This window comes from Xiphophorus hellerii, chromosome 11 (assembly GCF_003331165.1).
Source record: "Xiphophorus hellerii strain 12219 chromosome 11, Xiphophorus_hellerii-4.1, whole genome shotgun sequence".
Lineage (NCBI taxonomy): Eukaryota > Metazoa > Chordata > Actinopteri > Cyprinodontiformes > Poeciliidae > Xiphophorus > Xiphophorus hellerii.
The window spans coordinates 5,535,140-5,658,015 of NC_045682.1; the positions used below are offsets into that span (position 1 = coordinate 5,535,140).

A 122,876-nucleotide genomic window follows, 5' to 3' on the forward strand; every position below is an offset into this window, starting at 1 on the left:
CCAACATCTTTCTATGAAACGGCCTGACAGGTTTAACCAGAGCGTCTGCTGAACGGACATTGAGCTGGTAGCATGTTAGCATGGCGGTCATGAGGATGTTGCTGCGCTCCATTTATCTCTGAAGGTGGAACTCAGAGCGGGGAAGAATGCTAAATTCAAGGTAACGGCGTTCCAGTTAACGTTGTTGGAAAAGTCAAAGAAGTCAAAGTAGTTTGGTTTTTCCATTTATTTTAGCTATTCCATTTATTTTAGCTATTTTTAAAGCTCGTCTTAAAACCCATCTATTTTATTTGGCTTTCAACTCTAGCGGGATCTAGTTTTAAATTGTATGTTTTTGTTTTTAAACTGTAAGTTTTTATTTTATGTTTTTTTTAATTGTTATGTTGTGTTTTGATGTACAGCACTTTGTATCAGCTGTGGTTGTTTTAAAGTGCTTTATAAATAAAGTTGGTATGGTATGGTATTAAATGCGGCCACCATCAGACTTCTTTGTGAACGGTTTACGGCTGTTGTTTCTTCTTCTGGTGTAAAATTATGACGGTAAAGTCGGATAAAATGCGACATGACTGTTCAGACTGCAGACGTTTTAAAAACAATCAGATATGATTTGGCTCCACAGTTGGAAACAGAACAGATTGGATTTTTTCGGGGGTGAAAAGATCAAAATCAAAATGTTCATACTGTCGTAAAAAAGAACCTTTACTTTCCAAAAGCAAACACCTCTGTTAGCTAGTTCAGTTAGCAGCAGAGGCTACATGTAGCATTGAAGTCACTCGCACTCTTACACATATGTCTTGTAAATTAAACATTTCCACCACAGCTTACTGCTGTTGACGTGAAAAGCGGCGATATTGACATACGAAGCTTGCCTTACAAGCCGTAACCGGGGTAACCGGAGGTCTTCGGATGGCGCTTCTGTTGATTTTTCTGACTCTGAAAATTTATGAGACAATTTTCAGACTCAGAAAAATCTGCAAATTGCATAGAAACAGTCTTCAGTCAGAGGCTTCTTTAGATTCATGGCGAGACTGACTGCTGCTGGAGACCATTCCTCAAAACTAGCCACGACTTTTTGAAGAAATTTGATAGTTACGACATGTAGTTACTCTTAGAGGTAATGAAAGTATTTATGAATTGATGCAGAGGTTTGTGTTGACAAGAAGCAACCAATAACTCTTCATAAAATTATTCCAAACATCCTCAAATTGAGTTTTTCTGTTGTACAGTCGTTTCTCAGTTCATCTCCTTATCCTTCTTTAATCATTCCGTTGCCATGCAGACGCCACCCATCGCTGGCTTTGCTTAAAACGTGACCTAATTCTGCTCCAATAAAGTAACTGAGGATGCTTTGCGAAGGTGTGAAGTTGTTGGTTTTTACTGATTTATCGCCTGGTAACAGTATCCTAGAGACACATTGATCAAAACATGACAGAGAGCCAGATGTTGGGCCTGTTTTACATGTTTGAAACTGGGAGCGGATAAAAAAAAATGCAGCCTTTAATTATAGATGCGTGAATGTGTGCTTACTCAGCTGGGGTTGGGTGTGCGGCGGTGTCATAATCAGACAAATAGAAATCAAAAGCACTGCTATGGATTTTCAGAACATTTATTGAAGGAAAGCTGTTTCTGCTCAAACAATAAAAAACAGGTTTTAAATGAAGAGGACTGTACATCTGTACACAGGAAGCAGCAGGAAGGCTCAGCCGCCGAATTAAACTTTCACCCGTCACTGCAGTTTGGTAAGGTGAGGAGGAGACAAGCGGACACATTGTTAGGAATGCAGGACTTTACTTTCCCTCCGTATCAGATGACCGGCCTTCATGGGAAACTGGAGAAAGTCTTCAGAGAGGGGAAAAACTCAGCATCATGAAGCAAAACTCAAGCATATTCTGGGTTATGTTTACGTCCTATTATTTCCACAAGGTGGTTTTCTCACACATAAATATTTCACTCATTAACTTTCGCAGAACGTTTTCCTCCTGGACATAATGCAGCTTTTTAGGCTCCCAACAACTTTGGCCTAAAATGATACAGGATATTTTAAAATATGGATACTTTTTTGTAAAAGTGGCAGGTTTTAGTCATTTTTTCAGCCTTTCGTGGAATAATTTGATTGAATTTCTTCAACAGAATGAATCCAAACTCCAAAAACTCACAAACGCAATGATGCAACCACAGGAAAAAATTATGCAAAAAGCAAAAAAACAAACAAACAAAAAAAAAAACAGCAGGTATACATGGCTGCAAACTCCACACCAATAGGGGGAGTAAAGAGCTGGTAATAACATAAATAGGGGAGAGTGAAAATTAGGGAAATTGATTTCTTCCTTCTGTTGCCTTTGTTGTAGTATTTATATATGTTTGTGTATTTTTAAAATATGTTACAAATGTATTTTTATGGATGGTTTGTGAGCAGCTCATATTTTCCTCTGTATTAATAAAGTTTACTTTAGTCCTCCAGCTTTTGCCTAGACATCCCGTCTTTCCTGAAGGTCTGATCCTAAGTGCTGTCGCCCCCTAGTGGTGTGGATGACTTCTACTTTATTGAACAAGTTTGCAGAGTTTTATACTTGCTGTTATTTTTGCCATTTCTCCTTTCTTGCTTCCATTTCCTGTGATTGCAGTATTTTTCTGTCGTATTTGTTTTATCTTGGTACGTTTTGGAGTTTGCATTATTTGCAGCCTGTTTTGCCACTTGAACCTGCTATCAACTAAAAGTATCCGTAATATTGCTGCAGATCTATTTTACGCCATTAAAAGTTAGAAACTATCTGCTCCTCTTTATTATTTTAAACAGAAGAAAAATCCTTCCTCTTTTTAAAATGGCTTTGTGTTTTTTCTTATTCTAAAATAAAAGAAAAAAATGACCAGACAAATGGGCTTAATTTTGACCTAAATAGCTATTTAGGTCAAACTTAAGGACCTAATAATTCTTAAAGCTTTTCTAAGCCGTGTTGTTGTTTGGGGTGAATCTGGTTGTCTGGATTTGACCTTCTGGCCTTTTTGCTATTAAGTCACAGCTGGGTTGTGGTTAAAATATTCCACTAAGAAATGGGACATGAACACAAAGAGCCTGTCTGTTAAATAAAAGCTTTTGTTTGGAGGATTAGCCAGTTTCAGAAGATCAGCAGAGATTACAGGGGTTGTTTTACTAAACACCTTTTTTAATCTGACACTGAGTTTTGTTGCAAATATGCCAAACCCATAGGGGGCAGTGTAGCAAAAGATAAACCTGTCAGCTAATCAGAATGCTTCAAAACAACCATGACTTCCCGTTGCCCCTGAAGTCGTAACTTGGAGCTGGGTTTGACGTCCAACCAGAGTTAACAGCGTTCCAGTTGAAAAGTCGGAATTTCAACATGGCGGCCCCCATACACATTGTTTGCAGTTCCTCTACGTACATAATTTTAAGCTTTACTTTTATTTACAAATAGCATTTTTTGTTTAGTTCAGTTTAGAGTGAACTACACTGAACTAGTTTAGATATAGCTAAACTAAATTAGCTTAGATAATCTATTTTAGTTACACTTATTTAACAACACAAGTTTTTTTTGTAAAGGTCAGGTATCATTAGTGGCTCTTAATTTTTTCTGGACTGAGAGAAGAAATGTATGATGGTGTGTTAGAGCCATTGTAGTTTCTAGCTTAGCTAAACTAAATATGAGTGTGAAAATATAAGGATGATGGAATTAGCTAAACTAGTTTAGCTAGCTACAGTTTAGGTAAGCTAGCTACAGTTTAGCTACAGTTTAGGTATGCTAAACTGTAGGGGGTTAGATAACTGTAGTTTAGATAATGTAGTCATAGTTAGCTAAAGAAGTTTAGCTAAACTATGTTAATTTAGCTAACTGTAGTTAGCTAAAATAGCTAAAATAAATCAGTTCAGGTTTAGTTTAGCTAGCATTAACTGCAGCTAGCTAAATTAGCTAAACTAAACAAGACACGTGTGTCCTGGAAAATAAAAAGTATTCCACGTCATTTAACTCCTGTTGATGCGAGGAGCGGCCATATTGAAACGTAAAGTTAGCCTTACAAGTCGTAGCTGGGGGTAGTCGGAGTAGCTCCTAGTTTCCCAGTGAGAAATCTGGGAGGGTGCTCCAGTTGATTTTTGTGACTGGGAAGTCAACATTTCCCAGTTCAACAGAACTTCAGCTTGGAGATGCTGCAAGAAAATCCTCACAAACTATCTGAACAAATGGAAAACAGATTGCAACAAAAATGTCATTCTGTGACTCAATTCATTGAGTGTTTATTGTAGATGCGGCTGTTATGCCAGAGGTAACACTTAAAAAGGCCAGTTTCAGATTTTATTCTTACAGTTCTGACTGTCAAACTATCCAATCATGTTTTATTTCACCAAGAAATGTAGTTTATAATAATTTAATCACTATCTCTCCCTGACTTTCACATTTAATCCACCTCAAATTCCACTGTTTAGATTTGAAGATGTTTGCTTCTTTGGCGCCATCTGGTGGTGATTATTATTAACACAATACTTCCATAAAAAAGGAAAACAATCAGAAACTTTAAAAAAAAAAAAAATTTTTTTAAAAAACAACCTCTACACACTTTAAATTAGAAATCCTGATGAATCTAAAGAACAGAAGCTTTACAGAGTTCTACAAAGAGCTATTTTCACATCTGCACCCAGAAATTCAAATCCCCGCCTCGTCTTCAAGTCTTTCCTGTTTGGCGTTTGGCTGCTGTGGCTGTTAGGAGACGATGAAGGAGTTAAAGTGGGTGAGGATGATGGAGATTACGGCGCTGGCGCCCAGCAGAGGCAGAGCAGGGGCGACCTTACAGGACGAGCTCAGAGCTGCAGAACCAAAACCAGAACAAAACCGTCAGATATGCAAATAATCCCCGGTTATTCATAGATTCAGATTTTATGCTTCACACATTCAACAAACACGCAGAACTCAGCTATGGCTTAACTTTAATTTCTGTGACGTTTTCTCCGTTCTCTGAGTGAAACAAGCTCATATTTGTTATTTTGAGGCAGCAGACATACAAAAAAGCATTTAAAAAGTGGATGGCATGTTCTTATAAACACTTTGTTTGCTTTTTCCATGTTATATTGTGTAATTCATGTATGTATTAATGTTTGCAGAGCAAATTATTTGCGTTGTTGAGATGTTTTCCCACAGGAAGGAGTTATTTTTCCCCTCTGTTACCGTGGGAACGCTGCATCCTGCAGGTGTCGATTACAACAACCTGTCCAAAAATGTCTGCGAGCGATTCATTGAAAGCAGAAACTTTTAAAAAATATTTTTGTTTTATTTGGACAAGCAACTCAATATTTTAATAAAAATAAATAAGATCTGAAACACAAGATACGGCAGATTTGCCCTTTTCCCTGTAATCTTTGGATTCTTTTGTTTTTATTCTAAACGACAGGATGTGTGTGAGTCGCTCATTCTTCAGAAACTTTAGCTTTATTTAATGAAGTTTACTAAAGTAAAAGTAACTGGGTGTTTGTTGTCGTCTTTACTATGAAATTTAAGTGACTAGGCCTGTCACGATAAACGATAAATCAATTAATAGTATGATAAATTAAAACTATCAACCTCATTTTAATTATCGGCATTATCGTCTCTTCCAGTCTTTTTCTCTTTCTGTTAATGACACTGAATGAAAAAAGGCTCAACTGTCGGCCGATTGTCGGCCCATTTTCAAAACCTGAGAGGCCACACATTAGCCGACAGAAATCCTAGGTATAACGGTTCGATCGGGTTCGTTCCTGCCGTGTGATGTGGGAATTTACACGCAAGTTACTGTCTACTGACAACTACTTCACAGAACCCCACTGCAAAACAGTTTAAGGTGCAATTAAGGAGGCAAAAACACAGAACACTGAGGCTGTAGCAACAGTTTAACCAGATAAATATTCTAATACATGTGGAAGCTTGTTGGAGAATCAAGGGAATTCATTTTCAATCTTTAACTAGGACATTTCAGATCAGACTCGGTGGCTAAATGTTTGCAGATCGAAGGTGATTTCTGACATTTTGTGTCTTTCTTACTGCGGCAGCTTTTCCCATCAGGCTGCAGCATCCCAGTCACACAGCTGCAGATGGGCCCAGTTCCCTTACTGGTGCAGATCTGCTCACAGCCACCGTTGTCTTCCTCACACCAGTCGGACTCTGGAGGAAACAGGAAGTGATGTCATTGACATAAAAAAAACAAGAAAAAACAAAAGCTGCTTTTAAACAAATACTGTCAAGTTTTTACTTTGATTCAACATTTATTGGTTTATTTTTGTAAAGTTTTTCTTCCAGTTTATTTACTATTGGAAAAAGTTTCTTCTGATTCTTTTTTTAACATTTCTTAAATTAATTTTATTTTGTTTTATAACTTCAAAAAGAGAGCTGACTGGAGATTTGGTTTGATTATTGTGAATAATTAAGGATGATCAGGTTTCAGTTAATGCCTGGATTAATTAAATGATAAAACCACCTGAAACTGGTGGAGGTTCTTTAGACGCTCTGATGCGTCAGAATAAAAGATGTTTACATCACTTTGGAGTTGTTTTGATATATAGACGCTCCAGTGTACGAGTTGTACCTGAATGCACCTTAAAAATTTAGTGTTTTTAAAAGGTATTTAAATTTTTCTAATGCAATTTTTATATATTTAAAGAAAAAAGTTCCACTGTTTTTTAATAATGAATTTCCCTTTTATTTTAAATCTTTATATAATAAAGAAAAAAAGTTCCGTTGTTGATATTTTTACATGTTTATCTTAAAAATAAAAGTTCAGCTGTTTTTAAAATCATTTGTATTTTTTTCTTTTTTTCACGAAAAAAAAGAAAAAAAATCGAAATCATGTTTTAAATTTAAAAAACATTTTTTAAATAAAAGAAAAAAGTCTGGCAGGTTTTATTTTAAACCATTAAAGAAATTGATTTACTTAAAAAACACAATCTATTTTAATAAGTTGCTTTAGATTTTGAATAAAAGAAAAAGGGGAAAAGCTTTTTTTTAAATAATTTTTTTCATTTACTTTTTAAAGTTCAGGTTTTTTGAAATATAAACAGTAAAAGTTTAGCTGCTTTTTAATAGAAAAGGTTCGTTAAATTTTGTTGTATTTATTTTTATTTTTTAATAGAAAAGGTTCGGCTGCTCTCACAGAGGGAATCATTTGGGCTGGTTGTTGCTGCTGCCAGCAGCTGGATTTGGACTCATCGTCCTCCAGACCCAGAGGAGTTTAGGATCCATGTTAAAAGTTAATTTTGGTGAAATGCGGTTTTCTGACCTCTCCTCCTGATGGGTCCCACTGACAGGATGTGCTCCTTGTGCTCGCTGTCCTCCGAGTACATCCTCCTCTTGTGTGGACAGTTCTGGACCAAGACGACACACAGCTTTACTGAAACGGAAAGCGGTTGGGAGAGCGCTCCGATTGGCGCCGAGCGTCTTTCCTCGAGCCTCTCACCACTTTGCAGGCGTTGGTGTCCGAGTCGCACAGCGACACGTCGCAGTGCAGGTGCACCTCGTCGTAGTCGCCGATGAACTTGAAGACGGTGACGTGGAAGCGGCAGGTGAGGGACACGCCGTTCTCCGCCATCCCGATGGTGTTGTCCTTCGTGTTCGGACACCTGGAGGAGGAAAAAACGCATCAGCCTCTACGAGCCAAAGTTTTTATAGGTAAAATAAGCAGTGGAGTGATTTATTCTAAGTTTTTGGAAATAGTTTGTCTTGTAAAACAGTCTGGGCTTCTTTCATGCTTCTGAATGGCTCAGAAACAGCAAAATGACGGCTTTGGGTGGCCTAGTTAAAGTCTGAAATGGTGTGACGATGCTGTGTTATACCTTAATCAGACAGTTCCTGTTGGAAAACTGAACTAAACCAATTCAGCAAAAGCAGAGAGGGTCAAAGGTCATCCATAGTGATGCTAAATGCTCACTACCAGAAACATTTGATGGTTTCCGTTACCAACGTTTCTGAGGTTTGGGGTGTGATTACTTTTTCATACAAGTCCAGGCCAGTTTGGGTAGTTTTTTTTTTTTCCTTTAAAAATTAAAATTTTTAGGTATTTACTTTGTTTATCTTCGTCTAATTTTAACACAAAGTAATGAAAATCAGATTAAAAAACGACTTGCTTGTTATTCTGGAATTTAGCAAATAGGGAAACCATTGGAAATCGTAAATTACCTAAAACAGAAAAAGTTTATTCTGATTTCAGGTCAGACAGTGAGGGAAAAAAAACATACATGTGTGTCTTTTTATATAATACATGACACTTCTGGTTCCAGCCCTTAAAAGCAACAAAATATGGCAGCAATAACTGCATTATAAATACATATTTTAATGAATTTTCATCTTGATTTTATGTAACAGAACTGAAATAGGCAAAAACAGGCAGCTGCCCAGGGCGTCATCAGAAGTGGGCGGAATTATTTTCTTGCTCCAAAAAACAATTAAAATAAAAGAAATTTTATTTATTGGGTTTTGCTTTCTGCTGACTAAGTGAACCTGTTGAACCCGGTGAGGCCTACCCCCTCTCTATGATGATGTAGCGCAGTCTGTCGCTGCTGTAGCGCGACGGCGTGGCCCAGCACATGTTCACGATGAGGATGAGCTGGTTGACGTCCGCCCCCTCCACGAACACGCCCACGAACAGGATGTCCCGCGTGCTCAGCACCACCTCGCCCTCCCGGTACGGGTGGCGGTACGACGAGTTCTTGTACAGCGCCATCTTGGTGATGAAGTTTCCCTCCTGGGTCGGCAGGGTGAGGTTGATCACGCTGCAGGGAGAGCAGAAAGCATCAGACATTTCTGTCCTGAAATAATGTTAATAATAACAACAGTAATAGTAATAATCATTTCAGAAGCAGCTCTTGCTAATTTTACTGGGTCGTGCAGAATCTGCCGGTTCCTTCTAATCAAGACTAAAAACGGTCAAATATTAATTTACTGGATCATTTCTATAATCCCTCAGGTTTTATTTGCTTTACATTTTCGTTAAATTTTGCTTTTAGCACTTTAATATATTTCTTAATTTTTTGCCCTTTCTCCCTCCGTGAAGCACTTTAAATGTTGTTTAAATTATTGCATAAATTATTGTTGTTTTGCAGAAAATGTGGGATTTTTCTTCCCCACTCAGTAAATGTTTGGATTTCTCAGCCTGATGTCATGAAGCCGGAATAAAAGCTGAATTACTTGAAGGATTTTTTTTGAGGTTTTATTTTTGGACAGGTGCTGCGTGTGAGCGAGACCTGAGCATGGGCTTCAGGACCGTCTCCAGGGAGATCTTCAGGTCCAGCTCGTAGGCGCAGGAAAACTCCACGTTGATGGTTTTGTCTCTGGTGATGACGTTGCCGGTGTTGTTGACGCTCTCGATCCAGACGGTGTTCTTGTACATGATGTGCGTGCCGTTAGACTGCAGGGGACGAAATAAAAAAAATGAACACTTTCAGCCCAGAAACATTCAGTTAAAGGAGGAGCGGGCGAGATTTACAAAAACAGAGAAAATAATCCAAAAACAGACAATAATCCACATGTTCTGCTTTTGTTCTACTGGGTTTGGCCAAGCAAATGTGTAACTTCAAAACAGTTTTTTTTGTTTTACTTTATATCATCAGAATAAAAAAAATATTTGCACATAAATACGTACAATATCACACAACACATTTAGTGCAACAAAAAAAATATAAAATAGACAAGCAAGTAAGATTTAAGTTTGTAATCTTTTAAAATAAACTTAAGTATGAATGTAAACTGGCCAAAATAAACCCAACAAAAATCAGCTACTAAGTGTTAATAAAAGTATTTAAATACACAAATGAAAACAGAGCATTAGTTTTTCCTCATGTTTCTTTAACAACTCAAACATTATGTGCAAAACCAAGATTCTTCTTTTAATATAAAAGAAAATCTTCCTTTTAAAAATTATCCACAAATAAATATAATTTTAAAAATCCTGATAATTTCCGTTTTTGCGGCCGTTTTCTGAGCTTGTGGTCAGAAACTTTGTTCATTTTTATTTCTGTGTGGAAAATGACGGAGCTGCTCAGGTCAGGCTCTGTTATACGACGTCGTCTTTTGATATCGCAAAATATTTTTTCTGAGTCAAATGATCCACCGGTTTGACCGTAAACGAGACGATATTTGATCACCCCCAGCTCCAGGAGCAGCAGCGCACCTGGACGATGGAGCCGCAGTGGCCTTTGGTGTTGTTGATGTGGAAGGAGATGAAATCCTCGCCCTCGATGCCGGCGCAGCGCTCGTCGTTGATCCTCACGTCCTCGCGTTCGAAGCCCAGCTGGAAGAGCTTGCACTTGGAGATGGAGACCTCCATCTGGGCGTGCTTGCAGTTCACTTCCGCTTGGATGATGTCGTCCTCACCTGCCGGACACATTCACATGAAGCGCAGGTGTGTTTGGCAGGTGTGGACGCTGTGACGCGGCGGGAGCTTCACCTGCAGGGTTGGTGGGCAGCTCCGGACAGCCGCACAGGTCGCCGCCGTTCTCCAACTCGCAGGTGAAGTTTGTGCAGATTTCTCCGGCGCACGGGTCGTAGATCCATTCTGCTAAAGACAGGTGAGCACACAATGTTAGCTGTCGCACTCACACAGAAAGGTCAGAAATCAACCTGAAAGTGTTCACACTGCTCAGATTTATCACTTTTTTTTTTTTTTTACAAAAACAGTAAAACTACAACAGAGCCAAGAATTAACAGAAATAAATTGGGTTCTTTGGCCTCTCATTTTCACCATATTAAACATCACAATTTCAAACTAAACACTTAGTGGATCAACTTCAACTTAAATATTTTGCTCCAAACTAAATATTTAGTTAAAACTAGATATTTAGTTTAACTAAATATGAAGTGAGAAAAATAAATATTTAGTGTCAAATTAAATATTTAGTGTAATACTAAGTGGAGCTAAATATTTAGCTGGCTAAGAAAACATTTGGATTGGATCTAAATATTTAACTTATTAACCAAATTGTAACTGAGCAAGCTAAATCTTTAGTTACTATGGAGCTAAAGATCTAGCGTCAAACTAAATATTTAGTTTAGAGCTAAATATTTAAAGTCAAACTAAATATTTAGCATTAAACTAAATATTTACATTGGAGCTAAATATTGAGCTCGCTTACCAAGCATTAAGCTTGGAGCTAATTATTTAGCTTGCTAACTAATTATATAGTTTGAAATTAACTTTATAAATGGATGAATGACATAGTGAAAATAAGCCTTTGAAAAATTTACCTGCATTTTATTTCTTATGACAGGCTACATAACCCAAATTATTCCCATTAATAATTTTTGACTGCATAACTTTTACTAATGGCGCCCCCTAGCGGACAGGACCAGCTGTCTACGGTGCTCTTACAGCAGTTCTCCTGGGTGATCCACTTGGTGGTCAGGGTTCCTAGGGAGCGGCAGGCCTCGGCGTAGGCTGCCAGGGAGCCGCAGACCTGCGCCTTGCGGTGGTTGTAGCAGCCGTCCAGATAGCAGGACTGGTAGAAGGGCTGCGGGTCCAGCAGGCCGTGGCACGGCTGGAAGAAGCCCTTCAGCTGGGTCAGCTTCTGACAGGCCTCTTCGCCCTGCAGCGCCAGGACGGCCGTGTTGTCACAGGACTGGGCTAAAGCCACGTACTGGGTCTCGTCACAACTGGGACACAAAAACAGTTGGCTGAGTTATTAAACTCAGCAAAGCTTCACAAACTGTTGGGACAATCTATGAAAGGTTTCCATCATCACCTGCTCTGCTTTTTAAAAGGTTTCTGTCGCTACCCGCTCTGCTATAAACGGTTTCTCCTCTAATATGAAAGGTTTCCATCTCTACCTGTTCTGCATGCCGTTGGTCTTCCAGCTCTGGGCCAGCTCCAGCGCGCTGACGGCCGGTTTGCCCCTGGAGGTGATGTAGTCGTCGTTGGGGTCTCCGTTGAAGTTTCCACACAGGCCGCACACCTTGTTCTGGAGCCGCTGGCCCATCGTGATGCTGAGGGTGTTGAAGTGGTTGTAGCGCACCTGAATGTCCTGCGGCGTGTCGATGACGATGAAGCCCTCAGACGTGGACAGACGCGTCATCAGGCCCGTTAGGAACGGGACGGACACGGGCGTCCCGTTCACCTGGAGGGACGATTCGGTTTTCAGTTAGAGGCACAAGAACGTCGCCAGAGTTCAACAGTGTCAAACACAAGGTCAGGGGGCCAAATATGGCCCGCCATAGCTTTTTATGTGGCCCTCTAGACCAGGGGTCTGTAACCTGCAGCTCTTTAGACCTTTCACAATGGCTCTTAATAACTCTGGCTAAAGAATCAATTAATGGTTTAATTGTAGATATAATAAAAAAAATTCAGTTTTAGCAGGTTTTAAGTAACAATTGCATTCAATTTCCACAAAATGATGACACAAAAGTGCCAGAAATGTTTTTAGATATATATATATATATATATATATATTTTTTTTTTTATGTTTTTACAAACATCCACATCCTATAGAAGAAACATATTAGTGCTCTTTCTGCAAACATTTTATTTATTTTTTTATTTCAAAACCGCAAAACAGAAATAAAACTGTGGTTCCTTAAAAATGCCCAAAACATTCCTAGATATTTATCCAAAATCATCATTTCATTTTTTATATATTATGTTACATTTGCAGCTCTAGACAGATTATGATGGCAGCTGTTGCCACTTTATACATGTGTGGCGGCCATATTGGATTTATACAAGTTTGTGTGTGATGAGAAACTCTCCGAGTCAGAACATCAGAAGGCGTTTGTTATTCAGACTCAGAGCTCAGAGATTCTGACTTCCAGGTACAACCGGACTGGTGCGGTTCAGTCCAAACAGCAGAATCCAGCTCTGCTTGAGGTTGGATTTCTGACCTCCATCACCTCAGATCAAGTGTGTGGTGTTGATCTGAGGTGACGTGCTGCACAAATACAAACCAGATCACTAACTAAAGGTTCAGTAGGATTAACAAACACCAGGATTAGAGGCTAGAAGAAGCTCAGCATCTACCTTCGTGAGAGACGAATGCCTTGGAGGTCACTCCACAAAGAGGGAGCTGGTAAGTTGGACAGAAGGAAAGGGGGTAAATGGAGATTAGCTCTGGATCGCCTTGTTTGGTCGGTTGTTAAAGGTTTCCCAGAACAGAGCCAACAGAAAAACCCCAAAAGTGATGCAAAAACGCTTTGCTTATAATTCCGTCTTTCTGAAAACTAACAGCTCTAATCTGTGTTAGTGATAGTCTGCTTGTGCAATGCTATTCAGGGTTAGATAGTTACAACAGGTTGAAAACTAAAGAACTAAGTTCACCTTAAAAGACTAAATTTAAATCTGGCTGTTTGAAAGCTAAATGTTATAAAATGAGAGCCGACTACAGACTTTTGGACTGTTCTGAACGGGTCGTTTTGAGGTATCATGTACAACATGAAACATCCTCTAATGTTGGCTTTTAAAGTGTTTCAAAACACCTCAGAATGGAACGACAGTGAAGTCCAGGCTTCAATGAGGCCTAGAAGCATCAAAACGTTTACGCTTCCTTTTAAAACTTCATGTTTTTATGATGTGAAAGATAAAACTTTGAGAAGCCATTTCCACTTTCACTATTGTTCGCATATGACGACATTCATCCTGCACAATTCGAGCAGAAAACAAATTCATTAGGGGAAAAAATGAAGCATAAATGTGCTATAATAGGATTCACTCCCCCTGAGTTCTTATAGAGAAACAGATGAACTTTAAACAAATCCAATCAAAACTGAAACAAGCTCACAGTTATTTAAGTATGTAAAAGTCTGTCTTACTTTGAGTTTGCAGACAGGAAACCACTGTTACCTTGACGGTGCTGCCAGAGATCAGTATGTTCTCCTCGTTTATGTAGAGGTAGACATGAGAGATGGTGGTGAGGTTGGGCGTGCTCCATTTATCGAAGTTAGCGATGAGCTGGAAGGAGAGGTCGGGCAGCTTGCGGCAGTTTGTGGACAGGACGAAGGAGCAGGAGGCCGGGAGACGCAGCGACGCCCCGTCGAAGGTCCTGAAGACGCCGCCGCCCGATGCCACGCAGTGCTGAGAGCGCCGCGCGAAGCAGCCCCGGACCCCGAATCGCAGAGTGCACTCTTCCTCCGCCTTGCAGCGCCGCGGGTCGCACTGGATCAGGTTCCGCCCGATGCACTGGCAGCGCTTGGTGCAGTCGTTGTTCCAGAACAGCTGTTTGGGCTGAAGGCGAAACATTTTAGACGTTAGCATGAGTTACCATCATGGAAAAAAATATTTCTTCATACAGTAGACTAGGGCTAATTATTGAATTAACTGTCAACTAATTCAACAATCGATTAATCATTAACTGGACTATACAGACTCAAAAATATATACATATAGTTTTTTCAAATCTCATATTTTTTTAGTTTTCTTGCATCTTTAAAATAAGGCAAACAAGAAGCTTAAGTGGATGAATTAAAAATTTAAAAACTGAAGAATGTGACATCATGTTCCGGTACAAGGAGTGAAAATCAGAGGAAAAGCAGCCAAAGTCCAAAGAAAAGCTTAAAAAGCGCCGACACCTGTTGACTATAACCACTTTAAAACTTAGGACGGTTTCTTGGAGGGAAACATGTAGAAATCCAGGGCCGTTTAAAAAGCGTTTCCAGTGGACACTGACCTCGTAGTATTTTCCGTCGGTGTAGCAGCCGCAGTTCTGGGACAGGATGCAGCTCTTGCCGTTGAGCACGTAGCCCAGGTCGCACTGGCAGCCCTCCACGCAGTCCTGGCTGCAGTCCCGCTGGCCGCGGGCGGGGGCGCACTGGGGCGGGCACACCGACATGCAGCTGGAGTAATGGCTGTTCGGAGGACAGCTCTGGACTGGGAGTAGAAACCAGCAGGTTACTCTACAAACTGGGAACAGAAGCTCTTACGGTAAATATGATTATCTTTTGTGATTATTTATTAGATCATCACTGTGGTTCATAAAGTAGATCCCAACATCTGATTGGTTTAACCTTCACAGAAGGTCTCCTTCAGACCAATTAAACGACTGACCAACTGTTAGCCCCGCCCACTGACGTGCCGACCTTCACACCCACAAAATATTTAAATACATAATAAACTACAGTATTATTAAGAAAACATGTGTTTATTAATAAAATATTTAAATATATGCGCATTTTAATACATTATGAAACTATTTGCTTTAAATTTTAATTAATTAACAGATTCAGTTCATTAAATCATTTTCTGTTGATTTAGTGAACTGTGGCCCTCTGGTACTAATCTACAGGAGGGTCAACATAATGGTATTAATGGCTACCATTAATAATATAATGCAAAGCAGCAAAGACTTTATTTAACGTAGAGATAACAAAATCATTTAGATACATGAGCATCAACATCTGTAAAGATCCGTTTTTAGAGTAGAATCCGACTCGGACACTCAGGCTCAGTATTGATTGTTGTAAAGAGCTTTTGTTACATCGACATTTCAGCTCATCAAAAAATTAGAATATCAGAAAAAAATAACATCAGAAAACGATGATTTAACTTATTGACTCAGTTAAGGTCAGAGGTCATGATCCAACAATAAGAAAGGGAGAAAATGGGCTCCATATGAGAGCTTCAAGACCAGAACCACGTCTGACCCAGAAGAACACAAAGATCCATCACATTTACCAAAAAACACCTTGATGGTCACAGAACTCCTGGGAAAATGTTAAGTTTAGGGCTTAAACCTAACTCACCAATCAGAACCAGAGCTTCATACCTATAGTCAAACATGGTGGTGGCAGTATGATGATCTGGGAATCCTTTGCTACTTCACCTTACATGACAGGGTCCAACAATAATCCAAAACAAACCAGCAGGTCAACTACTCAATGGTTCTAAAACACATATGTTGGGGTTTTAGGGTTGTCTAGTCAAAGTAGGCACTGAAATCCAGACAGGCTGTTCACGGTTTGATACTTTCCAAAGTCACATAATTACAACAACTCAGCAAAGAAGAGTGGGACAAAGGTGATGTTAAAGACTCGTTACCAGATCTTTGCGTCAGCTGATCAGGGCGTACTTACTTATTCACAGGACTCTACACTAAAGGGGACCTTTTAAGCAAAATTCACATTTTGCACATTTTTGTTCTTTCTTCTGGGCCTCATCTGCTTCTAAAAACAGTCCAAGTGTTTAAAAAAAAACCCAGTCAGTTGTTTTTTGGTGACTGGAAAATGCAACATCCGGAATGTAATGTAACAAATCAGCAGGCACTGCACCGTTACCTAGCAACCCCAGCAGAGCTACACCCCCCGTCACTTAGCAACCTCTGCAAAGACTGCTGAAAAAGAAAAATGTTTTGTTGTTGACTCACCATCCAGAAACCACTTACTGCATTCTTGCTGGTTGTGCAGGAGGCTCCACTTCTGCTTTTCAAAGATGTACGATTGTATTGTTGCGCATCTGTTTGTAGCCATTTTCATGTCTAAACATTGACTTGGGGGGCTAGCAGCAGATAATTTGGATTTAAAGCAACAGAGGCCTGAAGACATGAAAGGAGTTCACTGGGCAGAACTGAGCACGCTGAAATCTCATTTCCTAAGAATGATTTTGTGCAAAAACATGCAATAAACAAGTTTTGTAGCCCATAGACCGATCCTAACCTGTTCAAGGAAGCATAATAGGTCACCTTTAAAGACTCTTCACCAGTTCTGAGAAACCCACTCATTGTGTTTAGGGGGTGATTATTTTTCTCTACATCAGTGTTTGGGTTAAAACGTAGATGAGATCACTCACCACACGGCGTGTCACTCCTCCAGCCGGTTAAAGGCACACCCTGGATCTGGCAGGTGCTGGCGTAGATCTGCAGCCAGTTACAGATCGTATCCAGAGCTCCTTGATCTAAACAAGTGTCCTGCAGGCAGCTCTGATAAAAGAACGCCGGCGCCACCTTGCTGTGACAGCGTGCAAACGCGCCTCCCCGGTCCACAATCAGCCCACACAGCCTGACGGCCTCCGGCTCCACGAACACGTAGAGTCCGTCCCCGACGTGGAAGCGTATGCCGGTGGCGACTCCGTTCGGCTCGTCCTCGTTATCGCTAATCATGCTGGAGTCGCCCACCATGAGGGGGGCGCTGTTGGGCATGCTCTTCTCCCCGAGCCCGCAGCGTGGACAGGAGTCGCCGCAGCCCACCTGGCAGAAGGTGTCCCTCTCCGCCCAGGTCATGGCCCAGTCCGTGGAGCTCAGCGTGGGCGGGGAGAAGGGCACACCCTGGCAGAGGCCGCAGGAGGCGTTGTAGAGGTCTCTCGGTAAAGTCAAAAGGAGGAGCGTGTTCCAGTCATACGACACCTTCAGGCCGAAATCCGTTTCCAGAACAAGCAGCATCCCCAAGGAAGTGATGTTGACCTTCCCTGGGCCCAGCTTCAAGGGAAGGAACAGGCGCTCCTTGTTGACCTGAGTGACGACAGTACAACTGAGTCGAGTCATTTCCAGCATCAAGTTAGAGTTTCTAATCCCGCTGACTTGCATGTTTTTACAGGTATGTGGGGAACCCCAGGTGATGAATGGACCGACTTCTACAAGAAACTGCAATAAGCAACAGACACTGGGCGAAATCAAGGAAGACCGGTGTGGGTGTGTGTGAACAGCGGCTTAATATGTGGAGGTGCGTCCTCAGATCTTTTGGTTGGTTTGTGAACCCGGTCCAAGTGTCGCTCAGGGTCAGAGTTTCGTCTGAGCCCAATCCAGCCTGATAAAAGATGCCTATTGAAATTAGATCCTTCTTAAGCCAATCAAAGAGGAATTCACCCACACTGCCTGGTTATTCTATCAGCTTGATTAGAAATAACGCGTCCTCTCAAACGCAACAACTGCGACCTTCAGAGAGCAGAAAAAACTGTTAAAATAGGTCAACGTTAATGATCTGGTGTTTGACAGGCGTTCTCAGAAGAACTCAGCAAAGAAAACATTTCAGATTTCTACAAAGATTGCTTAAGCAGAGGCCTATCAGATTTTATTAACTGAATCTACATAAAGTACTAAAGATCACATCGTTGCACAGGGAAAAAAAACTTAATTTCAGCTCAAAGAAGATGATTCCTTCGAGTTGTCAGCTGAAAACTTGCAGTGCAGTAGAGATTTAGAGTTAACTGAGATACTCTTCATTTGTGGTAAAGATTCTGCACACTGACAGTAGTTGATCCTGATCTGTTATACATAGTTCCCACAAGTCTGAATCAGAAGGAATCCATGCCACTGAACCGCCATCTTGGTGGGCAAGCACAGCTCAAAGTGATGGTGAACCACGGCTTTGAGTCCAACAAAAACAAAGTACTCAAAAATTGTAATCGAGTAGTGGTTGAAATGTACCTATATTATTTATAAATTAGAAATGAACGAGACGAGAGTTAGTTCCAAGCTTGCATCTCCAAAGCAACTGTCATGACAGTTAGTTACAGAAAGCTACCAAGATGGCTGTCAGCTACAAAGTTCCCAGAAGTATGATGTCAGATAAGAACTGTGTATTGATGCATTTTCTGAATAGGAGCACAAGTTTGAAATCATTGTTGACTTTGTCAAACAAGTTCAAATCACTTCACGCTTCTGGCATCATTCCACAACAGAATTGGTGTTGTTGACGCCGTTGCTAGGTGTCATTAACCCCGTTGCTAGGTGTGACGTTGTCTTCTAGAGAGTGTGATTGTTTCCTTTTCTACTTCTTGTTTTCTTGTGGTTGGCAAACAACTTAATGGAGCATTACTGCCACCAACTGGTAAGGACTGTGAACCTTACCATAGTCTTTTTATAGCATATGAGTCTAAAAAAGTCTCACATCCTATCATTCAAATGACAGTCTTAAAAAATAAAATATGGCCTCGTATCTTTTACTGAAATAAATCCATAGGTCTAGTTATGACCATAATTGGTTGATACACCAAACAAAATGAGATTTAAAAAAATAAATACACCCCCAGTAACCAGCGTGAACTGATCATAAAATCTAGACTGGATTAAGAAAGTGAGTCATGATGATGAACTGATACCAAATTGAATTCACTGACACACAGCCATGCCTGCCGATGGCAGAGCTCTATCTGTTTTATGGAGAATCTTTCTCCTTTCTGTCAGTCTTTTCCACTTAAGACACACTTAGACCAACTAAAGGTCCTCCTCTCTACTCCTCTAACAGTTTGTCACATTAAAAAGTTCTCTTGAGATGTTTATGAATTACTTTTGTCTTATTGAGGTAAAAGTTTATAAAAAGAACATTTTTCCTAAAATCCCATTGCTAGGAGCTACTTTTAGTCTCAGTATTCCTTATGAATGAGCCCAGGTGTTTAAGCATAATCCAAAAATCCCTTACAGAGTTGAGTTTAGGACTCTGGGAAGGCCATTTGAGAACCTTTGTCCATTTAAAACCAGTTTGGGTCGGTGTTTGGAATCATGCCAAAGTGCTTAAGTAGAAGAGAAATGGACTTCTCGTGTTTCTTGCTATGTTTCACCTCTGATCCAAAAGGCTTCTTCGGTTCTGAACATCTAACTGCCCCATTAAAGCCCCATTAGTGACCTTATTTGACCTATTAGTGAGATTGTGCAGTTTCGTCCAAACATCTTAGTTTTCTCTGGTCATTGTTGGGACTCGGTAAAAGAATGAAAAATATGCAAAATATCCAAAGAAAAACCTTCAGCAAGAAAGAAAAAACTATTGATTAGGCTATTCCTAATCCTATTGAGGATTACATGTAATCCTCCTATTGATTGGAGGATTACATTAAGGCTGGACGATACGGCTGAAAGACAAATCAAGACAATTACAGTTTTTTGTTTTAAATAGCTGAAACACTTCCAATCTGGTGGTGTGACCTTTCCTGTTTTATTCAGTTTTCACTTCATGCTGTTGTAAATTTTTATACAGTTATAAACAGCTGTTGCGCCAGTTACTCTGCAGGTTGTTGCTAGGTAACCGAAGTTAGGGGGAGGGAGTCTTGAAACTGTTACTCAATAAGTTGTTGCTAGGTAACCAAAGAGTGAGTGAGTTATGCTACCTACTTTTCTTAGCTAGCCTTAGGAGGTTGAGCGGCTAGGTTTTGCTCTGCCTAAATCTCCCAGAATGCTGTGCGGTTCTAAATTTGAATTTGTTATATATATATATATAACAAATTGATATTGATCAAGTATCTATCAAGATTTAGATTGTTGATTTATTGTCCAGCCTTTGGTTACACCACCGTCCCTCTTGCAACAACATGAAAAAGGTCAAAGGTTATACTGTACAGCTGTCTGTGTACTTACAGTTACAGTGTTTTTATAGCTTCGAGAAACCTCCACCTCGTATTCGTAGACCTCCAGCATGAAGCCCCTCACCCAGATGGCCTGCCCTGTGTCTCGTTCCTCATTGCGAACCGCCAGTTTAAACCGAGGAAAAACTCCACTTGTCCCCGCCGGCTCTCTGCGCCTACAAACGGTGGTGGCCATCTTGAGAGTACAGGAGCTCTGAAGCTCAAACGGCACGCCGGTGAATGCCTGAAAATGGCCGTAACCTGCGGCCACACACAGGGCCTCGGTGCGTGGCTGGCAGAAGTACAGGCCGTCGTTCTCCTGGCAGTACTCCTCGGGGTGGCAGGGTGTGAGCTGACAGTAAGCGCTGTTGTCGGAGCCGTTGCAGTAGCAGCGCTCCTGGCATTCCCAATCAGTCCAGAAAGTCTGGTTGGTGGCCACCTGGTGGCCGTGGTACATGCAGCCGCAGTCGCTCCGGGCCACGCACAGGCCGTCCCGCATCGCAAAGCCTTCTTCACATTGGCAGCCTTCCTGGCAAGGCAGAGGGCACGGCTCCTCGGGCTCATCCAGGTTGGTGCAGGTCAAAGGGCAAGCGGTGGTGCATTCCTCAAAATGGCTGTTCTCTGGACAAGGAAGAGCTGATGGGGAGGCAGGATAGAGGCAGAAAAAGAGAGAGAGAGAGATAGGTTTTAAAAGCAAAGCCTGTCTTTTGAATCAGCTGGAACAGAAAATCTAGAAACTAAGACAATTTATTATGAGCCATTGTAGAAAGAAAAATACTGAAAAAAAAAATTCCGCCAAAAAAACTCAACTAAAACATTTTCTAGAAAAAAAACACAAAAACTTTTGCAAATGTTCAGAATTTGCAAAAGTCAAAAATTTCTGACTTTTGATACTAAGACTCAGAACATTTCTGACATTATTCTAAAAATGCTAGTTTTATTTTTGCTAAGTTTTGACTTTTCACTCTAAGAAATCTTTTGTTCTAGAACAGAACAATCTAAGAAATTTCCTTGTTTTTTCTGGAAAATTTGAAAATTTAGGAGACACACTGAAAAACACAAACTCTTACCAACTATTTCTGTCTAGTTTCCAGTGCAAATATCTTGGTAATCTTGAAATAAGACAAAACGAACTTACAAGTAACATGTCAGCAAGATATAGGAGCTTGTTTAAATCAGCTTACACTGACTGAAAAGTACTAGCTCCACCAGCACTGGTACTTTTTTAAATCAGTGTTAAGATCTGGCAGCGTGGAAGAGGACAGTAGCTGATTTTCAGACCTTTACAAAGGTAGACAAGATCTGTGGATAAGATCGGTTTTACATTTAAGCATCAGCCGATTACTAATATTAATTTTACAAAATGAAGGAAATCTGGGCTGATTTATTGGTGTACCCCCATTTAAACGCTTTAAAATGAAAAAGCTACTGTCAGGCTAAAATATCTGGTAACAGTTGTAGATAGTAGCTTCCATCACGGTCTACAAAAAGCAAAATTTTCATATCTTCTAATTATGGGCAGAGAAAAAAAACTATATTTTGGAGTTCTGGATCAAAATTTGTCTCTTCTACCTTTTACAGTTTGGATTATCTTAAGCCAGTTAGTGACCATCCTTCTTGAACAGTGAGCTTGATGTTTGCTTTTTACCTCCCCTACTAAAGATTGTGTGTAAGAAGAAATGGAAACACTGTGACATTTAGCATACAAAGCAGAGGGAAATCCCCATGAAGAATGATCTCCTTCATGTAAAGCAATATATACTCACGGCAGTTGGTCGCACTCCTCCAGGAGGCGAGGGCCACTTGGGCATCCTGGCAGGCTGTGGCGTACGCCTGCAGAGAGGAGCAAAGGGCCGACCGGTTTCCTTCCCTAATGCACATGTTGTACAGGCAGTTCCTGAAGAACGGCGAAGGGTTGACCACCGAGTGGCAGGCCAGGAAGGAGCTGTTCCCCGGGTCGTTGATGTTTCCACACATCCAGGGACTCTGGTAAAGGCGAAGGTCTGTGCACATGCGATACAGGTCGTCGCAGTCCCCGTTGCATGTAAGGTCGTCTGCAATGGATTTCCATCCCTCTGTGAACTGTTCGGTATTTTCAGCCAGGCGCCCGTTGGGCAGGCGCAGGTCGTCCGTGGCGTTGCTGTTGAAGACGCCGCATAAGCCACAGGTAACGTTGTAGAAGATGGTGGAGAGGGAGATGTTCAGGAATCCCTGGCGGGTGTAGTGGACACGGAGTAGACCTCTGGACTCCACCACGGTCGCATTTCCTGGTGCCCTGTAGATCATCATGGTCTCCATTGGATGGATGAACGGCAGAACAACCGATTCGCCATTCACCTGCGCCACAAATCAATCAATCAATCAATCAGTCAAATTTATTTGTATAACCCAGTTCAGCAACAAGGCTGACAACAACGTGCTTTACTTCATAAAAACTGGTTCCGGTTCTGGGGACGCAGAGTAGAACCAGAACCAGAGGACCTGAGAGATCTGGATCCAACAGCAGCAGATCTTTAAGCCGTTCAGTGATTTATAAACTAACAGTATTTTGAAGTCTCTTCTCTCAGTGAAGGACTGTAGAGCTGGGTGATGTGATCTATCTTCCTGGTTTTAGTCAGAACTCCAGCAGCAGAGTTCTGGATCAGCTGCTGCTGGACCTTTGCTTTGTTAATCAGACCTGTGAAGACGCTGCTACAGTAATCATGCCACTAAAGAGAAACACCTGGATGAGTTTCTCTCATGCTGAGACATTAGTCCTCTGATCCTGGAAATGTTCTTCAGGTGATAGAAGGCCGACTATGGAATCGTCTTTATGTGTCTCTGAAGGTTCAAACCCAGATTTCAGCCTGATCTCTAGTTTCCAGCTGTAGTAACTGAAGCTGTATGTTCCTCTAAAATTATTCCTCTTTAGGTCCAAAGATAATAACTTCAGTTTTGTTTCACAAAGGTTACAAAAACGGAACAGAAAGATACTAATAAAAAGTGACAATACCAACCTTTACCGTATCAAAATCTGTACCACCCATCTGTGCCTCCAGGTTAGCTACGGTTACTATCACAGGTCTCTTCCAAGTGGGACCTTTGTTCACGAGCCGCCTGCCAATCTTCACCTCCACCACTGACCCGTTAGCCGGTACCGGACCACACAGCTTCAGCAAGTAGTAGGAGCTGTCATCCGGAAACAGCAGGAAGGTGCCATCAAAGCTGGATGTCACCGAGTTCTGGGTGACCGAACAAACTCCCTCCCTCCGAGGGTAACAGCCCAGCAAGCCCAGCTCGGCCACACACACCTCGCCCTCCTTGCAGGACTCATTGAAACAGGAGACTTCCCCGGCAAACCCGCATGTGCAGCGGAGGGAGCAGTCGCCTTCCTCCCCGCCGGGGCCGGCCCAGAACGTGTGGTTGAGCGGGTAATAAAGGTCGTTGTGTTCGCAGCCGCAGTCGTCCTGCTGCACGCAGCGGTTGCTGCTGAGGACGTAGCCGGGTTCGCACTGGCAGCCCTCGGTGCAGGGGTGAGCGCAGTACAGGGGCGCGGTAAGGTCCGAGCAGGAGGCCGGACACGCAGTGGTACACACTTCATAATGGCTGAACTCCGGACAGGACATAGCTGGGAGCCAATGGGATGAGAGAAAATATGTAAGATGAGGCAGAATGGAGGAAAAACAAATGTGGGACTGAAACGGCTAATCGTTTCAGTCCCACATTGAAACGGCTAATTGTGATTAATTTTTTATTAAAATAGTTGTCAACTAATTTAGTAATCAATTAATTGTTAACTGTACAAAAAGTAGATAAATTTTGCATTTAAGATTAAAACTTTCTATGAAAAAACAGATGATCCAACTTAAAAAAATGATTTAATTTGTTACATAGAATCAAATTAAGTTTATCCAACCAATATAAGCTAGACAAAAGTAAACAAAGTAAGTTTGACAAACTTAATTTTATTATATGTAAGAATTAAATAATTTTTTTAAGTTGGAGGCCCATTCTCTTTTTTCAGTGTTCTAGCAGAACTCAAGTGGCAATTTTAGCTTCTTCTGTAATAAAATCTCCTATTGAACACCTTTTTCTATCCAATTATTAATTTGTTAATCAAAAAAATCAGCACTACACTGCATTGATGTTAAGTCAAGCAGAAACAGCTGAGCTTTTCACACGTAAGAAGTATTTTTTAGCTGCAGATGCATCCTTTGCAGCTCGCTTAAGGAATGCAGTTATTGCATTGTAGGCAATAAAATGTTAATTTGCTTATTTAAAAAAATGAATTGAATTACTTATCTGTCTTTTTATGTATTTTTATTTTTGTATAAGATATTGTAAGTGGTAAATTATTAATTTTTAAAATCCGATTAATTGATTAATCATCAGAATAATCTATGAATTGCCAGATTATTTAATAGAATAATTGATTCATAAAGTAATCGTTAACTGCAGGCCTAACCAAATGCGTACAGCGTCTCACCACAGAATGTGCGCGTTCTCCAGGGTCGTATTGTGACTCCAAGGGCCTGACATGCTAAAGCGTAGGCCTGGATGGCGTAGCACAGCGTGGTGATGTTATCCCTGTTGCTGCACATATCATACACACAGCTATATACAAATGCCGTGGGGTCCACCACCGCTCTGCAGTCTCGAAAGGGTCCGTCGGTTTTGTTTATAAGCCCGCAGTAGTCCGAGCGAAAGTACATGGCTTCTGTAACGGGGTCGCAAACGCTGCAGTTCTGAGCACAGCCATCGGTGCACCTCCAGTCGGTGTCTTCTGCTCGCCAGCTGCCTCCCAACTCCACCACGCTTTCCGCAAGAGAGCCGTCCGGAAGCACGGGATCGTCTGCAGGGTCGTCGTTGTAGTTTCCGCAAAGGCCACAGGTGTTGTTGAAGTAGGAGCTTGGTAAGGAGATGGAGGCGTAGTGCTGGCCGTCGTAGGTCACCAGCAGTCCAAAGTCTGTTTCTAAAGCAACAGCAACTCCAGACTGGTAGACTTTTACGGCACCAAGCTCCAGTTGGACTGGCAATGTCTTCATCAAGCCGTCCACCTAAAGAAAGAAACTCTGTTCAATTCTGAGAAGACAGAAATGACTCAGACTGCTTCAGTTTGATACCGAAAAAACAGACAGTCGCTGCATTTCCATTGACCATATAGTTATGCAAATTGGAATTACGAAAATAAATTTGCTTTATAAAAACAAACCAATTTCAAAAAACAATGTTTTTTCAATATTGGTTTCATTCTGTGGTTTTTCATCAGTATTGAAATTGGTTTGTTTTGCCAAAGTTCAATGGAAACATTTTTTTTTTTGCATCTCATGAGTCGTAATCAACAACCGATGTTACTACAGGCAAAAATGACAAAGAAGACGACAGAAAGTGGTAGGAGGATGATGGCACAGCATGTTTTATAATAACTTATTCTGCGAACAAAATTATTAATGTGACTTTAATTGCATTTCTTATTTAAATTGCAAAATAGTTTTTCGACATTTGCGGAATATCAACAATGTTCTGCACATATATGTAATGGAAACGCAGCTTTTCCGGGGTTAGGAAAACTCGCAAAATCTCTAGAGATCAAACGTGAGTTCAGAGTAAACAAACATGGCCGACTGGGAAGAAGCTGGCGATAGCTTGTGAACTCTGTTTAACGGAGAAAAAACAATAAAGATGTCTTCAGGACATATTGGTGCGCCTTGGTAGTTGTTTTGTCTGCAGTATTTTGGATTCCCTTCCATGTTGCCTTCACCTCGCTTTCTGATTGGCTAAACACATGCTGCAATATCAGGCCAAGACAATCCAACATGTTGAATATCCCCAAATTTAGATCATCGTTCCGAAAGGACTAGACTACTCCTAACACACAACACACAAGGCAGGAATATCGCCAAAGATTATCTTAAGACCATCACAATAACTGGAGCATCCTTAAGATTATGGGAGCGGAAAAATTGGGACAAAAATAGGCATAAAAAATCTTTCAAAAACACTGTCACTGCACTGTTTTTCTCACCTGGACATTTCCCAAACTGCTTTTAGGTATCATCACTCTATGGCCGTAGACCTCCACCGTCACGTCTCGTAACCAGGACACCGTGGTAACGCCGCGATTTTCGTTTTTGGCCTCCACGCTGAAGAAGGGCAGTCCTACTATCTCCCAGCACGGCCGGGCCAGCAGGTAGGAGCAGGTGCCTTGGAAGTGGTAGAGGAAGCCATCAAAGGTGTGATAGTGAGGGTCTCCAAATACCACGCAGGTGCTGGTGCGCGTAGGCTGGCAGTAAAAGGCCCCATCCTGCTGCTCGCAGTTCTCAAACTGTCCACATGGGGCCTCCAGGCACTGAACCTCGTTATTTATGTCAAGACATCGGCAGCGCTGGGAGCACTGGTCAGACATCCAAAAGATCTCCCCTCGTCTGTAATACCGTCCTGAAAAAGGTGAAGCACAAATCACACAAGAAATGTGAGATTTCATGTGTGAAGATTCTTCAAAGATTTAGGCTCACTACAGATCAGCAGGAAAAAACTCTCAGTGATGTCAAGACTAAAGTAACAACAGACACGCGTTTGAGGTTCAGACTTACCGTTGTAGCTGCAGCCGTTGGCAGGATCTATCAGTTCGGTGTCAACACGGAAAAACCAGCGTCCAGGAATATTTACGTTGGTCGTCTGTTCGATGTTCACCACATCGTTTGACCGGGATCCCGGTAGGTTGAAGAAGTGACCGATATCGCCTCCATTAAAACCTGCCTGAAAGTTTGGAAAGGTGTCAGCCATGTTGATGACGTCGTTTCTGGACTAATCGGACGATCTTCGTAGAATACCTGAGCCGTCGTTCCACCGAGTCCCGTCAGAGGATCTCCCCCGCTGGCCGTTCCTGTGCTCCATGTAATTTCCCCGTAGTTGAACATGCTGAAGAAAGCTGCGCCATCTGAGATCAGTACAGTCTGGAAAGTGTTCACCTGCCAATTCAATGAGAAATATTTTAAAAATAAAGAAATTAGAGAGCAGAAGGTGATGGTACTTTGCAGTGGGATAAACAGTGAAAATCACAGTAGAAGGGCTGTTTTACATCTTATCTGTGCAACAGACTGAAGTTTGTTCATGCAAATAATAAATCATCACGCTCTAGGGTTACCTGTGAAGTCCACAAGGCTCTGTGCTTGGACCATTTCATATGATGCATATGCTTGGAAAAATCATCAGGCCACATGGGATATATTTCCATCACTATGCTGATGATACTTAGCTGTACCGACCCATAAAACCCAAATGAATCCAATCCATTCGGTAAACTACAGGCATGTCTTGAGGACATTAAAGCCTTGATGAATATAAAGATTCTCCTTTTGAATTCTGACAAGACAGAAGTTGTTGTTATGGGACCAGAACCTCTGAATAAAAACCTGCTTAGTCAATCACTTGAACTTAGTAAAAATAAAGGATATATCATTTAAATTACATATTAAACAAGTTTCAAAGAATTCCTTATTTCATCTCTGGAATATTGTCAGAAAGGACCGTTCAGTATTCTCCTCAGACTCTCCTTCGGATGGTTGCTGCTACTGAGCCTGGCTCTGGTTCTGCTGGAGTTTTCTTCCAGTTAAAAGGGAGATTTTTCTCTCCACTGTCGCTACATGCATGCCTCAGCTGTCTTCAGTATATATTTTATGTAATTTCGATATGCTACAATAAATGACCAAATCATAGTTGAGTGTACCGGCGTGGTCTGGCTCCCTCCGTAGAAGGTGACCTGGTGCCACGTTGCCATAAAGACCCAGGTGGCTGTGAAGCTGGGCATGTTTTTGAAGTGCCTGCGGACATCCTGCGTCGCCCTCTCCAGCAGTACGGGATCGGTGGTCTCTCTGTAGTAGACATCTCCACGGATGCCGTTGTGCACATCTGCCCATAGCGGAGCAATGAAAGACCTGCTGTCGCTCAGAGGGAAAGCCTCAGGCGTGAACTGGCTAACCTGAACGTTGAAGGAGATCACGCCGTTGTTGTTGACCTGCAAAAAGAACGGGAAGTTATCCTAACTGAGTGTCGTACGTGAGGAGACGAGTGGATTTCAGATGGAGGGCTTACATAGATGGAACGGTAGGGGGCGTTGAAGAAAATGAAGGGAATGAGCAAAGGAATTTCAACTGAACTCCCGTCATCCATCTTCGGAGTTTCAAGATCCCGATGAGCCGGTCCATATGGGTACAAAAGATCCTGAGTAAGAGCTGGAAAGAGTATAAATAAAAAGTTTATATCACCTTTACTGCAAAAATGTAAAGACTTACCAAGTATTCTTGGTCTAGTTTCTAGTGCAAATACCTTAGTAAACTTGAAATAAGACAAAACTAACTTAAAAGTAGCTTTTTAGCAAGATGTAGGAGCTTGTTTTAAGCCAATACTTCCATAATATTGACTATGACAAATTATTTTACTTCTAACAACACATTTTTCCTATCAGTGGAACTAGTAGTTTTTTATCAATTTTGAGGAATTATTGACTTTAAAAGAGCTTTTATATCTTAGCTCATAAACTTAATTTTCCGTTATTTCAAGTGTACTAAGATATTTGCACAAGAAACTATGACATTGTGTTTCTGTAGAGTTTACTAAGCAGCATAAGAAACTTTGTTTTATTGCAATATTTAGGACAGGTCAGTACCTCTGGTTTGTGCAAAAACGCTTAAGAGTTGGAGCAGCGTGAGTGGACAGCAACGTCTGACCATCCTAAAATAAGGAAAGAAAAAGGGAGATGAGGAGAGAGATTATATTGAAGTCATGTTACTTAATCGGTGTTGCCTTTCCCTCAAAGCTAATGGAAATGTGGGGAGATGTGAGTCATAGGACATCTTCTCATAAACCAGAGCATTTAACAAAGCGGAGAGGAGGGGGAACCATCCAACCAGCGCCACGTTGCTTCTTTAAGATCAGGCTCCCAGGTCTCCCATGAGGCTTTCTCAAAAGGCCCCATTATGCATCTCGGAACAATGTCCAAGGATCACATTTGCCTTGGGTCTCATGTGAGCCAACATTGGTAGACCTGGGGTCCTCTGTGCACCCGGGTTCCCGGCAGCTGCGGAATCCGGCCCGGAGCTGTGAAGCGGCTCAGGACCTCATTACTACCTCTGTTTGGGATCCATCCATGCTGTGTTGGCTAGGAACAAGAGTGTAAACACAGGGGCACTAATGGCTTTAAGTGAGAAGGTTTCAGGTGCCAAGGACCTCGCAGTGATCTGCTGGGACTGTTCAGTGTCAGGCTTGGCAAGTTTCCCATTGGTAAAGCCGGATGCACAGCCAACTTGGCAGATTTTGCTGTCACCATATACGAAGCTTTAAACTCCTGTGATCAAACTCCTAAAGGTGCTGCATGTAATGTCGGTAATGGACCGGTGGACCACAGCAAACATTACGGGTCGTTCTGCCTCACTGGGAAGTCTGCTGAAACGGTTTCAAAAGGGACCAACCTTTAAGGTTGGTCCCTTTACGGTTGACTCAGTACTTCATTCATCTCTGATGCCTTCCGTCTAGTGATGGGATGCGCTTAAAAGTTTTGATTTAGTTAGCTGGAGGTGTGTAATTTATTTATCCCATTTTAATCAAACCATATATCAACAAAATAAGCAACATTTTCAATTCAATTATCTTTTTTGCTGCTAACTTATTAAATATATAGATATATGGGTTCAACAACAAAGATATTTATAGTTTTAATCAGTTCTTAAGGTTCTTCAACCATCAAACTGATGCAAAGAAACTCCTGATCATTCATGGAACGTCTTTAGAAATGTGGACTGTGGACGCTGACATTAGCATTAGCGTCTGTGCTGCTGCAGCTTGTTTAGCATTGAGATGCTATTTTAGGCTTGAAATAGCTTCGCTGATGGGCTAGCTCCTTTTAGCACAACTTGAACAAAACAATAGTATTTTCCAGCAGCCAGAATCAGAAATTTACGCCCAGTGGTAAAAAGAAGCAGATTCATCGTCGTCCATCGCTCATGTTAGCAGATGTCGCTTGCGCATCAGATTTATGGATGTACCAGAAACATAAACACAAACGTTCCGGCCAGAAAAAAAATTTGATCAATTATGTTCAAAATTTTAATGCGTTAAAATTAAAAAAAATTAACTGCGCTGCTGCTTAGGGAGAAGTCCTTAATCTACTGTTACTATTGCGCTACGTGGCTGCTTACATAGAACTACGGTTATTTAAGCTGCATCCCACCAGCCATATTTAGTCCGCTTTAGTCCAGTTCCAGTCCGTTTGCCTGGAAAGTCCGGTTCGCTTGGGGGAGGTTTTAACACTAGTCAAACTCTGGTCCTATAATACTCCGTCTGGGTAATTACAACCAAATTAAACTGGTTAGTCTAGCGCTAGAGGGAGAAATGGCTCGTAGTCTTTATCCAGTGACAAAACATAAATCCTCCAACTGCTAAAATCTGATTTTGTTTGCATTTTGTGAAGAAGGAAGTTGCTCTCAGTATCTTCTTCAGAAATGTTTGTGTCGTTCCCTTCAGTGGTTCTTGGTGCAGTCAGGAACCACCTGGCTGCAGCTGCTTTTCTATTGAGCATAAAATAGCACAAGTTAACATTTTAAAAATAAATTTACTGGGATGAAGTGGATTTTTGGCCGTATCAAAGTTGGTTTATTGTGCAAAACTGCAATGCAAACATTTTTTCTCACATAACATGAGTCACATGAACAACTGTATGTTGCCGCTGGTGGAAACCACAAAGAAGAACACAACAGTTGGAGGATTATGTTTTTACTTATTGTGTGAACAAATTTATTCACGTGTGACTTTTTAATTGTGTTTCTTATTCAAATGAAACAAAACAATTACAAAATTGTGCTTTTTCAACATTAGCAGAATATTTGTAATGGAAACGCAGCAAGTTAGGCAAGAAGAAAAAAGTACTTTTGAAACGTTTTAGTACATTTGAAATATGTCAAAACTAACTCATAAGTAACTTTTCAGCCAGGCTTAAATCAGTAATTCTTGAATATTGACAAAAAAGTACCAGTTCCAGTTTCACATTTTTAAAAAAATCTGCCAGTAGAACCAGAACCTTTTGAAAATAAGCTCAAAATGACATTTGTTGTGAATTGGCTCTATGTAACTAAACTAAACTGAATAAATGCATCTGTTTGACATGATTTTCTCCATATCGTTCTGATCACTCCTGTCTGTAGCTAATCTCTGCAGACTGATTGTTAAATTGTGCTCAGGTGTGCCAGAGTTAGTGCGCTCTGCTGATAGAGATCTGCTGTGATGTCATCGGCCTCTCATCACACATCAACAGAAACATCATCGCTTCGCCTCGCCATCTCATCTAAGTAAAGCAAAATATTTAAAATAAAAGACAGTTTTATCTGAAAGGCTGCATATTGGACTCTTTTGGCATCAAATAAGCAGATTCCTCCAGACTAAGGGTGCCAGAATGAGGCCCCTGACTGCTGTGACAAAAAACCTTAATGGCACAAGCTTGGTTTTCCAGCTCAAGTTAGCCAAAGAAAATGATTTTACAGAGCTTTTTTTACAAAGTAAAGTCAATTTAAAACCCTCTAAAAGTGGAAGGTATGAGACTAAGTACTTATTTTCTGCATTAGTTAAATTACATAGTCACAGTGTTTTTTACTCAAGAGCAAGATGATTTTCCATTTATTTTGCTGAGAATAAAATCCAGACAAAAATGGTGGAAAACAGTCGACATTTAGGATGTTTGCAGATTTGAAACTCGCCCCCTGAACCCCTTTTTTTTTTTTTTTTTACAGGAATCAGACTTCTTTGCTTTATCAAAATATTACATTTTGTTTACGTTTGTTCAAGCTAGAGTGAAAACATTTTGCAAAAAAATTAAAAAATAAACTATCAGTTTTTTCAAATAAAATCATAAACAAAGCTACAGTTTGTGACCCTCAATCACTTTCAACTTGACTGACTCGGTGAAAATTTGGACGCCTCTGTTTTCGATTGGAAATCTGAACTCTCCAGATAATAAATAAAAACAACATTAGCATGCAATTCCAAGAGCAAAAGCAGGACTTCACTAAAAATCGATTGTATTGATTAATCAGATTTTTGGTTTTTGAAGATTTAATTATTTTTTTTCAACCAGTGCAATTGTTGGGTTTCCATATTTCGGAGTGAGGGGCGGCCATCTTGTTTCACAGTAAAGTTTTACAGCTTCTATTTAATTGGACTGTGAATTCAGGACAAGTCTACGATGAAGTTTTAGCCCCAGACTGAGAGTTTAATTACAAAAATAAAGTCAAAATAATATGAGAATACAGTCATAAAATCACAAGAATATAGTCGTCTGACAATAAAGTCAAAATAACACAAAAATAAAGCGTAAATGTTACCAGGATAAAGTCATAATATTAGGAGAATGAAGTAATAACTTTATGAGAACTCCAACACAAAAATCACCATAAATTAAAACAAGGAATGATGATCATCTTGTTAAGTTTCCCTTCATTTTTAACACATCAGTATCAAATTACTATCAGTAGCAGAAATTTAAAACGATGCAACGACTGAATCTACGACTGCGATGCTCATAACAGAACTTAATAACTTTAAAAGCTTTTCTCTCAGTAAAACAAAATTTTTCTCGTAATTTTAGGACATTTTTTTCTGCTAAAATTTGATTCTGTTAATTCTCATTCTTAGACATTTTAGTAGCCTGGCCACAATCGTACAACTCACAGAAGGGATGATTGACATGAAAAACACTTTCTGAAATTGTTTTCTGTTGTCTGTCATTTTTTAAGCAAGAATAAAAAATCGGTAAAAATCAGTATGAAAATAAATGCCCAGCTCTGTAAATAAAAGCTGTTTACCGATTTTAAACAGATTAAAGACATAATGAGAGGAAGAAGACTCACCTGCTTTCAGAGGATGAACATCTAGCACCTCCCAGGTCCAACCTTTAGATTTCCACAGCAGCAGCAGCAGCAGCAGGGTCCCATCCAGCTGGGAACCAGTGATGGTTGTGATGGAGGCAGTGGAGGTGATGGGAGGAATGCGGAGCAGCTGGACGTCCCGATAGAGGTGATAGAAAGTCTTCTCTCCACACCAGCAAACCAAACAACAATCCAGCAGCTTGGCACAACTTCAAACTTCAGGAGCAAAACGTAAAAAATTGAGAGTTTCCGCTAGAAACTGAATGGAGCCGAAGGAAACAGGTGCAAACATGAGCAGTGTTCAACTTAATCTGAGATCAGGGCAATGGGGGGAGTCTGAGGAAGAGTGGGAGTGGAAACAGAGCAAGGTGTGAGAAGAGCAGAGGGGAGGTCAGCATTCTGGGAACGCAGAAATAAAAGGGAATGATAGAAATGTTTTAAATGAGGGAGAACAGGAATGTTTTTGTACAAAGAGTCTCTTCTCAGGTGGAATGAAAGCAATCCTTCCCGTCAGGATCCAAACCGTGATAAAATGAGAGAAACTGAGGAAACACTGAGGCTTTTATCACTCTTGGAATGATGACATTCGAACGAAATTCACTCGCCATCACAAACAGGAAACAGAAAGTATTCACACCCCTTCATTTTGTCACGATCCAACCACAAACGTCAAAGTGCTTCTCTGTGGCAGAGCAGAAAGGAAAATCACCTGTTACAACTTTTACAAATCTGAAAAGTGTGGCGTGCATTTGTTCTCTAAAGAACCTCTGAGGCCAGAATCAGTGTTAAAGGTGCTGCACCACACTTTTTAGATTTTTATTTTAAAAGAAAATTTAACAAATTATTAGTTACGTCAGTCAAGTTGACAACCTCAGGGTTCAAGAAAGGCTGGCTACTCCGTCTGTCCTGTGTTCATCCATCACTGTGTGGTTCAGTTCATCCACAGAACAGAACCGGTTCATTTGCTTTGCTTCTCTGTTGCATTTGTTTTTTTCTGTTTGTATGTTTTGGAATGCTAAGGCTAGTTAGCATGGCTTTCTTGTAACGATAAGTTGTTTCTTCGCCATTACCACATTTAACAGCGAGCACATGAGGTTGATTGACAGCGCTAAGACCCTCCTCCCGGCTCTGATTGGTTGTTTTTTGTGCATTTCTTCAGACAGCAGTAGCAGCTCAGGGAAGAGGTGGAGATCAATCTTTTCATAAACTATCTGGCTCATAACATACTGTCACGATAGAAGGACAGTTTGAACAAATATAAAAACATATTTTTTTATAAAAGTTACAAACTGCAGCTTTAACGTCTGGATGCCGTGAGCCTCTAACTTCCTGCTTGGCCAACAGGATGGCGCTAAGTGACTGCATCCTGCTGGTTGATGTTGTTTAGTGAAAATGGACGTTGAATTGAACAAGTGTGGGTCGCCGCTGAAGTCCTCCGGTCACCGAGGTAACACAAAACCCAGGATCACACACAGCCTGAAACTGTCCTTTCTAAGTGCTACGACAGCTAGGGTTACATCATTAACATGAGCTGCTTTGGACACTCTGACTAGCCCCTTTCTTAATTAGGAACAGCCTCGTTTACAAGACACTTCATTTACATAGATGCTGGAACGATAGCTCAGAGAAATCTCTGGTGGATCTGCGCTGAAGGGGTCTGGGAAGGACAGCGCAGTCAGTTGGTTCTTTGTTGCAGGAGGACAGTGGAGTAACTGGAGAGGTAAGGAGCAAGACGTGTGAAAAGCTCCGGCGCTGAGGGCCGACCCAGGTCGCATTAAGCAGCAGAAAGACTCTGCAGAGGCAGCTTTCTTCTTGTGTAAATAGTCGCCCACTTCCACCCGACCTGCGAAAGCGAAGATGGATGAGGAAGGATGTTTACAATGACCTAGTGGGCCTGAATGGTAGGAGGGGGAAATGAGACAAACAGTGAAGGAATGGAGGCAAAACTTAGCTTCTGTTTGTTAAGGACAGAAAATAATCAGATTTCTTTTCTCTGTATTTTACGTCAATGAAGCCGCTAATTCTGAGGATTTACCATTCTTCACATAGTCTACAAAACGGCTCAGCAACTCCGTCCCTCGAACGTCTGGAAATCCCTCCTCCAACGCACCTGAATCAAAAAGTAGAATTACCTCCTTGGCAAGTCATCCCTGGTCATTAACCAGCAATGTTTCTAAAGGACCCCAAAATACTAAGGCGAACTAAGGTCATTTATTATGACCGTTCACTCTGTGTCACACTGTAATCTGCTCATCAGTGTCGTTGAGAGTCTGCGCAACGAGCCGCAAGGACGCCCAGCGGCCGCTGGGCTGCCTGACAGTTTAAGAAGAAACGGGGCTACTAGCTCAAACTAGCTAGCATCCATTTGGATTGTGGGAAATGAAAGAAGCTGTCACAAGAAATGTGGGCAATCAGTACACTTTACTATGAAATCTCAACCCTCTATGGTGAAATCCGGGAGGCTAACAGAATACCCACAGTACGGCCGAGTATGGGAACCTTAAGGCTGCGTTCCCACAGCAGCCCAATGCGACCAAATCCAACTTCTTCATGGTAGTCTGAAAGGCCCAAATCTAATCTCTTCATGCCACCAAAGTTCCCTGATTTGTTCCACTTCCATATGTGGCACAAATTCAGATACGTATCCGAATGTTTTCAAAGCTTCTTGAGTCTGAGCGGACATGTCGCATTTTATCCGACTTTCATCACTAACCTCAGACGTGCATCATAATTCAGCAGCAGAGAATCCAGACAACGTCTGAAAATTATAATAATGAAGTAATGGAAGCAGACTGAGTCAGTGAACGCATCACGTCCCAACCCCACCACTCCTGGTTCGACTTCACATCCAAACAGAACCGGGTCAGAAGCTGGAGTCAATGCTCCGTTGCTGTTAGCTGGGTTTTTTGTTTATCATCTGGGTCTGCCTGGTGACCAGGCTATCGGCTCTCAACAACTTTCAAATCCACCCAGAGATGGCAGCCATCTTTACTCCAGAAAACAGAGAGCTGAGGCGGCCATCTTTACTGCTGTGAACTCAGCGCTGCTGGGGGGACAGCTACGTTCTTCTTCAGCGCTGCAGGTCGCTTTAAGGTTGTAAACAATTTTAACAGAACAACTGCGGTCACATTTGATCAGTGACTGAGCATCGAGATCTGCTATGTGAACGTAAATCATGAGTCGCAGGACAGAAGCTGGCCTACAACATTAGAGATCTCTTTCTTGTCTGTCTTCACAAACTGAGTACATTTCAAATTGTTTGCACTAAACGTTGTCAATTCCCAAAAGGCCTCTACTAACTAAGTCTCAGTTCTGCATGTTTATTATCAGGCTAATCCATATTTAGTCCTGAATGTAATGTGTAAAGAGTTTTAATCATTCTGCTTTCTTTGTTGGAGTTGTCAGAAAAGAGTCTTTCTCAATGTGAAATCTTGTCATACAGAAGGACCGTGTGAGAACTGGATGCGAGTATCCAGCATCAAAAGTCCTGAATCCATCAAGCCTGACCTTCAGGAGAAAGGTCGCAGGCTGCGTATCCACCAAGCTCTGTTCAGTGGTCACCCAATCTGTGGAGTGGGCCGCTCTGATTCAGCTCCCTGTGCCCTGCCTCTGGCTCGACCTCGCCCTCCTCTTCTTCTTTCCATTCACAACGATGGACCTCCTTCCAGTAACCCAAACCTTTCTACCTAAATGACTCCTTCGTCTCAGCGGACAATAAGCGCCGTTCAGGCCCCCCCCCCACTCTCACTCCATGAATCAATGAGGCAATTCTGAGCTTGATTCGAGAACCATCTGCACAACAAGTTTATACAACAAGGTGCCAAGAGCAACCAACAGATGCAACTGGACCTTTATTCCAACATGCATTAAGAAAAATCAGCATCAGACATGAACAAGCTCACATTGATGTTGAGTAAACAGGAACCAGAGTGACTTTTAAGCAGTGGGGTAGCAAGATTTAAAACTGTCTTAGCTAGCAGATAAAAGCTACATTAGTTAAGCAAATTTTGCTAGTAGGGCAGTAAACATTGCAGTAAATATCAGTGATATTTATGTTAGCATTACACATTGGGTAGAGTACTCAAGTAGTTATAATGTACCTATATGAGCTAAATCTAATCTTGTGGCTTGTTTATTGTTGTCACAGCAACTGCCTACCAAGATGGCTGACAGTTACAGAGTTTACGGAAGTGTGACATCACATGAGAATTATGTATTAGGCTACAAAATTTGAGTATCTTATATTCTATTGAGTTTTTTTTTTTCTTAAATCCTATAGTTTTGTTTTGTTTTTGTCACTTCCTGGCGTATTTTTGACTTGTTAATTGTGATTGGTTCTTCTTCATCCAAGGAAAAGACTGATTGGGCGAAAACAGTTTGTCATTTGCTGGAGGTGTGATTCATTTACATATGCTTTAAGTTGTGGTTATTTATATTCACAAGTCACCTGGCATCAAAAAAAACATGAAATTTCAGGCATTTCTGGCCTTCTCGGTGTTCCAAACATAACTAGCTGGAAGACTAGCGGAGAGCATGTGTGAGATATAAATGTTCAACACCACAAATTATTGTTTGTTTACATAGATATACTGTATGTGCTCACATCAGTTTCACTGCACACTTACTTTGGTGGCACAAAAGCGCCACAGAAATGCAGTTTGAGCAAAACTACATGAAAAGTGAGGACGTTTAGCCATCTCACCACAAAAAGTGTAGGTGTTGTGTAAGTATTATTTATTATGTCATTTTAGAAAGTAAATTTGATCACCAATAGGTGATCGGATCTCTCTGGTTCTATATTTTTGGGGGAATTGTAAAGAGATTTGGGAATCCATTATCTTGACGTATCCATAACGTATCCATGTTTACATTTAACCAATAATAAAATAGACTCATCTTCTGTTGGGGAGCCGAACTGGAAGATGCTTTCAAGAATACAAAATGTTCACACTGCAAAAACAGTTTGGGTCAGTACACACACTCACTCACACTGTTTCTTACCAAAAAAATCTTACCAAGTATTTTTGTCCAATTTCTGGTGCAAATATCTCAGCACACTCAAAATAAGACAAAACTAACATCCAAGTTGCTTTTCGGGAAGATATAGGAGCTTGTTTTAAGTAAATAATTATTGAATGTTGATTAAAAGTTGCTTAAGATAATTTTCCTACATTGTAAGTGAAATAATCTGCCAGTGGAACTTATACTTTCCATTGATTTACAACAAGCTCCTATATCTTGAAAATTTACTTGTATGTTAGTTTTGTCTTATGTCAAGAGTACTAAAATATTTACAGTAGAAACTAGACCAAAAATACTTGGTAAGATTTTTTTCTTTTTGCAGTGTGCTCTAAAAAACAAAGGCAAAGGCAATATGATTCATCAGCATAACTTTTAGATTACGATCAAATTTTTACTTTTCCTTTGAGACTAAACAAAAACTAAGAGTTAATTTTGAAGGGAGTACTCTTTCATGCTTAAAGGACGAATGTATCGGTTTCGGCCGGTCCACCAAATAAATGTCATGGCATTTAGGGCCAGCCCTATGCTGGCGTTAGGTGCTTGGGGAATGCAAATAATTTAAAAAAAAAGCTCATTGTTGAGATCAATGCTCCTGACTGGAAAATCGGCATCTGCAGAGTATTTTTGTAGGACTCCAGGTCTACAAACAACCTCGCATCCTTTAGAGGAAGCCATGCTCAGGATAAACGGGAGCGGGTGGCACATGAATCCCATACGGGATTAGAGAAGGAGGAATGCCCCAGAAACGCGACACCCACGGCGCATATGGCACGAACCCCCTGTCAGAAAGAGAGAAGGTCTGCAGCGTTACATCTCCTCCTTGGCCGAGCATCGGGCCTGCGAATCAGAGCGCTGCGTGTCCGGTGTGTCCGCTCCGTGGCCGTCTTTCAGCCGACATGTTGGAACGGTCCACCAAACATGGAAGCAAACACTCTGGGACCCAGATGGTTATCTCAGCAGATCCTGGCTGTAAGCACCGAAAGCAGAGGGACAGGTCTCCTTTTTTTTAAAGGACAGGCTTTCCCTCCGACGTTTTTGCTTTTTCAGTCAAATAAAATAAGGAGCTGTATATTTATTTACCCAACAAGGTGGGCAGAGTTCCCAAAAGTTATACTAAAAATTATAATTTAAATTATAATTTACTTTGACATACACTCTCTCTCACACACACACAGAAAATAAATAAGCTTCTGTACTCAAAAAGTATTTTTTATCAGGAAAATACCTTTTCTGGTCCATTCTCGTTCCTATTTTTCTTAGTGTGGGGACACCCAGGTTCTAAGGAAAAAAAAAAGGTTTTTTTTATACACAGATAAAAAGAAAAGTTTGTTGCCTGGAAAAGCAACGCAAAAATAATAAGAATAAATACTTCATTAAGCTTTATTATTTATTTAAAAAGAAATCCTAAAAATGAAGTTACTTTTAGTGCAACAGAACAATGTCTCGCTGAAAAATGTATAAGATTTAAACTTCTAATTGAAGTACAGTTGGGTGTTTTCTGACCTGACAGTCCGGCAGACTCGGTTCTAAATTGCAACATTTGTCCCATTTTCAGCTGCTGTGGAAACCTCTGCAGACACTGAGCTCAACTTAATTCATCACCAAATCGAAACAGAAATGGAGCGGTGTCAGTTTTTAGCGGTGGTAGCATTTCTCTTTAGCCTTTGGCTAAAGACCACGAGACATTTCTCCCGCTAGCGCTAGGCTAACGCGATTGTTTTGGTTGTACTTACCCACAATGCCCTGCGCTGTGGTCCACTTCCTGCTTTTTGGAGCGGTCTCCGGTCCGCTTGGCGGTCTTATATGAATTCAAACCGAACAAGAGTTCAGCCGAACCCAGACTGAGGTTCGGAGGACCAGAGTTGGATTAGCATTCACACCTCCTGTTCTTCTGGCCCTCCTACATCGAGGTGGGCAGAGTTCCCAAAAATTCAAGCAAGAGTAGCTTCAACATATTTTTACTCAAGTAAAAGTAACCGGCCAAGGAATTACTCAAGTAAGAGTAAAAAAGTATTTGGTAATAAGTCTACTCTAGTACTGGGTAACTGATCAAATTATCATTCATTTAATACTTAAAAATGACACAATCAGATGGACCAAATTTAAAGTTAAGTGGAAATTTTGGTATATTAAGGACAAAAAAGACAATAGTTCATATAAGTAACAAAACATAAAATCTGGCAAAAGATTCATTTTTTTCCAAATCAGTTTCTTTCAATATAAAAAAAAAAATTATTAAACTTTCACAAAAACTGCAAGTGTGCTTCTGTGTCTGGTGAATTTTTGGTAAAAACGTTTGTTTTTCATTCAGTGGGTCACAAATCCAGAAATTTTACTCCAGTAAGAGTGGAGATACTTCGTAATAAAATTATTCAATTGAAAGTTAAATGTACAGCTCATCAAAAATAGTCGTAAAAGTAAATTTTTTCAAAAATGTTACTCAGCTAAATGTAACTGAGTAAATGCAACTAGTTATTAGAGAATTGCTCTCTGTTTAGTCGGGTTTTTAAAATTCCTTTCATGATTTGAACCATTTAATTGTGAGAAAACACCGGATGTTAGAAAAGGTCATAAATATTCAGCTAAAGTTCGCCGTTTCAGCTTTAAAACAGAGGAACAGCAAAAGCGGTCGTCATTATTCAGATTTACTTATTCAGGAGAAGTAAAAGCATCAAAACACAGTACAGATATAGAAACAGCATCATTACCTCAAGAAACCAAACCTGAATTAAAGTGTCGAGATCCACAAAAGAAGCCGAAAGCACACGTGAAATAAGTTAAGAAGCAATTATTTCCAAACAGACACACTGCATTATGAAAATCTGCCAATCTTATCCGTATTTGGAGTTACTGAAGACGACATGTCGCATACATCACAATTAAAAACTCCCACAAAGAATCATGTTTCCCTAAAATCAGACGTTTTAAGCAGAAACTCCAGCCGTGCAAATCAAACAACTCACAAAAACCAACATCTAAACCTGACTTCCCATCATCGTTAGATACTGAAACACACCTCCAGTTATTTACCACCAGGCCGACGTGAACTCAGAAAACGGTGAAAGAAGCAAAAACTTTTTCTCACAGAAAAATTAGAAACTAAATTAAAGAAACTGGGGAATTCAACTATCAACCTCATTTCCATGATCATATGAATCAGTTTTTCCCGTCTTCTTTTGCCTTCAACTTAGTAAAAAAAAAAACAAAAGTAGGTGTTTTGTAAACTGGGTTGCCTCATTTAAAGAGCTGAAATGAAAATCTGTATTTTTTTGGTTAAAAATACAAGCAGTTTTTCTTTATGTGGTCAAACATTGTGAAAAGAAATCAACATCTGCTTCAATTTAATCTTTAAAATAAAATTTAAAACCATTTTAATCATAAAACAAATATAAATAAGAACATGTAAAATAGAGATATATCTATATATATTTTAAAAATTACACTGTGATCCAAATTTGGACAACACCTTTACCATATATGGGCAATGACATCACGGGGTGAAGCAGCTCTTTGCCAGTTCAAAATGAGGTAAGAAGTTCAAACAGAAGAAGATTTCTTCTTCTTCTCTGTTTAACCACAAAAAACAAAAACTTTAAATTCATACTTTAAATTCATGATTTAAAATGAAAACCGACAATGTTGTTTTTCTGTTATTGGAGAAAATCCAAAGACAAAAACACGCACAGACCCATCCGTGCACAACACCATCATCATCACCATCATCATCATCATGCTGTGTGACACACTCAGGGAGTGAAACTCTAGGAGGTTATCATTTGCAAACACACACCACTTAACAAACCCTAACTTACAGATGAATTTCTGTGAATTTCTGTGTGTGTGGATTACCTGGGTTGTTAGTTTCATGTCTGCAGCCGCATTTGAAATATACTTACTGAAAAACAGAATGTGACCGTGCTAAATACTTGACCTCCCCACCTTCCGGGTTCGACCCATTTCTAAACAGATGTTTGTCAACTTCCTCTCTGTAGAAATCATATATATTATATGTTGAATATTAAACTCAAAATGTATGATATTTTTCAATATTCCGTTCATATTTTACTAATTAGAAATGTGGCTGTAAGACTCTTATAAGCAATCTGTACCAGTTTGTTTCGATACGGAGATCATTTTGCATTTTCTACGCCTTCCTACGTCGTCAGTAGACGAGAGGCGAGGTCACCATGGCAACCCAGAATAAACCACCATGCACACATTCACACCAGAAGGCCATTTAGAGTCCAATTAAGCTAAAACTCAGAGAGAACCAAGGCGTGCACAGGGAGAAGGTTCAGCGAGGATTCAAACCCGGACCTTCTTCCATAAGAGCCCAAACACGGATCAGAACCAGAACAAAACAAAGTTTTAGGACAATTAGACACACTGGAGTTGAAGCTAGAGGTGAGATTTGAGCATTTTTTGTGAAAACACTTGTAACCTGGCATGTAAAGATTTCAGTCGAAGCAAAAGAAAAGGAAACGAGAAAACTGGCTCAACAAAAACCTCCTCTGTTCTCATCTTTACTTTTCCTTCTGGAACGGCGCCGTCACGTTTATCGCTCCTGTGAAGCTGATAGTAAATCTCCACTGACTTTCTTTTCTTACTAAAGTTAGAAGCAGAGTAACAGTCAGGCAACAGTGAACAGATTAACAGGGAAACTCCTGCAACCAGCAGCATGTTCTCAGCAGGATTTCCAAAATGACAACCAAAGGGAATTCTGGTCGATCTACGGGAACAGCAAAGAGCCAGAAAACACGCGCGATCCGAAATGAACCCGACATGCAAAATATTCTCCCATCAGTGTAAAAACCTGCATCTTACATTCTTCTGATAGATTTCATACTTGGCAACAAAATGTCTCCTGTGAGTTTGGCTCCAACAACGGCGTATTAAGACCATTGCAGATAGAAAACGCAAAAGGAAAAATATTTACACCAAAAATGCTTGAGCCTGAAATGTTACAAATTTTTTGGGGGGGGGGGGGGGATTGGATTAATCTCAGAAATCTATAAAGAAAAATTTCTGAGCTCCAAACGTCAAGACAAGAAAAAGAGTCTAGTTTGAAACGATAAACCCTGAAATCTCTGAGCCTGAAATGTCAACAATTTGTAAAAAGAAAACAAAAAAATGTTTTAGATTATTCTCAGAAATCTTGAAAAAACAATGAGAAAATTTCTAGACTCCAAAAGTCGAATATTTGAAACAAAAAACTAAACTTTCTGAGCTTGAAAGGTCAAAAATTTGTTAGAAAAACTCTTCTAGAAAAGGTTTGACATTTCTGACTTTCAAACAAAAATTTTTTAAAATTTTTGGAAATTTTCTGAGTTTCAGAAGTCTAAAAATGTCAACTTATCAAACTCAGAAATCTCCATGTTTTTTCTAAAAAAATTCTAAGATTTGATCCAAAAATTCCTGAGTCTTAGGGGGGAAAGCTCCTGCTCCTTTTCTTTTAAATCTACAATAGCAGTAATACGCTGCTGTAGGATCCAGCAGGAGATTATGACACATAGTACTTGTTGGTAACGTTGGTGAAACTCTGAGTCTGAGCGGAAATGTAAAGTTTAACAACGTCTCAGTGTCGGATGTAACGGAGAGTCTGGGCGGGAAACCCGGCTGTCTGAACCCGGTCTAACGCAGCAGCAGCGGAAGTCTGTGTGACACCGGTGGCAGCCGGTGTTCGGTTTCTCTCCAGAAAGCGGCTCGTCGCCTCTCAGCTGCCCGACAGCCTGCAGCCGGCGGTAACCGGAGCGTCCGGCCCGGACCCGGCCGTCGTCTCGGCTTTCCTCCAGGGCGGGAGGAGAGGAGGGCGGCTCCGTGTGCGTCTGTGTTCCCCCCAAAGCGGAGCGGCGCGTCTGCATCCGCTCCAGGGTTATCCCAGGATTCCCAGCGAACGATCCGATCCGTTCTCAACAAAGGAACGTTTTCAAATCTGAATCTGCTCAGCTGAACTCAGACAAACGGAGCTTTCTCAAGGCTGACGCACTTAAAAAAAATTTAAAAAACGGAAAAAAAATGTCTTTCTGTGCATGCTAACATCCTGGATTCAGCCGACTGCAGGATAAAGTTCACTCCTCACTTTATGTTTGCTCCTAAAATTATTCACAATCAGAAAAAGAACAAGGAGAACTACAACTGCATTGTGAATATTTTTAAACTCTACCTTATATTTTGGTATTTGTGTATTAATTTAAATGATTAAACCTCTGCTAAAGTTCTGTCTTGGATCTAATCCCTGATAACCTGCAGTGGTTTCTTTAATATAACCTGCGCATTCAGTTGACTTTCAGAAAAAATATTTTTAAAATAAACTTTGGCATAATAACTGAACTAGAATATTTTTTGTTCCTCACTACAAACTGGGCTAAATCTTGATTTTAAGCCCAGAAACCCATGAGGCTGCTGTCAGTTCACGCGTCCCAACCTACATTTTTAACTTATATTTATATATTTTTCTGACGTGAGACGGATCTACCCGACTAAAAACTCTCCTTTTGATTTTTGGGGGATTTATTTACAAGCTGGATCCTGGAGGAAATGGTCAGTTAGTTGTTTTTTTAAACAGTACTCTCCTCCGCTGGACGCCCTCAGGTTTGTCGTTTTGAACAGGTAAACAGATGTTTCATTAAATTTGCAGATAACCTGTCATTCTAAAGGGAGAAAGGAGAAATTTATGCTCAAGTTACTAGAAAATGTAAATATTGATCCAATATTTTATCACTACAAAAAAGTATGTTGACGAATGATAAATATGCATTGGTTTGGGCTTCTTCTGCATGAATTACTACATAATTACCTACATTTCAATTACAAATGTGCACAAAACTTTGCCAATATTCCACTAATGTCAGACAAAAAACTATTTCTCATTTGCGGCGTTTCCAATAAATAAGAAACATAAGTTTGTTCACATGGTAAGTCCTTAAAAAACATGCCATCCTCCTACTACTGTAAAAAAAAAAAAAGTTTCCATTGCAGTTTTGTGAAATAAACTCATTTTGATACGGCCAAAAAAAAAAAACCCCGCATCATCCTAACAGTGAAGCTTTTTCATGGAAAAACTATAACTAGCGCGTTTTCATTAAACACATTTTTTTTCCCAGATGTCAAACGGTGCAGAATTACGGTCAGTAGAAACACAGCTATTGTCTATTTCAGGTAATATTTTTCAACCTTTAAATGTGAAGGTTGTTTTAAGATAAATAATTAAAATTTGATTGTATTTAAAGCCTATAATTGTGTGTTTAGGTATTGTCAGCAATGTCTTCCAATTATACATAATTACCTAGTTATATTTTCAAATTTCTTGTCAACTTTTAGCATTTTTTAGCAGCTCTAGCACGCCTGGTTTTTTCAGGGAAACCCTGGATACGATTTGCATAGTTTGTCTCGTCTTTGGCACCTACATTTGACGATTTTATGGCCCAAATTTTATGTTTAGTTAAAGTGAAGGTCTTAAGTGTAGACCCACCAAAAAAACAAAACAGCTAAATTTTAAACTTTACTAAATTCCTTTAAAGCTATTTTGGGTCAAAAGCTTCAATGTGCAAATTTAATGTTGCGTTATTTTTCTAAACTTCCTTACATTCAGCACTGGGAGAAGTCTTTCTTATCAAACAAAAGCTTTGCCTCTGTTCGTTTTTAATTTCTCATCCGAAGCACGAGAGCGTCCTTCCTCAAAAATCCGAGGAGCTGCAGCGGTTTTTCTCTTTGAGCACCACCAGGATCTCGTCGCCGTCTTGGATGCTGTAGGAGTGAAGCGCCCGGAAGCCGCACTTCAGCTCCTCGGGTCCGAACACGGAGCTCATCTCTTTGTCGATGTGGAAGAGGCGGATGCCGTTGGAGGGCAGCTGCAGCAGAGCCTTCAGCTGCTTCTTCAGGTCGCCCACCGTCTGCTCCAGGCGGAGGGTGACCGGCTCCACCCGGTCCCCCCAGCGGACCTCCACCACGGTGCCGCGCGGGCTCAGGTCCACTTCGGCGAGCGGGGCCAGGTGGCCGTATTTGGACACGAGGGCGTGGTACCTGGAACAGAACGAGGCACGTGTTGGGGTTTGGTTCGTACAAGCTTGAAGGAAAAATGTGCTTCCCTTATTTAGGCAGGAAATATGAATCATTAAAACCAAACATGGAGCTCAATCAACTCGACTACGTTTGTGCAGTAAAAATTTTTCTTTGTGCAGCTAAAATTCTGTTTGTGCAGCAACATTTTTTGCTTGTGCTGCTTTTGTCTTGAAGATTTTAATCAAAGGTTTAAAGGTCGAAAGATCAACTGTTCCCCCAAATCTAACAAAATTGGTGTCAAATGTTTGTGCTACGTTTGTGCAGTAAAATTTTTTCTTTGTGCTGCCACAATTTTAGAAATATCAATAAAAAAGGCCAACCACCCCCACACTCCATCTCATTTACGAAACCAACTCAGCTACATTTGAGTTGTGTTGAAGATATTGATGATGACCTCTGATGACCTCTGGAAACTTTTAATCTTCAAAATGAAAACAAAAGTTTTCGCTGCACAAACATGTGGGGGTAACTTCACTCAGGCCAAACCACCTTGTTCCAGTTAAAATGTAACTAATTCTCTGTGAAAGCGTAGCCCCGCCCCTGAAAGTGGGCGGAGCCCATTAAGGGGCGTGGCCAAGTGTGAGGACAAGCAGAGGGGGTTAAACTATAGAACGTCAATGTCAGTCGCTGCGTTTCCCTTAACCATAACTTGTGCAAACTGAAGTTACAAAAATATTTAGCTTTCATTGCATGTTTTAATGCTGCTGCAATAAAACATTTATTTTCAGTCTTTTTCCACATGTAATAGGTGTAATTGATATGAAAAATAAGATAAAACTAGTTATGAGACTCTTCAGATTAATTTATTCAAACTTGCACATTTTGATACGCAGACCAACTGTTGAGGATTTGTTGTGGGTTTAAACGGGATTTGTTTATGACTTGTTATTTGGGATATTATAATCTAATATGTTATTATTTTGAGTTGTGATTGTTATTTCATAAAGATTTAGTTAATATCTGGTTCAAAACCAAACTTATTTATTGACCCTTGATAGAAGGGACCTTATATCTCATAATTCCTTATTGTTACTAGCTTAAATAGCTCTGATGTTTTTCTCTAAATGCTGAAGGAAAACAGTCCTAATCATCATTAGCTTCATTTCCACTCAGGCTGTTTTCTGGTGGCTGCTGAAAGGAAATGTTCTGGCGGAGCAGAAAAAAACCAAACCGTCGGCCGTGAGAAAGCACTCAGTCGTCTCAGGGGAACCGAAGCTCGAGATAAAGACCCGGGAACGATTAAATAAAATCAAGGAGAGGGGAAAAAAAAAAAAGGCAGTGTTTTCAAAGAGTCTGTGACAGCTGGTCCAATCAAGCCAATTTCACTTCCCCACTAAAAACTGGTCCACAAAGCCGATCCCCGCCTGACCCGAGGTTTCTGTGGGAACTCGCACGCACAAAGTGCCCTTCTAACAGGAGGGTTTAAGGCGGCACGTCTGGTGAAACACTGCTGCAGGTAACAATATGTCAACCTTTCTAATTGTGTTTTTAAGGAAGGAAATTGTGGGTTTGGAGACACTGTTCAGGCCAGGTCCAACATCCAGCCTGAAACTCACCCAGCCTGAAACTCAACGCTTTTCTATTATTTTCCAAAACTTTTCCAGTAACAAAGCCTTCCTGGGTCGACTACACCTTAAATTAAGCGACACTTCTTAAAGTTTATAAATGAGTTACGTTTATGTTAAAGAACATTTCAGAAACAACGCAGTTCAAAGCGCTTTACGCCCCAAAAGTCATGCAGCAGTTATGAAACAAGCAATAAACATTACATTTAGTCAAACGCCATCAACAAAATCATCAAGCAAATATACAGATATGTTGATCAATTGATAACAAATTTTAATGGTTGATAATTTGTCCCAGAATTTGTGATAAATGATAATATTATTTTTTGGAGACAATTTTTTAGTGATGAATTAATAATGCCATAACACAGGAGAGGTCTGAAGGTTGAATCAACAGATCTGCAGATCTTTAATCCGTTCAGTGATTTATAAACTGCCAGCAGTAGTTTAAAGTCTATTCTCTCAGTGAAGGACTGAGAGAATAGACTCTCAGCCCAGTTCTACATCGCCCAGACTGTAGAACTGGGCGATGTGCTCTATCTTCCTGGTTTTAGTCAGGACGCCAGCAGCAGCGTTCTGGATCAGCTGCAGCTGGAGTGTTGATTTATTAGGTCAATGTGTGAAGACACTGCTGCAGTGACCAATGCAACTAAAGATGAGTTTCTCTGATGCTGAGACATCAGTCCTCTGATCCTGGAAATGTTCTTCAGGTGACAGAAGGCCCACTTTGTAACTGTCTTTATGTGACTCTGGAGGTTCAGGTCAAAGTTCAGCCTGAGTTCTGGTTTCCAGCTGTAATAACTGAAGCTGTGTGTTGACTCTATAGCTATAACTCTAGTTTCTAGTATAAATATCTTAGTACATGTGAAATAAGACAGAACTAACTTAAAAATAACTTTTCAGCAATATATACAAGCGTGTTTTAAGTAAATAATATTATTGAAAAAGTGCTAGCTCCACTTATAACATGCTGAAAACGTCTTGTTACAAGTTAAATAATCTGCCAGTGGAACTAGAACTTTTTTTATATCAATATCAATAAATAATTGACTTAAAAGAAGCTCCTATATGTTGCTGAAAAGTTCAGATATTTGCACCAGAAACTAGACCAAATATACTTGGTAAGATGTTGTTTTTGCAGTGTTGTAATCTGAGATAGTGGGCACATGCAGACATTAAATAGGACTTGTGATTTCTGTTTGCTTTGATGAGAAGCTACACAAAAAAATTCCTGTTCTTTAGTTAAGATTCGAGTCAGTGAAGTACTGGACCAGAACTTCAGCCGGAAACATCTGGTAAGTGGTGGTTTTAAGGATGACAACATCTAAATAACTCATTTACTCTACAGAATGCGTTTGATCCGCGCTACCCGAGAGGAAAGGGGATACCTGCGCTCTCACACCGACGCCCCCTGACCTTCTGACCTACAGAGACCCGACCACCAAACTAGGTCCACCAGCGCCGGTTAAAGCAGAGAGAAGGAAGGAGAGATAATCCGCCGCTTGTCACCTGAAGCGTCAGAGGAGATGCGGCGCTGCCGAAAGCATCAGAAAATCTCCAGGCTTCCCGTTTTGATTTTGACGACGTTGGTGTGCAGATAAAGGAGAGAAACATCTAGCAGCATCTAGCAGCTACCTGCCGTATCCGATTCCCAATCAGAGAATTCCCCCTACAAAGAGATCATTGAGCAGCCGGAGAGTGGCGGCATTGTCTCCCAAAAGGTTAGTTTCCCTCAGCGAAGGACTACACCTTCCTTCAGAAAGCCCCCCCACCCCCACCTCAGTCTGCTCAGGTTAAGTGGAATGAAGGCAACTGAGCCTGGAGACGATGACTGGATATCTGGTGTTTGTCCCCAAATAAAAGAAACCACCACAGACATCACAAGTTTTCATGGTTTGAAGCGTAAAATGACATCAGCTGCTGCAGTCTGTGTTACTGAAGCAGGAAACTTTGTTCGAATTCAAAACTACTTTATGGATTAAGGGGAAATTAAATGTTGTAACTCAGGGTTTCCCCCAGAAAACTTGCTAAGCCCAGTGGGAGGAGGCGCCATGCCAGTCATCCAGTGGCCGAACGTGTTTTAGTCAAAAACGTTTTAAAGAAAAGTGAATTTTATTGCTAAAGTCGACAAGATGGCGGCATTTAATCATACTGATGTCGTTTTCCAGTGATGAGGACAGCGGCCCCTCATTTGTTTTGGATAAAGCGCTGCATGGTGTGAAGCGTGTACCTCTGAGGAAGCTCCCGCTCAGGACAGTCCTGGTAGTATCGGATGAAGTACCGCTCTGCGTCCTCCCTCTCTCCGTCAGAAATGGCACTCCCATTTAAAACCATCACAGATGGCAGCCTGGGGAACAGAACAAGGGATCATTAAATTCTTAAATAATTAAAAGCAGCCATGATGCATGAAGAGGGAGAGTTTAAATGTAACGAACTGTGCTAAAAGGAGGTTGCGTCTCTCCTGGGTGCTGTACGACTGCAGCAAAGGAATCCCCTGAGCTTTGACGTCCTCCAGTTTAGGGAAGAAGTTCAGCCTTTCGATGTCCTCCCACTGGCTGAGACCTGCAGTTCACAAGGAAAACGCTTCATTTCTTCTCTTTGAACTGTTGTTCACGTTGAGGTTTATTTATTTCAAAAGGGACAATGCGCATCACAGAATAATAGATACAGAAAAAATATTTTTCATAGAGAATCGCAAGTCTTGGGAATTCTGAATCGATTCAAAATGTATTATGTTATGTATATTCTTTAAATTAGCTAATTCCTTAATATGAACAGTGTGCCAAAGTTAGCCAAAGAAGCAGGTTTCATCTGTAGCACCTCAAAGTATAATCAATATAAATACAATACAGTGCAAAACAGACAAATTAACTAGCTTTTCCATCAAAAAAGACAATAATAATAATAATAATAAAAAAAAATTCTAAAAAAATCCCAAACATTTCAGATTACGTATAAAAAGCCATACAGCACCACAATACAGAACAAAGCAGAAAGAAAATAAGAGTCACATGATCAGTTACTGCATATTTCATTATCTAAGGGCCATAGTTTTACGTTTTTTTAATTAATACAATGATGATATCCTACAGGTTTTTTTTAGCTAGGTTTGGTTACCTAGCAACAACCCGTTCAGCAACATGTGCAGCAGCGGTTTCAAGTTTCGCTACTGTGCCTCATAAATGGTTAAAAATAAAAACCAACGGCATGGAGGGAAAACTGTGGATAAAGCAGCAAATATTACGCCACCAGTTAGGTAGCATTTCAGATATTTAAAACCAAAAACTAATCAATAATTGTCTATACTGACTGATATGAAATGCTTTTATCGTGACGTGTTTTTCAGCCATATTGTCCTGCCTTATGGTTGACCAATGTGATTTTCTCTCCACACATAAATATGTTTGCATTGTGTGCATTTCTTGGTCTTTTAGTAAAATACATTCCAACTGAACTGACAGAGAAAACAAACCTGAGTTGTTGAGGTTGATGCTGCGCAGGTTGGGGAAGAGACTCTCCAGTGTTTCCTTGGTGTCGCCCACAGAGCTGACGCTGTTGTTGGCCAGCACCAAGGTGCTCAGACTGGGGTACAGCCGCCCAAACTTTCTGACCTCGGCCCAGTCCTGCAGCTGGTTGCCGGTAATCTGCAAGAGGCTCAGCGACGGACAGGAAGCCTGCGACTCGGACACGGAGTCGTAGCCGTTCAGGCAGAGGAAGAGCTCCTTCAGCCTGGACGCCAGGAGGAGCAGAGTCTGAGAAACCCGAACGCGTTTCAGCACAGCCACAGGGAACATCTGCTTGGCTCACTTACTCTGGCGTGTGCTGCGTGAGAGTGTGCACCGTGTCCCAGCTGACTTGCGTGTTGATGAGGACGAGTCGTCGCACCCTGGAGAAGACGTCGGCCACGCTGGGCTGCAGCTGCACACCGCTCAGCGGGTTCATGCTCAGGTTGAGGAAGTCCAGGTGAGGGATGCTGGAGACGATGGTGCTGATCTGTCAAAGCCACAATGAACACAATGCATAAATACTTAGGATTTTTTGACATTTGTTTTCAACTCGTTGTTTTGGAATCTTCTTTAGATTTTGCCAATCTGGCGCTGTCAACTAAGCTTGTGTTTACGATGTCCTCCACAATGTGTGTAACGTATCAGGTCACTCTGACCACAAAAGTCAGAACGGAACTCAAACTTTACAAGATGAAGAAAGACATTCTTAATTGTGTGTTGATTTATTTTCGTCATCTGCAAACATTTGGCGCCCAACGTGAGGCCACCCAGCTCTATTGGTTTCTATGTAAATGGTTTTGGATTCGTGAAGTGGACTTGCCTCTTCCCAGTTGTTGAGCTGATTGTAGGCCAGGTCCAGCTCCAGGACATGAGCACAGAATGCTTCGATGTCGGACCTGTCGCCAGCTTTGCTGATCCCGCAGTCATTCAGAACCAGAACGCTGGGCAGGAACAGTCGGTCTGCCGCCCAGCAAAACTAAAGTCAATTCATTTCTGCGATTTTCATCCGTTTATGAAGTGTTTTTCTGTTACCTTTAACAGGAGATCCTGGAGGGCTGGGCAGAACCACCACACCTTGGCCGTAGGGGAAATTCTCCGGGTTGTACTTCTCACTGAGGACCCGGACGAAGGTACGCTCCTCCTCTTCATCAGAGGAATCCATGGCTGCACAGCTTCATAGGAATCCAGAAAAAAGAAAAATATAAGCAGCTTAAGTTCACTGTTAGAACCAACAGCAACTTCTCTGGTTCTGATCTGCAGCCCAAACCTGAAACTCTGATCAAATTCAGCCTCAAAACCAAAAAAGATTAAAAAATTTTTTTAAAAAGCTTTATCTTTTAAGAAATGGGTTCAAACGCTAAAAATACAATAAAAACTACAATACACTGACTTTTATTAGTGAAAAAAGATGCCGAAAATCTGTGGTTTAAAAATCCCAAAACACAAAATATCTCACAAGTTAATGTGTACAATTACCACATAGAAAGAAAAATTTAAATTAAGATAAATAAATAAATATACAGCCTACATTCTTAATAGTTCCTCCGGTAAATTTGTGCAATAAGCTTAATTTTTTTACAGTAGAAAAGTTTCGTACTGAAAAGAATTTTAAAAAATGCAAACTGCAATATAAGAATGTTTATTCACTATGGGGGAAAAAAGGCACACAAAGGGGAATTTATTTTTGCTTAAAAGCATTTAGTATTCTGTAACATTTTAATTATACAGTAAGATAAAATTAAAAATAGATTTGACTAAAATTCCCATTGTGAGATTATTGCGGCTGGAATAAAAGAGAAGGTTTTTAAAAATGTTTATATAAACACTTTAAGAATTTAAAAATTATGAAAATTCTTAAAATTATTTCTAATTCATAAGGAATCATTTTAATAAAGGTTTTTAATCTTTAAAATATGTTTAAATCCTGCTGTGCAGCTGCAGAGAGCTGCATGTGTAACAATGGGAGCTTTATAAAAAGTTTCTCTGCTGGTGCTCAGAGGTCCAACAGGTGGGGTCAGAAGAGCACCAACGGTTTTCCTTTAAACTTATAAACTGCAACAAAAGGTTGTGCATGGTGGCTGCACACAGCTTACAAGACCTAATAATGGACCTGCTCTGCTAAACAACCACAGGAAAACAAAGCAATGTGAAGTCTGAGTAAACTATGGGCGCAGGTTTACATGGGAAGTTTTCTGCCGTGATCCAAGAGCGCACATGTTCAGTCTGACAGCAGGATTTCATGTCTTTTGTTCTCAAACCTTTTAATACTTTTGCTTACATTTTCATTTTGAAAGCAGGACTTCATGTTTTTATTCTCAAAACTTGTAAAGCTTGTACTCAAAACTTCTCCTCGCGCTCACACTTAGTCTCTGCTCGCTTACAAAACATGGAACCGCCTTTTGGCACAGTCGCCTGGCAACCTCTCAGCCAATAGAACGAAAGTGCTGTGCTGGGTGCGTTTGTTTCCTTTTAGCGGGTGTGCCTGTGTGGCTACTATCGATTGTAGCAACCTGCGCCTGCATGATGTTATGTGGTTTGTATTTTGATCTTCCAGGAGAGACAGATGCTATTCAATCAGTTAAATACAGTACAATCCTGTGAAGAAAATATTTACACCCAGATTTTTTCTGTTTTCTCTCACTCAAATGTTTCAGATCATCAACCTGAAAAAAATAGAAAACGCATATTAATTTCATTTAATAAGGGGGGGACTCTAATTCAAAAATAACCGGCGACTGTGAGAAAACTACTCCCATGGAGGCCGTTCTTATTATTAGATCATGACCTCTGACCTTAACAGACACATGCAGATGGATTGATAGATTGATAGATATATCTAATTAAAAACATTGACACCCGCAATCTTACAGTGAAGACGGCTTTTTGTTTTCACTTATAATCAAGCATAACTAATATGTAGCTATAATTCAGCAGCAGTTGGAATAAAATGTATTTTTGTCTTTCAAATAAAATCTATTTATCTTAAACATTTTGTGTAAAGATGGTGCTTTCCCTCAAGGTCACGATGCGATAAAAATCTGATCCCACTCGGTCCTGTCCGATCAGCCCTATCAATGTCTGATAAACAAAGGTCCGGTTATCTAAAGTTCTGCCCGTTTGACATGAACGCGTTTGCCAAATGTCTCAGTCTGGAGTCCGGACTCGGCCTGATGACACGGATCTCCTGGTTCATATCTCAGACGCAGCAGAGTTTGGAGGAAAGAGTGTTTTCAACAACCCAACGTCCCCATTCCTGCTGAGAGAAGCAGAAACAGGGAAGAGTAAAAATGGAAACAGTTCTGGATCTGATCATTTAACGTGACGGAGCAAAAAAAAAAAAAAGTGTCCAGAAAGACAGCGGGTATCTGGGGAATTGGACTTTTGAAAAGGATGGGCTCCTCCAGGACGTTTTGTCTTGGGAGGCCAGATGGGGCCCATTAAGAATCATAAGGTGGCCCAGGAAAAAAACGGACATTTTATGTAAATATGTCTCCATGTATGATGGAACATTAATTCATGTTTTTAAGCATATAAGCTTGTTGCAATAAATCAAAGAATCGCCTTGTAAATTAAAATGAGCTCAATCACTTCCATTATGTTTTGTAAAAGGTGATTTTGTTTACAGAAACTTTATAATCCATTTCATTTATGTTTTTAGTTGTGTGCAGGTTTACATTTCCGTTTTATTGTTTTTGGTCTTATTTGTTAAATATTTAAATATATTCCATTTCCAGTATTAAGAGGGTTTTTCTTTTTTAACAAAATGAAAGTTTTTTGATCACTGAGAGGGCAAACTTGCATTATTGTGCCATTATTATTAAATTATTTGAAAATGGTTCCAAACATATTATCGCTTATCACAATAATTTCTGGGATACTTTATTGTCCAGCAAAACTTGTTATTATGACTGGGCTATCTACACACCAAAAATCAAGTCATTCCACATCCTAGTAATATTTTTGCCCTGCTTTTGGCCTAAATTTATTATCTTACATTAATTTTACAGACAGACGTAGAAAAAAAGAGCAGTACAAAAAACAAAATATAAAAAATGTTACATAGTCAAATACAACATAAACACTAAAACCAATTAAAGTGGCCTTCATCTCTAACATTTATGCACAAAAATACATAATGCTGTTTCTTAGGAAAAGGTAGCACAAGTCTGATATGTAGACTGTGTGTCTCAATAAATAAGAAGATCATGAAAAAGTTTGTTTATTCTAGTAATCCAGATAAAATAGTGAAACATACAGTACAGACCAAAAGTTTGGACACACCTTTCTAATTCAATGGGTTTTCTTTATTTTCATGACTATTTATAAGGCAAGAAATCCCACTTATTAACCTGACAGGGCCACTTATTAACCTATGAAGTGAAAACCATTTCAGGTGACTACGTCTTGAAGCTCATCAAGAAAATGCAGAGTGTGTGCAAAGCAGTAATCACAGCAAAAGGTTGCTACTTTGAAGAAACTAGAATATAAGGGGTATTTTCAGTTGTTTTACACTTTTTTGTTTAGTGCATATTTCCTCATGTGTTATTCATAGTTTTGATGCCTTCAGTGTGAATCTACAATGTCAATAGTCATGAAAATAAAGGAAACTCATTGAATTAAAAGGTGTGTCCAAACCTTTGGTCTTGTACTGTATATCACAGAGTCCTTTCATACAACATTTTAGACATCTATTTCAGTTCATGTTTATGATTTTAAGCATTCAGCTAATTAAAACTCAAAAGTCAGTTTCTCAGAAATGTAATTTTATATCAGGTCAATGAAAAAGGGATTATAATGCAGAAATGTTATGGTATTGTGAGAAAATCATAGGAAAAACAGCTATATTTTAGAATGAAAATACTTATTTATTGGTATATTAACGTAATAATGTTTTTTTTATTAATTTCTGAGAAACTGAATTTTGTGTTTTAATCGTCTGTAAACTAAAATGATCAAAACCAGCAGAAGAAAAACCACCTAAAGATTCTGACTATGAATAAATATCATAGTTTAGCTTTCTGAATTAAATATCTGACATAAAGATTCAGATACACTGAAAAAAAATATATGTTTTTGTTAAGTTCGCTACAAACAAAATTCCAGGAAGTCATTTTTATGATAAAAGCTGAACTTTCAACGCCACTCTCTGCTTCCCCCTACTGTACGGCGCTGGCATTGCAAATTCTAAATATTTTTCTTTTTATTAAACCACGAAAAGAATCGACTGATAAATAGCGCCGAATGCACTTCAAACATGTAAAGGCGAAAGCAATAGCACATAATTTAATTCTCCGTTTTCATACTCTTTCCGAAAAGAAATTTAAAATCAAATTATAGCCGTTTTCAACATAATTCGGCAAATCAACCAGAAAGTCAACCAAGAAGCGGCTGTTGTGGGGGCTGCAGACTAACGAAGCCTGTTTGGAAAACGCAGCTCAAACTAAAAACATGGGAAAATACAGCAAACTCGGGCGTTTTGATGTGTTTCAGAAGCAAACAGGCCATATAAACTGTAAACACGACAAAAAGGAGCGTCAGAACAATCAGTACTTTGGTTTATCTTACAGCCAGTCCGGTAACGGATGTTGGTGCAGGTGTTCAGTCCGTTTTATGGACCTTTCTTCGGAACATTACAGCTATATTGTGTCCCAGTAACGAGGTTAGAGATGAGCCCACTTGCCGACCACCGGAGCCTCTCAACCTTCGGTTTGTGTTTATTGTTCTTCGGTTAGTTTGACAGATTAGGACACGCCTCTTCTACCGGAAGTTACGTAGTTTAAATGTCAGGTTTAATTTTTTTTTTCTTCTTTCAGATAAAAGAACAATGAGACGAGAAAAACAAAAGGCACAAAATACAGAAACATGTGAAATACATAACTAAAAATGTGCTTTTAAAATGTGTAACATTATTTTCACACTACCTGTTGCCATTGCGGGATCACGTAGTGCCATGGCAACAGACTTCCTCGTTTGTGATTGGTTCTCTGCCAGATTTAAAGAAGCAGAGCACATGTGAGGCCTTTTCGTTAGAATCTTAGCATTTTATTTGTTTTAATTAAAAAGACAAACATGGCAATTTAAAATTTTAATTTATTTAACTGTCTCAAAAACGCCAATGCATTTTACTGAGAAGTTATTATGAAAGCCAACACAAACTGGAAGTGGAAATAAAAAGGAAAAATATTGTCTTCAACTAAAAAAATAAGAAAACTGAAAAGTGTGGCGTACATTTGTATTCTACTTCTTGAATCGGTGCTTTTGTGAGTGAATAAAATTTTATTCAAAAATACTTTATTGATCTCAAAAGTAATTAAATAACATTTAATTGAGTTAAGTGTAATTTATATTATGCAGCATTTCATCTGCACATTGAAGCATGTTTCCACTAACCAAAACTTCTGCTGCCATGTTAAGTACTTTATTAAGGGATTGAGGTTCTTATTATGGAATACTGTTATTTAAGGTTTTCAAAAGTGACATCACCTCATCCCTTTAAGGTTTTATTTACCTGGATACAGAGAGCAAAAATCTGGACAGGTTCTAGAAAATACTCTTCTCAGCAGGAAATGATGTCATTGTCTGTGACCTGGGGACTATTGGGCTAATCCTCATTTTGTTATCTCAGAGCAGAGATTAACGTGTTATAACTGCTGTAATTTAAAGCAGAAATCAGAGGCAGAAGAAACTGCAGTTTCTGTTTCTGAGCATCTACTCTGTTATTTAGATATCTGCATGAAAACACGCCGGTAAGGTCCTCAGCCCAGAAAGAGCAAGGGGAAACTGGGAGGGAGGCGTGGCGTCCTAATCCAGAAGGATCCTGTGAGTCAGCCGCACAATAATCTGCCAGGAGCAGAGAATATAAACAGACACAGGAGAGGAATTTGATTCAAATCATCCAATAAAATCAGGTAATTTCCCTTTTTAACTTCTGCTGGAAAATTATTGAAATAGAGGGAACAAAGCTGACTGAAGCTGAGGAACATGGCGCTCCTGAAGTCAGGCTGGCTGTGGAGACAGAGTGAGTATTTTCTATTATTTTTTTTACCCCAAAACAAAAAGGTAAATCCAGAATATTTTATCACAAAATTCTCTTTCATTTACATTTCAAACTTATACTGGTGATACGGAAATCAAAAAGTGTCACAATCCAATAAGTAAATATATTCATCATTTATTTATTTTCTCAACTATTTAAAAGGGATGAGTAATGTAAAAAAAAAAAAAAGAATGATTGATATACACTTTGGAAAGTATCTTCAACACATAACATTACTTCTGTGTTTCTAAAGTGATGTCATTCTGGCTTTTAAAATCTGATTGGTTCATTTCCACACTCAGGTTCACTTGAAACCAATCATCTTTACTGCAGCCATTTTAGCCCCGCCCACTGATAGGAAATGCTGACTTTTACACTTACTAGCTTTGAACCTGAAAGTTTAAAAAAACAATCATTTTCGTATGTATACACAGTACCAATCCTAATTATATATTGACAAATCTTTTTTTATTATTTTTTTTAGAGATTATAGATCTAAAAAGTTCCTAAGACGGCTTAATAGGGCCATTGTAGATAGAAAAAAAGGAGAAAATTTCCACGAAAAAGAACTCAGAAATTTTGGGGGATTAATCTCAGAAATTTTCTAGAAAGATTTGGAAATTCTGTGAGCTCGAAAAGTTGATTATTTTCAACTTTTGAAATATAGAAAATTTCAGAATGTCGAAACTTTCCTGCATTTCAAGTTCGGAAATTTCCAATTTTTACATTTACTCTTTTTTTCTATCAACAATGCCCCTGATACGTTGTTTTAAATTTCATAATTATATTCCCAACTTTTTTTATCTACATTTTTACATGTAATTTTATATGTATTCACTTAACTTTGTGACCTGTTTTAGAACTCAACAGGTCACAAATTTACAGTCATTGAAACATTTAATACTATTTAAACTAGTATTAATAGTGGTACTATAAGAAATAATTAGATAAAAACAATAAAAAAAGAATTTAAGATAGACGTGTGTTGTTACCTAAGTTTCATTTTTTGCTTTATCTGAAAAATACAATTGTCCCCTCCAGAATCAGAGTAGTAGAGAGAAAATTAAGGGGAAAAAATTAACAAGACTCCAAAAAAATATGAAATTTGACAAAAACTAAAATTCTGCTCCAAAGATATGGTAATATTTCAGACAAATATAGAAGAAAAGCCTTTAATCTTGCAAAAAAAAAATCAGATCTGACTCCAAAATCTGGAACCATTTATATTTTTAAGCATTAAGGCAGAGAAATGTGGATGTTTTTAGGTATTTCTATTCTAGATTTGCTAATCAACTGATATTCAGTGTCAAATAATAAAACAGTTTTTGATGTTTTTTGAAGAACTTGTTTTTTTCTGCTGTTTTAAAGGTTTAACATGTTGATCTTTAACTGACCAACATCATGTTTCTGTATATTCATTATCCTCCATTCAGGATAATCTGAACGTCTCTGCAGAAAACAATGAGAATATTCCAGAAAGCCGCCGTGCTGGTGATGAAACTGCAGCGTCTAATCCTATAAATTGTCCTCGGCCGGCCGTGTCTCTAAGTGGCTCACAGATCATGAGGGAAAGCCAATCGAAAGCAGAGTTGGAAAGGAAATGATTCACAATAAGTTATTTTAAAAGATTTTCCACCTCTAATGTGACAGAAATGAAGTCGGTTCGCCACACCAGATTTTTCTGAAATTTCTTTCTTCAAGCTGAAGTCAAAGTTTATAGCGAGAGAGAGAATGGAATTATTAATAAAACTTGGCAAAAGGCAGCAGGTTTTCAAATAAAGAGCCACCTAAATCACATTTTTATTTTATTTTGTTTCTTTAATTACAATATTTCATGCTTAAAATCAGTACATTTTGTATAGTTTTTTTTTTTTTTGGTTTGCGCCTCCTCAGACTTTTCATTTATTTGTAATTAAAGGGGTAGTATTACGTAAAATCAACCTTTTAGTTTTATGCTATAATGCTTTTCCCTCATCAAAAACAAACCTGGCATGTTGCTGTGATTCCTTCATGCATGTTTGAGAAATCCTTTCATCTCCATGGCAACTATTCGGCTGGGTGAACCTTAGAGGCACAGCTCCTCCCACACTCAGCTCCTTGAGACTAGCCAACAGCAATTACCAAAAAGCCTGGAGTTGAGCTCATTGTAGGAGCTGCAGCTCAGAGCAACGCTGGTGAAAACGTTGCTAAAGGATTAATAGAGCAGCCATGTTGGGATGACTCCCTGGAGGCGGGGCTTCAGAAAGAGCAGGAGCTTTTAAAGAGACACAGACTCAGTTTCAAGGCATTAAAGCAGGAAGTAAAGTAATTTTTGATATATGTGTAGCTCTTTTATAATATTTGAAGGAAACAGTAACTTGAAATGCTATAAAATGGCACTATGTGCCTATAAACATATAATATTTCCCCTTTAATAATTATATTAAACAAGTAGGATTTTTTTTTTTTTGAAAGTCACTGTACATCACTGTATATCTCTGTAATCTATTTACACATTTACTTTTGAAAAATACGGGATTATGTCAAATTATTTCAATAAAATTATGTCTAATTCAGGTTCTAGAATAAAAGGGGGAGCGAGGACAGACCCTAGAGGCACACCACAAGCTGGATCAGTAGTGACCAATTATCATCACCAATGATAGTAATGTGGCTTTCAGAGTACATCAAATCCCTTTACAGAAAAGCCTTAGCATGTCTTTGTGACGAATGCTTGCTCTGCAGCCGCCATTTTGAAGCGCTGGAAGCTGAACTGGTGCGACCTTTGGATAGACGGCAGCCTGTGTTTCTACAAGAGCGACAGGCGGCGGGAGTTAGAGCAGCGAGTCAGCCTGAAAACAACGTGCATCGATGTGCGGTCTGGCCTGGAATGTGGAGGTAAGCATCGCAGACATGCTTTTATAACTACCGTCACTGGAAAATGAAAGTAACACCCAATTGTCTGTCTGTCTGTCTGTCTGTCTGTCTGCAGGTGTGAACCCACCAGAGAGTAATCCCAGGGAAAACCTCGTAGTGGTTCATCTCAGAGAAGGCTCAACACTCAACCTTTGTGCAAACAGTGAAGATGAGTCTCTGTGGGTAACACCTCCACCTGCTGGCTCAGCCTTTAATTTAAACACATTTATCAGCTTCTCATTTCGGGTTTTTGTTCTGATTCAGAGCGTGGAAACTGACTCTGCTTGAAACCAGAAGAAACCCGGTGAGTTCTGTGTGTTCCCCGTCAGTTCTGGACATGTCAACTTGTTGCTGAAAATAATGAAAATGTTTGTTGTTGTTGTTGGTTTCTTTGTGCAGGTGTTTGCATACGACCCCTATGATGACTCCTACCAGGCCGTCCCCATGAACGGATACCACACCGTCTACATCACACCTGGAGCGGGACCAGGTAAGATGGCTGAATGACAAAACTTTGAGATTAACCTCAGAAAATTTCTAGCCAAAATAAGGACATTTCTGAGTTTAAAAAGTTGTAAATTTGAAAAAAAAAACTCAAATTCTGAAATTAAACTCAGAATTTTTCTCCCAAAATGTAGACATTTCTGAGCTCCAAAACGTCAATCCAAAACGTTGAGATAAATCTCAAAGATTTATGAGCTTGAAAAGTTGAAAACTTTCAACTTTATGAGCTCACAAAATGTTCAGATATTTTATAGAAAATATGTGAAATTAATTTCAAAATGTCCATTTTTTTTCTCGCAAATGTTTGACTTTTTGAACTTTTTTTTGTGTCTTTCCTAGAAAATTTGAGATTAATCTGAGGATTTCAAATTTGTTCTTCCAAACTTATACTTTTTGAAATCTGACATTTCGTTTTCTTCTGGAAAATGTCTGAGATTAATCTCAAAATTTCAGATTTTTTTTTTTTCTACTAGATTTACAACTTTTTGAACTCAAAAATGTCCTCGTTTTTCTGAAAGATTTCTGAGATTAATCTCAGAATTTCTGTGTTTTTGTTTTTCTTGCAAATTTTCAGCTTTTTGAACTTTTACATTTAAAAAAACCCCAAAACAAACAAACCTCTGTCTTTTTTGGTGGAAATTTCCTCTTTTTTCCCCCCTTCTATACACTGTGGCCTAACCCTACCTGCCGTCGCAGACAATAAACATCTAGAAGATTTTAACAGCAGTTAATGTCTTTGAATTTTCCTTTCAAAACTTAACCAGTCTGATAAGCAAAAAAAAAAAAAAAAACTTGTTTGAGAAGCAAACAGACAGGATCCAGCTGTACCAGTGGCTGCTGTGTTGTTGTGTTGAAGGAACCCACCAGGTGATCGTCCAGAGGGATCCGTTTGATGGAGTCGCAGAGAGCGTCGCGCTGGGATTACTGGCGGGCGTGGCGGCGGGGGCGGCCATGCGGTCCTTCCTCTGGATGCCCTTCTTCTTCTGCTGAAGGCGCCGGTCGCTCGTCTCCCCCGGAGGACTCGGTCGCCTCACGGAAACGTGTAGAAAAGCTTCTTCTTCATCACGGTTCGCTTTTCTCTTCAGGAGCAGTTCTGAATCTGAAACCAAAAGGCCGCCGTGTATTTATGTTACGTTTAATTTATTCAGGACGTCACAACTACCCGAGGACATTTCTGGAACAACGCGCTAGTTTTGTATTTAATGCTGTTTTATCTACCGTTTTGCTTTTTACAAGCTTATATTAAAAAAAAAAATCAGCTCATTCTGAGCATTGCTCTGTCTATAGACGATAAATCAATAAACGCTCATTTTCTCCCAACTTGTTTTGCTTTCTGTAAGTTGCCATGGCAACAGTCGCTGAGCTGGGGAACGTGGTGGTCGGGGGGCGGGGGGGTCACGTCTGTCAATACTGTTAAAAAAAAATTAAAAACCTACAATCTGTTATTTTTATGGTAATAAACCGGCAGCTGTGGTTGAGAGAAACACAGTAAAAAAAAATAAAAATACAGTAAACAAAGTAAACAACTTTACGGAAAAAAAAAACGTTAAAGTGTGACAGGTTCTGCTGTGAGTTTTGCATTTTTTCACTGTTGTTTTTAGAAGTTTTCTTTGTAAAAAAAAAAAAAAACCCAACAGTTTAAATCAGTAAATTTAGCAGGTTGATGTCGTTATAGTACAAAGTACTCAGTCGATAAAACTTCACTGGGGAATATTGAAGAAAAAATGTGTTGAAACAGGTATAGTCAAATAAATCCCGTTCTGATACATTTGTGTAAATTTGACAACCGAACATGCGGAAAGTGTTTTGAGTATTGCAGAACACTCTTAATTAGTTCAGTGGTTTTGTTTTGAGTTTACAAACAGCATGAATAGAGTATAGAGTAAATTGATTCATTTCTGTTGGACTCTGAACTGCAGTGTGAGCTAAAATTCAAGCTTGAATGACTTAAAGTGAGCCTCTTCCAGTCAATTTAGTTTATCTTATGGCACCAATTCACAATAAATGAATTGATGCATTAAGGATTGTGGTGACAGTGGAGAGGAACAACTTCAGAATCCTCTTTTTGTCGCTAATGTGGTAAAAGAAGAAAAATTGCTTGTTCAGCACATTTTAATCAAGTTGGTGTCTGGAAACCTGTTTTTTGACCTTTGAACTCTACACAGCAGAGAATATATTTAATAAGAGAGGCAGGAAGTTCACGCCACATGTTGCTAACAGCCAGAGAAATCCACACGTATAAAGAAAGTGAGCTTAGTTTGTACATAAATTATGTTTAATAAAGTGACATGAATGAAAGTCGAGAAAGCAGCTTAAACGCGTCAGGATTTAGAAAGCCATCGTTTTTCCTATGAGCACAGAGAAATATCTGCTGGTTTGTTCCTGGTGGCCGATTTAGAGGTTTCTTCAAACAAGAAGGATCTCATGGATAAACGTTCCTTCAGAACTTTACTGTTACTGTTACGGTAGCTGTGCTTCCTTGACCATATAACTGCACAATTTAACATTTCAGAAATAAATTTGAGTAACTGAAACTAGCTAATTTAGAAAAAAAATCTCAGGTTTTCAATAGAAAGTTTCAGTGCTAGCATGATGTGGTTTTCCAGCCGTATTGAAATCAGTTTCTTTTGCAAAACTGCAATGGAATCACTTAAAGTTATTCCTGTGTGATTTTGACTTCGTTTCTTACTTGATGACAACAGCGCAATTGCAAAGTTGTATTTTTCAACATTATCAGAACAGCGACAAAGTTTTTGTGCAGATTTGTAATGGAAACACAGCTAATGTTGCGCACCATTTCGGCAACATTGGTTCCAGATTTAGGCCCAGTGAGCGACTGGAGCAAAGATCTGAGTGGAAAGGAAATAAATTCACAGATTAACCGGCCATCACCAGCTGTTCCTTACAAGAGTCCCACAAAAAAAAAAGGAAAAAAAAAGAGATGGGCTGTCCAGAACCTGAGGACCTCTCACAGAGAGCTTTAAAAACACCTGGAGTTAGCAAGCAGATGTTTCCACTTAAATACAACAAGTGTTGTATTGAAACTAGGGCCTGGGCAATAAATCAATAACAATATATATCATGGCAGACACGCAATCAATATCGATAGAATATTCACCAAACTCTGATCCAGAACCGCACAGGGGGATGTAGGCAGAGGAAAGGCTTTAGCCGCTTAAACTCTCACAGCTAGCTAAGCAACGTGAGTGGCATCGACTAACTGGTTGCCAAGCAACAACCTACTGAGTAACTTACACAGCAGCGGTTTCAAGTTTCCCCACCGTGTCTGATAACTGCTTACAAATAAAAAAACAACGACGTGGAGAGAAAACCGTTGATAAAGTCACCGGTTTGGCAATATTTCAGACATTTACAGCAGAAAACTAACCAATCATTATTGATATCGACTAACATGATGAAAAGCATATATTGTGATACGTTTTTCAACCCTAATTTAAAAAAATGTTAACTCCACAAAACTCCACTGCTGAAGGGAAAACAACAAAGCAAGTTGAAGCTCGTTCATCAGGATCAGCTTATATGGCGAAGATGAACTGGAAATATTTCCTCTCAGTTTTGCAACTGATTAACGAATCGTCTCTGTAATCAATCCCAACTCTGCTACTCCTCTTTCCTCTGAGCGTGTCCGTTCACTTCCTGTTTCCCCAACTTTCCCTCCGCCTGCAGTTTCCGAACCATCTCCATGGGGCCCTTCCCCATGAGAGCCGACGGGTGCCTGTAGGAGCCTCCCAGCCGGTCCCACAGGGTGAAGTACTGGCCGTAGTTGTAGTTGTAGAAGAGGTGATGGTCGGTGTGGTGGGCGGAGCCGTTGATGACGCCGGTCAGACCGGCAGGGACGCGGTAGTCGCCGTCGTGGATGGAGATGGTCCAGATGTTGACGAACACGTACAGAGCCAGGTAGAGCAGCTTGTGAAGAGGGAACAGGAAGGGGTAGATGTGGTAGGGCAGGCCCTGCAGGAAGCCGTCGACCGGGTGGAAGGCGTGGCTGGCGAAGGGTGTGGTGATCTTCCAAATGTGATGCGGCTTGTGAAATGTCTGTTGGAAATGAAGAGAACAGAGATCAACACATAGTTCCCACCGGTCTGACCAGGAAGTGATCCGTGCCATCTTAGCTGGCAGCTAAGACGGCTGCTAGCTACGCTAATTTTTCTAGTTTGGCAGCCAGTACTATAGTAAATATCACTGATATTTATCTCAGTATTACACACAGGTGAGCAGACACTCAAAGGTTGTGATCAAGTAATAGTTGTAGTTCATAAGTTAGATAAGAACAAGGTGAGAGCTGGTTGTAAGCTGGTGGCTTGTTTATTGTTGTCATTAGCAACTCCAATGCAAATGCCTGCCAAAATGGCCGTCAGTTACAAAGGTCAGAGAAGTGTGACGTCACATGAGAACTATCCATTCAAACCGAAATTAATATTCCACTAAAAAGGAAAAAAACGTCTGATGAGAAATCCAATTAACTTATTGAAAACTCATTTTTCTCACTGTCTGACATTAATTAGATGAAACTTTTCCCATTTTAGATCAACTGAAACACTTAGAATATTTAATTACATTTAGGTATAGTCTAATTTAAATGTAATATTAAATATTTAATTTAATTATAATTTCATTTATATTTAATATTTAATTTCCCTTTGGGATTCATAAAGTATTTTTAAATTTGTATTTGAATTATAAACAGAGTGTCTTTCAGATTTTCAGGCAGCAAGTATTAAGGTTAGTCTAAGAGATTGTCTTTTTTTAAACTGCAGGAATAAGGTCATAACTTTAGCAGAATAAAGATGCAATATTACCAGGAAAAAGTCATAAAATTATGACATAAATGCCACTTTATGAGAAAAAAAGAACTTCCATAGAGCTTTTAAGATCAGACTAGGTCGGCCAGTCTGTGGCTCTTTTTTCTAAAGTCCTGCTGCTGATAATAATTTAGTGCTGATGTTAGAGGATCAAGTTTTCCCTTCTTTGTAAAACATACCGAAGTATAACTTCATTTTACCGCAATGTAGGAGTTCTCAACAAATTAGGACTTTTCTCACAGTAGTACGATTTTATTCTCATATCACTGCACTTGTTCTTATATCATTGCTCTTGTATCATATTGACTTTACTCTCATAATATTACGACCTTCAACAGAGGTTTACCCACCTTGTAAATAAGCTTATGGTGCAGGAAGCGGTGGACCCAGTAGATACACATGTCAGTGAAGAACAGGAAGGAGATCATGCTGAGGAAGAGACCGGACCAACCTGAGAGCACAGAGGAGACGTCAGTCCCACAGCAGGAGGACTCAGAGACCACATGGAGGACTCAGAGACAACATGGAGGACGATCAGACAACATGGAGGACGATCAGACAACATGGAGGACTCAGAGAAACATGGAGGACGATCAGACAACATGGAGGACTCAGAGACAACATGGAGGACGATCAGACAACATGGAGGACTCAGAGACAACATGGAGGACGATCAGACAACATGGAGGACTCAGAGACAACATGGGGGACTCAGAGACAACATGGAGGACGATCAGACAACATGGAGGACTCAGAGACAACATGGAGGACGATCAGACAACATGGAGGACTCAGAGACAACATGTAGGCTGCTTTCCTCACCCAGCGGGGAGTCGCTGACGTTGTCGTACAGCTTGCTGTAACCTCTGACCTCAGCGAAGAACAAGGCCACGGTGGGGATGCTGATCCAGGGCAGGGAGGTCATCGCATACTTAATTTCTCTCTGAACTTGATTCTGCGAAACAAGAGGAAGATAACGCGTGTTAAACAGAAGTTCAGCGGTGCAGAGATGAGGCTGACTGGCTCTAAGCTGGTTTCTTTCAGTATGGATGGACGCTGAAAGGCGACATGCAGGGTTCAGACCTGGAGCGTATCGGGACATTCGGAGAAGCTGCTTGGTGGTGTACTGGTGGAAGTGACTGCAGTATCAAGCAGGTCAACAACGGAGTATATATATTAAAGACTTGTTTAGTTTATCAGGGATGAAGCCAGTATGGGTCAGATTAAAAAGGTACATTTTTGTTAAATAAAAATATTTGTAAATAAAAACTTAGTCAGGATTAAATCGTCTTCATCTCCTGTTAGACCAAATTTTATTATATGAAAACTTAAAGAGTTGAAAGAATTTCTTGTACAAGATCAAGTTTTGAGCATCTTTCTAAAAACATTAATAAAGTTGTAATTGAAAAAAGGTGCTGTCTCAAATTGTCACAAAACACACAGGAATTTATATTTATATTGAATACTGTGTCTGTCACAAAAAAACAAAAAACAACAAAAAAAACAGTTTTCAAAGTAAAGCATTGAAATAATTTTTGTTTCACTGAACATGTGTGAATATTATCAAATCTTGCTCTGGAAGTCATAACAAAACACATCTGAACAGCCGAATATTTCACACAATGGCTCTGGAAAGCTAAAATACCTAAACTGTACATTTTAATCGATTTTGTGTTATAGTTTCATGTTTTAGCAGTAAATGCCTAAACAGTGACCAGTCCACCATTTTGAATGTCGAAGTTGAAATGCAGAGGCGAACATTCCCAATTCTGAAGTTTTTCCACACTTGTAACCTGAACCCTCAAACACATATGTTCACTTTGATTGAGACTTTTTAAATATCCAAAATAAATGAACAAAAATAATAAATAAAATGTATTAATAACTCTCTGTAAGCAAAGTTGCTCATTAAGCTCAGAGGAAAAAAAAAAAAGAGACAGGAGGAAAACAAACAAACTACCTTACTGCTTAGATAAAAACTATCCACCTCTGAACAGAATATCTGGTAGCTGGCCCTTTAAATCTCTCCAAGGAAGAAAGGATTGGAAGGAAGAAGGGACAAAGTCCGCTGGTCTGCCAGGTGTTGTTTACCTGTGCTACCCGTAAATCCGTCCTACCTTGTGGCAATGCGCACATCGATGCTACGTCACATGCTGCTTACTCAGCAGATTTCTTATAAATACGTCCTACCTGTGGAAGTATCGTTCCATGTGTTTTATTTAATCAAAGATTACGGTAAGCTTTATTTAATTTATTTTATACCTGGCTTTCATTAAGCTGCTGTGTTACTTCATGTTTTTAGTTTACATGACAGGCAGCTTGCAAATATATTTACAAATGGCTTTAGTTTCACCGTCTGCAAAGTCGTTACTACTGTAAACAAGTCATTGTTTGGCAGTTAATTTTATCCCTATATTTTAAAATATTTTAGTTTAATTACACTTTTTTATTATTATTAAACTTATGTAGGATTGAAGCTGTGTAATAGCCGTGTAATATTACTGTATATTAATCATATCCAATCATTTCAGGAGCACAGTGACCTGCGCAGTTCGGTGGACACATTGTGGCTGCGCTGCATCTGATAAGAGACATACAAAGTATTAATGTGCAAAAAAGAATTACGGTGATCTGCTGTCTGTATTTAATGTAATTCCAATAAAAACCTGTTTCCCCCTGTCTGATACTGTTTTATTCTTACAAACACCTTTGTATTTAAAATATTTTTTAACAGGGAGCATATTCTAATAAAAGGATTAGTGCAAACATCTATAGCTTTTCATTTTAAACGGGTAGGATGTTCAGATGAATCTTCTTGTGGTTTCGTCATGGATATAAATTGTTCCAGTGCTAAGCTAAGCATAAGCTTCCACTTCAGTCCCGTCACTCAAATAATGTTATCCAATGTATTTAACATTAACACAACCCGATATAGTTTTCTCTTTGTAAACATGACAGTAGCAGTTTTTGACGCGTAGCACTGACAGATAGACTTAGCTGTCTATCCGCACTACGGTAGGAAAATCTGACGAGGTAGCACAGATGGTCAGAACAGGGCTGGCAATCACTCCGTTACTACGGCAACCGTGTGGCGACATACCTCCAGGAAGTGAGGGTGTTTCATCAGATTGTGATCAAAGATGAAATAGTAGCTGAACGCTCCCAGGCCGAGGTACAAGATGGCCGCCCCGAGGTTGGTCACCACCAGGAGGCTGATGATCTGCCGCAGGGCGCCGTCCTCGGCCCACGACTCAGGGTAGACGTAGGGCGTCAGGACGTAGTGGTCGGCCACGTTCAGCACCAGGTCCATGGCTGCTTCTGGTGATGAAGGCACTGAAACAGAGAAATGTGAAAACTTCTTCCTTCCACCAAGCTTTCCATTAATATGGTGAGTTAGAGCTGTCAGCTTCTTTACAAATACACTTTTGTGCTCAGTCAGTTCCCCTGCGAGATCAGATCAAAACATTTCGCTACAAAAACACATTACTTTTATTGCTCTACTGTAAAATTTGACTGAATTTATGGTTTTAATAGCTCTAAAAGCCATACTTCACTAATGCATTGCTGTAGTTTAATTACTGGACTCCAGATTATTTACTTAGCGGGGAAGAAAACATTTCATAACCCGTCTTAAAAGTAGGTCAGTTATTGCTCTCTTAAACAGAGCAAGACTCGTTTATCTCGTTAAACTCGTTTAATTAAGCGAGTCGTTTAGTTAAACGAGTTTAACGAGTTAAATGTTAAAACAACATTTGTACAAAAATCTCGCTTAGTTTTGTAAAAATGCATTCATTAAACAGAAAAACCAGTAAAAACTAGCATATAGTGACATAAATTCTTGTTTTATAGAAAACTATCCGCTGAGCCAATAAGATTTAAAACTGGACGAGAAAAGCGTAACATTTCCGGTAACAACCGACACCAAAGATTTCTCTGAACGCTTCATTTTGTATTAAAAACATGAGCTGTGGTTTAGCAAAGTAATTTTTAAGACTTTCAGAGCAGTTTCATCAGAGCTACTCACCTTCCTGCCGCTGTGTGGCTTGTATTCTGTATCAAAGGTAAGCGGACGACTAAAGGAAGCTCGCGGACCAATTACAACACATCTAAACATTGCTTCGCATGAACATAGACCAATCAGCGTTAAGCAAGCCACCCATGGTAGGATTTTTCTCGTTTCTGATTGGTCGACGAAGAGGATCTGATGATGGCGTTACAGACGGAACGACAACTGGACAAAAACATAAAAAACAAAAATACATAAAACCTAAAAAGGCGATAAAAAATAGGAAATCATGAACAAAAACATTTAAAATACTTTAAATAAGTATACAAAATGTACACATACAGAATAATATAAACACATTAATATGCAGTTTTTTCTGTTTAATAAAAATATGCAGTTATGCTAAATGACTTAAAAAACTATATTATAATTTACAGTAAATTGTCTGCACTTCACTCGACAGAAATAGCTATTTTTATTGCCTTTGCAAATCAGTCATAACAAAACTTTGCTTTTCTGACCAAAGAATTACAACAATAATTTTTATAGTCAAAGTGAAATCTGATTTTTACAAAAATAATGACAATAAAATTATTTGCCATAAAAGCAGTCAATCTTGAAATTTGTTTTAGCATAATTTTGATTCCTGTTATAAATTTTTTTTACTTTACTTTTTAAAATATAAGATATGCGTTAAAACACTTTATTTAAATGGTATTTTTGATGCTCATTTTATGATTGGCTGCCAGTCAAATTCATGAAGCTGCTCTGTATGGAGCTAAATTGGGGCCATAAAGTTTGTTTCAAAGAATAAAAATGAAACTGAAAAAATATTTTGAAATGGGGAAAAAAAAAAGTTTGAAACCCAAAATAGAAAGATTTGAAATGGAAACGCTTCTGACGATAAAATGACCGCGGAAACCGACACAGCTGCGAAAAGCCCCCCAAATATGTACAAAAAGTACATATTTGTTATGACGGTCAAACATGTACTTTTTGTTAATAAAAGTTACATACTGCAGCTTCAATTTCACGGAGGAGGGGACGGGTCAGGAGGGACATGGCAACAGATATCTGTAATGTAAATGCAATCTAAAGCAGGACTATCTGAACTGACAAGAGGCTGTTTTTTATTATAATTTTATAAAGATTGCTTGAATTTCTGTCACTAATACATATATTATTTTGTTGTGTAATTGTAAATAGAGCAGTGAGACAGGAAAAATCTACATAGCCTCCCTGGATTGAGGGAGCCTATGTAGACTTCCTCATTCCAGGGAGTCTGCATGGAGTCTCTGGAATCTACGTAGCTTGTCACTGAACACAGTGTTGCTCACCGTTTTCACTGGGGCATGGAGGAGGGATTATTCTGATATGGAGGTCCTTGTTCTTTAAATGCTAATGAAAAGGAGGCAAACAGTCTGTAGCTAAGCTAATTATGCTAAATGGTTGATAATCTCACTCAGTCAACCCCCCTCTCTTGGAGAAAAACTGGGCTACAAATTGACACTCTTGTATTTTTTCTCTTTCTCTCCTTTTGAAAATCTGACTTTATTATTTTTCTGGGCAGCATAGTGACTGCCACAGTCGTTCTTGTCTCCTACTGCCTGCTGCTGAACACCGTCACCTAAGCAAGAAGGAACCATTTAATGCAGTTTCAAGGCGGGTTCAGTGTAAATATGAATGTGTGCGTTTTGTTCTGGGAATGGTAACATTTACTTTTTACTTATAAAAACAATTTTAAAAAACCCAACAACACACGATATAATTAATTTTGTAATTGACAAGGCTCCAATTTTTTCTATTTGAAAAAAACAACAACAAAACTATTTTGTGGAGGGGCATCGGTCGGTCAGGGGCCCTTGGAATTGTCCTAACTTTCTCCGCCTTTACGGCGCCCCTGGCTGGGCATTACTAGATGATAGATGTGGCAATGATTCTGTGGCACCAAAGAACTGAAGCTACACTTATAACACCTTACAATGACTTATATCAAGATAACAATTCAACATTAAAATATTAACACATGTTATAATTGTATATATTAATATATTTTTTGCTTTGTAAGAGTGATTTGTAACTGAACTATGTACTACAATACAAGGTGCCCTGCATGAATCTTTTACTATTTAGCTGGTGCAATTTGCAACTTCTGTAGTCCAGTTTATCTCACGCACCAGCGCGTGCATCCGTCATTGAGCCTTCGTCAATGATCGTCATGGAAACGACGTTAGCGTCGGTAACCCTATAAATGACGCGGACCTTCTGAAATCTTTCCCTTTGCTACGGGACTTTTGAAGGAGACGCCTGAAGGAGCATAACGCCTCGGAAGGTTTGAACCTAGTGAGAAGTCTGCTTTGCAAAACTTGCTAAAGAAGCACTTGCTGAAATACGCACTTGCTGAAGAATCCCGCAACCCGGGAAAGATGGATCCTGGCCAGGAGAAGAACCAGCAGGGTGATCAGCTGGAAGGTTAATATCATTCTTCTACTATTTTAATAAACAAAAACAAGTTATTAGTAAAATAATAATGAATCGTTTAGTTTATTTTGTGTTTGTGAGCATTTCTTTTAAAGAAATACTGCCTGCTGTACAAAAAAAGACAAGTAGCATTCTTGCTAGCGTAGATGTTTCTTAACTAATGAGCCTTTTTCTTGACTGAATTTCCAGGAAATGTCAGGAATGTTAAACTGGTGTAGTGATTTAAGAAACATATGTATTTAATTATAGTCAAATTAGTTGAATTAATGTCAAATTCGTGAAAAATTAGCCTGCTCGTGACCGTTATTTTTTGAAAAATGCTCTGTTCCACTCAGTTTCCATGGATACGCCAAATAAAATACATTAGCTATTTCATGTTACTTTAAAGAAATAAAAAATAACAACACGTATTTTCCCCTTTGATAGACTGTAATTTAATGGTTTAGTTTTGCTATTTTTTTTTAAAGAAAGGAACATGTAGACCTGTTTTTTTAAGCATAGGCTAAAATGTGCAAATTGATTGAAACAAAGGTGCTATAATGAGAGTCAGGTTTAATGACTTTGTGTTCAATGCTTTATTAACGCTGGTGTTTGAGAATAACTGCTATGCTGATTTGAAAAGAAAGAAGAAAGAAAAAAACAGTAAAATTTCTGTCCAGTTGTTGGAAAATTAGCTTGTTTTTGACCGTTATTTTTTGAAAAATGCGGTGATACACACTCGGTATCCATGGATACGCTGAATGAAATGCATTAAACATTTAATATTACTTTAAAAAGCATTTTTTAAAAAGATATTTTCCCTATGACAGTCTATGATTTGATTGTTTAGTTTTATTATTTTTTCAAGATAAGGACATGTTGATCTGGTTTTTCTTTAGCATAGCCAGGAATGCTAACATGGGTGAATTGATTTAAAAAAGCTAAAATGATGCTATTTAATCTAAGAGTATCAGTTTGATGATTTTGTAGTCCAATACTTCAAAATTTTGTTGACTTCTTTGAAAAATACAGCTTTAATAGGTCTGTTTTGCATTTGTGGGATGAAACAAATTTGTGAGTTAATTTAAATGGTTTTGTGACTTATGTGTTAGCTTATTGAAATTTGTGGATAAATGTGTGGAATGTTAGCACTAGTGTTTGGGAAAAAAATGTTATGCTGGTTTGAAAAAAAAAAACAAAACGGGAAAATTAGCTTGTTCTTTATTTTTTTAATGTCCTGACAAAACATATTTGGTTTCCATGGCAATGACATCAGACTTGTAGAGGTTTATTAGGACACTCAAGGACGTTTTACATAAAATCAGTAATTTCTATTCATGCACACGTTCACACACTGATGAACATGAAAAGCTAATAGATTGTAGCCACAGCTGTTTTATCAAGCCATTGGACCTTCTGACCAACACCAGCAGGAAAGGTGGGAGAAGCGTCTTGACCAAGGACACAACGACAGAGGCGGGCCACTGCAGGGCAAACTCCTACACCTGTTGCCCCAGTAATAAGCATTATGTGTGTGTGGGTGTGTGTGTCGTAGTGATCATCAATCAAAGCTGATTTTCAAATACAAAATAATAATTTTATGTGAAAATCAAATCAGCTTTTATGACTTTGGTGTCCAATTCTTGGCAAACTGGATGGTTCTTTGTCCATTTTTTTTTTTTTTTTGAAAAATGCCCAAACATATTTAGTTTCCATGGATACATCGCGGAAATGATATAAAATGACTTCAATAAAAAGTTAAGAAAGCCAAAAACTTTTCAAACATGTACCTCCTATAATATCTCTGAATTATTTAGTTTATCTTTTTTAGATCTAATTTTAGAAATGTCACAAATGCTCATGGTGATTATCTTATTTTGTTTTCAGACAATATATATTTTTTAATATTTTATCTAAAACAGATAAACAAAACTAGATTGTTCTTGACCTGTTTTTTAAAATAAGCATGTTTGTTTTCCATGGATGCACCACTGATCTGAATACAATAAATGAGTCTAATACTTATGTCCTTATGTATTGGATTTGGAGCAATATAATTGTGAACATTCATCTGAGTTTATTGCTGGGTTGTGTGCAGCCATGATCTTCAGACTGATGTAATGAATTTCATAACACTACCTTCAGCCATATCTGAGCCATTTGGAGTAATATTAACATGTGATAATAAGACTTCGAGGCATCATGCACACATAAGGGATGCAGGTTAATATCTTAATTATTTTGTCTGGTCTATCTCCAGACAAAATATAATGGCCATTTTAACACTGGATATGGATTTCTAAACCAGATAAACAGTTTTATTTTTGTAGGAGCCCCTTTTTACTGGAAACGGACTGGAAATTTGTGTCGGACTGTTTATTTAGATCCCCAGTGTTTAGACTCTGATATTTACAGATGACCATTTCTGCTGTTGACTATATGTAGGAGTATATGGGTATTTATTCATACTGTAGGATTTATTGATGGGGTGTCAGAGAAGCTGTGGTTGTGGTTCTGAAAACTTGTGGAGCTCAGAGGAATTGAATCTAATTAACTACAGTTAACATTTTATTAATTTAAAAATGCTAATGGAAACATATTAATTATTTTTCAATTCTTTTATAGTATTAAATTTATGTAAGCAGTACTTTAAGTTTAATAGTAATGAATGGCTCGTGTATCTTGTTTTGGCTATTAAGATAAAACAGATCTGTTCATCAGCACCAAAGATTTGTGAGAATTTAGGAAGGTAAACTGAGTAACTTGGTGCAGTGTCTTATTTTATTCACACTAATGGTATGTAAGATTAAAGGTATTTTATTAGCTATTAAAAGTCCTCAACACAGCACATACTTGTTTAATTCATATTTAGACATTCTCAAATCTGGGCTGGTGTATTTTGGTATTTCAGTGTTCTCTTTAAACATCGCTTTGGATTTTTGTCAAGGTCTTGATAATGAACTATAGTTTTTTCTTGTTTTCCTTCACAGCTCATAGTGTAGAGCTTCCAGCAGATGGATCCCCAACGTTGGAGGAACGTCCAGACGACGGTAAGGATTTTGGTAAGGTGTGGTCAGATGTTGTCCCTCAGATGTCTGACAACGTGGTTTCTGGAAGTCATGGCGAGGCGTCGAGGTGTAGTTCACCTCCTCTGTCTGAGCCCATTTTGAGTCCAGATGACTCCAGACCTATTGGTACTTCACAACGTCATCAGGTAGGTTTGGTAGGGGATGTGGCTCGTGTGACATCTGGGACCAGCGTAAACAGAAAGAGGCCAAAGGACAGTGACTCTGAAGAGGAGCCCCCTGCCAAGAGGACCAGGGAGAGTGATGTTGATGAAGAGGAACCTCTTCTCAGTCCCTCCACAAATACGTTGTGTGAGGATCCCGTTCAGTCATTTCCACTCTCCATTCCCTCGCCCATGACATTCTGGCTGGATCACATTAATTCACCCTTCAGTATTTCACCTCACAGTGCATGTGAGGATCCTGTTGCTGAAGTGGAGCTCCCCTCCAAGAGGTCCAGGGAGAGTGATGTTGATGAAGAGGAGCTCCCCTGCAAGTGGACCTGGGACAGTGATGAAGAAGAGGAACCTCTTTTCAGTCCCTCCACAAATAGGTTTTGTGAGGATCCCGTTCAGTCATTTCCACTCTCCATTCCCTCGCCCATGACATTCTGGCTTGATCACATTTATTCACCCTTCCGTATTTCACCTGAGAGGGCATGTAAGGATCCCGTTCCGTCATTCACTGTCCTCTGTCCCCCACAATGGATGGTGCATGAGGATTCTTCTCAGTCATCCTCTGCCTCCAGTTCCTCATCCATGTCATTGTTTGGGGATCACCTTTTTTCACCCTTCGGTCTTTCACCTCAGAATGCATGTGAGGATCCTATTCTGTCCTCCCCTGTCGTTTGTCCTTCACCACCAACATACTGCAAAATTCCAAGTTCATCATTCCCTTGCATATGTGTCTGGATGAAGTCTCAAATGGACAAAGAAGAGGAACCTATACCTTCAACATCTGGGATTGGATCTGACAGAATTAGAGGAAGAGTGAGTTCCAGACAAGTGTTTTTTAGACCTCAGTACGACTTGTCAGGTGATGACTCTGATTAGAGTGGGATCTTGAAAAACTGAAGACCTACCTGAAAAGTCCCATTAGGAAAACGTAATTTCTCTGTTGTTTTTGTTAAAGCCAATGGCTTTCTAGCAGGACCGAGGATGCCTTAGGTAGCGTCTTGCACCGGGGCTTTTCTTTATCCCGCTGCTAGATTTTTTATGTTATGTTAGATGAAAATCTTTAAGGATAAAAGAAAGAGATAAATATTTGGTTAGGGCTTGGTCCAGTGAATTGGACCACCATAGATACAGTTTATTCTGAGGTTCTGGTTCATGGTCCTCACCAGTCTCCAGACTGCAAGCTGCTCTGTCAGTCCCAGTCAGAGCAGCTCGCAGTGAGACTGCTTCCTCCAAGATTCCCCTTGTGGTTCTGTCTCTGTTTCCTCTCTACTCTCCCATGTTTCAGGGTGTAATCGCGGTGCTTCCCCCCACGATGCTCTCTATAATTGTTCTCACCTGTTCCTCCACTAATCCAGTTTCCCAGTTTTAATCTTTCAGGTTTTAGCTGCTCATCGCTGGACTCTTTCGTCGTTGTCCATGTGGTTCCTGTCCTTCTGGTTCCTTTCTTGTAAGTTCTTGCATTCCACAACACATAATACTGCCTGCTTCCTGCTGGCATTGGGGACCATCAGCTTTACTAAATAAACATAGAAATAAATTCACTATTAGTAGAAAGATGAACTATTAATCTCATAAAACAAATAGTTTATATGGCCATATTCATGTGTTGCAACATAGAAAGATCACAAAAAGAGAATAGACATTAAAAAATACAGACACTAGTCTCTGATCCCAGGTCCAGACTTCTCAGATCTCTGATGTTCTGATCATCCCAGGTTGGATCTCCTGAGCCTGGATTCCTCCACCTTCAACACCACCAGTCAGGAGGAGGAAGATAAGAGAACCCAGTTGACAAAAAAAGTAAGAACATTTATATCTACACAACATAACTAAACATTTCAGATGGAGCTGCGTAGAGTTGAGCTGAAAGCTAGAAACTGGTTCTGTCTGCTGTCCATGCATATTTTCCTCTTTAACTCTGTTGTCTTTTCTCTTTATTTCATTTCTCTGTCAACTCATGTCACATGACTTGAGGCTTGAGTTGACCAACAAATAAAGAAGAAGACCTGCTCCACCTGGTAACTTACTGGTGTAACAAACTGTGGAAAAGGTGAGGACATGAAGATGACTTGATCAGAAAGTCTCTTTCAATCATCTATTATTTAGACAGAAATGAAGGAATGTGTGTCTGATCATGTGTTGATTCTCTAGCATCACCAACAGCACTGGACCAATCAGGAGAGAGAAGACACAGAGGACTTAGGAGACAGAAAAAGATTTAACAGGGGGACACCTGAGGACATGTGCAGAATAAAGAGACAGAGATCATGTGAAGTGTTTCCTCGTCAGCCTGTCAACCTCCACCTACACACCACCAGTAAGGTGGAGGTAGATAAGAGAACCCAGTTGACGAAAAAAGTGAGAAAACTTATTTTTACCTGGCTAACAATTTTAAATATGTATGAAATTGAGGTCAAATTTCAAAACTGTTCTTTCTTCTGTCCATGTTCTCTTTTTTAACTCTGTTGTCTTTTGTCTTTATTTCATTTTTCTGTCAACTCATGTCACATGACTTGAGTTGACCAACAATTAAAACAGAAGACCTGCTCCACCTGCTGCTCTACTGGTTGTAACAGATTAAGGAAAAGGTGAGGACATGATGATGACTTGATCAAAACGTCTCCTTCAATCATCCTTTATTTAGACTGAATGTGTGTCTGATTATGTGTTGATTCTCCAGCGTCTCATGTTGAAGTTCAACTGTTCCTTGGTCAGACGATGAATATTAAAGAATTTTAGAACCATTAGAGAAAACCCAGCGCTGGTTTCTGATCCCAGATTCAGTTTCTGCAGATCAATAATGTCCCAGGTTGGATCTCCTGAACCTGCAAACCTCCACCTTCAACACCACAAGTCAGGTGGAGGAAGATAAGAGAACAAAGTTGAGAAAAAAAGTAAGAGTAACATTAAAAGTAACTTTTACACAAGAAAAAGTTTTCAATATGCTTGAAGTTGAGGTCAATACTCAAATCTGATTAATACTTTCTGCTGTACTTTCTCCTTACTGACCCTTTTGTTTGATTTTTTCTATTGAGTCAATTCATAACAGCAGAGCTTTGATGAGCTTTGTGCTGATGGAAGGAGGATCAGGAATAGAGCAGAGGACCTGCTGACCTACTGGTTCTAGTAGATTCTATAAATGGTGAGGTCATGATTATGACTTGATCAGAAAGTTTGATTCAATCATCTGTTATTTAGACAGAAATGAAGGAATGTGTGTCTGATCCTGTGTTGGTTCACTAGCATGACTGAAACTAGTCAACAGCACTGGACCAATGAGGAGAGAGGAGACACAGAGGACTGAGGAGACACAGGAAATCCTGCTGGAAATCCAGAGAAGTTTCCTGATCCCATGACGATGAGTTGATCAGATACGGTGACCAACAGGTGCCAACGTGCAGCAAACAGGTGAAACGGCACAGAAAAAGTTAAACTAAAAGATCTTTTTACATTTCCAAACTGAACTTGCTTATACCATCACTGAAGCCAAAAACATGTTTCCACCATTTTTTCAAGTGACAAGTTGACTAGTCAAGGGACAAGTGTGTTGCTCCATAGATTAATTTAACACTGAAACCATTTGTGTTTTGTGTTTAAAAGACGATTCTACTGTGCAGGATAAATCAGATGTTTACTGAAGGGGCAGTATTATGTATTTTCCAGGCACATAGTGTCATGTTATTGCACAATGAAGTACCTCTGTTAACTATGTTAATTAGTTACTACTTTGTTGCAGTTAAAACAAGCGAATGTAGGGTAAGAATCCACAATAGCCAGCAGACAAATAAGTAAGACCCTGATTCAAGTGCTTGACTTGAGTTAGTGGATTTGCAATATTACCTGTGCTAAACAAAAAACAAGATTAGAGATATACATTTTTATGTGTGACTGTAAAACACATCCATTTAATATCATGCTCTTTTTAGCATCATTAAAGTGATGGTTGTTCTAAATGTTTTCTAGATTCAAGGATGGCCTTTCAACCCTGGATGTCATTTATGCTTTGGAGCTTCGTGCTTCTGTGTTCAGGCCCTTTATGTGCACAAGTGTGGAAAAGCTGACATCAGAAATGTTTGAGGAAATCTTTGAGGTTCAGCTCAGCGAAAAGGGCAGCACCAGACGACAAGAAGAAACCAGACTGCTAGGATTCTCCTAGAGACGGACCAAACCTCGCTTTCCTGTTCAAACACTATCAAAATACCAAAGCCCAAGACATACGATCAGTTCCAAAAGAGACATGAACTTCGGGATACAAAACTCTTTGGACTTCAAATACAGAATCACAAAACTCAAATGTGGATGTTGGCCTGTGAAGGAAGATGTTAACTTGTGAAACCTGCTCTGTCAAAGTTCTGACTCTGCTGCGTTGTGGTTGTTGGACACACACCTTTGAACTTTAGACTCGTTCATTTCCGAGTCTTGTGTAGTTTTCTACATAGGATTCCCAAGTCATGGATGCACTAGGCCACTGTCTCTGGAGGTCCTCAAACTGTCCCTAAAGACGGTCATGGCCACATTGACTGCTGTTTGACTCGGTCATAAACTGTCCCAATTCCTCCTGGGAGTCTGGGAACCCACAGTCTGTTCTGCCAAACCGAGGAGTAAAATACGCACAGGACGCATAGATTAGTTATATATTTACATTTCTTCATTCAACTGTCACTACCAACTGTTATGACTATTGTTGAAAACTGTTGTAATGCTTGATTGTATTTATGTCATCAGAAATTGTTACAATAAAAGTGACATACTATTATCACATGGCTGATTTTTTTTGTTTTGACAAATTATTTTTGAAAGCTGCCAAACAGGCAACAAATTAACCAGATGTTAATTAAATAAATGAAAAACAACAACAAAAACCTTGTTAGGTAGGTGGTACATGACATCCGGTTTACCAGTGAGACTGTTAAGCAGGTCTGATGGTATTTGTAGTCCATCTTTCCTTGCTTTCATCGATGTCACATTGCAGCAAACCCATGAACACAAACCGCACTAAACACATCTGCTCATGACTGCCACTAAAGACGTGTCTCTGCTTCAGATCATTCATCAGATCATCCAGAACTGGGACTAACAAACCAAAATGAAAACAAATTAAGGAAAATTTCAGAGGAGACACAAACAGTCTAGAATGACATCATTGGTTTCCATAAAATAGATAATTTCTTAAATTTGCTCTTTAAAGAATGAAGGCTCATTTGAACATTATGAATTGCTGGCAAGAAATCCAGAACTTCTGCATGACTGCAGTCGTCATGAAAGTTCGTCTTGATCAGATCCTCTTCTGAGAGCGAGTCCAGCACCGACCATGTTAAAGAAAATAGAGCAGAATAGAAAAACTTTTACTGTCCAACAATGGAGAAAATCAGGAGCTAAACTAACAATGTGACACACAATTAAAGCAGTTAGGTTCACATAAAGATAGAAGATAAAATATGTAAAAACAGTAAAATTCTGTACAGTAACGGCAAAAATTCAACGCAAGTACAGTGGAGTTATTAAAAGTAGCATATAAATAGTATACTCTACTCAAACATAATGTGCAGTAAGGTATGTTAATTGAAAAAATATTCAAAACTCAGAACCAGAAAGGAAATAACATATTTACTGATAACTAGCTGGCATTTGTATTTCAACAAATGTGGCTTGCTGAACCAAGAGAACTTCAAGACTATTTACCAGAGTCTTCACCTTGAGTCAAGAACTGCACATTTTTCCCACATGAAAAGCAGATCACTTGAACTGTCCCCAGATTTTGACCACAGAAGTTGCAAAACATGAAACATGGTCACATAAAAAAGGCACAATTGAAACCAGATATTTATACACCAAGGAAAAGATACAAACTTCTCTCTCTGTCTGTATAGATAGATTGAGATCTACATGTTACATGTTATTATATGATAAAAAGATTGAGATAAAAACATGTATTATTTGGTAATGAATTCATAATATATTATCTGATGATATTTTCTGCACAGAACTCGTGGCCATTTAAAACCAGACGGTATTTGGCAGCAGTTAAGCTAAATAAATGTAATAATAAAGGAATGGTGGATAGAAAAACATTCTAAAACTTAATGTTTCTTCACATATTTTGTAGTTTTGTCTGTGGATTTGCTCATAATTTTTGAAATAAGACAAAACAAACATAACTTTTCAGCAAGACATAGCAGCTTTTTGAAGGCAATATTTCCTTAATATTGATGAAAACGTAAAAGTTCAAGAGGCAGATGACATTATTTCCAAACTAAAAATAAAAAAATATATCAGTGAAACTAGTTTTGTAGCTTTTGCAAATCAGTCATATGCCGGGCATTACTAGATGATAGATGTGGCAATGTTTCTATGGCACCAAAGAACTGAAGCTACACTTATAACACCTTACAATGACTTATATCAAGATCACAATTCAACATTAAAATATTAACACATGTTATAATTGTATATATTAATATATTTTTTGCCTTGTAAGAGTGATTTGTAACTGAACTATGTACTACAATACAAGGTGCCCTGCATGAATCTTTTACTATTTAGCTGGTGCAATTTGCAACTTCTGTAGTCCAGTTTATCTCACGCACCAGCGCGTGCATCCGTCATTGAGCCTACGTCAATGAACGTCATGGAAACGCACCAGCGCGTGCATCCGTCATTGAGCCGTCATGGAAACGACGTTAGCGTCGGTAACCCTATAAATGACGCGGACCTTCTGAAATCTTTCCCTTTGCTACGGGACTTTTGAAGGAGACGCCTGAAGGAGCATAACGCCTCGGAAGGTTTGAACCTAGTGAGAAGTCTGCTTTGCAAAACTTGCTAAAGAAGCACTTGCTGAAATACGCACTTGCTGAAGAATCCCACAACCCGGGAAAGATGGATCCTGGCCAGGAGAAGAACCAGCAGGGTGATCAGCTGGAAGGTTAATATCATTCTTCTACTATTTTAATAAACAAAAACAAGTTATTAGTAAAATAATAATGAATCGTTTAGTTTATTTTGTGTTTGTGTGCATTTCTTTTAAAGAAATACTGCCTGCTGTACAAAGAAAGACAAGTAGCATTCTTGCTAGCGTAGATGTTTCTTAACTAATGAGCCTTTTTCTTGACTGAATTTCCAGGAAATGTCAGGAATGTTAAACTGGTGTAGTGATTTAAGAAACATATGTATTTAATTATAGTCAAATTAGTTGAATTAATGTCAAATTCGTGAAAAATTAGCCTGCTCGTGACCGTTATTTTTTGAAAAATGCTCTGTTCCACTCAGTTTCCATGGATACGCCAAATAAAATACATTAGCTATTTAATGTTACTGAAAAAAAATAAAATAACAACACGTATTTTCCCCTTTGATAGACTGTAATTTAATTGTTTAGTTTTGCTATTTTTTAAAGAAAGGAACATGTAGACCTGTTTTTTTAAGCATATGCTAAAATGTGCAAATTGATTGAAACAAAGGTGCTATAATGAGAGTCAGGTTTAATGACTTTGTGTTGAATGCTTTATTAACGCTGGTGTTTGAGAATAACTGCTATGCTGATTTGAAAAGAAAGAAGAAAGAAAAAAACAGTAAAATTTCTGTCCAGTTGTTGGAAAATTAGCTTGTTTTTGACCGTTATTTTTTGAAAAATGCGGTGATACACACTCGGTATCCATGGATACGCTGAATGAAATGCATTAAACATTTAATATTACTTTAAAAAGCATTTTTTTAAAAGATATTTTCCCTATGACAGTCTATGATTTGATTGTTTAGTTTTATTATTTTTTCAAGATAAGGACATGTTGATCTGGTTTTTCTTTAGCATAGCCAGGAATGCTAACATGGGTGAATTGATTTAAAAAAGCTAAAATGATGCTATTTAATCTAAGAGTATCAGGTTTGATGATTTTGTAGTCCAATACTTCAAAATTTTGTTGACTTCTTTGAAAAATACAGCTTTAATAGGTCTGTTTTGCATTTGTGGGATGAAACAAATTTGTGAGTTAATTTAAATGGTTTTGTGACTTATGTGTTAGCTTATTGAAATTTGTGGATAAATGTGTGGAATGTTAGCACTAGTGTTTGGGAAAAAAATGTTATGCTGGTTTGAAAAAAAAAACAAAACGGGAAAATTAGCTTGTTCTTTATTTTTTTAATGTCCTGACAAAACATATTTGGTTTCCATGGCAATGACATCAGACTTGTAGAGGTTTATTAGGACACTCAAGGACAGTTTACATAAAATCAGTAATTTCTATTCATGCACACGTTCACACACTGATGAACATGAAAAGCTAATAGATTGTAGCCACAGCTGTTTTATCAAGCCATTGGACCTTCTGACCAACACCAGCAGGAAAGGTGGGAGAAGCGTCTTGACCAAGGACACAACGACAGAGGCGGGCCACTGCAGGGCAAACTCCTACACCTGTTGCCCCAGTAATAAGCATTGTGTGGGTGTGGGTGTGTGTGTCGTAGTGATCATCTATCAAAGCTGATTTTCAAATACAAAATAATAATTTTTATGTGAAAATCAAATCAGCTTTTATGACTTTGGTGTCCAATTCTTGGCAAACTCTTTGGATACGTTGCTTGAAATAAAATCTTACTTGAAGATTAGAAAAGTTTTTGATATATATTTCTATTTATCTTTTAGATATTTTAGAAATATATTTCTCCTGTGTTATTACTAAATAGTTTAGTTTATATTTTTATTATTGTTCAGTTTTATATTTCTAAGAAAGAGAAGTTTTGAATAATTAGTGGTTTACGAAATGCTGTGTTGGTTCCTAGCATATTTGGAGCTGTAATATATTTTAACGCTGACTACGTTTTCAGAAAGAGTCAGCAATATTAATAGTGGTGTGGTGATCGGAAAACCTATTATTTTAGTTTGAGAGAATTACTTTTGGAGAATCTTGTTGATGTTCTTTCTCTACATGGAGATGGTAATATTGACAGAATTCAAATTCAAAAATACTTTATTAATCCCAAAGGGAAATTAAATGTTGCTGTAACTCATTAATTAAGCTTCTTCAAAGAATTATTGTACGCTGAAAGATGGTCACGATTGTCCTTATGTATTGGATTTGGAGCAATATAATTGTGAACATTCATCTGAGTTTATTGCTGGGTTGTGTGCAGCCATGATCTTCAGACTGATGTAATGAATTTCATAACACTACCTTCAGCCATAACTGAGCCATTTGGAGTAATACTAACATGTGATAATAAGACTTCGAGGCATCATGCACACATAAGGAATGCAGGTTAATATCTTAATTATTTTGTCTGGTCTATCTCCAGACAAAATATAATGGCCATTTTAACACTGGATATGGATTTCTAAACCAGATAAACAGTTTTATTTTTGTAGGAGCCCCTTTTTACTGGAAACGGGCTGGAAATTTGTGTCGGACTGTTTATTTAGATCCCCAGTGTTTAGACTCTGATATTTACAGATGACCATTTCTGCTGTTGACCATATGTAGGAGTATATAGGTATTTATTCATACTGTAGGATTTACTGATGGGGTGTCAGAGAAGCTGTGGTTGTGGTTCTGAAAACTTGTGGAGCTCAGAGGAATTTAATCTAATTAACTACAGTTAACATTTTATTAATTTAAAAATGCTAATGGAAACATATTAATTATTTTTCAATTCTTTTATAGTATTAAATTTATGTAAGCAGTACTTTAAGTTTAATAGTAATGAATGGCTCGTGTATCTTGTTTTGGCTATTAAGATAAAACAGATCTGTTCATCAGCACCAAAGATTTGTGAGAATTTAGGAAGGTAAACTGAGTAACTTGTTGCAGTGTCTTATTTTATTCACACTAATGGTATGTAAGATTAAAGGTATTTTATTAGCCATTAAAAAGTCCTCAACACAGCACATACTTGTTTAATTCATATTTAGACATTCTCAAACCTGGGCTGGTGTATTTTGGTTTTTCAGTGTTCTCTTTAAACATCGCTTTGGATTTTTGTCAAGGTCTTGATAATGAACTATAGTTTTTTCATGTTTTCCTTCACAGCTCATAGTGTAGAGCTTCCAGGAGATGGATCCCCAACGTTGGAGGAACGTTCAGACGACGGTAAGGATCTTGGTAAGGTGTGGTCAGATGTTGTCCCTCAGATGTCTGACAACGTGGTTTCTGGAAGTCATGGCGAGGCGTCGAGGTGTAGTTCACCTCCTCTGTCTGAGCCCATTTGGAGTCCAGATGACTCCAGACCTATTGGTACTTCACAACGTCATCAGGTAGGTTTGGTAGGGGATGTGGCTCGTGTGACATCTGGGACCAGCGTAAACAGAAAGAGGCCAAAGGACAGTGACTCTGAAGAGGAGCCCCCTGCCAAGAAGACTAGGGAGAGTGATGTTGATGAAGAGGAGCTCCCCTCCAAGAGGTCCAGGAACAGCGATGATGAAGAGGAACCTCTTCTCAGTCCCTCCACAAATACTTTGCGTGAGGATCCCGTTCAGTCATTTCCACTCTCCATTCCCTCGCCCATGACATTCTGGCTGGATCACATTAATTCACCCTTCAGTATTTCACCTCACAGTGCATGTGAGGATCCCGTTGCTGAAGTGGAGCTCCCCTCCAAGAGGTCCAGGGAGAGTGATGTTGACGAAGAGGAGCTCCCCTGCAAGTGGACCTGGGATAGTGATGAAGAAGAGGAACCTCTTTTCAGTCCCTCCACAAATAGGTTTTGTGAGGATCCCGTTCAGTCATTTCCACTCTCCATTCCCTCGCCCATGACATTCTGGCTGGATCACATTTATTCACCCTTCAGTATTTCACCTGAGAGGGCATGTAAGGATCCCGTTCCGTCATTCCCTGTCCTCTGTCCCCCACAATGGATGATGCATGAGGATTCTTCTCAGTCATCCTCTGCCTCCAGTTCCTCGTCCATGTCATTGTTTGGGGATCACCTTTTTTCACCCTTCGGTCTTTCACCTCAGAATGCATGTGAGGATCCCATTCTGTCCTCCCCTGTCGTTTGTCCTTCACCACCAACATACTGCAAAATTCCAAGTTCATCATTCCCTTGCATATGTGTCTGGATGAAGTCTCAAATGGACAAAGAAGAGGAACCTATACCTTCAACATCTGGGATTGGATCTGACAGAATTAGAGGAAGAGTGAGTTCCAGACAAGTGTTTTTTAGACCTCAGTACGACTTGTCAGGTGATGACTCTGATTAGAGTGGGATCTTGAAAAACTGAAGACCTACCTGAAAAGTCCCATTAGGAAAACGTAATTTCTCTGTTGTTTTTGTTAAAACCAATGGCTTTCTAGCAGGACCGAGGATGCCTTAGGTAGCGTCTTGCACCGGGGCTTTTCTTTATCCCGCTGCTAGATTTTTTATGTTATGTTAGATGAAAATCTTTAAGGATAAAAGAAAGAGATAAATATTTGGTTAGGGCTTGGTCCAGTGAATTGGACCACCATAGATACAGTTTATTCTGAGGTTCTGGTTCATGGTCCTCACCAGTCTCCAGACTGCAAGCTGCTCCGTCAGTCCCAGTCAGAGCAGCTCGCAGTGAGACTGCTTCCTCCAAGATTCCCCTTGCTGGTTCTGTCTCTGTTTTCCTCTCTACTCTCCCATGTTTCAGGGTGTAATCGCGGTGTTTCCCTCCACAATGCTCTCTATAATTGTTCTCACCTGTTCCTCCACTAATCCAGTTTCCCAGTTTTAATCTTTCAGGTTTTAGCTGCTCATCGCTGGACTCTTTCGTCGTTGTCCATGTGGTTCCTGTCCTTCTGGTTCCTTTCTTGTAAGTTCTTGCATTCCACAACACATAATACTGCCTGCTTCCTGCTGGCATTGGGGACCATCAGCTTTACTAAATAAACATAGAAATAAATTCACTATTAGTAGAAAGATGAACTATTAATCTCATAAAACAAATAGTTTATATGGCCATATTCATGTGTTGCAACACAGAAAGATCCCAAAAAGAGAACAGACATTAAAAAATACAGACACTAGTCTCTGATCCCAGGTCCAGACTTCTCAGATCTCTGATGTTCTGATCATCCCAGGTTGGATCTCCTGAGCCTGGATTCCTCCACCTTCAACACCACCAGTCAGGAGGAGGAAGATAAGAGAACCCAGTTGACAAAAAAAGTAAGAACATTTATATCTACACAACATAACTAAACATTTCAGATGGAGCTGCGTAGAGTTGAGCTGAAAGCTAGAAACTGGTTCTGTCTGCTGTCCATGCATATTTTCCTCTTTAACTCTGTTGTCTTTTCTCTTTATTTCATTTCTCTGTCAACTCATGTCACATGACTTGAGTACTTGAGTTGACCAACAATTAAAGAAGAAGACCTGCTCCACCTGGTAACTTACTGGTGTAACAAACTGTGGAAAAGGTGAGGACATGAAGATGACTTGATCAGAAAGTCTCTTTCAATCATCTATTATTTAGACAGAAATGAAGGAATGTGTGTCTGATCATGTGTTGATTCTCTAGCATCACCAACAGCACTGGACCAATCAGGAGAGAGAAGACACAGAGGACTTAGGAGACAGAAAAAGATTTAACAGGGGGACACCTGAGGACGTGTGCAGAATAGAGAGACAGAGATCATGTGAAGTGTTTCCTCGTCAGCCTGTAAACCTCCACCTACACACCACCAGTAAGGTGGAGGTAGATAAGAGAACCCTGTTGATGAAAAAAGTGAGAAAACTTATTTTTACCTGGCTAACAATTTTAAATATGGATAAAATTGAGGTCAAATTTCAAAACTGTTCTTTCTTCTGTCCATGTTCTCTTTTTTAACTCTGTTGTCTTTTGTCTTTATTTCATTTTTCTGTCAACTCATGTCACATGACTTGAGTTGACCAACAATTAAAACAGAAGACCTGCTCCACCTGCTGCTCTACTGGTTGTAACAGATTATGGAAAAGGTGAAGACATGATCATGACTTGATCAAAACGTCTCCTTCAATCATCCTTTATTTAGACTGAATGTGTGTCTGATCATGTGTTGGTTCACTAGCATGACTGAAACTAGTCAACAGCACTGGACCAATGAGGAGAGAGGAGACGCAGAGGACTGAGGAGACACAGGAAATCCTGCTGGAAATCCAGAGAAGTTTCCTGATCCCATGACGATGAGTTGATCAGATACGGTGACCAACAGGTGCCAACGTGCAGCAAACAGGTGAAACGGCACAGAAAAAGTGAAACTAAAAGATCTTTTTACATTTCCAAACTGAACTTGCTTATACCATCACTGAAGCCAAAAACATGTTTCCACCATTTTTTCAAGTGACAAGTTGACTAGTCAAGGGACAAGTGTGTTGCTCCATAGATTAATTTAACACTGAAACCATTTGTGTTTTGTGTTTAAAAGACGATTCTACTGTGCAGGATAAATCAGATGTTTACTGAAGGGGCAGTATTATGTATTTTCCAGGCACATAGTGTCATGTTATTGCACAATGAAGTACCTCTGTTAACTATGTTAATTAGTTACTACTTTGTTGCAGTTAAAACAAGCGAATGTAGGGTAAGAATCCACAATAGCCAGCAGACAAATAAGTAAGACCCTGATTCAAGTGCTTGACTTGAGTTAGTGGATTTGCAATATTACCTGTGCTAAACAAAAAACAAGATTAGAGATATACATTTTTATGTGTGACTGTAAAACACATCCATTTAATATCATGCTCTTTTTAGCATCATTAAAGTGATGGTTGTTCTAAATGTTTTCTAGATTCAAGGATGGCCTTTCAACCCTGGATGTCATTTATGCTTTGGAGCTTCGTGCTTCTGTGTTCAGGCCCTTTATGTGCACAAGTGTGGAAAAGCTGACATCAGAAATGTTTGAGGAAATCTTTGAGGTTCAGCTCAGCGAAAAGGGCAGCACCAGACGACAAGAAGAAACCAGACTGCTAGGATTCTCCTAGAGACGGACCAAACCTCGCTTTCCTGTTCAAACACTATCAAAATACCAAAGCCCAAGACATACGATCAGTTCCAAAAGAGACATGAACTTCGGGATACAAAACTCTTTGGACTTCAAATACAGAATCACAAAACTCAAATGTGGATGTTGGCCTGTGAAGGAAGATGTTAACTTGTGAAACCTGCTCTGTCAAAGTTCTGACTCTGCTGCGTTGTGGTTGTTGGACACACACCTTTGAACTTTAGACTCGTTCATTTCCGAGTCTTGTGTAGTTTTCTACATAGGATTCCCAAGTCATGGATGCACTAGGCCACTGTCTCTGGAGGTCCTCAAACTGTCCCTAAAGACGGTCATGGCCACATTGACTGCTGCTTGACTCGGTCATAAACTGTCCCAATTCCTCCTGGGAGTCTGGGAACCCACAGTCTGTTCTGCCAAACCGAGGAGTAAAATACGCACAGGACGCATAGATTAGTTATATATTTACATTTCTTCATTCAACTGTCACTACCAACTGTTATGACTATTGTTGAAAACTGTTGTAATGCTTGATTGTATTTATGTCATCAGAAATTGTTACAATAAAAGTGACATACTATTATCACATGGCTGATTTTTTTTGTTTTGACAAATTATTTTTGAAAGCTGCCAAACAGGCAACAAATTAACCAGATGTTAATTAAATAAATGAAAACAACAACAAAAACCTTGTTAGGTAGGTGGTACATGACATCCGGTTTACCAGTGAGACTGTTAAGCAGGTCTGATGGTATTTGTAGTCCATCTTTCCTTGCTTTCATCGATGTCACATTGCAGCAAACCCATGAACACAAACCGCACTAAACACATCTGCTCATGACTGCCACTAAAGACGTGTCTCTGCTTCAGATCATTCATCAGATCATCCAGAACTGGGACTAACAAACCAAAACGAAAACAAATTAAGGAAAATTTCAGAGGAGACACAAACAGTCTAGAATGACATCATTGGTTTCCATAAAATAGATAATTTCTTAAATTTGCTCTTTAAAGAATGAAGGCTCATTTGAACATTATGAATTGTTGGCAAGAAATCCAGAACTTCTGCACGACTGCAGTCGTCATGAAAGTTCGTCTTGATCAGATCCTCTTCTGAGAGCGAGTCCAGCACCGACCATGTTAAAGAAAATAGAGCAGAATAGAAAAACTTTTACTGTCCAACAATGGAGAAAATCAGGAGCTAAACTAACAATGTGACACACATTTAAAGCAGTTAGGTTCACATAAAGATAGAAGATAAAATATGTAAAAACAGTAAAATGCTGTACAGTAACGGCAAAAATTCAACGCCAGTACATTGGAGTTATTAAAAATAGCATTTAAATAGCATACTCTACTCAAACATAATGTGCAGTAAGGTATGTTAATTGAAAAAATATTCAAAACTGAGAACCAGAAAGGAAATAGCATATTTACTGATAACTAGCTGGCATTTGTATTTCAACAAATGTGGCTTGTTGAACCAAGAGAACTTCAAGACTATTTACCAGAGTCTTCACCTTGAGTCAAGAACTCCACATTTTTCCCACATGAAAAGCAGATCACTTGAACTGTCCCCAGATTTTGACCACAGAAGTTGCAAAACATGAAACATGGTCACATAAAAAAGGCACAATTGAAACCAGATATTTATACACCAAGGAAAAGATACAAACTTCTCTCTCTGTCTGTATAGATAGATTGAGATCTACATGTTACATGTTATTATATGATAAAAAGATTGAGATAAAAACATGTATTATTTGGTAATGAATTCATAATATATTATCTGATGATATTTTCTGCACAGAACTCGTGGCCATTTAAAACCAGACGGTATTTGGCAGCAGTTAAGCTAAATGAATGTAATAATAAAGGAATGGTGGATAGAAAAACATTCTAAAACTTAATGTTTCTTCACATATTTTGTAGTTTTGTCTGTGGATTTGCTCATAATTTTTGAAATAAGACAAAACAAACATAACTTTTCAGCAACACATAGGAGCTTTTTGAAGGCAATATTTCCTTAATATTGATGAAAACGTAAAAGTTCAAGAGGCAGATGACATTATTTCCAAGCTAAAAATAAAAAAATATATCAGTGAAACTATTTTTGTAGCTTTTGCAAATCAGTCATATGCCGGGCATTACTAGATGATAGATGTGGCAATGTTTCTGTGGCACCAAAGAACTGAAGCTACACTTATAACACCTTACAATGACTTATATCAAGATCACAATTCAACATTAAAATATTAACACATGTTATAATTGTATATATTAATATATTTTTTGCCTTGTAAGAGTGATTTGTAACTGAACTATGTACTACAATACAAGGTGCCCTGCATGAATCTTTTACTATTTAGCTGGTGCAATTTGCAACTTCTGTAGTCCAGTTTATCTCACGCACCAGCGCGTGCATCCGTCATTGAGCCTACGTCAATGAACGTCATGGAAACGCACCAGCGCGTGCATCCGTCATTGAGCCGTCATGGAAACGACGTTAGCGTCGGTAACCCTATAAATGACGCGGACCTTCTGAAATCTTTCCCTTTGCTACGGGACTTTTGAAGGAGACGCCTGAAGGAGCATAACGCCTCGGAAGGTTTGAACCTAGTGAGAAGTCTGCTTTGCAAAACTTGCTAAAGAAGCACTTGCTGAAATACGCACTTGCTGAAGAATCCCACAACCCGGGAAAGATGGATCCTGGCCAGGAGAAGAACCAGCAGGGTGATCAGCTGGAAGGTTAATATCATTCTTCTACTATTTTAATAAACAAAAACAAGTTATTAGTAAAATAATAATGAATCGTTTAGTTTATTTTGTGTTTGTGTGCATTTCTTTTAAAGAAATACTGCCTGCTGTACAAAAAAAGACAAGTAGCATTCTTGCTAGCGTAGATGTTTCTTAACTAATGAGCCTTTTTCTTGACTGAATTTCCAGGAAATGTCAGGAATGTTAAACTGGTGTAGTGATTTAAGAAACATATGTATTTAATTATAGTCAAATTAGTTGAATTAATGTCAAATTCGTGAAAAATTAGCCTGCTCGTGACCGTTATTTTTTGAAAAATGCTCTGTTCCACTCAGTTCCCATGGATACGCCAAATAAAATACATTAGCTATTTCATGTTACTTTAAAGATAAACATTTAACAACACGTATTTTCCCGTTTGATAGACTGTAATTTAATTGTTTAGTTTTGCTATTTTTTAAAGAAAGGAACATGTAGACCTGTTTTTTTAAGCATATGCTAAAATGTACAAATTGATTGAAATAAAGGTGCTATAATGAGAGTCAGGTTTAATGACTTTGTGTTGAATGCTTTATTAACGCTGGTGTTTGAGAATAACTGCTATGCTGATTTGAAAAGAAAGAAGAAAGAAAAAAACAGTAAAATTTCTGTCCAGTTGTTGGAAAATTAGCTTGTTTTTGACCGTTATTTTTTGAAAAATGCGGTGATACACACTCGGTATCCATGGATACGCTGAATGAAATGCATTAAACATTTAATATTACTTTAAAAAGCATTTTTTTAAAAGATATTTTCCCTATGACAGTCTATGATTTGATTGTTTAGTTTTATTATTTTTTCAAGATAAGGACATGTTGATCTGGTTTTTCTTTAGCATAGCCAGGAATGCTAACATGGGTGAATTGATTTAAAAAAGCTAAAATGATGCTATTTAATCTAAGAGTATCAGGTTTGATGATTTTGTAGTCCAATACTTCAAAATTTTGTTGACTTCTTTGAAAAATACAGCTTTAATAGGTCTGTTTTGCATTTGTGGGATGAAACAAATTTGTGAGTTAATTTAAATGGTTTTGTGACTTATGTGTTAGCTTATTGAAATTTGTGGATAAATGTGTGGAATGTTAGCACTAGTGTTTGGGAAAAAAATGTTATGCTGGTTTGAAAAAAAAAACAAAACGGGAAAATTAGCTTGTTCTTTATTTTTTTAATGTCCTGACAAAACATATTTGGTTTCCATGGCAATGACATCAGACTTGTAGAGGTTTATTAGGACACTCAAGGACAGTTTACATAAAATCAGTAATTTCTATTCATGCACACGTTCACACACTGATGAACATGAAAAGCTAATAGATTGTAGCCACAGCTGTTTTATCAAGCCATTGGCCCTTCTGACCAACACCAGCAGGAAAGGTGGGAGAAGCGTCTTGACCAAGGACACAACGACAGAGGCGGGCCACTGCAGGGCAAACTCCTACACCTGTTGCCCCAGTAATAAGCATTGTGTGTGTGGGTGTGTGTGGGTGTGTGTGTTGTAGTGATCATCTATCAAAGCTGATTTTCAAATACAAAATAATAATTTTTATGTGAAAATCAAATCAGCTTTTATGACTTTGGTGTCCAATTCTTGGCAAACTCTTTCGATACGTTGCTTGAAATAAAATCTTACTTGAAGATTAGAAAAGTTTTTGATATATATTTCTATTTATCTTTTAGATATTTTAGAAATATATTTCTCCTGTGTTATTACTAAATAGTTTAGTTTATATTTTTATTATTGTTCAGTTTTATATTTCTAAGAAAGAGAAGTTTTGAATAATTAGTGGTTTACGGAATGCTGTGTTGGTTCCTAGCATATTTGGAGCTGTAATATATTTTAACGCTGACTACGTTTTCAGAAAGAGTCAGCAATATTAATAGTGGTGTGGTGATCGGAAAACCTATTATTTTAGTTTGAGAGAATTACTTTTGGAGAATCTTGTTGATGTTCTTTCTCTACATGGAGATGGTAATATTGACAGAATTCAAATTCAAAAATACTTTATTAATCCCAAAGGGAAATTAAATGTTGCTGTAACTCATTAATTAAGCTTCTTCAAAGAATTATTGTACGCTGAAAGATGGTCACGATTGTCCTTATGTATTGGATTTGGAGCAATATAATTGTGAACATTCATCTGAGTTTATTGCTGGGTTGTGTGCAGCCATGATCTTCAGACTGATGTAATGAATTTCATAACACTACCTTCAGCCATAACTGAGCCATTTGGAGTAATACTAACATGTGATAATAAGACTTCGAGGCATCATGCACACATAAGGAATGCAGGTTAATATCTTAATTATTTTGTCTGGTCTATCTCCAGACTAAATATAATGGTCATTTTAACACTGGATATGGATTTCTAAACCAGACAAACAGTTTTATTTTTGTAGGAGCCCCTTTTTACTGGAAACGGACTGGAAATTTGTGTCGGCATGTTTATTTAGATCCCCAGTGTTTAGACTCTGATATTTACAGATAACCATTTCTGCTGTTGACCATATGTAGGAGTATATGGGTATTTATTCATACTGTAGGATTTATTGATGGGGTGTCAGAGAATCTGTGGTTGTGGTTCTGAAAATTTGTGGAGCTCAGAGGAATTGAATCTAGTTAACTACAGTTAACATTTTATTAATTTAAAAATGCTAATGGAAACATATTAATTATTTTTCAATTCTTTTATAGTATTAAATTTATGTAAGCAGTACTTTAAGTTTAATAGTAATGAATGGCTCGTGTATCTTGTTTTGGCTATTAAGATAAAACAGATCTGTTCATCAGCACCAAAGATTTGTGAGAATTTAGGAAGGTAAACTGAGTAACTTGTTGCAGTGTTTTATTTTATTCACACTAATGGTATGTAAAATTAAAGGTATTTTATTAGCTATTAAAAAGTGCTCAACGCAGCACATACTTGTTTAATTCATATTTAGACATTCTCAAACCTGGGCTGGTGTATTTTGGTTTTTCAGTGTTCTCTTTAAACATCGCTTTGGATTTTTGTCAAGGTCTTGATAATGAACTATAGTTTTTTCTTGTTTTCCTTCACAGCTCATAGTGTAGAGCTTCCAGCAGATGGATCCCCAACATTGGAGGAACGTCCAGACGACGGTAAGGATCTTGGTAAGGTGTGGTCAGATGTTGTCCCTCAGATGTCTGACAACGTGGTTTCTGGAAGTCATGGCGAGGCGTCGAGGTGTAGTTCACCTCCTCTGTCTGAGCCCATTTTGAGTCCAGATGACTCCAGACCTATTGGTACTTTACAACGTCATCAGGTAGGTTTGGTAGGGGATGTGGCTCGTGTGACATCTGGGACCAGCGTAAACAGAAAGAGGCCAAAGGACAGTGACTCTGAAGAGGAGCCCCCTGCCAAGAAGACTAGGGAGAGTGATGTTGATGAAGAGGAGCTCGCCTCGAAGAGGTCCAGGGAGAATGATGCTGATGAAGAGGAACCTCTTCTCAGTCCCTCCACAAATACGTTGTGTGAGGATCCCGTTCAGTCATTTCCACTCTCCATTCCCTCGCCCATGACATTCTGGCTGGATCACATTAATTCACCCTTCAGTATTTCACCTCACAGTGCATGTGAGGATCCTGTTGCTGAAGTGGAGCTCCCCTCCAAAAGGTCCAGGGAGAGTGATGTTGATGAAGAGGAGCTCCCCTGCAAGTGGACCTGGGACAGTGATGAAGAAGAGGAACCTCTTTTCAGTCCCTCCACAAATAGGTTTTGTGAGGATCCCGTTCAGTCATTTCCACTCTCCATTCCCTCGCCCATGACATTCTGGCTGGATCACATTTATTCACCCTTCAGTATTTCACCTGAGAGGGCATGTAAGGATCCCGTTCCGTCATTCCCTGTCCTCTGTCCCCCACAATGGATGATGCATGAGGATTCTTCTCAGTCATCCTCTGCCTCCAGTTCCTCGTCCATGTCATTGTTTGGGGATCACCTTTTTTCACCCTTCGGTCTTTCACCTCAGAATGCATGTGAGGATCCCATTCTGTCCACCCCTGTCGTTTGTCCTTCACCACCAACATACTGCAAAATTCCAAGTTCGTCATTCCCTTGCATATGTGTCTGGATGAAGTCTCAAATGGACAAACAAGAGGAACCTATACCTTCAACATCTGGGTTTGGATCTGACAGAATTAGAGGAAGAGTGAGTTCCAGACAAGTGTTTTTTAGACCTCAGTACCACTTGTCAGGTGATGACTCTGATTAGAGTGGGATCTTGAAAAAGTGAAGTCCTACCTGAAAAGTCCCATTAGGAAAACGTAATTTCTCTGTTGTTTTTGTTAAAGCCAATGGCTTTCTAGCAGGACCGAGGATGCCTTAGGTAGCGTCTTGCACCGGGGCTTTTCTTTATCCCGCTGCTAGATTTTTTATGTTATGTTAGATGAAAATCTTTAAGGATAAAAGAAAGAGATAAATATTTGGTTAGGGCTTGGTCCAGTGAATTGGACCACCATAGAGATATTCTGAGGTTCTGGTTCATGGTCCTCACCAGTCTCCAGACTGCAAGCTGCTCCGTCAGTCCCAGTCAGAGCAGCTCGCAGTGAGACTGCTTCCTCCAAGATTCCCCTTGTGGTTCTGTCTCTGTTTTCCTCTCTACTCTCCCATGTTTCAGGGTGTAATCGCGGTGCTTCCCCCCACGATGCTCTCTATAATTGTTCTCACCTGTTCCTCCACTAATCCAGTTTCCCAGTTTTAATCTTTCAGGTTTTAGCTGCTCATCGCTGGACTCTTTCGTCGTTGTCCATGTGGTTCCTGTCCTTCTGGTTCCTTTCTTGTAAGTTCTTGCATTCCACAACACATAATACTGCCTGCTTCCTGCTGGCATTGGGGACCATCAGCTTTACTAAATAAACATAGAAATAAATTCACTATTAGTAGAAAGATGAACTATTAATCTCATAAAACAAATAGTTTATATGGCCATATTCATGTGTTGCAACACAGAAAGATCCCAAAAAGAGAACAGACATTAAAAAATACAGACACTAGTCTCTGATCCCAGGTCCAGACTTCTCAGATCTCTGATGTTCTGATCATCCCAGGTTGGATCTCCTGAGCCTGGATTCCTCCACCTTCAACACCACCAGTCAGGAGGAGGAAGATAAGAGAACCCAGTTGACAAAAAAAGTAAGAACATTTATATCTACACAACATAACTAAACATTTCAGATGGAGCTGCGTAGAGTTGAGCTGAAAGCTAGAAACTGGTTCTGTCTGCTCTCCATGCATATTTTCCTCTTTAACTCTGTTGTCTTTTCTCTTTATTTCATTTCTCTGTCAACTCATGTCACATGACTTGAGACTTGAGTTGACCAACAAATAAAGAAGAAGACCTGCTCCACCAGGTAACTTACTGGTGTAACAAACTATGGAAAAGGTGAGGACATGAAGATGACTTGATCAGAAAGTCTCTTTCAATCATCTGTTATTTAGACATAAATGAAGGAATGTATGTCTGATCATGTGTTGATTCTCTAGCATCACCAACAGCACTGGACCAATCAGGAGAGAGAAGACACAGAGGACTTAGGAGACAGAAAAAGATTTAACAGGGGGACACCTGAGGACGTGTGCAGAATAGAGAGACAGAGATCATGTGAAGTGTTTCCTCGTCAGCCTGTAAACCTCCACCTACACACCACCAGTAAGGTGGAGGTAGATAAGAGAACCCAGTTGACGAAAAAAGTGAGAAAACTTATTTTTACCTGGCTAACAATTTTAAATATGGATGAAATTGAGGTCAAATTTCAAAACTGTTCTTTCTTCTGACCATGTTCTCTTTTTTAACTCTGTTGTCTTTTGTCTTTATTTCATTTTTCTGTCAACTCATGTCACATGACTTGAGTTGACCAACAATTAAAACAGAAGACCTGCTCCACCTGCTGTTCTACTGGTTGTAACAGATTAAGGAAAAGGTGAGGACATGATGATGACTTGATCAAAACGTCTCCTTCAATCATCCTTTATTTAGACTGAATGTGTGTCTGATTATGTGTTGATTCTCCAGCGTCTCATGTTGAAGTTCACCTGTTCCTTGGTCAGACGATGAATATTAAAGAATTTTAGAACCATTAGAGTAAACCCAGCGCTGGTTTCTGATCCCAGATTCAGTTTCTGCAGATCAATAATGTCCCAGCTTGGATCTCCTGAACCTGTAAACCTCCACCTTCAACACCACCAGTCGGGTGGAGGAAGATAAGAGAACAAAGTTGAGAAAAAAAGTAAGAGTAACATTAAAAGTAACTTTTACACAAGAAAAAGTTTTCAATATGCTTGAAGTTGAGGTCAATACTCAAATCTGATTAATACTTTCTGCTGTACTTTCTCCTTACTGACCCTTTTGTTTGATTTTTTCTATTGAGTCAATTCATAACAGCAGAGCTTTGATGAGCTTTGTGCTGATGGAAGGAGGATCAGGAATAGAGCAGAGGACCTGCTGACCTACTGGTTCTAGTAGATTCTATAAATGGTGAGGTCATGATTATGACTTGATCAGAAAGTTTGATTCAATCATCTGTTATTTAGACAGAAATGAAGGAATGTGTGTCTGATCATGTGTTGGTTCACTAGCATGACTGAAACTAGTCAACAGCACTGGACCAATGAGGAGAGAGGAGACACAGAGGACTGAGGAGACACAGGAAATCCTGCTGGAAATCCAGAGAAGTTTCCTGATCCCATGACGATGAGTTGATCAGATACGGTGACCAACAGGTGCCAACGTGCAGCAAACAGGTGAAACGGCACAGAAAAAGTGAAACTAAAAGATCTTTTTACATTTCCAAACTGAACTTGCTTATACCATCACTGAAGCCAAAAACATGTTTCCACCATTTTTTCAAGTGACAAGTTGACTAGTCAAGGGACAAGTGTGTTGCTCCATAGATTAATTTAACACTGAAACCATTTGTGTTTTGTGTTTAAAAGACGATTCTACTGTGCAGGATAAATCAGATGTTTACTGAAGGGGCAGTATTATGTATTTTCCAGGCACATAGTGTCATGTTATTGCACAATGAAGTACCTCTGTTAACTATGTTAATTAGTTACTACTTTGTTGCAGTTAAAACAAGCGAATGTAGGGTAAGAATCCACAATAGCCAGCAGACAAATAAGTAAGACCCTGATTCAAGTGCTTGACTTGAGTTAGTGGATTTGCAATATTACCTGTGCTAAACAAAAAACAAGATTAGAGATATACATTTTTATGTGTGACTGTAAAACACATCCATTTAATATCATGCTCTTTTTAGCATCATTAAAGTGATGGTTGTTCTAAATGTTTTCTAGATTCAAGGATGGCCTTTCAACCCTGGATGTCATTTATGCTTTGGAGCTTCGTGCTTCTGTGTTCAGGCCCTTTATGTGCACAAGTGTGGAAAAGCTGACATCAGAAATGTTTGAGGAAATCTTTGAGGTTCAGCTCAGCGAAAAGGGCAGCACCAGACGACAAGAAGAAACCAGACTGCTAGGATTCTCCTAGAGACGGACCAAACCTCGCTTTCCTGTTCAAACACTATCAAAATACCAAAGCCCAAGACATACGATCAGTTCCAAAAGAGACATGAACTTCGGGATACAAAACTCTTTGGACTTCAAATACAGAATCACAAAACTCAAATGTGGATGTTGGCCTGTGAAGGAAGATGTTAACTTGTGAAACCTGCTCTGTCAAAGTTCTGACTCTGCTGCGTTGTGGTTGTTGGACACACACCTTTGAACTTTAGACTCGTTCATTTCCGAGTCTTGTGTAGTTTTCCACATAGGATTCCCAAGTCATGGATGCACTAGGCCACTGTCTCTGGAGGTCCACAAACTGTCCCTAAAGACGGCCATGGCCACATTGACTGCTGCTTGACTCGGTCATAAACTGTCCCAATTCCTCCTGGGAGTCTGGGAACCCACAGTCTGTTCTGCCAAACCGAGGAGTAAAATACGCACAGGACGCATAGATTAGTTATATATTTACATTTCTTCATTCAACTGTCACTACCAACTGTTATGACTATTGTTGAAAACTGTTGTAATGCTTGATTGTATTTATGTCATCAGAAATTGTTACAATAAAAGTGACATACTATTATCACATGGCTGATTTTTTTTGTTTTGACAAATTATTTTTGAAAGCTGCCAAACAGGCAACAAATTAACCAGATGTTAATTAAATAAATGAAAACAACAACAAAAACCTTGTTAGGTAGGTGGTACATGACATCCGGTTTACCAGTGAGACTGTTAAGCAGGTCTGATGGTATTTGTAGTCCATCTTTCCTTGCTTTCATCGATGTCACATTGCAGCAAACCCATGAACACAAACCGCACTAAAACACATCTGCTCATGACTGCCACTAAAGACGTGTCTCTGCTTCAGATCATTCATCAGATCATCCAGAACTGGGACTAACAAACCAAAATGAAAACAAATTAAGGAAAATTTCAGAGGAGACACAAACAGTCTAGAATGACATCATTGGTTTCCATAAAATAGATAATTTCTTAAATTTGCTCTTTAAAGAATGAAGGCTCATTTGAACATTATGAATTGTTGGCAAGAAATCCAGAACTTCTGCACGACTGCAGTCGTCATGAAAGTTCGTCTTGATCAGATCCTCTTCTGAGAGCGAGTCCAGCACCGACCATGTTAAAGAAAATAGAGCAGAATAGAAAAACTTTTACTGTCCAACAATGGAGAAAATCAGGAGCTAAACTAACAATGTGACACACAATTAAAGCAGTTAGGTTCACATAAAGATAGAAGATAAAATATGTAAAAACAGTAAAATGCTGTACAGTAACGGCAAAAATTCAACGCCAGTACATTGGAGTTATTAAAAATAGCATTTAAATAGCATACTCTACTCAAACATAATGTGCAGTAAGGTATGTTAATTGAAAAAATATTCAAAACTGAGAACTAGAAAGGAAATAGCATATTTACTGATAACTAGCTGGCATTTGTATTTCAACAAATGTGGCTTGTTGAACCAAGAGAACTTCAAGACTATTTACCAGAGTCTTCACCTTGAGTCAAGAACTGCACATTTTTTCCCACATGAAAAGCAGATCACTTGAACTGTCCCCAGATTTTGACCACAGAAGTTGCAAAACATGAAACATGGTCACATAAAAAAGGCACAATTGAAACCAGATATTTATACACCAAGGAAAAGATATAAACTTCTCTCTCTGTCTGTATAGATAGATTGAGATCTACATGTTACATGTTATTATATGATAAAAAGATTGAGATAAAAACATGTATTATTTGGTAATGAATTCATAATATATTATCTGATGATATTTTCTGCACAGAACTCGTGGCCATTTAAAACCAGACGGTATTTGGCAGCAGTTAAGCTAAATGAATGTAATAATAAAGGAATGGTGGATAGAAAAACATTCTAAAACTTAATGTTTCTTCACATATTTTGTAGTTTTGTCTGTGGATTTGCTCATAATTTTTGAAATAAGACAAAACAAACATAACTTTTCAGCAACACATAGGAGCTTTTTGAAGGCAATATTTCCTTAATATTGATGAAAAAGTAAAAGTTCAAGAGGCAGATGACATTATTTCCAAGCTAAAAATAAAAAAATATATCAGTGAAACTATTTTTGTAGCTTTTGCAAATCAGTCATATGCCGGGCATTACTAGATGATAGATGTGGCAATGTTTCTGTGGCACCAAAGAACTGAAGCTACACTTATAACACCTTACAATGACTTATATCAAGATCACAATTCAACATTAAAATATTAACACATGTTATAATTGTATATATTAATATATTTTTTGCTTTGTAAGAGTGATTTGTAACTGAACTATGTACTACAATACAAGGTGCCCTGCATGAATCTTTTACTATTTAGCTGGTGCAATTTGCAACTTCTGTAGTCCAGTTTATCTCACGCACCAGCGCGTGCATCCGTCATTGAGCCTACGTCAATGAACGTCATGGAAACGCACCAGCGCGTGCATCCGTCATTGAGCCGTCATGGAAACGACGTTAGCGTCGGTAACCCTATAAATGACGCGGACCTTCTGAAATCTTTCCCTTTGCTACGGGACTTTTGAAGGAGACGCCTGAAGGAGCATAACGCCTCGGAAGGTTTGAACCTAGTGAGAAGTCTGCTTTGCAAAACTTGCTAAAGAAGCACTTGCTGAAATACGCACTTGCTGAAGAATCCCACAACCCGGGAAAGATGGATCCTGGCCAGGAGAAGAACCAGCAGGGTGATCAGCTGGAAGGTTAATATCATTCTTCTACTATTTTAATAAACAAAAACAAGTTATTAGTAAATAATAATGAATCGTTTAGTTTATTTTGTGTTTGTGTGCATTTCTTTTAAAGAAATACTGCCTGCTGTACAAAGAAAGACAAGTAGCATTCTTGCTAGCGTAGATGTTTCTTAACTAATGAGCCTTTTTCTTGACTGAATTTCCAGGAAATGTCAGGAATGTTAAACTGGTGTAGTGATTTAAGAAACATATGTATTTAATTATAGTCAAATTAGTTGAATTAATGTCAAATTCGTGAAAAATTAGCCTGCTCGTGACCGTTATTTTTTGAAAAATGCTCTGTTCCACTCAGTTTCCATGGATACGCCAAATAAAATACATTAGCTATTTAATGTTACTGAAAAAAAATAAAATAACAACACGTATTTTCCCCTTTGATAGACTGTAATTTAATTGTTTAGTTTTGCTATTTTTTAAAGAAAGGAACATGTAGACCTGTTTTTTTAAGCATATGCTAAAATGTGCAAATTGATTGAAACAAAGGTGCTATAATGAGAGTCAGGTTTAATGACTTTGTGTTGAATGCTTTATTAACGCTGGTGTTTGAGAATAACTGCTATGCTGATTTGAAAAGAAAGAAGAAAGAAAAAAACAGTAAAATTTCTGTCCAGTTGTTGGAAAATTAGCTTGTTTTTGACCGTTATTTTTTGAAAAATGCGGTGATACACACTCGGTATCCATGGATACGCTGAATGAAATGCATTAAACATTTAATATTACTTTAAAAAGCATTTTTTAAAAGATATTTTCCCTATGACAGTCTATGATTTGATTGTTTAGTTTTATTATTTTTTCAAGATAAGGACATGTTGATCTGGTTTTTCTTTAGCATAGCCAGGAATGCTAACATGGGTGAATTGATTTAAAAAAGCTAAAATGATGCTATTTAATCTAAGAGTATCAGGTTTGATGATTTTGTAGTCCAATACTTCAAAATTTTGTTGACTTCTTTGAAAAATACAGCTTTAATAGGTCTGTTTTGCATTTGTGGGATGAAACAAATTTGTGAGTTAATTTAAATGGTTTTGTGACTTATGTGTTAGCTTATTGAAATTTGTGGATAAATGTGTGGAATGTTAGCACTAGTGTTTGGGAAAAAAATGTTATGCTGGTTTGAAAAAAAAACCAAAACGGGAAAATTAGCTTGTTCTTTATTTTTTTAATGTCCTGACAAAACATATTTGGTTTCCATGGCAATGACATCAGACTTGTAGAGGTTTATTAGGACACTCAAGGACAGTTTACATAAAATCAGTAATTTCTATTCATGCACACGTTCACACACTGATGAACATGAAAAGCTAATAGATTGTAGCCACAGCTGTTTTATCAAGCCATTGGACCTTCTGACCAACACCAGCAGGAAAGGTGGGAGAAGCGTCTTGACCAAGGACACAACGACAGAGGCGGGCCACTGCAGGGCAAACTCCTACACCTGTTGCCCCAGTAATAAGCATTGTGTGTGTGTGTGTGTGTGTGGGTGTGTGTGTCGTAGTGATCATCTATCAAAGCTGATTTTCAAATACAAAATAATAATTTTTATGTGAAAATCAAATCAGCTTTTATGACTTTGGTGTCCAATTCTTGGCAAACTCTTTCGATACGTTGCTTGAAATAAAATCTTACTTGAAGATTAGAAAAGTTTTTGATATATATTTCTATTTATCTTTTAGATATTTTAGAAATATATTTCTCCTGTGTTATTACTAAATAGTTTAGTTTATATTTTTATTATTGTTCAGTTTTATATTTCTAAGAAAGAGAAGTTTTGAATAATTAGTGGTTTACGAAATGCTGTGTTGGTTCCTAGCATGTTTGGAGCTGTAATATATTTTCACGCTGACTACGTTTTCAGAAAGAGTCAGCAATATTAATAGTGGTGTGGTGATCGGAAAACCTATTATTTTAGTTTGAGAGAATTACTTTTGGAGAATCTTGTTGATGTTCTTTCTCTACATGGAGATGGTAATATTGACAGAATTCAAATTCAAAAATACTTTATTAATCCCAAAGGGAAATTAAATGTTGCTGTAACTCATTAATTAAGCTTCTTCAAAGAATTATTGTACGCTGAAAGATGGTCACGATTGTCCTTATGTATTGGATTTGGAGCAATATAATTGTGAACATTCATCTGAGTTTATTGCTGGGTTGTGTGCAGCCATGATCTTCAGACTGATGTAATGAATTTCATAACACTACCTTCAGCCATAACTGAGCCATTTGGAGTAATACTAACATGTGATAATAAGACTTCGAGGCATCATGCACACATAAGGAATGCAGGTTAATATCTTAATTATTTTGTCTGGTCTATCTCCAGACAAAATATAATGGCCATTTTAACACTGGATATGGATTTCTAAACCAGATAAACAGTTTTATTTTTGTAGGAGCCCCTTTTTACTGGAAACGGACTGGAAATTTGTGTCGGACTGTTTATTTAGATCCCCAGTGTTTAGACTCTGATATTTACAGATGACCATTTCTGCTGTTGACCATATGTAGGAGTATATAGGTATTTATTCATACTGTAGGATTTACTGATGGGGTGTCAGAGAAGCTGTGGTTGTGGTTCTGAAAACTTGTGGAGCTCAGAGGAATTTAATCTAATTAACTACAGTTAACATTTTATTAATTTAAAAATGCTAATGGAAACATATTAATTATTTTTCAATTCTTTTATAGTATTAAATTTATGTAAGCAGTACTTTAAGTTTAATAGTAATGAATGGCTCGTGTATCTTGTTTTGGCTATTAAGATAAAACAGATCTGTTCATCAGCACCAAAGATTTGTGAGAATTTAGGAAGGTAAACTGAGTAACTTGTTGCAGTGTCTTATTTTATTCACACTAATGGTATGTAAGATTAAAGGTATTTTATTAGCCATTAAAAAGTCCTCAACACAGCACATACTTGTTTAATTCATATTTAGACATTCTCAAACCTGGGCTGGTGTATTTTGGTTTTTCAGTGTTCTCTTTAAACATCGCTTTGGATTTTTGTCAAGGTCTTGATAATGAACTATAGTTTTTTCATGTTTTCCTTCACAGCTCATAGTGTAGAGCTTCCAGGAGATGGATCCCCAACGTTGGAGGAACGTTCAGACGACGGTAAGGATCTTGGTAAGGTGTGGTCAGATGTTGTCCCTCAGATGTCTGACAACGTGGTTTCTGGAAGTCATGGCGAGGCGTCGAGGTGTAGTTCACCTCCTCTGTCTGAGCCCATTTGGAGTCCAGATGACTCCAGACCTATTGGTACTTCACAACGTCATCAGGTAGGTTGGTAGGGGATGTGGCTCGTGTGACATCTGGGACCAGCGTAAACAGAAAGAGGCCAAAGGACAGTGACTCTGAAGAGGAGCCCCTGCCAAGAAGACTAGGGAGAGTGATGTTGATGAAGAGGAGCTCCCCTCCAAGAGGTCCAGGAACAGCGATGATGAAGAGGAACCTCTTCTCAGTCCCTCCACAAATACTTTGCGTGAGGATCCCGTTCAGTCATTTCCACTCTCCATTCCCTCGCCCATGACATTCTGGCTGGATCACATTAATTCACCCTTCAGTATTTCACCTCACAGTGCATGTGAGGATCCCGTTGCTGAAGTGGAGCTCCCCTCCAAGAGGTCCAGGGAGAGTGATGTTGACGAAGAGGAGCTCCCCTGCAAGTGGACCTGGGATAGTGATGAAGAAGAGGAACCTCTTTTCAGTCCCTCCACAAATAGGTTTTGTGAGGATCCCGTTCAGTCATTTCCACTCTCCATTCCCTCGCCCATGACATTCTGGCTGGATCACATTTATTCACCCTTCAGTATTTCACCTGAGAGGGCATGTAAGGATCCCGTTCCGTCATTCCCTGTCCTCTGTCCCCCACAATGGATGATGCATGAGGATTCTTCTCAGTCATCCTCTGCCTCCAGTTCCTCGTCCATGTCATTGTTTGGGGATCACCTTTTTTCACCCTTCGGTCTTTCACCTCAGAATGCATGTGAGGATCCCATTCTGTCCTCCCTGTCGTTTGTCCTTCACCACCAACATACTGCAAAATTCCAAGTTCATCATTCCCTTGCATATGTGTCTGGATGAAGTCTCAAATGGACAAAGAAGAGGAACCTATACCTTCAACATCTGGGATTGGATCTGACAGAATTAGAGGAAGAGTGAGTTCCAGACAAGTGTTTTTTAGACCTCAGTACGACTTGTCAGGTGATGACTCTGATTAGAGTGGGATCTTGAAAAACTGAAGACCTACCTGAAAAGTCCCATTAGGAAAACGTAATTTCTCTGTTGTTTTTGTTAAAACCAATGGCTTTCTAGCAGGACCGAGGATGCCTTAGGTAGCGTCTTGCACCGGGGCTTTTCTTTATCCCGCTGCTAGATTTTTTATGTTATGTTAGATGAAAATCTTTAAGGATAAAAGAAAGAGATAAATATTTGGTTAGGGCTTGGTCCAGTGAATTGGACCACCATAGATACAGTTTATTCTGAGGTTCTGGTTCATGGTCCTCACCAGTCTCCAGACTGCAAGCTGCTCCGTCAGTCCCAGTCAGAGCAGCTCGCAGTGAGACTGCTTCCTCCAAGATTCCCCTTGCGGTTCTGTCTCTGTTTTCCTCTCTACTCTCCCATGTTTCAGGGTGTAATCGCGGTGTTTCCCTCCACAATGCTCTCTATAATTGTTCTCACCTGTTCCTCCACTAATCCAGTTTCCCAGTTTTAATCTTTCAGGTTTTAGCTGCTCATCGCTGGACTCTTTCGTCGTTGTCCATGTGGTTCCTGTCCTTCTGGTTCCTTTCTTGTAAGTTCTTGCATTCCACAACACATAATACTGCCTGCTTCCTGCTGGCATTGGGGACCATCAGCTTTACTAAATAAACATAGAAATAAATTCACTATTAGTAGAAAGATGAACTATTAATCTCATAAAACAAATAGTTTATATGGCCATATTCATGTGTTGCAACACAGAAAGATCCCAAAAAGAGAACAGACATTAAAAAATACAGACACTAGTCTCTGATCCCAGGTCCAGACTTCTCAGATCTCTGATGTTCTGATCATCCCAGGTTGGATCTCCTGAGCCTGGATTCCTCCACCTTCAACACCACCAGTCAGGAGGAGGAAGATAAGAGAACCCAGTTGACAAAAAAAGTAAGAACATTTATATCTACACAACATAACTAAACATTTCAGATGGAGCTGCGTAGAGTTGAGCTGAAAGCTAGAAACTGGTTCTGTCTGCTGTCCATGCATATTTTCCTCTTTAACTCTGTTGTCTTTTCTCTTTATTTCATTTCTCTGTCAACTCATGTCACATGACTTGAGACTTGAGTTGACCAACAATTAAAGAAGAAGACCTGCTCCACCTGGTAACTTACTGGTGTAACAAACTGTGGAAAAGGTGAGGACATGAAGATGACTTGATCAGAAAGTCTCTTTCAATCATCTATTATTTAGACAGAAATGAAGGAATGTGTGTCTGATCATGTGTTGATTCTCTAGCATCACCAACAGCACTGGACCAATCAGGAGAGAGAAGACACAGAGGACTTAGGAGACAGAAAAAGATTTAACAGGGGGACACCTGAGGACGTGTGCAGAATAGAGAGACAGAGATCATGTGAAGTGTTTCCTCGTCAGCCTGTAAACCTCCACCTACACACCACCAGTAAGGTGGAGGTAGATAAGAGAACCCTGTTGATGAAAAAAGTGAGAAAACTTATTTTTACCTGGCTAACAATTTTAAATATGGATAAAATTGAGGTCAAATTTCAAAACTGTTCTTTCTTCTGTCCATGTTCTCTTTTTTAACTCTGTTGTCTTTTGTCTTTATTTCATTTTTCTGTCAACTCATGTCACATGACTTGAGTTGACCAACAATTAAAACAGAAGACCTGCTCCACCTGCTGCTCTACTGGTTGTAACAGATTATGGAAAAGGTGAAGACATGATCATGACTTGATCAAAACGTCTCCTTCAATCATCCTTTATTTAGACTGAATGTGTGTCTGATCATGTGTTGGTTCACTAGCATGACTGAAACTAGTCAACAGCACTGGACCAATGAGGAGAGAGGAGACGCAGAGGACTGAGGAGACACAGGAAATCCTGCTGGAAATCCAGAGAAGTTTCCTGATCCCATGACGATGAGTTGATCAGATACGGTGACCAACAGGTGCCAACGTGCAGCAAACAGGTGAAACGGCACAGAAAAAGTGAAACTAAAAGATCTTTTTACATTTCCAAACTGAACTTGCTTATACCATCACTGAAGCCAAAAACATGTTTCCACCATTTTTTCAAGTGACAAGTTGACTAGTCAAGGGACAAGTGTGTTGCTCCATAGATTAATTTAACACTGAAACCATTTGTGTTTTGTGTTTAAAAGACGATTCTACTGTGCAGGATAAATCAGATGTTTACTGAAGGGGCAGTATTATGTATTTTCCAGGCACATAGTGTCATGTTATTGCACAATGAAGTACCTCTGTTAACTATGTTAATTAGTTACTACTTTGTTGCAGTTAAAACAAGCGAATGTAGGGTAAGAATCCACAATAGCCAGCAGACAAATAAGTAAGACCCTGATTCAAGTGCTTGACTTGAGTTAGTGGATTTGCAATATTACCTGTGCTAAACAAAAAACAAGATTAGAGATATACATTTTTATGTGTGACTGTAAAACACATCCATTTAATATCATGCTCTTTTTAGCATCATTAAAGTGATGGTTGTTCTAAATGTTTTCTAGATTCAAGGATGGCCTTTCAACCCTGGATGTCATTTATGCTTTGGAGCTTCGTGCTTCTGTGTTCAGGCCCTTTATGTGCACAAGTGTGGAAAAGCTGACATCAGAAATGTTTGAGGAAATCTTTGAGGTTCAGCTCAGCGAAAAGGGCAGCACCAGACGACAAGAAGAAACCAGACTGCTAGGATTCTCCTAGAGACGGACCAAACCTCGCTTTCCTGTTCAAACACTATCAAAATACCAAAGCCCAAGACATACGATCAGTTCCAAAAGAGACATGAACTTCGGGATACAAAACTCTTTGGACTTCAAATACAGAATCACAAAACTCAAATGTGGATGTTGGCCTGTGAAGGAAGATGTTAACTTGTGAAACCTGCTCTGTCAAAGTTCTGACTCTGCTGCGTTGTGGTTGTTGGACACACACCTTTGAACTTTAGACTCGTTCATTTCCGAGTCTTGTGTAGTTTTCTACATAGGATTCCCAAGTCATGGATGCACTAGGCCACTGTCTCTGGAGGTCCTCAAACTGTCCCTAAAGACGGTCATGGCCACATTGACTGCTGCTTGACTCGGTCATAAACTGTCCCAATTCCTCCTGGGAGTCTGGGAACCCACAGTCTGTTCTGCCAAACCGAGGAGTAAAATACGCACAGGACGCATAGATTAGTTATATATTTACATTTCTTCATTCAACTGTCACTACCAACTGTTATGACTATTGTTGAAAACTGTTGTAATGCTTGATTGTATTTATGTCATCAGAAATTGTTACAATAAAAGTGACATACTATTATCACATGGCTGATTTTTTTTGTTTTGACAAATTATTTTTGAAAGCTGCCAAACAGGCAACAAATTAACCAGATGTTAATTAAATAAATGAAAACAACAACAAAAACCTTGTTAGGTAGGTGGTACATGACATCCGGTTTACCAGTGAGACTGTTAAGCAGGTCTGATGGTATTTGTAGTCCATCTTTCCTTGCTTTCATCGATGTCACATTGCAGCAAACCCATGAACACAAACCGCACTAAACACATCTGCTCATGACTGCCACTAAAGACGTGTCTCTGCTTCAGATCATTCATCAGATCATCCAGAACTGGGACTAACAAACCAAAACGAAAACAAATTAAGGAAAATTTCAGAGGAGACACAAACAGTCTAGAATGACATCATTGGTTTCCATAAAATAGATAATTTCTTAAATTTGCTCTTTAAAGAATGAAGGCTCATTTGAACATTATGAATTGTTGGCAAGAAATCCAGAACTTCTGCACGACTGCAGTCGTCATGAAAGTTCGTCTTGATCAGATCCTCTTCTGAGAGCGAGTCCAGCACCGACCATGTTAAAGAAAATAGAGCAGAATAGAAAAACTTTTACTGTCCAACAATGGAGAAAATCAGGAGCTAAACTAACAATGTGACACACATTTAAAGCAGTTAGGTTCACATAAAGATAGAAGATAAAATATGTAAAAACAGTAAAATGCTGTACAGTAACGGCAAAAATTCAACGCCAGTACATTGGAGTTATTAAAAATAGCATTTAAATAGCATACTCTACTCAAACATAATGTGCAGTAAGGTATGTTAATTGAAAAAATATTCAAAACTGAGAACCAGAAAGGAAATAGCATATTTACTGATAACTAGCTGGCATTTGTATTTCAACAAATGTGGCTTGTTGAACCAAGAGAACTTCAAGACTATTTACCAGAGTCTTCACCTTGAGTCAAGAACTCCACATTTTTCCCACATGAAAAGCAGATCACTTGAACTGTCCCCAGATTTTGACCACAGAAGTTGCAAAACATGAAACATGGTCACATAAAAAAGGCACAATTGAAACCAGATATTTATACACCAAGGAAAAGATATAAACTTCTCTCTCTGTCTGTATAGATAGATTGAGATCTACATGTTACATGTTATTATATGATAAAAAGATTGAGATAAAAACATGTATTATTTGGTAATGAATTCATAATATATTATCTGATGATATTTTCTGCACAGAACTCGTGGCCATTTAAAACCAGACGGTATTTGGCAGCAGTTAAGCTAAATGAATGTAATAATAAAGGAATGGTGGATAGAAAAACATTCTAAAACTTAATGTTTCTTCACATATTTTGTAGTTTTGTCTGTGGATTTGCTCATAATTTTTGAAATAAGACAAAACAAACATAACTTTTCAGCAACACATAGGAGCTTTTTGAAGGCAATATTTCCTTAATATTGATGAAAACGTAAAAGTTCAAGAGGCAGATGACATTATTTCCAAGCTAAAAATAAAAAAATATATCAGTGAAACTAGTTTTGTAGCTTTTGCAAATCAGTCATATGCCGGGCATTACTAGATGATAGATGTGGCAATGTTTCTGTGGCACCAAAGAACTGAAGCTACACTTATAACACCTTACAATGACTTATATCAAGATCACAATTCAACATTAAAATATTAACACATGTTATAATTGTATATATTAATATATTTTTTGCCTTGTAAGAGTGATTTGTAACTGAACTATGTACTACAATACAAGGTGCCCTGCATGAATCTTTTACTATTTAGCTGGTGCAATTTGCAACTTCTGTAGTCCAGTTTATCTCACGCACCAGCGCGTGCATCCGTCATTGAGCCTACGTCAATGAACGTCATGGAAACGCACCAGCGCGTGCATCCGTCATTGAGCCGTCATGGAAACGACGTTAGCGTCGGTAACCCTATAAATGACGCGGACCTTCTGAAATCTTTCCCTTTGCTACGGGACTTTTGAAGGAGACGCCTGAAGGAGCATAACGCCTCGGAAGGTTTGAACCTAGTGAGAAGTCTGCTTTGCAAAACTTGCTAAAGAAGCACTTGCTGAAATACGCACTTGCTGAAGAATCCCACAACCCGGGAAAGATGGATCCTGGCCAGGAGAAGAACCAGCAGGGTGATCAGCTGGAAGGTTAATATCATTCTTCTACTATTTTAATAAACAAAAACAAGTTATTAGTAAAATAATAATGAATCGTTTAGTTTATTTTGTGTTTGTGTGCATTTCTTTTAAAGAAATACTGCCTGCTGTACAAAAAAAGACAAGTAGCATTCTTGCTAGCGTAGATGTTTCTTAACTAATGAGCCTTTTTCTTGACTGAATTTCCAGGAAATGTCAGGAATGTTAAACTGGTGTAGTGATTTAAGAAACATATGTATTTAATTATAGTCAAATTAGTTGAATTAATGTCAAATTCGTGAAAAATTAGCCTGCTCGTGACCGTTATTTTTTGAAAAATGCTCTGTTCCACTCAGTTCCCATGGATACGCCAAATAAAATACATTAGCTATTTCATGTTACTTTAAAGATAAACATTTAACAACACGTATTTTCCCGTTTGATAGACTGTAATTTAATTGTTTAGTTTTGCTATTTTTTAAAGAAAGGAACATGTAGACCTGTTTTTTTAAGCATATGCTAAAATGTACAAATTGATTGAAATAAAGGTGCTATAATGAGAGTCAGGTTTAATGACTTTGTGTTCAATGCTTTATTAACGCTGGTGTTTGAGAATAACTGCTATGCTGATTTGAAAAGAAAGAAGAAAGAAAAAAACAGTAAAATTTCTGTCCAGTTGTTGGAAAATTAGCTTGTTTTTGACCGTTATTTTTTGAAAAATGCGGTGATACACACTCGGTATCCATGGATACGCTGAATGAAATGCATTAAACATTTAATATTACTTTAAAAAGCATTTTTTTAAAAGATATTTTCCCTATGACAGTCTATGATTTGATTGTTTAGTTTTATTATTTTTTCAAGATAAGGACATGTTGATCTGGTTTTTCTTTAGCATAGCCAGGAATGCTAACATGGGTGAATTGATTTAAAAAAGCTAAAATGATGCTATTTAATCTAAGAGTATCAGGTTTGATGATTTTGTAGTCCAATACTTCAAAATTTTGTTGACTTCTTTGAAAAATACAGCTTTAATAGGTCTGTTTTGCATTTGTGGGATGAAACAAATTTGTGAGTTAATTTAAATGGTTTTGTGACTTATGTGTTAGCTTATTGAAATTTGTGGATAAATGTGTGGAATGTTAGCACTAGTGTTTGGGAAAAAAATGTTATGCTGGTTTGAAAAAAAAAACAAAACGGGAAAATTAGCTTGTTCTTTATTTTTTTAATGTCCTGACAAAACATATTTGGTTTCCATGGCAATGACATCAGACTTGTAGAGGTTTATTAGGACACTCAAGGACAGTTTACATAAAATCAGTAATTTCTATTCATGCACACGTTCACACACTGATGAACATGAAAAGCTAATAGATTGTAGCCACAGCTGTTTTATCAAGCCATTGGACCTTCTGACCAACACCAGCAGGAAAGGTGGGAGAAGCGTCTTGACCAAGGACACAACGACAGAGGCGGGCCACTGCAGGGCAAACTCCTACACCTGTTGCCCCAGTAATAAGCATTGTGTGTGTGGGTGTGTGTGGGTGTGTGTGTTGTAGTGATCATCTATCAAAGCTGATTTTCAAATACAAAATAATAATTTTTATGTGAAAATCAAATCAGCTTTTATGACTTTGGTGTCCAATTCTTGGCAAACTCTTTCGATACGTTGCTTGAAATAAAATCTTACTTGAAGATTAGAAAAGTTTTTGATATATATTTCTATTTATCTTTTAGATATTTTAGAAATATATTTCTCCTGTGTTATTACTAAATAGTTTAGTTTATATTTTTATTATTGTTCAGTTTTATATTTCTAAGAAAGAGAAGTTTTGAATAATTAGTGGTTTACGGAATGCTGTGTTGGTTCCTAGCATATTTGGAGCTGTAATATATTTTAACGCTGACTACGTTTTCAGAAAGAGTCAGCAATATTAATAGTGGTGTGGTGATCGGAAAACCTATTATTTTAGTTTGAGAGAATTACTTTTGGAGAATCTTGTTGATGTTCTTTCTCTACATGGAGATGGTAATATTGACAGAATTCAAATTCAAAAATACTTTATTAATCCCAAAGGGAAATTAAATGTTGCTGTAACTCATTAATTAAGCTTCTTCAAAGAATTATTGTACGCTGAAAGATGGTCACGATTGTCCTTATGTATTGGATTTGGAGCAATATAATTGTGAACATTCATCTGAGTTTATTGCTGGGTTGTGTGCAGCCATGATCTTCAGACTGATGTAATGAATTTCATAACACTACCTTCAGCCATAACTGAGCCATTTGGAGTAATACTAACATGTGATAATAAGACTTCGAGGCATCATGCACACATAAGGAATGCAGGTTAATATCTTAATTATTTTGTCTGGTCTATCTCCAGACAAAATATAATGGCCATTTTAACACTGGATATGGATTTCTAAACCAGATAAACAGTTTTATTTTTGTAGGAGCCCCTTTTTACTGGAAACGGACTGGAAATTTGTGTCGGACTGTTTATTTAGATCCCCAGTGTTTAGACTCTGATATTTACAGATGACCATTTCTGCTGTTGACCATATGTAGGAGTATATAGGTATTTATTCATACTGTAGGATTTACTGATGGGGTGTCAGAGAAGCTGTGGTTGTGGTTCTGAAAACTTGTGGAGCTCAGAGGAATTTAATCTAATTAACTACAGTTAACATTTTATTAATTTAAAAATGCTAATGGAAACATATTAATTATTTTTCAATTCTTTTATAGTATTAAATTTATGTAAGCAGTACTTTAAGTTTAATAGTAATGAATGGCTCGTGTATCTTGTTTTGGCTATTAAGATAAAACAGATCTGTTCATCAGCACCAAAGATTTGTGAGAATTTAGGAAGGTAAACTGAGTAACTTGTTGCAGTGTCTTATTTTATTCACACTAATGGTATGTAAGATTAAAGGTATTTTATTAGCCATTAAAAAGTCCTCAACACAGCACATACTTGTTTAATTCATATTTAGACATTCTCAAACCTGGGCTGGTGTATTTTGGTTTTTCAGTGTTCTCTTTAAACATCGCTTTGGATTTTTGTCAAGGTCTTGATAATGAACTATAGTTTTTTCTTGTTTTCCTTCACAGCTCATAGTGTAGAGCTTCCAGCAGATGGATCCCCAACGTTGGAGGAACGTCCAGACGACGGTAAGGATCTTGGTAAGGTGTGGTCAGATGTTGTCCCTCAGATGTCTGACAACGTGGTTTCTGGAAGTCATGGCGAGGCGTCGAGGTGTAGTTCACCTCCTCTGTCTGAGCCCATTTTGAGTCCAGATGACTCCAGACCTATTGGTACTTCACAACGTCATCAGGTAGGTTTGGTAGGGGATGTGGCTCGTGTGACATCTGGGACCAGCGTAAACAGAAAGAGGTCAAAGGACAGTGACTCTGAAGAGGAGCCCCCTGCCAAGAAGACTAGGGAGAGTGATGTTGATGAAGAGGAGCTCCCCTCCAAGAGGTCCAGGAACAGCGATGATGAAGAGGAACCTCTTCTCAGTCCCTCCACAAATACTTTGCGTGAGGATCCCGTTCAGTCATTTCCACTCTCCATTCCCTCGCCCATGACATTCTGGCTGGATCACATTAATTCACCCTTCAGTATTTCACCTCACAGTGCATGTGAGGATCCCGTTGCTGAAGTGGAGCTCCCCTCCAAGAGGTCCAGGGAGAGTGATGTTGACGAAGAGGAGCTCCCCTGCAAGTGGACCTGGGATAGTGATGAAGAAGAGGAACCTCTTTTCAGTCCCTCCACAAATAGGTTTTGTGAGGATCCCGTTCAGTCATTTCCACTCTCCATTCCCTCGCCCATGACATTCTGGCTGGATCACATTTATTCACCCTTCAGTATTTCACCTGAGAGGGCATGTAAGGATCCCGTTCCGTCATTCCCTGTCCTCTGTCCCCCACAATGGATGATGCATGAGGATTCTTCTCAGTCATCCTCTGCCTCCAGTTCCTCGTCCATGTCATTGTTTGGGGATCACCTTTTTTCACCCTTCGGTCTTTCACCTCAGAATGCATGTGAGGATCCCATTCTGTCCTCCCCTGTCGTTTGTCCTTCACCACCAACATACTGCAAAATTCCAAGTTCATCATTCCCTTGCATATGTGTCTGGATGAAGTCTCAAATGGACAAAGAAGAGGAACCTATACCTTCAACATCTGGGATTGGATCTGACAGAATTAGAGGAAGAGTGAGTTCCAGACAAGTGTTTTTTAGACCTCAGTATGACTTGTCAGGTGATGACTCTGATTAGAGTGGGATCTTGAAAAACTGAAGACCTACCTGAAAAGTCCCATTAGGAAAACGTAATTTCTCTGTTGTTTTTGTTAAAACCAATGGCTTTCTAGCAGGACCGAGGATGCCTTAGGTAGCGTCTTGCACCGGGGCTTTTCTTTATCCCGCTGCTAGATTTTTTATGTTATGTTAGATGAAAATCTTTAAGGATAAAAGAAAGAGATAAATATTTGGTTAGGGCTTGGTCCAGTGAATTGGACCACCATAGATACAGTTTATTCTGAGGTTCTGGTTCATGGTCCTCACCAGTCTCCAGACTGCAAGCTGCTCCGTCAGTCCCAGTCAGAGCAGCTCGCAGTGAGACTGCTTCCTCCAAGATTCCCCTTGCGGTTCTGTCTCTGTTTTCCTCTCTACTCTCCCATGTTTCAGGGTGTAATCGCGGTGTTTCCCTCCACAATGCTCTCTATAATTGTTCTCACCTGTTCCTCCACTAATCCAGTTTCCCAGTTTTAATCTTTCAGGTTTTAGCTGCTCATCGCTGGACTCTTTCGTCGTTGTCCATGTGGTTCCTGTCCTTCTGGTTCCTTTCTTGTAAGTTCTTGCATTCCACAACACATAATACTGCCTGCTTCCTGCTGGCATTGGGGACCATCAGCTTTACTAAATAAACATAGAAATAAATTCACTATTAGTAGAAAGATGAACTATTAATCTCATAAAACAAATAGTTTATATGGCCATATTCATGTGTTGCAACATAGAAAGATCACAAAAAGAGAATAGACATTAAAAAATACAGACACTAGTCTCTGATCCCAGGTCCAGACTTCTCAGATCTCTGATGTTCTGATCATCCCAGGTTGGATCTCCTGAGCCTGGATTCCTCCACCTTCAACACCACCAGTCAGGAGGAGGAAGATAAGAGAACCCAGTTGACAAAAAAAGTAAGAACATTTATATCTACACAACATAACTAAACATTTCAGATGGAGCTGCGTAGAGTTGAGCTGAAAGCTAGAAACTGGTTCTGTCTGCTGTCCATGCATATTTTCCTCTTTAACTCTGTTGTCTTTTCTCTTTATTTCATTTCTCTGTCAACTCATGTCACATGACTTGAGGCTTGAGTTGACCAACAAATAAAGAAGAAGACCTGCTCCACCTGGTAACTTACTGGTGTAACAAACTGTGGAAAAGGTGAGGACATGAAGATGACTTGATCAGAAAGTCTCTTTCAATCATCTATTATTTAGACAGAAATGAAGGAATGTGTGTCTGATCATGTGTTGATTCTCTAGCATCACCAACAGCACTGGACCAATCAGGAGAGAGAAGACACAGAGGACTTAGGAGACAGAAAAAGATTTAACAGGGGGACACCTGAGGACGTGTGCAGAATAAAGAGACAGAGATCATGTGAAGTGTTTCCTCGTCAGCCTGTCAACCTCCACCTACACACCACCAGTAAGGTGGAGGTAGATAAGAGAACCCAGTTGACGAAAAAAGTGAGAAAACTTATTTTTACCTGGCTAACAATTTTAAATATGTATGAAATTGAGGTCAAATTTCAAAACTGTTCTTTCTTCTGTCCTGTTCTCTTTTTTTAACTCTGTTGTCTTTTGTCTTTATTTCATTTTTCTGTCAACTCATGTCACATGACTTGAGTTGACCAACAATTAAAACAGAAGACCTGCTCCACCTGCTGCTCTACTGGTTGTAACAGATTAAGGAAAAGGTGAGGACATGATGATGACTTGATCAAAACGTCTCCTTCAATCATCCTTTATTTAGACTGAATGTGTGTCTGATTATGTGTTGATTCTCCAGCGTCTCATGTTGAAGTTCAACTGTTCCTTGGTCAGACGATGAATATTAAAGAATTTTAGAACCATTAGAGAAAACCCAGCGCTGGTTTCTGATCCCAGATTCAGTTTCTGCAGATCAATAATGTCCCAGGTTGGATCTCCTGAACCTGCAAACCTCCACCTTCAACACCACAAGTCAGGTGGAGGAAGATAAGAGAACAAAGTTGAGAAAAAAAGTAAGAGTAACATTAAAAGTAACTTTTACACAAGAAAAAGTTTTCAATATGCTTGAAGTTGAGGTCAATACTCAAATCTGATTAATACTTTCTGCTGTACTTTCTCCTTACTGACCCTTTTGTTTGATTTTTTCTATTGAGTCAATTCATAACAGCAGAGCTTTGATGAGCTTTGTGCTGATGGAAGGAGGATCAGGAATAGAGCAGAGGACCTGCTGACCTACTGGTTCTAGTAGATTCTATAAATGGTGAGGTCATGATTATGACTTGATCAGAAAGTTTGATTCAATCATCTGTTATTTAGACAGAAATGAAGGAATGTGTGTCTGATCCTGTGTTGGTTCACTAGCATGACTGAAACTAGTCAACAGCACTGGACCAATGAGGAGAGAGGAGACACAGAGGACTGAGGAGACACAGGAAATCCTGCTGGAAATCCAGAGAAGTTTCCTGATCCCATGACGATGAGTTGATCAGATACGGTGACCAACAGGTGCCAACGTGCAGCAAACAGGTGAAACGGCACAGAAAAAGTGAAACTAAAAGATCTTTTTACATTTCCAAACTGAACTTGCTTATACCATCACTGAAGCCAAAAACATGTTTCCACCATTTTTTCAAGTGACAAGTTGACTAGTCAAGGGACAAGTGTGTTGCTCCATAGATTAATTTAACACTGAAACCATTTGTGTTTTGTGTTTAAAAGACGATTCTACTGTGCAGGATAAATCAGATGTTTACTGAAGGGGCAGTATTATGTATTTTCCAGGCACATAGTGTCATGTTATTGCACAATGAAGTACCTCTGTTAACTATGTTAATTAGTTACTACTTTGTTGCAGTTAAAACAAGCGAATGTAGGGTAAGAATCCACAATAGCCAGCAGACAAATAAGTAAGACCCTGATTCAAGTGCTTGACTTGAGTTAGTGGATTTGCAATATTACCTGTGCTAAACAAAAAACAAGATTAGAGATATACATTTTTATGTGTGACTGTAAAACACATCCATTTAATATCATGCTCTTTTTAGCATCATTAAAGTGATGGTTGTTCTAAATGTTTTCTAGATTCAAGGATGGCCTTTCAACCCTGGATGTCATTTATGCTTTGGAGCTTCGTGCTTCTGTGTTCAGGCCCTTTATGTGCACAAGTGTGGAAAAGCTGACATCAGAAATGTTTGAGGAAATCTTTGAGGTTCAGCTCAGCGAAAAGGGCAGCACCAGACGACAAGAAGAAACCAGACTGCTAGGATTCTCCTAGAGACGGACCAAACCTCGCTTTCCTGTTCAAACACTATCAAAATACCAAAGCCCAAGACATACGATCAGTTCCAAAAGAGACATGAACTTCGGGATACAAAACTCTTTGGACTTCAAATACAGAATCACAAAACTCAAATGTGGATGTTGGCCTGTGAAGGAAGATGTTAACTTGTGAAACCTGCTCTGTCAAAGTTCTGACTCTGCTGCGTTGTGGTTGTTGGACACACACCTTTGAACTTTAGACTCGTTCATTTCCGAGTCTTGTGTAGTTTTCTACATAGGATTCCCAAGTCATGGATGCACTAGGCCACTGTCTCTGGAGGTCCTCAAACTGTCCCTAAAGACGGTCATGGCCACATTGACTGCTGTTTGACTCGGTCATAAACTGTCCCAATTCCTCCTGGGAGTCTGGGAACCCACAGTCTGTTCTGCCAAACCGAGGAGTAAAATACGCACAGGACGCATAGATTAGTTATATATTTACATTTCTTCATTCAACTGTCACTACCAACTGTTATGACTATTGTTGAAAACTGTTGTAATGCTTGATTGTATTTATGTCATCAGAAATTGTTACAATAAAAGTGACATACTATTATCACATGGCTGATTTTTTTTGTTTTGACAAATTATTTTTGAAAGCTGCCAAACAGGCAACAAATTAACCAGATGTTAATTAAATAAATGAAAAAAACAACAACAACAAAAACCTTGTTAGGTAGGTGGTACATGACATCCGGTTTACCAGTGAGACTGTTAAGCAGGTCTGATGGTATTTGTAGTCCATCTTTCCTTGCTTTCATCGATGTCACATTGCAGCAAACCCATGAACACAAACCGCACTAAACACATCTGCTCATGACTGCCACTAAAGACGTGTCTCTGCTTCAGATCATTCATCAGATCATCCAGAACTGGGACTAACAAACCAAAATGAAAACAAATTAAGGAAAATTTCAGAGGAGACACAAACAGTCTAGAATGACATCATTGGTTTCCATAAAATAGATAATTTCTTAAATTTGCTCTTTAAAGAATGAAGGCTCATTTGAACATTATGAATTGCTGGCAAGAAATCCAGAACTTCTGCATGACTGCAGTCGTCATGAAAGTTCGTCTTGATCAGATCCTCTTCTGAGAGCGAGTCCAGCACCGACCATGTTAAAGAAAATAGAGCAGAATAGAAAAACTTTTACTGTCCAACAATGGAGAAAATCAGGAGCTAAACTAACAATGTGACACACAATTAAAGCAGTTAGGTTCACATAAAGATAGAAGATAAAATATGTAAAAACAGTAAAATTCTGTACAGTAACGGCAAAAATTCAACGCAAGTACAGTGGAGTTATTAAAAGTAGCATATAAATAGTATACTCTACTCAAACATAATGTGCAGTAAGGTATGTTAATTGAAAAAATATTCAAAACTCAGAACCAGAAAGGAAATAACATATTTACTGATAACTAGCTGGCATTTGTATTTCAACAAATGTGGCTTGCTGAACCAAGAGAACTTCAAGACTATTTACCAGAGTCTTCACCTTGAGTCAAGAACTGCACATTTTTCCCACATGAAAAGCAGATCACTTGAACTGTCCCCAGATTTTGACCACAGAAGTTGCAAAACATGAAACATGGTCACATAAAAAAGGCACAATTGAAACCAGATATTTATACACCAAGGAAAAGATACAAACTTCTCTCTCTGTCTGTATAGATAGATTGAGATCTACATGTTACATGTTATTATATGATAAAAAGATTGAGATAAAAACATGTATTATTTGGTAATGAATTCATAATATATTATCTGATGATATTTTCTGCACAGAACTCGTGGCCATTTAAAACCAGACGGTATTTGGCAGCAGTTAAGCTAAATAAATGTAATAATAAAGGAATGGTGGATAGAAAAACATTCTAAAACTTAATGTTTCTTCACATATTTTGTAGTTTTGTCTGTGGATTTGCTCATAATTTTTGAAATAAGACAAAACAAACATAACTTTTCAGCAAGACATAGCAGCTTTTTGAAGGCAATATTTCCTTAATATTGATGAAAACGTAAAAGTTCAAGAGGCAGATGACATTATTTCCAAACTAAAAATAAAAAAATATATCAGTGAAACTAGTTTTGTAGCTTTTGCAAATCAGTCATATGCCGGGCATTACTAGATGATAGATGTGGCAATGTTTCTATGGCACCAAAGAACTGAAGCTACACTTATAACACCTTACAATGACTTATATCAAGATCACAATTCAACATTAAAATATTAACACATGTTATAATTGTATATATTAATATATTTTTTGCCTTGTAAGAGTGATTTGTAACTGAACT

General features: G+C 38.9%; 4 protein-coding genes and 5 long non-coding RNA genes across 15 annotated transcripts; 6 read left to right on the top strand and 3 right to left on the bottom strand.

Annotated features, from left to right (window-relative positions):
* Positions 1-1,590: 1,590 nt before the first annotated feature.
* tecta (tectorin alpha) lies at positions 1,591-38,084 on the bottom strand. Its single transcript, XM_032575493.1, has 24 exons — positions 33,090-38,084; positions 28,862-28,926; positions 28,288-28,427; positions 27,923-28,210; positions 27,027-27,164; positions 26,787-26,952; positions 26,219-26,631; positions 24,680-25,250; positions 23,211-23,821; positions 21,981-22,551; positions 20,228-20,850; positions 16,732-17,389; positions 14,618-14,817; positions 13,795-14,175; positions 11,793-12,079; positions 11,338-11,618; positions 10,417-10,527; positions 10,141-10,343; positions 9,215-9,378; positions 8,495-8,743; positions 7,432-7,594; positions 7,255-7,339; positions 6,024-6,143; positions 1,591-4,816 (listed from the first exon to the last, which is right to left on the bottom strand). The coding sequence occupies exons 2-24, from the start codon at positions 28,923-28,925 to the stop codon at positions 4,713-4,715; spliced, it is 6,591 nt and encodes a 2,196-aa protein (XP_032431384.1). The 5' UTR covers position 28,926; positions 33,090-38,084; the 3' UTR covers positions 1,591-4,712.
* A 2,676-nt stretch (positions 38,085-40,760) lies between these two features.
* LOC116728407 (tubulin-specific chaperone cofactor E-like protein) lies at positions 40,761-57,006 on the bottom strand. Of its 5 annotated transcripts, none has more exons than XM_032576503.1 (9): positions 56,827-57,006; positions 54,457-54,514; positions 52,294-52,433; positions 52,082-52,221; positions 51,567-51,748; positions 51,228-51,484; positions 50,191-50,317; positions 49,986-50,102; positions 40,761-46,151 (listed from the first exon to the last, which is right to left on the bottom strand). In XM_032576503.1, exons 3-9 carry the CDS (start codon positions 52,421-52,423, stop codon positions 45,806-45,808), a joined length of 1,299 nt encoding a protein of 432 aa, XP_032432394.1. In that variant the 5' UTR covers positions 52,424-52,433; positions 54,457-54,514; positions 56,827-57,006; the 3' UTR covers positions 40,761-45,805. The 5 variants fall into 5 exon arrangements, with proteins under 5 accessions (XP_032432394.1, XP_032432393.1, XP_032432395.1 ...); XM_032576502.1 differs by having other exon boundaries at positions 54,457-54,517; XM_032576504.1 differs by having other exon boundaries at positions 54,457-54,517; positions 56,812-57,006.
* Positions 57,007-57,993: 987 nt separating this feature from the next.
* Positions 57,994-63,194, top strand: plekhb1 (pleckstrin homology domain containing B1). The gene is made up of 6 exons (XM_032575769.1): positions 57,994-58,279; positions 61,022-61,174; positions 61,269-61,371; positions 61,457-61,496; positions 61,592-61,682; positions 62,553-63,194. The coding sequence occupies exons 1-6, from the start codon at positions 58,243-58,245 to the stop codon at positions 62,684-62,686; spliced, it is 558 nt and encodes a 185-aa protein (XP_032431660.1). The 5' UTR covers positions 57,994-58,242; the 3' UTR covers positions 62,687-63,194.
* Positions 63,195-63,949: 755 nt separating this feature from the next.
* On the bottom strand, positions 63,950-70,610 carry sc5d (sterol-C5-desaturase). The gene is made up of 5 exons (XM_032577095.1): positions 70,544-70,610; positions 69,620-69,852; positions 67,342-67,474; positions 66,870-66,970; positions 63,950-65,752 (listed from the first exon to the last, which is right to left on the bottom strand). The coding sequence occupies exons 2-5, from the start codon at positions 69,827-69,829 to the stop codon at positions 65,318-65,320; spliced, it is 879 nt and encodes a 292-aa protein (XP_032432986.1). The 5' UTR covers positions 69,830-69,852; positions 70,544-70,610; the 3' UTR covers positions 63,950-65,317.
* An 8,239-nt stretch (positions 70,611-78,849) lies between these two features.
* On the top strand, positions 78,850-81,072 carry LOC116728055 (uncharacterized). 2 transcript variants are annotated; one of them, XR_004340934.1, is made up of 4 exons: positions 78,850-79,120; positions 79,262-79,368; positions 79,470-79,634; positions 80,190-81,072. It is a non-coding gene; the product is annotated as an uncharacterized LOC116728055 (long non-coding RNA). The 2 variants fall into 2 exon arrangements; XR_004340933.1 differs by having other exon boundaries at positions 78,860-79,368.
* Positions 81,073-89,246: 8,174 nt separating this feature from the next.
* Positions 89,247-90,824, top strand: LOC116728081 (uncharacterized). The gene is made up of 2 exons (XR_004340939.1): positions 89,247-89,386; positions 89,942-90,824. It is a non-coding gene; the product is annotated as an uncharacterized LOC116728081 (long non-coding RNA).
* Positions 90,825-98,230: 7,406 nt separating this feature from the next.
* On the top strand, positions 98,231-101,143 carry LOC116728056 (uncharacterized). Its single transcript, XR_004340935.1, has 7 exons — positions 98,231-98,347; positions 98,449-98,655; positions 98,816-98,885; positions 98,978-99,191; positions 99,333-99,439; positions 99,541-99,705; positions 100,261-101,143. It is a non-coding gene; the product is annotated as an uncharacterized LOC116728056 (long non-coding RNA).
* Positions 101,144-109,154: 8,011 nt separating this feature from the next.
* On the top strand, positions 109,155-121,220 carry LOC116727989 (uncharacterized). 2 transcript variants are annotated; one of them, XR_004340912.1, is made up of 5 exons: positions 109,155-109,204; positions 119,055-119,268; positions 119,410-119,516; positions 119,618-119,782; positions 120,338-121,220. It is a non-coding gene; the product is annotated as an uncharacterized LOC116727989 (long non-coding RNA). The 2 variants fall into 2 exon arrangements; XR_004340911.1 differs by having other exon boundaries at positions 119,055-119,516.
* Positions 109,322-110,899, top strand: LOC116727990 (uncharacterized). The gene is made up of 2 exons (XR_004340913.1): positions 109,322-109,461; positions 110,017-110,899. It is a non-coding gene; the product is annotated as an uncharacterized LOC116727990 (long non-coding RNA).
* Positions 121,221-122,876: the final 1,656 nt, after the last annotated feature.

Coding starts and splice junctions, on each gene's coding strand:
- plekhb1 (XM_032575769.1), top strand. CDS start 58,243: ATGGCGCTCCTGAAGTCAGGCTGGCTGTGGAGACAGA. Junction 58,280..61,021: donor AGGCTGGCTGTGGAGACAGA/GTGAGTATTTTC, acceptor CTTGCTCTGCAG/CCGCCATTTTGAAGCGCTGG. Junction 61,372..61,456: donor AACAGTGAAGATGAGTCTCT/GTGGGTAACACC, acceptor GTTCTGATTCAG/AGCGTGGAAACTGACTCTGC.
- tecta (XM_032575493.1), bottom strand. CDS start 28,925: ATGGTCAGACGTTGCTGTCCACTCACGCTGCTCCAACTCTTAAGCGTT. Junction 22,552..23,210: donor CAGATTTTGATACGGTAAAG/GTTGGTATTGTC, acceptor TTTGTGGCGCAG/GTGAATGGCGAATCGGTTGT. Junction 14,818..16,731: donor GAGGAGTGACACGCCGTGTG/GTGAGTGATCTC, acceptor TTCTACTCCCAG/TCCAGAGCTGTCCTCCGAAC.
- sc5d (XM_032577095.1), bottom strand. CDS start 69,829: ATGGACCTGGTGCTGAACGTGGCCGACCACTACGTCCTGACGCCCTAC. Junction 66,971..67,341: donor CGTCAGCGACTCCCCGCTGG/GTGAGGAAAGCA, acceptor CTGTGCTCTCAG/GTTGGTCCGGTCTCTTCCTC. Junction 65,753..66,869: donor ACCATAAGCTTATTTACAAG/GTGGGTAAACCT, acceptor CATTTCCAACAG/ACATTTCACAAGCCGCATCA.
- LOC116728407 (XM_032576505.1), bottom strand. CDS start 52,423: ATGGATTCCTCTGATGAAGAGGAGGAGCGTACCTTCGTCCGGGTCCTC. Junction 50,103..50,190: donor CGCAACCTCCTTTTAGCACA/GTTCGTTACATT, acceptor TCTGTTCCCCAG/GCTGCCATCTGTGATGGTTT. Junction 46,152..49,985: donor GAGCGGGAGCTTCCTCAGAG/GTACACGCTTCA, acceptor GTTCTGTTCCAG/GTACCACGCCCTCGTGTCCA.